Source organism: Fundulus heteroclitus, chromosome 2 (genome assembly GCF_011125445.2).
Source record: "Fundulus heteroclitus isolate FHET01 chromosome 2, MU-UCD_Fhet_4.1, whole genome shotgun sequence".
Classification (NCBI taxonomy): Eukaryota; Metazoa; Chordata; class Actinopteri; order Cyprinodontiformes; family Fundulidae; genus Fundulus; species Fundulus heteroclitus.
In genome coordinates, this window is record NC_046362.1 from 11470951 (window position 1) to 11601348 (window position 130398).

Sequence of the window (130398 nt, forward strand, 5' to 3'; positions counted from 1 at the left end):
ACAGCCATTTCTCAAAGGTCCATTGCTGGTGTGAAACTCTATTAAATAAATTAAAAAAATTTTAATTAACAGAGGAATATAGAGGTATATGACTAATTTTATTTCTGTTCCGCTTCTTTTACTGGCTTCTAAATTTGCAGTTGATGCTCTTTTGCCAAAACAAAACACCAAATGCTGAGCTCTGTATTGGGAATCCTCATGATTGGCTTAGGAACCAGGAAGTAAACACAGGCTACACTGAACCGAAGTAGTAATCCAGACCTTAGCTCTAGGTTTGAAAGGAGGAAAAACTTGACTAAGACATTTTTGATGGAGAGAACTGATTGTTTATAAGGAATGTTGGTTCCATCCCAGGAGAACGATCTTGGTTAATTTTTCAGTAAATTTCTTACTTTTTGCTCCTTTAAACTTCCCAAGAATCTTTGTCAATATGTAACCATAAGTCAATTTTAGTGAGACTTTGGCTCAGATTTCACACGCAGACAAAAAGACATATTTTCAGATAGATTCACTGACCGCACTTCCTATCAGGCTAAAAGCACACAGTCCTGTTGAGCAAATGAAAAGGTTATATACTCAGTTTACTTCCTGAGTAAAAATACTGAGGTAAGTCGAAAATGACCCCGGGCTGTTTCAATCAAAAACTTTGATTTGTCTTGTATAATTTTTTTTTTCCTCCAATTTACAGCTTCCACTCAAAGACATGAAATCATAATAAAAAAAAAATCAATTACCGGTAGATGTTTGTGGTTTGCTAAATAAGTATGAACAATTTCCCTTAAAGCTTCTAGTGATAAACGCATAGTTATTTTTTGTTGATCAACCACTTAGACCAGACGCCTGGACATGGAGAATTATGTAAGGTGTTGATACGTATCAAATCTAAACAGATCCATTTGTACTCTGACCTCTTTGTTCAGAAACCTCTAAATAGAATCCCAGAAAGTTTTAATCTAGTCTCTCCGGCTGCTGCTTAAATAATCGTGGACAAAATTGTTGGCACCCCTGTTTAATCAAAGAAGAACCCACAATGGTCGTCGAAACTGACAAAAGTAAATAATTTGCAGAAAATTGACCAATGAAAAGCAGACATTGCTTTTGAATTGTGGTTCACCACAATCATTAAAAATAGACTAATGAAACAGGCCTGGACAAAAAAACATTGGTACCTGTAACTTAATATTTTATTGTGCAAGCTTCTGAGGCAGTCATTGCAGTCATAAGTTCTCTAAATAAGACCTCTGCACATGTCAGCAGGTATTTTGGCCCACTCCGTGTGAGCAAACTTCTTGTCAGCTCCTATTGATGCTCAATAGGATTTAGATCAGGGCTCATAGGAGCCCTAATCAGAATATCCGTTCTTGGGTGGTTCTAGCTGTGTTTTGGGTCATTAACCTGTTGGAGGACCCATGAACTAAAACTGAGACCATGCGTTCTGACACCAGACAGCAGGTTTCTCTCCAGGACCTCGATAGTCTTGTGATTTCATTGAACCCTGCAGAGATCTGAGACACCCAGTGCCAGATGCAGCAAAGCAGCCCCAGAACACAAGCGAGCCTCCTCCATGTTTCACAGTAGGGACAGAGCTCTTTTCTAGGTCTGCTTTATTTCTGCATCTGTGAACATGGAGCTGATGTGCCTTGCCAAATAGTTCCAGTTTTGTCTCATCTGTCTAAAGAACATTCTCAGAAGCTTTGTGACTTGTCAAGATGCATGCTGGTAAATTCCAGTCTTGTGTTTTTATGATTTGCCTTCAACGGTGGTGTCTCCCATTAAGTCCACTCTGGCTCAAACAGTGACGGTGCGATCTGAGACTAATGCACCTTGATCTTGGAGTTTTCCTTCAATTTATGTAGAGTTTGTTCTGGGCCCTTTGGTTACAAATCGTATGATCTTACTCTGACTCTGTCATCCATTTTCCTCCTGTGGCCATGTCCAGGCAGGTCTCAGTTTAACATGGTCAAATTATTTTCAATCTTCTCTAGGGGTCCCATCATTTTTGTCCAGGCCTGTTTCATTAGTTAACTTCATTTAAAAATGATTCTGTTGAACCACAAGTCAAAAGCAATGTCTGATTTTCATTGGTTAATTTCTCAGTTAATTTTTTTAGGATTTTGTCAGATTCAAGTTAAGCGACCATTGTTTTTTTCTTTAAATAACAGAGGGGTACTAACAATTTTGTCCATGATTGTCTTTATACTCAGTTTGGCATCCTACTTTATCATATTTATTATTAAATATTTGGCTATTTTATTTATATATATATATATATATAGTTAAGCAGTTCAGATTTCTCTATTTTTTTTTTAAACCATTAGATCAGTCTTTGCAGCTGAACTGCTAGACGGGGTCTTGGACTTCCAGCTAATTTCGTGGGATGCAAAGTTCCTCCTTTTAGATTTAAAGAAACGGCGCCAAAACGACTTGTTCTCAGACACACCTCAAACAGGTAAATAGGGGCTACAATAACGAGGAAGTCAGATCAAAGTGTTGCAGTTCTGCTTTATGTCGACCACAACTGATTTTAAATGTGAAAAGAAAGGCATTTAAAACTTTGAGGTTAGTTTTACGAGCTTGGATATAAAACCAGTACGACAAGCTGAGTAAATATCCTAGAGCACTGCTCAGTAGGCAGTGATTCATCTGAAAATGGAGAGCATGGCACACCTCAAAACTTACAAGGTCCTGGGACGAACCAGGCAGGAAGATGTCAACAGGTAACTCTGGAGGAGCTGAAGAGATCCACAGCTTAGACTTAGGGGTGTTAAACTCACTTCTATATTGGGGCCACTTTGGCATCATAACGTCATTAAAAGGGCTTGTTGCACCTGTATAGGTGACAATTTAGAATTTCATAATTTCGTTCCACTTCACATAAACGTGTAAATAAAATTCACACAAACATATTAGCACCCTTATGCCCATTCAAACAGTTTAACTGCAAAAAAGATGATATTGGGGGTAAAGTTAAACTTTAAACTCATCACTCTGCCTCCCTTTTTCTTTTCTTGGGCATTTCTGGGTTGTTTTAATGTGTTGAGGGAAAACTGACATCTAGTGGTAGTACGCTGTTACTACACAGTTAAAAAAAATCAACATTTGCTACCGGAGGCACAGTTCTAGCCCCTTTACACAATGTAAAAGGATACATGCCTCTACTTTATGACACGATATGCCTTATTTGGCTTGAGGGACAGATAAATTGCCTTGATGGGCCGGATTTGGTCCACAGGCCCTGAGTTTGACACATGTGGCTTAGAGGAAACAATCTTTAGACAGGATAATAGTTGTGCATATGGAAGAAGGAATTGCACCCACGGAGGGGACACATAAAGGTGCTCTGGTCCAACGAGGCCAGCATTGAACCTTCTGGTGTAGATGCAAAGCGCTGTGTGACTAAGTGGACTGGCCCCTAGTTTAAAGTTCATACCTGAATCTGTGTGGTGAGACCTAAATTAATGTTCAGACAAGTTCTGTCTGATCCTGAGACATTCAGCGAAGCATTTCGAGTGAGAGGTGCTTCTTCAAAGTACGGGCTCTGTGAAATAATTGTAGGCGTAGCATGGAAAAAGACCTAAAAGTTCACAGGTGTGGATGCATACCTTCGGGCGGCGCTTTAATTACCGGTTGTTTTTCCCCATAAATTATTTGAGATGCAGTCTAGACCGTTTTCTTTCCGCCGTCTTAGTGAGGTTAGCTTTGTGGAAACATTTATTCCTCAACTAAAGAGTTTCATCCTGTTTGTTGTTTCATAAACAACACTCTTCTGATTATTATTCTGTCCAGGTGTTTAATATTGAGCATTGCATTTTAGACTTTGATCCTATCTTTGATAAACATTTCAGCCTTTATTTAGTGTTTGATGAGGTACTCAAGTTGTCTGTAATCCCAAATGAGTGCTTCTAAAAGTTCACGTTCTTTATACTTTTTTTTAAGTTTTCTTAACATTGAGCCAATTATCCAAACCTTTGTAACATTACCTGGCTCTTTCATAAATGAGAAATAACATCCTGTAACTTGATTGCATTCAGACTGAGGTCAAAAGGTTTTCATGCACATTGATCTTCTGGAGATAACATCTACATACCCACAGAGGAAAGAAATGGTATGAAAAGTGGGCTCCAGGTAGAGATGTCCCTAGATTGGGCAACATACCCATATTAGCTGCCAACATGGCTTTGATGCAGGATAATTTTGTCTGCAACACTTACACAATTTTAAACAGATTTTCATAGTGGGCTCTGAATTTATACTACTGAACCCAGGAAGAAGGTACATGCAAATATAACAGGTATAAACATTCGTTCATCTCGCTGTCTCTAGAACTTGTTAATGAGCGCATGCTTTGGGATGAGAAGATTAACAGGGGAAGGGCGAGGACACGTAGGTAGCAACATTCACGGTCTCTAATGATCTACAGCAGCAAACTGGGAGGGCAGTGGTGTTTGAAATTATCCTATTTTAAAAGGTTTATTTGCACTGTTCTTTAATATGATAATTTTAGTCGACCTGAGGTTTATGAACTCTTTTTGCCATTTTATATTTATTTATTTTTACTGAGATTCCTCTTATTAGGGACCGAAGATGTAGTATAATTGAGCTGATCCTTGTGTCCAATGCAAATTTCTCCCAAGGGAAACCAATAAAGATACTTTGACTTTGAGCTTTGGATTTGTGCAGCTCCTCTAAAGTTACCAAGGGCCGGTTGACTTATACACAGGTTTACAATATTTACTAGGGGCTTGTGAGGGTGGTTAGGTAATATATATTTGGAGTACTGGAAGACAGATCTAAAAACAAGTTCTATATTACATTCTTCAGATTTTATTTCTTTAAAAAAGTGAAACATCGTTTTACTTTTAGCTTATAGTTATGCACGTCTCTATGTTGATTTCGTTTCCATTAAATCCCAAACAGATACAATAAAGTTCGGGGTTATAATATCTGAAACTATGGATATTTCTGCAAACCACCGCTTTGGGATTTCTATAGATGGAGAGTATAAGCATTGCTTGTAGATTAGAGAAGGAAAGCGGGATAACTTGTTCTGCGGGGCACAAATAGCGGATGTGGCACGCATCCGAAATTTCAAGGAGCACCTGAACGCACCAACGGACACTTGTCATGGAGGTCGCTTTGAAAATAATAATCTTTTAACAGAGAGAAGAAGAAAAAAAACGACACGGTATAATGTGTAACTCTGTTTTTCCTGTATAACACAACAACAAAAAAAAATATACAAAAAATGGATGGGTGGTGAAACGTGTCCGCGGCGTTCGGCCAATCGGTAGCCGGTGCGCCATCTCCTCCCAGTACGTCCTCCTCCCTCCCGGCAGTATGGCCGCCGTCTTGTAGCCCGCCGGCTCTTGGGAAGCCGCTATCACGCTGTAGGATTAATGCTTTCTCGCCGGAAACATGTCGGCAGTGCTTTTTTTGAAGACGTCTCTGCGCAGACTGCCGCCCAGCGCCGCCAGGCAGCTCTTGGGCCGCTGCTCGTATCACACCGAGAGAGGAGTTTACGGGTACCGACCGAAGCAGCTCGGCGGGGAGCACGACAAGGCGCAGAGGGACCGCGTCGCTGCTCTGAACCAAGGTCGGTGTGGCTTACACTACAGCACGGAGAGGGGGATAATAAATAACCATCATCTGAAGGAAACGTGCTGATGAACATTTGTCTGATTAGTGTAATGCATAAGGTAAACATCTCTCACTGAGGTTGCTCGTCTAGTTGTTTATTTATTATTATTATTTCGTCGTTAATCGCAGTGGCGGCACCAAGGAGGGGGTCCAGGGGGCCGATGAGCATCCCCCACTGGCTGGAATAAGTGTGTTAACTTCAGAAATTCACTTCAAATGTGGAAGTCTTCTAGATTATTTAACACACTCAAGGTGGTATATTCCGGACAGACATTTCTGGAATTGCCTTAAAGCGGATGAAATTTACAAATTCAGTTTATTAAACAAGAGTAGCCTAAAAAAGGCACTTGGTTATATAGAAATGTCAGCCTTCTGTAAAGTACGTCTATGTTCGTACAGGATTTGAGTTCACTACTTAGAGGTTGGATTGCTTCTCACTTATTGTTGCTGCATCAGTGGCATTGAGGCGATCAGCCCGTGGCTTTGCTGATGTGTTTTGTTGCGTTAACTCTTATGCATAGTTGGGTCTGTCTGGTGTCTGTCATGTTCCTCTGGATGATAATTCCTCAGATTCTTTATAGGCAAGGCAGGTTTATTTTTGCAGCAGTTTTCAGGAAGAGGAACATTGAAAATTGTTTGACGCGATGAACGCATCACGTCAAATTAATTAATCATATTAAAAAAGTATCTTAGCTTTAGGCAGCATGTTAGCTAAGGCCAGGTAGCGGCAGTGATGTAGCTCCTGTAGAGCGAGGGAGGAAAGTTGTAATGATCACCGTCATCATGGCTTCTTCAAACCCCACCCAAACTTGTCAATCCGACCAATCATGTCTTACAAAAACTTCTTCCTCCTCATTCGATAACGGCTCCTGTGACGTCATTTCTACACATTTCTACTCATACCCACAAATCTTAATTTGTGTCCACAGCATTGAAGACTTGTAGTCATCGAAATTAAGGACTCGCATCTTACAGATTCATGCTCACATAAAAACCATCCTAACCCACAACATTTTTTTAACTCACATATATGACAGCAGAATTTTATATTTGAATTTTGGACAGTATTTTTACTGATATACAATATGAATGAATGGCTTGTTAAAATCATACACATCTTTTTGACAGCTTCCTTACTCCATAGATTTCCTTTTAATGTATATGTGCTACCTAAAGATGCGGGGTGCCTATCTGGCCACCCCTTTCCAAACCTCTCTGGATGCACCCCTGCTTGACGGCAACGTGTTTGTGTTTGCTCTCTGCTCAGATCACAGTCTGGCCCGGCTGGTGGAGGCATACAGAACACATGGACACAAGGCTGCTAAAATTAACCCCTTACTTCCTCAGCAGCCCGTCTTGGACAGCGTCCCGGAGATAGACATGCTGGCTGGCTCTGTCAGGGGAACACTCAACACCTCAGGTAAGTTTCCTAGAGATCTACAGAAAACCCACACCTTCAGTAGCTTGGGGGCCCTGTCCAAATGTTGTATTTACTCAGTGGAAATAGGTGGATGTTGCAACTTTGTTGGCTAATTAATCTGACATCTGTGGATAGATTTATTACCTCTATTGCCGTTGCACAGTTACGCCTATTATAAAACACAAACCCGCTGCAGTCACCCAACCCGTAACTTAATTAAACACATTTATATGTGATCTAACTGGTTCTGTCTTGTGCTGTAACTGCAGCCCGGTTCAGTATCCTGACAGGCCTGGGGAAGAGCTGGTTCTCAGACTGCTGGTTATACTTTTTATGCCACGATTCCTTTTATAGAGATTCTACAAAGTCTGCAAAACAGCAGAGGAATATGGATTTGATATATTTCTCAACTCTGGATAAGTATGGAAAATAAAATAGTACTGAAGATGGTTTCATGCATGCATTCATCTCACTATAGTCTGTGGGTTATGCAGATTGTGTTTTTCTGTGTGCAAATGTGGTTTATTCTCATAGAAAATGTTTGTGTTAATCCGATTTTAAACCCTGAACTCAGAACCAGCAGCCGGAGCAGCAACTGTGCAGCATGGGGGAAATCTTTAATTATCTTTTTTTAAAGGGCTGGTGGTGTTCTAACACACAGCCAACTCTTCTGTTGGTACTGTGAAAAAGATATTTGTATTTCCAGACTTTATTATTATATGCCGCATGTTTAAAATCTGAAACGCCCAATTACCTCAGGAATATCTCTGATAATATGTGCCTTTGCTCGTACATAGAAGATGTACTGTTACAGCCGTCTGGCTAGCCACTCGTCTGTTTGTCCCCAGTTATGTAAAGGAGAGGAAAGTCCCCAAACAGTCTGTTTTTAAGGAGAGGAGCATGTGGACATTTTGTTTCATGATGTTAACTCTTCACAGCTCACAGATTAAACTGTTAACAAGTACGCATGGACCAGTTACTAGGATCATGGTGTACAGAGGCATGAAACCCTCTTTCAAAACTGCAAAAGCTTTCTGTCGTACTGTTCCTACTGTTTAAATGTTCTTCTGTTAATGAGCTGCTAAAGAAAGTATCATTGAAGGTAGTTTTCCTCAGTAGTATTGAGCCTAGAGAAAGACAAGGCAAGATTATTTGTATAGCACATTTCAGTAACAAGAAAGAACAAAGAAATGAAAACATACAGAGAAAAGTACAATGCAGTGGAATAGTAGCAGCAGGACAAGATAAATTGGATTACAAACTTCATCTAATGATGTTTCAGTTAATGACAACAGTTTAAATTGAACAATAACATTCAAAGGCAACTCTAAACAAATAGGTTTTTAAGTTTGATTTAAAGGAACTCAGGGTTTCAGCACTTTTACAGTTTTCTGGGGGTTTGTTCCAAAAGGTGGAGCATAAAAACTAAATGCTGCTTCTCCGTGTTTGGTTCTGGTTCTAAGTACTCAGAGTAGACTTGAGCCAGAAGCACATAGTGGTCTGGAGGGTTGATACACTGATAACAAGTCTGTGATGTATTTAGGTGCTAAGCCATTCAGGGATTTACAGACAAAAATAAGTATTTTAAAGTCTATTCTCTGAGATACAGGGAGCCAGTGTAAGGACTTTAGCACTGGGGTTATGTGCTCTACTTTCTTAGTCTTAGTGAGGACGCAGGCAGCAGCGTTCTGGATCAGCTGCAGCTGTCTGACCCACTTTTTAGGCAGACCTGTTAAAGCACCGTTGCAGTAATCAATTCTACTAAAACTAAACGCATGGATTAGTTTTTCCAGATCCTGCTGAGACATTAGTCCTTTAATCCTGGAAATGTTCTTCAGGTGATAGAAAGCCGACCTTGTAACTGTCTTTAGATGCTTTTGAAGGTTCAGGTCTGAGTCCATCACTACACCCAGGTTTCGGGCCTGATTAGTGGTTTCTAGCTGAAGCGACTGAAGCTGTGTGCTAAGTTTTGTTCTCTCCTCTATTGGTCCAAATATTATTACTTCTGTTTTGTTTTTATTCAGTTGAAGAAAATGTTGGTACATCCAGGCATTGATTTCTTCTAGGCATTTACTCAGTGCTTGAACTGGTCCATAGTCACCTGGTGACATGGTGATGTAGAGCTGTGTGTCGTCTGCATAGTTATGGTAGCTGATGTTGTTGTTTCTAATGACCTGAGCTAGAGGGAGCATGTAGATATTGAAAAGGAGGGGACCCAGGATGGACCCTTGGGGAAAGGTCCATCCTGGGACCTTTCCCCGTTGTAACCAGCCCTTTAAAAAAGATAATTAAAGATTTCCTCCATGCTGCACAGTTGCTGCTCCGGCTGCTGGTTCTAAGTTCAGGGTTTAAAATTGTATTAACACAAACAGTTTCTATGAAAATAAACAAGGAGAAGCAGCATTTAGTTCCTATGCTCCACTTATCAGGAACAAACTTCCAGAAAACTGTAAAAGTGCTGAAAGCCTGAGTTCCTTTAAATCAAGATTAAAAACACATTTGTTTAAAATTGCCTTTTACTTTTCTAGTTAAACTGTTCTACTGCTTTTAATGTTCTTCTTTGTTTCTACATTCTATCCCTACTTGCTTTTATTCTATTTTCTATCTGCATTTTATTCCTACTTGCTTTTATTTTGCTATATTTTAATCATGTAAAGCACTTTGCATTGTCTTTGTACTGAATTGTGCTATATAAATAAATTTGCCTTGCCTTGCCTAGGCAGCTTTAATATTCCAATAACACTTATCCAGAATCCTTTTAGTTTGAAATCAGTTTTAGTTGGAGACAACTTGATATGGGTGTACAGACTGTTGCTAATCTATAGTATCATGTAGTATCGTGCTGCCCCGGCCCCATATGTTCCTGCACACTGCCAATTATCTGGCAAATTAGGCCATGGAGCTTTTGGCATACTTACAGAAAAGACCAATTGAGCTATTTGGAAACGTTTCTGGCTTTGAGAAACTGCCTGTCAAGATATAGAAACTAAAGGAGCTTCACTCATCACTGTTACTATGGTAATACTGCAATGCTGTTTCAGCTATGCATTTCTAAAAATAAAGAAAAGCACAGAGATACTGTGAGCCTCAGTTAAAACTAACGTAGCCTTTTGGGAAGTAAGAAGCTGGTTGACGAGCTGTATTGAATTGAAGCAGTTTGGTCATGGCATGTTTTTTTTCATTTAAACCTTGTTAATCGTGTTCACATTGTCAAAAAGTGGAATTTTTACTCAAGGTTTCCTGCTGTATCTCATACCGGTGTGTGCCTTTTATGTTTTTATTGTCATTTCATGTATGTCAGCAGTATGAAATCAAACCGTGTTTCTCTGAAGGACATTGATGACGCAGTTTTGTCTTTTAAATGTTGGGTTACTTGTTCAGCTATGTTTTACCTGGCCCGGTTTCAGTCTCTATGGTAACCGACTGCTGTAAATGCCAATGAGCGGAGGTAGTCTCTACCAGGGAAGCACCGTTGTTGTGAAATGTTGTTTTTTTAGTGATACGATGGAATTTCTTAAATGAACAGTGTTCTGGAGTGGCTCTTTACTAGAGTGGTGTTTGGGTTTGTGGGGATCTTAATGTTTACAATGATTTACGTCATAGCCATGCAATCTGTTGCAAGAAGATACGATGAATGTGTGACACAACTTTCAAATACTTTATAAAATCACTTATCACAGTAAATACTGCAAAAATATAGATTTTTTTTTATAAGGCCATATCAATGATCTCTGATCTCTACCACCTCTTACAGCTTTAGATTCAGATCTGACATTCACCACAGCATCAGGATAGACAGCTACAGCTCTTTTGTGTTGACAGCGGGAATGTTGGCTGTCAGAACTTTAAGATTCAAATATGTTGCTGTGGAGACGACCAGAAACAAAACAGCCTCTGACTCATCTATAGCTGTAGGCCAGGGTTAGACAAATTAATCACATTTAATTATACTATGTGGTATACTTGATAGTCAGAGACCAGGATGTTAGTTAGATGGAAGATTTACAAGCAACATTTAAAAGTAAATCTTATTCTAGAAAGTAGAAGTTATAAAAAAAAATTTCCCCATTCTTTAAGTCAGTTTTTCATATGAAATGTACCCATGTCTGGTTTATTTATTTCTTCGTTAGTTTGACTCAATAATATGATCATTGGTTTGAATCAGAAAGCTGGAAATGGCAAAAAAGAAAAAAAGAAAAAGTTTGGGAAATTTGGCCAAATAATAGATGTTTTCACAAACAAATAAACAAGCATCAGTGGAGAGGAAACTCTCAAATAAATTAGGTGTTCCTGAAAGAATAGTTCAGTGGAAAGCACAAAGGTTCCAAGTAAAAAAGAAAAGCCTATGATGTCATCATATTAGTTCCGCTCCCATGATGACATCATGACAGCGTCATAGTCACATTGTGATGTCATCGCTTCTGTGGAACTCCTTCAGAACCCGGAAGTTCTGTTAGTTTTGATCAAGTCCACTTAGCGTGCACATCTCAGCGAATTACTCTGACCGATCGAAACTACTTCCAGCAGCTTTCAGTCTTGAACTTGCAAGTTTAGTAGAACGAATTTTCACTTCTTTCTAAGCACAATGGCGGATTACAACATGAGTACAAAGATAGAGGGAATCACCGTCACTCCACCGACCACCGAGACGGACAAGAGGTTCATCGGCAATTATCTCTTTGTCCACCGTCTCTACAAGACATATCAAGCCGAGAACGTGGAGCTTAAGAAAAACGCAGAAGCAATGAGCCTTCGCCTGGCCGAGCTCCAGGCTGAAGTAGAAAAACTCAACCAGCAGCGGCAGACCCAAAGCAGAGCCAGCGAGGGAAATGTGCGATCCCCATACAATCCCGACGAGGTCCACCGTGATAAAAAGGCTTTTCAGGTGCTGTGCTCGGAGAACAAGTATCTGCGTAGCCATGCGGAAGGTCTGAGAATAAGAGTTACAGAGCTCCTATCAGAGAGGGACAGTCTCATGGAAAAGGCCAAACGTCAGGGGCACGCCGGTTCTGAAGCCGCACAACTGGAGCAGGAAAAGATCGACGCAGAGAAGAAATCTCTGGAGGAGACAAAAAGTAAAATGAGAAAATACTCCCGGAAGCTGAAACAAGAGAAGGCAAATCTGCGAATGGAGGAAGCAGCCTTTGCGGAAAAGAAGGAGGCAGAGAAAGGTAAAATCACACTGATGGATAAGACAGAGTTTCAGGAGGAAAAGAACAGGCTACTCGAGTTTAAAGCACTGAAAGAGGAGAGGCAGAGCTTGGAAGCTCTAAAAGAGGAGATTGAGAAGCAGAAAAAGGAGATTGAGAAGCAGAAAAAGGAGATTGATCAGGCAAAAGAGAAACTAGAGGCAGAAAAACAGGAGCTGCTTACAGAAAAAAGCGAATTGGCGGCAGAGAAACAGCAACTGGAGGCTGCAAAGCAACTTTTCGGACAGGAGACCAGAGACCTGAACGAGGAAAAGATAAAACTGCGCCAAGAGAAAGACGAGATGGAAGAAACTAAAAACAAAGTCAAACAAGCCATCGAAAAGCTGAGAGACGAAAAGAAGAAGCTTAAGAAGGACCGTAAAGAAATGGAGAACAACGAGCAGGAAGTGAAGCGACTGGAAGTGAAGATGAAAGACGTGGAGAGGGAGAAAAGAATGGTAGAATATGCCAAGATAAATGCAGAGCAGGAGGTAATGGACATCAAGAAGGTTCTGGATGAAGAGAGGAAAACCTTTGAGGCAGGAAAGCAAAATTTAGATCGAGAAAAGAAACAGCTGGAGCAAATGAAGGCGAAAGTTGACAAGGAGAGTAAAGATCTGGAGGTGGAAAAGAGAACCCTGGAGGCTCGGGTTGAGCGATTGGAAAAAGAACAGAAAGACCTGGAGGAAGAAAAGGAAAATGCTCCAGACGGAGAAAACTGGTCTTGAAAAAGAAATGGAGAAGTTTGCTAAAGAGCGCGTGAAGATGGACGGCGAGAGGAGAGGGATTATGGAAGAAATATGCAAAGAGAACCAGAGGTTGAATGAAATAAAACAGCAAATTCAAGTCGAAATGAAAAAACCTTCGAAGAAAATTACAGAGAAAAAAAGGAAAGGCTTTTGGAGCTGTTTGTGTTTATAGTTAAACCAAAAAAAAAAGGACTTTTACTTTTTCAATCTACATTATTGAACATATTGTGGAACAAAGGTTCACCCTATCTGTATAATCTGTATAATTTGAATGTCCTTGTATCAAAACACACAAAAAAAATCATTTTATGTTGATTATTAAACTTATTGTGGAACAAAAGCCATAGGGCAGCACAGTGGCGTAGTTGGTAGTCATATTGCCTTTTAAGCAAGAAGGTCCTAGGTTCTAATTCTGGCCTGGGGTCTTTTTGCATGTTCTCCCTGTGCATGCGTGGGTTCTCTCCGGGTACTCCGGCTTCCTCCCACAGTCCACAAAAACACGACTATTAGGTTAATTGGCCTCTCTAAATTGCCCTTTGGTGCATATGTGTCAATATGTATAATTGGCTATAGAAAATTGATTGATGGGTGAACTGTTCCATTAAAAAAAGTAGTAAAAAACAAAAACAAAAGAAACTTCAAAGTTTAAATGTCCTTTTACTAATCCTCTAAAAATATCTATGGAAATGAAATATCTTATTGTGAAACAAAGGTTCTTGTTGCACTGACTGTCTTAACCCTCTGTATAATTTTAACAATCTTTACTCTTTTATTAACAAAAATACATTTCTAAATAGAAGAAAAATAAGCAATTTTAAAACAAATATTTTTTTTAATGAACATGTCAGTGGGACCTTGTTTTCTCTAACGTTCTATGAATGTATGTTTTCTAAATAAATCAGAATTTGCAAAAAAAATCTGCTAAAAATAAATAAACAGGAAAGTAATGCAGCCTCAAAGGGGGCACAGTGTCCTGTGTCCTATTTTGGGCCGGTCCCAAGCCCGGATAAATGCAGAGGGTTGCGTCAGGAAGGGCATCCGCCGTAAAACTTTTACCAGATTTACCCTGCGAGTCAATAATATCATCTCCAAACCAGATTGGTTGTGCCCTGAGTTAACTATGACCGCCACCGGTGCTGGGGACCGACAGGATACCGGTGGAAATTGGGCTACTGTTGCTCAGCAAAGAAGAAGTGGAAGAATCAGAACAAGCTTTACTGCCAAGTTGTATTTCATACATACAAGGAGTTTGCTTTGATAAGGTGCTGCACATAGACAAACATAAAGTTGACTTAAGTAAATGTATGTGAATAATAGAATAAATAAGAACAGATCATAAAAATACGGTGGGTTGACATGAAGGTAGATGATGTGAGAGAGAAGGTAGTGTTAGATGGAGACAGTAGAATGGTTGATGCTGGGGAAAAAAGTAAAGATAAATGTTTAAGAAAATAAAGAGCAAAAAGTTTCTAAATAATTATTCAAGATACAAATAATAATAATGATAATTATTAGTCAAACTGCAAAAATAAAGTATCAAAAATAGCTAGTAAAACAATATGGTCTTAATGCCTAAATTATGCTGCTAAAAATATTGATGTATTCAGGTGATCAGATGATATACTTTAATGAAACATACAGCAGGACTTTGTTTTCGGGGCTGATTTGCACCAATGTACCAAGCCTTCTGGAAGCAGAAAAACTAAAATCAAAAGTTACTATGTGTGTTAATTACTGTATGAATGATTACTGATGTCATTGCACTTTGTTTTCCGAGCAAGTTTAGCTTTTTCTTTAAATCTGGATGCTTTCGTAGGAGAAGTGTCAGCGTAATCTCGGCGCTCGTCTTGAAACGGATGAGCAGGCAAACAGCAAAGATGTAATGTCCCCCCCTCGCCTTAGGAAAGTACTAATCCCTCCAAACCCTCTACAGGAAATACCGGCCCAGACTTGCTTCACTTCTTTTCCAATCCTACTTGTTGACGAGTAGCTAGCAGTTCAGAAGGGTCCAGCAAAGCAATAAGACTTTTGTATTGAGTTAATAAACTCATGAACGTGCCCAGAAGTCTTGAAAATGTAAAATATTCCTTTTTAAATTCTGCAACATGTTCTGCAAGATCTGGGGTCTTCTCTGACATATTTGTTTAATCTTTGCACTAGGGATAAGCCGGCTGTGCTGCCACTTTCTGTTACTCAATACATCCATTAGAGCCGTCTCTGTTTTCCTTCCCTCCCCTCTCTGGGAGACGTTTGTCTGGGCTGGGCGAGGCAGGGAGTTATTGCTGTATATAAGCTGTGAAAATGTTCAACAGAGATATTCCTGACTCCGTTGCAGATGAGATTATATTTATGCTTTAAATTAAAGACTCACAGCCGGAATAACTTCCCACCTTAAACTCGGAGGGACAACATTTTTTATTTCTATTCTTTTATTTCTATTTGATTTAAAGGGAACACATCATGCAAAATCCACTTATTGGCCCTGAAATACATTTTGTTGTGTGCTTGGAGTCTCTAGGAATGAAAAAATTGAATCTAGTCTGTCCATGTGCTGTGTAGATATATTTATGTTCTGTTTGGGTAATATTTTTCAAACCGTTGTTTTCTATTACGTTTTTTTTTTTAAACAATTACACCACAGTGTTTGCTACGGAGCTGCAAAACAAGGTCTTGGACTTCTTTCTTATCAATTTCACCATTTTTATTTTTTTTTTTGCAGCAATTGTGTAGTCGAAGCTTAAAGTATGCTAAAGCTGCAAGTGGATAAATGTCCACTAATGGATAAATCACACTGTCCCCCAGAATACTACAAAAAATGCCCACCGGGGTAGAGTGGAACCAGTACAGTCACATTCATTTGCAAACAGTTAATTGTGGCGCTAACTTTTTATTCATCATTATTATCGTTCACTATTCTTCGTTATGATGTGGTCTTAATATTGTCGGCTCCCATTGCTCAAAAACAGATTCAAAATAGGACTCTACCTTTAACCAGCTTGTCTAGGATCGGAAAACATGCTCCACTGCAATGACGAAACCGATTTTAATCAATGCTTTTCAATTTAAAAATAGTGCACGATAAATATAACTTTATCAATATTGTTGACGTTACAAGATTAAGTAACCCAAAAAGTCTTGATTTATTGCACATTTTACGGACGGACTCGCGTTCTCGTGAATTGAGAAACGGCCACAGATTTATTAAATCTTAACACATTGGGGGTTATTATAATAATTAGTATTATTATAGTCTTAACATTTAAAATTGTAAACTTTTTTTTGGATACAATCTGTTTTAAGTGGGATAAAATAAATGCCGTGGATGTCTTCAATCATCTGCTTAGAAGCTATTGTCAGTTTTTTTAATTTATTTTGCAAGCAATTCAGACTAACTCATTAAAAAAATCTATTGAATGTTGATCTTTTAGGGAAAGAAATTACATTAATATCACAGGCTTCTATGTCTCAAAAAGCCCTACAACATCATATCTCATCTTAAGGCCTTAACAATCTACCCATTCTTGGGTTAAATTGAATTTAGCCTTGTCTTATGGTTAAAAACGTGTTTACCTATTTCTTCTCTCATCAACAGCTGTACTCCAAGTCTTTTTTTTTTGGCAAAAAAAAAAGACTTGTCAGTCAGTTTGAAAGTGTAACCTAATATCTTGTCTGAACTTGTTGTGGAACAAACTGTTACAGAGGATTTACAAAGCTGCTACAGTCTTATTGAACATAGTTACCGCAGATATTTTGCTATACCTGTAACCAAGCAATGTTGTTGTTTTTTTGTATCTTCCTAAAATAAAAAGCCAGCAAAGGAGATGAGGAGTTATTATAATTTGTTCATTTTGGAATTTTGCAAATTGTTTTATTTTGGGAGGTTCGTATTTTGGAAAAATACAACATGCTCAATTTTGGAAACTTTATTACATTTAAAAATAGCTGTTTAATTTACAAAGCTCTGCATGGATTAGCCCCGCCTGCACTTTTTACATACATTAAACTAAGAACTGACATCCAACACAGAGAAACAACCTTTGTACAAACGGTTCTAGCGGTCAGAGGGAGTCATTTTTGGAACCATGTCCAGACTAATATTAGAGAATGTCCTATCTATAGCGCTTTCAAAAAGCGCCTTAAACCATTTCTTAAAGGTTCTCAGTCATGTTTGCTCTTTTACTGATTTTTATTGTTGAAATGTAATTTGTCTGAATGTTTGTTAATGTGATTATTCGCCTGATATTGTATATTGTCCTTATGTCTTGTGTTCTTTAATCTCCCTGATTCGGGACTACAGATGAAAATTAGCAATTATCTTATCTGGCTCATTTACAGTCTGTGCAGAAGTATGTGATTGTTCATTAATATGCGCTGTTCCTAATAAATAAAGTATAAAAAAAAGCTCTTAAGAAGTCTTAAATTTAAGAAATGACATTTTGCGGTCTTAAATAGTGACATATGATCAGATTGTTCGTAAACTTGCCTGCAAGATGAATTCTTACGGTATTTTGTGCGTTCACAAACACACAAGAATCCATCTTGTACCGCTCCAGCTTCGACCGTTTGTGTCGGTTGGATCTGTCGGTTCGGGCCAATCATGTTGCAGGATTGAGGTTTAACGCGGGACATACCATTATGATGAAAGCAAGAGCGGCGGAGCCCTCAGCCAAACCAACACAAACATGGCAGTGCAGGAGGACTCATGCGTAGCTGCTGCTATCACGTCTGTTTTGTAAGAAACTGGCTGGCCAGGTTAGATTGTTCCAGCTGTCTCTTAAATTACATCCAGTTATGTGATAAGAGTTCATATATCAAGGCAGCTATTTCCTGAAAGGAATTGCACTGTTAGGGCCAAAATTATTCATGCCCTTTGCAGATTTCGGTTTAAGGTAATCTTTGAATTTTACTCACATGATTAAGTAATATTAAAGAACTCAAGATTAGGCTGATGGCCAGGAGGGCTTTCAACATCAAATACTTGATTCTTAATCCCCAAAGAAATCATTTAAATGCCCTTAGAAATGTCTAAAAAGCTGCTCAGCAGTTATAAGATGCACTTTATTGCTGTTATGACAATAAAGATTTTTCCATTAATTATTGGGAATGGTAAAACACATTTCTGACATGCTATTTTTTTTTAATAAAAACTGATAACTTCTTTTCTTCCCCAGAACTAATACTTTTTTACATTATTTTACTAACCTTTGAGTTGTGCCTTTCATTTCCTATCGGAAATAAAAGTCTTGCCAAGGTGAAAGTAGATTTAAACGGTTTAGGACAGACCAAACCGTTGTTATTGTTTTTTTTTATTGAATGAAGAAACTGCTTTTCTATTTTCTTTTCCCACCTACCTGGAGTCCCTCAAGGCCCCATTCTTGGCCCCCTCCTCTTCTTTCTTTATCCCCTCCCTTTGGGGTCAGTTCTAAGAAAACAGTTTTGCCTTCCATTTTTATGCAGATGACCGTCCGATTTGTTTTGACAATAAAAAGGGAGAATAGTTACTCTGCAAATAAACGTCTTGAATGCATTGCAGACATTAAGTCATGGATGTAAATACATTTCTCACACTGGAACCATAAAAAGACTGTGGTAGTGTTGTTGGGCCCATTAATCAGTGTTGACCTGGGACCTTTAAGTCAGTATGTGAAACCTACAACTACAGATCTGGGTGTAAGTCTTGAGAGTAACTTTGATGCTCAGTTAAACTCTGTGGACCCGTCCAAACTGAGACAGCTGATCAAAGTAAGACTAATCCTGTCATAGCATCATTTTGAAATTTTAATCTATGTTTTTACTACAATTGTCTCAAATTACTGCACTGCACTTTACTCTGGGCGTAACAAATTTAAGTGGCTCAACTACAGCTGGTTAAAAATGTTGCTGCTCTTTTTTTAAACTGGTACTAGAAAGCGATTTCTCCAGTCTTAACCACAATTCACTTTCAGATTGGTTTTAAAATTTAATTTTTTTAAAGTCTTCATGGCCTGGCACTCCAGTATCTGTCAGACATTCTTCATTTGGACACTTCCTCTTGCTCACTCAGGTTGGCAGATCAGTTTTCATTAGTGATCCCAAAAACAGAGAATGTGCTTTCTCTGTTATTGCACTAAAGCTCTAAAATGAACTACCTTTACGTATTAGGCAGACACACTTTCTGTTTTTAAATGTTCTCTCAAAACACATATTTTTTTGCCTTTTGAGCCAGTTTCAGTTGTTGGTTTTTGAAGTTTTTGTGTATCTGTATTTTATTTTACATTTAAATGTAATTGCTGTCTTTAACTTTTTATTCTGTTTTGAATTACAATTTTTTCTGAGTTGTTTTTTAATAGAAATGAAGTTGAGTTGAGAATATTAGTTATTCATTTTTTAAAAAAAGGGGAAATATGGATGGTTCGCAAGCAGAAGTTCTTCAAAAACAGTTCAACAACATTTTTTAGTGGTGCGCTTTGCACAAGGGATAATTGTAGTGGAAATGTTTATAATTAAAAAGACGGACTGTAAAGTGATCCTTTTAAAGAGGGAAGAGGAGGAATGAGGGGTTTGGGCTGAAGCTCCCAATGTTACAAGACCCTAAAACATACGCATCTAAATTATGTCACTAAATTAAGTATGCACACCTGAATTCAAGTGCAAGGCGTCGCAGCAACCCGTACCGCAGCACCTCTGATTGTATGTCATTTAGATTGAACAAAAAAGCATGAAACACAATTACTAACTATCCTATTGATTTTAATTGGGACATTTTGTGACGGGCGAAAGGACGCTAGTATCTGTCCACGTTTTGAAGGCTGGAAGCTGATGAGAGCCTCGAGCTCCGAGGAGATAGGAGCAAGGCAAGAGCATTAGGCACTGAAACACTGAATGGATAGTTCATAAATAATTTGAATTAAATAAAAAATAAACTTATAAAGAGAATAAGTTATGTTTTAGACTTCATCTTGTTAGCAGATCTATTTTCTGATCAAACGTGCAGCCGTGACTGCTTCTGAATGAGGACTTCATAGCTGGCAGCTGCTCTCCCCTCCTATCGGTACTGCGTAGCTCCTCTCATTTTTTTTCTTACTTAAATGAAAATAATGGCATATTTAAATCTGCCCAGGTGATAAATATTAGTTCAGAAATGACTGCACTTCTAGCTAATTAAAACAATTAAAAATGTTTAACATTAGCTCATAAAGTATGTATTTAATGAGGTTTGGATTGAAAACGACTTCAATAGCTAACCAGAACCCAGAAGGAAGCCATAAAAGTTGGGTAAATTGGGTTCTAAAGCACTTGACCTATTTATTTATTTTTAATCAAAGTAATCATGATCCAAAAAAGGTTTTTGAAAAGTTTTTTTGACTTACTAAACTCAAACCATGTCCTTTTTTCCCTCTGTTTCTACACAAACCTAACCTCCAGCTGTGCTCTGTGTGTTTTCACCCTCTAAGGCCTGCGTCACTTCGGCAAGTCTCAGGCCTCGGTGGAAGAGGTTCAGACCTACCTGGAGCAGGTCTACTGCGGTCACCTGTCGGTGGAGACCGGCCAGCTGAGCAGTCTGGAGGAGAGGGAGTGGTTCGCTGACCGCTTCGAGGAGCTCAAGAGAGACAGCCTGTCTCCCGAGGAGAAGAAGCGTCTGGCTAAGCTCATGCTGGAGTCCCAGGTAGGTCCAAGAGGAGGTGTGGAGGTAACGTCCACATCCAGGGTGGTGGTGGAAAGAGACATGATATTTTTATTCCTCTACGTGTGCAGGAGTTTGATCACTTCCTGGCCACTAAGTTCGCTACTGTGAAGCGCTACGGAGGAGAGGGAGCAGAGAGCATGATGGGATTTTTCCACGAGCTCTTCCGCCGGTCGGCCCACAGCGGCGTCACAGACATCGTCATCGGGATGCCTCACAGAGGCCGACTGAACCTCCTGACGGGCCTGCTGAAGTTCCCACCAGAGGTAAGAGAGATGTGATCAAAGAGAACGTTGTTGTACAGACCGGAGGCTGAACTCACATCGAAGCGCTCTCTTTGTGTTTCTGTCCCCGCGAAGCTTATGTTCCGCAAGATGCGCGGACTCAGCGAGTTCCCCGACACCTCCCCTGCTATCGGCGACGTCCTCTCTCATCTCACCTCCTCGGTGGAGCTGGATTTGGGAGCAGGGCACCCTCTCCACGTCACGATGCTGCCCAACCCGTCTCACCTGGAGGCCATCAACCCCGTGGCCCAGGGCAAAACCAGAGCAAGGCAGCAGCTGAGGAGGGAGGGGGACTATTCCCCCGAGGAGAACGCCTACCCCGGGGACCAGGTCGTCTGCCTCCAGGTACTTACAGCGTGCTGAGCATTTTGAATCGTTTGATCTAAGTAACAAAGTTAAAATCCATAGTTAATCAAATCCTGCATTAAGCCTCTAAGAAGGCAACACTTTGAAGGGGTAACTTATTAAAATTTCACAATTCTTGTTGAGGAAAAGCAAAAGAAAGAAATGAAAATATTGGATAAAATCTCAGTCAGGATAACATAATAAATCTCAAATTAAGGGTGACTTTCAATAGATGAATTGACATTTCAGGCCAATTCAGCTTATTTATCTACAACAAATCTCCATCCAGTAGCCTGTTAAACACCTCTTTGAAGACCTTTTGAGTCAGAAAACCAGTGTTGTTGCACTTGTGGTCCTGTAGAAGAGGGGGGCCAGGTAAAGCCCTCCGTGTCACGTGCTCATAGCGGGTCTGCAATTCACAGAAAGTTTGCACTCGGGTCAAACTTATGATTCCAGCCAAAACGAGACCTGGATCTCAGGGAAGCTGGTAATCATCAACTTTGCGCTCGGATTGTTCAAAGGTCAGAGTTATGGGGCTGACCATGTTAAAAAAAGTGAATGAAAGGATAACAACATAAAGATAGATGAAAACCCTCTTTCCGACTTTTGCTTTTAAAGACGACCTGACTACTTGATTGAAGAAATTATAGCAACAGTAAGTGGGGTATGGTCTGCAGCAGGAAATGAGCTTATAGGATCACATTTCATCAGTATTAAAATAATATTTGGAGGCTAATTTGTATTTAAATTGTTTGGTGAGGTCTCAACATAAGTCATAAGTCTTATTCCAGTCATATTCCAGTCATCTTCCAGTCATAAGTCATATTCCAGTAATATCTGGAATTAACACATTTCATCGGTTCCAAACTTTGAATGACTTGGATGATTACGCAGATGTATGGCTGACTCGCCGCAGGGTGTGCCTGACTCAGATACTTATTCATTCCTGAACGCGGGTCTATGATGACGAAAGCATGTATTGTATGAACCAATAGGAAATTTCAACTGCAATAGCCACTGTTCAACCCTAAGGGGGCGCTAAGACCAGCTCTGCCTTCAGTGGGACACCAATATTGCAGAACTAAAGAAGTTCACATAAAAAAAAAACCTGTTTATAAAGTTTATCTGCAAAAAAAATTATATTTTTGGGTAAACTACGCTACATTACAGCTCTCATCCCTCTGCATCAATTTTTCTCTTCTTGGACATCGCTGGGTTGTTTAGGTGTGTTATGGAAGGACTGACATCTAGTGGCAGGATGCCATTACTACACCGTAAAAAAAATCAACATTCGCTATAGGGGGCACAGTTTAAACCACTCTATGCACTTCAAAATAACATGTGCCTCTACTTTATGACACCATATGCCTTTTTTGTCTCTTGAGGACCGGATAAATTGCCATGACAGGCTTATAGGAGAAGACTTAATGTCGTCCTCTTAGTAAAAGAGATTGTACAAGTACAAGTAGTTTTTTCTTTTTCTAAAGATTTCAATGTGAGAATATGTTCCTGGGATAAAAGATTAGTTTATTTTAAAGCTGTTCGCACATTCTTACTGTGGTGCCATACATCTTGTTGCAGTGTGCTGAAGTGACTTTCTGTTCTCACTGAAGTAAATATCGCCTGAATTAATTAAAACTTACTGTGCCGCCGAACCTCAGTGGGACTTTTTTTTCTAACATGTGCTGTACACACGTTCTTATGTGCAGGTTCACGGTGACGGGTCTTTTACCGGTCAGGGGATCGTTCCAGAAACGTTGACTCTTTCCAACCTACCTCACTACAGAGTGGGTGGCAGCATCCACCTGATCGTGAACAACCAAGTGGGTTACACCACTCCATCAGACAGGGGAAGATCCTCCCTGTACTGCAGCGATGTTGGTGAGTCAATCTCTCCGGCCGCATCTGTAAGCCCTCAGCAGAGGAACAAAACTCTAGATGCTGATGATGTCGTTAACGTGCGCGGTTTTCTTCTCCAAAGGTAAGATGGTGAACTGTGCCGTGATCCACGTCAACGGCGACGACGCGGAGGACGTTCTGCGAGCCGCTCGGCTGGCGGTGGACTACCAGCGGCAGTTCAGGAAAGACATCATCCTGGACCTGATCTGCTACCGTCAGTGGGGCCACAACGAGCTGGACGAGCCTTTCTTCACCAACCCGGCCATGTACAAGATCATCAGGTTGGTCTATTTCGTCTTAACGATCAGCGATCGAGGTAGATTGAGGCTCTCTGAGCCAGTTCGACATCTGTTTGTCTTCTTCTTTCAGGTCCCGTCAGAGCGTCCCCGACTCCTACTCAGACCAGCTCATATCCCAGGGTCTGATGACGGAGGCCGAGCGCGCAGAAATCAAGACTAGCTACTACGGCATGCTCAACGAGAAGCTGTCCGGCATGACCCTGTACAGCCCCCCGCCCACCAACCTGCAGGGCCGCTGGGGGGATCTGGTGGAGCCCCAGGCCAGAGTCACCACCTGGGACACGGGCGTCCCCGCTCAGCTGCTGCAGTTCATCGGGGCGAAGTCCGTGGACATCCCTGAGCAAATCTGCTTGCACAGCCACCTCCTAAAAACCCACGTACAGGTACAGCAGCGGCCTCTGGTGGAGAGTGTTGTCACTGCAGCCTAAATGATGTCTATAGACATAATATAAGAGTAGACGCGTCGTTGGGCGGGTTCTGCCTATGCTGCGATGCGTCAGAGCGTCCGCCATCTTAAATGTGGCAAATCTGCAGTTACTCAGTCACTTAAATAGTATCAGTGGGACTTTAATCTCTCAATATACTTTGTATTAGTAGTATTTTTGTTTTTGTAATATTACAAGTTCATGTTCGTATCCCTTTAGCTTAATTCTCCTGAATTTATTCTCCTAAAGAATAAAAATATTTAAAATAATCTAACCTGGCCCTATTACTCCAGGAGTAAAATAATTCTGCAAACTGTGACTATTCTGGAAATGTTCCCCCTTAATTCTCATAATATGACGTATTCCCATAACATTATCACTTTTGTGTTGTTGTTTTTTTTGTTTTTTAGTTTAGGAATTTTATTTCTCATATTAATAATTTTACCTCTTTAATACTCCCCCAAAAAGTCTGTTCCTAAAGGTTCACATGTGACACGGTTTTATGAAATAATGAAGACCACAATGTTTAGATTTAACTAATTGGTCCTTATATTCATAACACATACACACAATAAATAAATAAATATATATATATAGCCTGTGTTGCCACTCTGCAGCTTTAGTGTGTCCAGTTTTGCAACATGGTGCAGCCTTAGTTTATAGAGGGCAGATAGAAGTAGTGAAATCAGCCAGAATACATTTCCATGCAGCACAGGAAGGAGGCATCTTCTCTGATCCACGTTCACAATAACAGAACTCAACTTTTTTTCTGCCACATACAATATGGCGGCGACGTTGACGTACGAACCTGCGCCCTATGATGCGTCTACGTGTATAATGTCTATGAATGATGTCTTGTTGGTGTTTGTGAACTCAGGCTCGGTTGCAGAAGTTGGAGGAAGGTTCCAAGCTGGACTGGTCGACAGCAGAGGCCCTGGCCTTTGGCTCCTTGCTCTGCCAGGGTGTGTGAGCACTTCCATTGTGTTTATCGGGTTTTGTTGGTGCCTAGAAGCTGATGTGTAAATATTACAGGCTTTAACATTCGAATAAGCGGACAGGACGTCGGCAGAGGCACGTTCAGCCAGCGACACGCCATGGTGGTGTGTCAGGAGACCAACGACACGTACGTCCCCCTGAACCACATCAGCCCCCAGCAGACAGGATTCCTCGAGGTACTACCAAAAGCAGAGACCGCAGTCTGTGGATCAGGACGGGCAGATTGGTGTTGGTCATTTGGAAAACGAGCTTCTGTGTTGGCATTTCAGGTGTGCAACAGCCCGCTGTCCGAGGAGGCGGTGCTCGGGTTCGAGTATGGCATGAGCATCGCTCAGCCCAAGCTGCTGCCCATCTGGGAGGCTCAGTTCGGCGATTTCTTCAACGGAGCTCAGATCATCTTCGATACTTTCATCTCAGGAGGTCAGCTTTTAGTTAAGTTTACGCACGCTGAGAATAAATGTAAACGTGTTTATTCAACGGGGGCGGTGGGGGAACGGTTGCGTTTGCAGGTGAAGCTAAGTGGCTGCTCCAGTGTGGGATGGTGATCCTGCTGCCTCATGGTTACGATGGAGCCGGACCAGAGCACTCGTCCTGCCGTATGGAGCGCTTCCTCCAGGTCTGTGTGGCTGCAGCTCTGCCTTCATGTCATGCTTTTAAATGCGGACCTTTAAACCTTTAGAATATATTTACAAATAACATAATTGTCCATATTTGTGGTTAGTTTTATAAAACTATGCTGCTTTAACTTTACCTTGTTACAATTCAGCTATACTTAGACTTAGAAAACTTTATTTGTCATTGTGTATGCACAGATTGCGTACAGAAAGAAATTTCGTTGCATACAGCTTGTAAATTGCAGTAAAATTAAATTACAGTATAAGGTGCAGAAGTGATTTAAAAGTAAACAATTTAAATGTAGACAATGCAGGAGAAGTCACAGTGTACAGGTGAGGTTTTTTTTTTAAAACCATTTGTATGTGCAGAACTGATTGTGCAAAGGGCATTTGTGCAAGAATACAGCTTGTAAATTACAGTAGATTTAAAATACAGTATAAGATGCAGCAGTGATTTAAAAGTAAAACAATTGAAATGTAAACAATGCATTGTGTAGTTGCATCACACTAGTTTTGCTTTATAACACACTAGTATATGGCTGGACTGCAAATATAGGAGTCAGTTTACAGTAGCGGTAAGAAGTTTACATAAAGGCTAATTAAATTGGTATTTGAGATGCTTTTTTTCTTGAGGCAATGAGGATGAAACACTGATTTTAAATGCAAGCATTTGCTGCATCAGTTTGAGTTGGTGTTATTTTTAAATCCACACAGCCTCAAATAGAAACACATACTTCCACTAATGTTTGGACAAATGTGCCATAGCAAGTTGCAGAGAAACTGTGCCCTTTTTGTCTCTGGTTAAACCAAACTGGATGTTTGACCATTTTTTTTTCTGGCAGAATTAGTTAATGCGATGTTTTCAGATGTCGTTTAATAATAGTCCTTACATTTTCATTAGGTTTATGGTTTTGATGTGTATTTGGAATCAATGTGCTTTTTAAACACCCAATCCAGTCCAAATGTCAGCCTTGTGTCCTAAACTGTCACTCTCAGATGAAAGCAATTATTTTGGGTTATCAGGAACCACCATGTCAATTATAACCTGTCCACCGTGAAGCCTAGTTCATATCACCATGGACTGAGAGGATCTCCAATCACCTCCACCAAATTTGAAGTGTGAGGTTTGACTGTAATTGCCACTGCATACACCCGCGGGTCAAATGCCTTCTGGAAAGAAAGGTTTATAGTAAAATGACGGTTTGAGGTGTTTGGCCTCAACAACAAGAAGGATGGTTGGAGGAAGTGAGTGTTTGAAACCATGGTAACAACTGTCAGGCATGGTGGTGGCAGCATGGTGTCGTGGGGCAGCTGTACTGCTGCATTATTGGCTGCAATAATGATGGATGGCTACCTTTACCTCAGATCAATAAAATTGTTCACATTTGGACACGAGCGGTTCTTCCATCAGAACAAAGATCCCAAACACAGATCGGATGCTTCTTTGGAAAAACAAAAAAATTAAGCTTGAGGTGAAAACCTAACCACTGTCCACACATGGACTCTGCTTCAGTCATACACAGTGCGAAAAACAAGCAGTTTAAGTTTAGTTGAAACTTTCTGCCAGGGAGAGTGAACAAATCTCCATTCAGGTTTAGGTCAGAAAAGTTGTGTGGTTTCTCTGCAACGTGTTGTGGGACATTTATCCAAACATCGTCGGTAGTTTACTTACATATTTGAATATATGCATCTAATTTTTACTCATTTATAGGTTTTAAAATAATCCACTATAAAGATGACCTTTTGCAAAAAATGTTGGTTTTAAAAAATAATGTAAATTGTACATTGTACTATCAATCTACCTTGGAAAAACTGCTTGAATAAATAATTAAGCCTAAATAATTGACAGACATGCCTGTGATGAGTGTATTTAAACTTTAGCATCTTTTGTTCCCATTTATTGAATTGAAATACTTTATTGTCCCCAAGGACCAATTCATTTGCAGTGGAATCTTAAGACCCACTTTTACTCTTTGGCTTTTGACACCGCGTACTTGTGTGGTCCTCTGTGTCTTTTTAGTTTATTTATTTTATTTATTTATTTATTTTATTTTTTGTTATGTACAGCACATTGGAAACTTTTTCTGTTGGTAAATGTGCTATATAAATAAAGTGGATTGGATTGGAATCCACAAACAACAATAAACACTCACAATAACACAAAAAAACAACAAAAAAAACACATTTACAAGATTATATCAAGGTCTCGAGGAAACATTATTCATCTACAAAAATTAAAAACCCAAAAGCTAAGGGAATAACAGACCTCAGGTACCGGTTTGATCTCAATTGAAAGGGTGTCATGCAAGCCACCAGCAAAACCCGCACCCCTACCACATCTTTATAAAAAGGTTTATCAACAATAAAACCATTCAATTGTCTTAAAAGGAACAATATGGTCCTTTAAATAGGACAATATTACCCTAAATTGTGCCCGGATAATACTGACTGATAATCTCTACCACTGGACCATTAATCAGTGTTGGTACAATCGTAGCCTGATTTTCAAAACCAACTTTTTTGGTTTTGAAACATTTAGTTGCAAGTATAAGTTGTTGCACCATTGAATGAATTGTTCTAAATCTGAACCATGCCCTGCAAGAGGCTTACAATTACAGAGTCGTCTGCAACTTTAATGATAGATCCTGAGCTCGATTTGTCTCTGACCCTAGTTGGTGTAGAGCCTAAAAAGTAGATGTTCATATCACACACCCCTCAGGTGAGCCAGTTGAGGACATCAGTGGCTTGGAAAAGGTGCTGTTGATGTGTGTTCACTGTGACTTGTTTGTCAAATAACCCACCAAATGGTGCCAAAGTCAAATACAGAGAGATCAGCCAGCCAGGATGTTTAGCTGCGTATAGTAAAAGGCTGAAAACAAGTCAATAAAACACATCCGTGTGTTTTCCTGCCCTGTAGATGCCCAACAACAAAATTCAACAACGTAGCAATAGCATCCTCAGACCATTTCCCCGCCTGATAAGCAGATTGAAAGGGGTCAGTGTTGCCCTGCATCATCTACAATAGTTCCCTCTTTACTATCAGGGATTTCATCACTAAGGATGTGAGTCTACAGGACGATTATCGTTTGGAGCGTTGGGGGATTTAACCTCGGCTACTGCTATAACAACAGACTCCTTCCTTATTGCGGTGACTTTTTTCAGTGACAGCAAACACTGAAAGATGAATGTAAAGATACCGCGCAAGAAAGAAGCACAGGGCAAAGGAAGCTGGTGCAGCACAGATATTACTTTCTGCAGGGTATTCAGTAGCAATCCAGCACAGATTATGCCTCTAAATGGGCAAAATGGAGCAGAGGAGACGCGATATCAGGTTAAAGCATAATCTTATTTCCTTGTTCCTCAGAACCAAATAGATAATTTTAGATACCAAAAATTTTGTTAAAACTTAAATATAATTTCGTTTCAAATATGGAAGAAAATCAAGTGTAGGTTGTTTGCTTTTGTTTGCCAGATGTGCGACAGTAAAGAAGAGGGTGTGGATGGCGACAACGTCAACATGGCGGTGGTCAACCCCACCACTGCCGGCCAGTACTTCCACCTCCTCAGGCGACAGATGATCCGAAACTTCCGCAAACCTCTCATTGTGGTCGGACCCAAGACGCTGCTCAGGTTTTCTGTAAGAACTGTTGGAAGAAGTGTTCTACCTGTTCATTTGCTTCTTTTTCCTCCGTTTTCATTAAAAGGAATCAAAGATGTATGTTTTTCCCCCCAGGGAGCGGCGTCCAGTCTGAGTGACCTGGCACCAGGAACGTCCTTCAGGCCAGTGTTGGGAGATACTTCTGTCCCTGCAGAAAGGTAGACACCACATAACCTTTAACTGGAAAATTAGAGTATTTTACAGAGATGGGATCCAAATGTTATGGCTAATTTTGGCTCTCTTCTTTTTGGTCTAATCAAGACAGCAAAAAGAAAAAAACACCAACATTTCAATATCAGAATATTGGATTTCAGACTAATGTCAAAAGATCAAAAAGATGACACAGAACAACCTTCTTATTGTTTGCTGAAGTCTTGCTCTCTCTTGCTTTGTCGCAGCCAAAAAGAGAAAAGCATTTTATTAAATAGGTTCTCCGCTTCCTCTGGTTTAATTTTTAAATATTTCAGTAACACTGAAAGCAGCAACCTTTGATTCCCTCTCCCTCTGTAAGAGCTTCCAGATGTGAAGAGTGTTCAAGGTAGCACTTGACGTACGATGGAAAAATATCAGAATTTCCATCGGCACCGATGGAGCTTAAGACTCTGGTCCAAGCCAATATCTTGATGGATCTGTAATATTTGTATATATTGTCCTTGTCCTTATCTTTTTTCCATGAATAATGTATTTTCTGTTAAAGATTGTAGTTGCTGTTCTGCTTCTTCTTGTCTGCCTGTGTTTTTTCTTTTTTACAATGGTAGCGAAGTCAAATTGTTTGTTTTTACCCACAAACTTTGCGAATTCTGATTCTGATTAAAAATGTATGTCTTGAAACTCATGATTCAAACTAAACTAATTAAAAGCACAATTTTTTTCAATAGCAATTACTTTTCTGTGCTCTTCATTCATGTTGCTTCGTTGCTCTGCCCAAAAAAAATCTCACTCCTTCTCATTCCACCCAGCGTCCAGAAGGTGGTGCTGTGCTCCGGGAAGCATTACTACGCTCTGCTGAAACAGAGGGAGACGTCAGCAGCCAACCAGAACACAGCGCTCATCCGTGTGGAGGAGCTGTGTCCGTTTCCTCTTGATGCTCTTCAGCAGGAGCTCAGGAAGTACCCCAATGCCAAAGGTAGAGAGAGCCCACACCCAAACCCACCACTGCACACAGACACACACAGACCTTCACTCCTACCGAGCGCCTTAAAGGTGCAATCAGACCGAAGGGTCACTTTGTCTGTATGTGAGCGCAAATCAAATTGAAAAGCACCATATTTTGGACGTGTTTACTGTGCAACTAAAAGCTCCTGTTTCCAAATATCAACATTTTTTTTTTCAGGTGTGAAAAACATTTATTTATTTATTAGCATTTGTTAGCATTTTATGTTCTTTTCCGGCTAAAGCATTGTGTCAAGCATTAAATGGTACATTATGTAGGTGCAGCTCTGTTTTTTTTTAGCCTTCCATGACTTCTGTTCACGGGTGGATGCTTCAGTGTACCGTTTTATGTTGCCTCTTTTGTGTCCAGGGTTCCTCTTTAAAAACCTGCCAGCCTCGTGTTTTGCATGTGCTATTTGTTGCTTAGCCTTTTTTTTGGAGGAATTTCCCCGTTGCAACAGCAGGAAGTACTGCACCGTTCCACGGCTCAACAGGGAACACAAGCGTCTTTATTTATAGAGCGCTTCATACGGTCGAACAAGATAAATGAAAGTCATTAACATTTCTAATCAAGGTAATAAGAACGAGTTTAATTTTCTGATCTCTGCGGAGCCTTTCCAAAAGAGTAATTTATTTTATTTTATTTTAAATTGAAAGCACAAGTGGAGCTCTACTCTACAAAGGCAAGACTTCCTCTCTGAGAAGGTGACTGTGAGCTTTTTTGGGGAAGTGAATAACAAAAATCAAAATGAGCCAATCCTTTTTTTCTAAATGTCATCAGCGTCTCATTTTGTGGCTAATTTTTGCTTCAGAGCGTGCTGTTGTGACCTACAGCTACATTTTACTAAAAAGTAATTTTTTTTACTGCTTTTTAAACGATGTGCTAACCGGAGCATCACTGTTCTTTTGGGCTTCTGTCAGACACCGACAGCTCTCATCAGCAGCAGCAGCACTTCGCTATAGTTGCTGCTGCTCCGTCCCAACACTGCAAACTCTGTTGCTTTACTTATTCACTGGTTATTTATAAAATGTCTCGCTGTGCCTGATTTAAAGCTTATTAGGTGTGCTATAATGTTCCTGAATCACATTAATATGTTAATTGACTCAGGAGCCTAATTTTGCACTCAGTGGTCCTATCAGAGATATATTTTTACTGCCATTAAAGAGGGAATTTTATGAACTGTCTGGAAAATTTAAAGCATAATTTAAAAAAAATTTTACCTTAGAGGGGACATATCTGCAAAAATCCCATTGTCTATTCCTCAAATACATTCTATTTTGTAGCTGGAGTCTCTAGGAGTCCAGAAAACTTGAATGTAGTCCCTCCAGGTGCTGCATAGATATTTTTTCTGTATTCTGTTAAGTTTTTTGAACAATTATGTCACAGTATTTGCTGCAGAACTGCTAAACAAAGGTCATGGACATCCAGCTAACCAGTCTCGTGAATTTGCCATTTTTATATCTCTGAGCGATTTTGTAGTCCAAGCTGAAAGACGACAAAGCTACAAGTCCCCCAACGTACTACAAAAATGGCCGATCAGGGTGGGGGGGGGGGGGACTCGCAGTGTAAAGTGCCTCCTTTAGATTTAAAGAGACCACACCAAAACAAGTTGCACTCAGAACAGGGCTAAAAAAAAAAAAAGCAGGACGTTAAAGAGGAATTCATACCAAATTATTGCAGTTCCACTTTAGATAAACCACAACTGAATGATTTCAGTTTGTAAAGGAAGAACTGAAAAGCAACATATATTCCATACTTGTCACACAATGTAATTTTTGTTGGTACTTGCAGTACATTATTTAAAGTATCCAAATAATATAAAAATACAACATTTTAATCTTTTTTTTTAACTGAAATATTCTTATTGAAAAATAATCAAATTAGAGTGTGGAAGGGAGGGGTTATAATTCATTGAATGATACCCTGAAAGGCACTAATTCATTTAATGTAAACAAGCTATTTTCCTTCAGTAATAAAAAGCAACTTTATTTAGGTTAGCCAAATCTGGCATTTATTGCATGCCAAGAAAATGTGAAAAAAAGACTAAACAGAAATTAAAGTAAACAAAAGCCTTTATGTATTGATAAAAAATAATGTTTAAAACTCAAAAGCACGACTGATCAGCCTGTTGAGAGGATTTAACTGGAAACAAAAGAAACAGGTCTCATTTTAAAAATCTGTTTCTTTTAAATCTGCTAATAATGTCATAACAAGCACAGTGCATACATATGCATTTGATTTATAAACTCTGTGTATTATTTGGGAGTTTGCATGGTTTAAATGTAGTTGGAGATAAACAGATAAGCTGTTTGATGCAGCTAAAGCAGGCAGGTGCACGTTTAGTTTGGTCGGCTGCATAAACTCTGCACATCAACACATGCAGGCAGAGCGCTGACCCACCCAGCCTGGGTCCACGCTTTGTCTCATCTGTCGTCTCATTAGCAGCATCTGATGCTTCTGCGTCCAAAAAAAAAAGATTTAGGATCCAGCGCAGACGTTTCATCCTCCGTGTATGACTAAAGTTCAGCCCAGAGGAAGCACGGCTGCCTTTGCTCCACACGCAGAGTGGAGGGGAGGGGAAAAAAAGATGGTACTCAAATCAAAGTTATTAAACATTGTTTTGATTGAATACATTTCTTTCTACACCATTAATTATGTCAACTGGTCTGCTGTTTGGTACAATTTCCGCTTTACATTTAAGGACGTTCAAACATTTGTTTCTGGTTGGTGCCAAACTGTTGAGCTGGGAGTATTTCTAGACACTAGAAAAGTATTTTTCTTTTGAGCTGCACGGTTAAATATGGGAGGTTTGTGGAACAGATCAAATTACTGTAGCAGGTGTCTTTTGGAAAAGTATGTCAGGAGAAAAACACGGATCTGTCACTTTGATTCTGAATGACAGAAAGCAAACCATGTCAGGAAGCTGTTTTAAATGCTGAAGGCCTGAGAAATTCACTTTAAATTGTGACAAATCATAAAAACTCTAATTTAAAAGAACTTTGTATAAAAGCAGGATGGGCCCAATTCAACCCCGGATCAGATTTCTCCCTCAAAGACACCATATTTAGTTTAAACTCACTCCAGGTAAAATTCTTCTGCGGTTGTTTTTCCTGTTTAAAGATCTGGTCAAAAATAATAACACACAGTTTTAACATGTCAGTGTGTGTTAGGGTTAAATGAGGCTGTGTTTCTCCAGCTAAATTCATATGCACGTCCAGTGAGAACAACATTTTATGCTCTTACATCAGCAAAAGGAAGCCTTCCTGTTTCCTGTCGCGCTTAAATTCACACCCCTGCTGCTCTGACTCAAGACTGCTGCCAGGTTGGTAGATCTTCTGCTGCATCTTAACCACATCTGTGGCAAGTAAAGCAAAGCTGCAATCTCTTCCTTCCCTCTTTCTCTCTCTGTCTGCTGCCAAGCAGCTGCTTTAATTTGAAGCTCGGCGTTCCTACACAGTCTGGAAAACTATTAAATCTGACTAAAACTTTCCTGGTTCCTTCCCTAACTCCATCATTCCTTCCCTTCTTCCTTCCATCCTTCGGTCCCTCCGTCATTCCTTACTTTTGTTCTTCTGTCAATCCTTCCTTCCATCCTTCATTCCTCCCTTTTGTCATTCCTTACTTCCCTCTGCCCCTCCTTCATTTTTCTTTTCTCTAAAAATTTTCCTTGTGTTCTTTCTTCCCCCTGTCCTATATTCTTTCTTTGCTCCCCTACTCCCAAATCTCTTCTTCTTTCCTTCTTTGTGTTCTTTTCTTGTGGTTTTCCTTCCCTTAATGTCATATCTTTCCTTTGACTTTCTCTCATTCATTGTGTCTCTTTCCTTTGTTGTGCTCTTACTTTCTTTTGCCCTTCCAGTCTCTGGTTTCTTCTGATCCCATATTTAAATGCTGAGCGCTGTAGTTCATGGTGAAGTTTGTGTTTTATACTTTGAAATGGTCAGAAAAGACTGGAAAATCTGGATATTTTACACGGACAATTGTATTACATCCCTTTTTTTTAAGGAAAAGTTGCTGAAATCACCAACAAGATGTTAAATGTGACGACGATTCTCATACAAAAACCGAGAAGAACTGATTAATTTGCCTGCTTAGAGCTTTACAGATAAATAAGACGTTATTGTGATAATGAAAACATAACCCTGCTCAGGTAATGCTGTGATCAGTGACGTGCGGTGAGGTTCATAACTGGTGAGGCACTGACGTCATCAGAATCAGATTTGCAAATAGATGCATAGATTGACAGCAGTTTACAGGTTATGTTTCACTTCTGCATCCTTACACATACAAACTGTAGCTCACAAAACACACATTTCCTTAAAAAACAAAACAAAATAAATGTTATTACTGTCTTACCTTTACTTATAAATGAAGTCCATGCGTCGCTCCTTCTGCACAAAAACATCCGTCACTTTGCGATAGAAGTCCTCCTTATCTTCCTTCAGTTTTAAAAGTCTCTCTGTCTCAATGGAGATCACTGCCAGGGAAGAAAGCCTTCCTTGATCCGTCCTGTTCCTGCTGTATGTTTTCAGTCTCTTCAGGGCTGAGAATGACCGCTCCACTCACGCTGTAGTAGCTGGCACCGTGAGCAACTTTGTCGCCTCAGGAACAGTTACAACAAGAGCCTTCTCGGCCAAAAAGTTGAGAAGCTGTCCAGGAGATTTGCATTCATCCCTCACCGTTTTTGAGGGATGGATGCAAGAGAGGAAAAAAATCACTATCTCTATTATAATCTATCGCTGCACCTGACTTGCTTCCCGAATCGTTTAGCCTAGCTCGCTGTCACTTACTCTGCAGTTGAGGAGTGAACAAGACGAACGTCTGGGATCTTGAGCGCCCCCTGCCATGAGGCAAGAGAACTGCCTGCCTCACCTCGAACCTGTTCTCTGCCGTTTATAATCGCTCATTACACGAAACACGTTACACAAACACAGTTGGTGACAAAAAGCACTGTACATTATATACATAAGCTAAATTATTGGAAATAAGTTCACATATTAAATTTGTTTAAACCATTTTATTGACGCCGTACAGCAACATGCTCTCTCCGCTTAGCAGCCAGCGCAGAGCCAGGGGTTGCGCAATCCAAGGTGAGGCAGAGCTCGCTGCTGCCTCACCGGCATCGCTTCCAAGCATTTGAATGGGAAAATAAGAAAATTCAGCGATTTTGAACAAATAAAAATCTAAATTGGTGAAGCTACATGAAAAATAAATATTTTTTAGTACAAACCACCGGATGAATATAATAATTTAAATTACTTTATGATTATATATTTTCTTTCTTTCCATGATGGCTGGTGAGGCACTGCCTCACCTGCCTCCCCTGACCGCACGTCACTGGCTGTGATAAAAGGCTTTTTGCTTTAAAATAATTGCCAGAACTGTCAACACATTTAGTAATTTGTCGCCTTTGTTTTCGCACCAAAGGGAGATGCTTCATGCTAGTCATGCTTATTACAGAAAACATTAATTTAGGATACAGTGTTAGGGTCGTTTTATAGCCTAGCTCCTTTTTAAGCTGTCGTTTTTGGTTTGGTAACCCGGAGTACCTGGAGAGAAGCCACACATGCGCATGGAGAACATACAAAAGACCCCAGGCCGGGATTCAAACCCAGGACCTTCTTGCTGCTACCAGCTGCACCACTGCTTTTCCTCACTCTTCTGTATTATTTGCCATCATGTCAATCACAGGCCTCAGTCTCAGTCAGGAGGCCTTTTACGGTATTTGTGTAATGCTTGCTGTGGTCAGAACATTCTCTTTCTCTCTCTGAACTGTTGTCGTAAAGAGATGGAAACTCAACACCGATAGTTAAAACCAGAACTCAGACCATCAACAAAATTATATGAGCTGCATATAACCCGGCTTTGCACACTGGGCACACAAAAACGTATAAATATAAGGACTTAGAAATTATTAATTAGAATTGCTGCTGCCACTAACCATGGACAGCAGGCCAACAGCAGGGACCAGGAGTTTAGCTCAGTCAGGTTCTTCAAACTGATGGCATAAAAAGCCTAAATATACCTGGGATCGGATCAGGACCTTCCTACTTATAAGTTTACCAAATGCCATAGAATGATGGTTTATGTTGTCGGGGTAGTTTTGTTCACATAACTGTAAACATAGTTGAGTCCTGCTCATCTGTGTAGAATAAATATAAGTGGTCACTTCAATACAAAGCATTAAAAGGCATGAATAAACTTGTGTTGGAAAGAACATCTCAGTGTGACCTACATCCAATCACTCTGCAAAAACGGAACTAAAAGTGAGTAAAATCATCTTGAAATAAGTGCATTTATCCTTGATTTCAGGAGGTAAATAAGACGATTTACCAATGGAATAAGATTTTTACACTTAAAATAGGAACAACTCATCTTATTTCAAGTGCAGGATACCTAATTCTCTTATTTTAGGGGTCAAAATACTCATTCCATTGGCAGATCTTATTTACCTACTCAAATCAAGGATAAATGCATTAATTTCAAGAAGTTTATTACTTATTTTTAGTTCTGTTTTTGCAGTGCAGAGCTGCCACGATATGAGAGGATCCACAGCTTCTGAACGGTGCTGGCCCGCACAAAAAGGAAAAAATGAATACGTTTTGGATTTGAGAATCAATTTCTGTCAGGCGTAACCTGTCCTGTCCGATGAGACAAACTTATCTGATTGGAGCAAACGCAGTAGCGCCACGCGGAGCATCAACCGAGGCTGTGAAGTGGTCTATCTTCATCAGCGGCGCGCATGTCGGATCGCACGGCAGGCACAAACCGAGGATGGCTTTCATTATTGTTCTCTGACTGTGGCAGAACACCAAGACTGACCCCAACGCATTTTTCCTTCCTCTTGGATTTCTGGTTTTTTTGGGGGGTTTTTGCACCTACAGCAGACTTTGATGCGCTGGAATGGGACATTTTGCTCACCTTATTTATATTTTTATTTATAAGGGACATTTACGTCTGATTCTACTGATTCAGTCAATTACTGGACAATGTTTTAATAACCTTATTTGATTGTGTTTTTGTTCCGGATGGATTTGGGATTGAAGAGCCGAGCACGCGGCCAAGCAGCTGATTTTGTTGGTTCGTATGAAATCTGGCCCGGTGCCGGTAGACGGATGGCGGACACTGATCGAGTTGCTTATTGTCGTACGTCGTTAGCGATTCAGTAGTAAACGGTGATCGTACAACGTGCACACACCACACCTGACGTACCGAGGATTATTAAATCCACGTTGCAGTGTGTCATAAAGCAGTCTTGTGTGTCCCGGGCTTTAGACGGCTTCTGAATTTGGTTTGAGGTTACTAAAGTGTGCTTTCTCTCGTTACGGCAGCATGATGCGAGAAAACCCCTCTGAGATGTTCTTCCCTGTCCCGTGTGAACGGCACACATTCACGGCGGCTCTCTCCTTCACCGTTATGAGTAACATTAAACATGACCGACATCAGAAAGCCTGGACCTGACAGACCCTTTTAAACAAATAATCAGAGCAAACAGCAGAAAACATCGCCCATGTCTCATTCATATGGTTTGCTGAAGGTGAGCCGGGGTTTCAAGGTCCCGCTGTGACTGTTTTCTCATAAAAATTTCAAGGTGGTACTTTACTTTGTGCTTTTTATCTAAGATAAAAGATGTAAGGTTGGGCTCAAAGAAAGCAGTGGCCTTTAACAGTGTGTCATTTTAGTTGTTTTTTTTCTTCCTTCACAAAGAAATTGTGCTATTCAGGTTTGTCATATAAAAGAAGTTTTACGGGTTACAGAAAATTGAACGTCCTTCAGCATGCTGCTGCGTGTTTCTTTTACTAGTTTATCCTGTTCGTTTGTTTTAATCGCCATGTTTCACCCACATCTCATGAAATGTGAAAACTCAGCTCAGATCTGAGGTCCGGTTTCGCTTCCAAACCCTTGGAATAACCTCCAGAACACATGAAATGCCAACGTTACGGGACAAATCCAGGGCAGGATGGGTGGAGAAAGGCTGGAGGCTGCTGGAACCCACTGAGGAGCGTAGTGTGTGGAGGATTAAGAGGGACAAAATTAAAGAAATATGTTATGAAATAAATAAACGTTCCATTTGTTTAATACTCCCTTAAATAATGAAATGTACCACTAAATAACGAAGTATACCTTTTAAATGAGTAAATTAAATTGTCATTTCTAAAAGAAAATTTGAAAATTTTAAATATACATGTAATTTTTTCATTGTATTTATTTATTTCATTGCTTCCATGCAGCAGACTCATCATGAAATGATTTAAACTGTCAAACTTTGCCTATCAAACTTAGTGGGTGGTATTGGGGGGGTCAATATTTTCGCTGAAATTTAACTTACGACATGTTAAATGAATAAATGGTACATTTAATTATGTAATGAAACAATTAATGGCACATTTATTCATTTAATGTTAGATTAAGATATTCTGTGGTACATTCACATTTATATATCTTTTATGAGATATTTAATTGTTTCATACTGCAGAGGAGAGTTTGTGAAAACAACTGAGAGGCTATTAAAAGTGAATATGGGACAGTAGCAACACTCCCACGTCCCATTTAACCTGCTGTATAGATGAAGCATAGACCTGATTTTCCACAATTTAAGCATAAATAATTGTTAGCATCGGCTTTGTTGGCTTCTTGGTGCTGTAATGTCCAAGGTTTGGATTTGGTGACTAAAGTTAAAGAGCATAAGTTCTTTTAGGTTCTTCAAGAAAATGTACTTATTTTTGAATGCAGTAAAATATAAAGCTCCATTATTTCCCAATCAGACCAGGCTCCATGTCAGCACACAGAGAAGGCAGGTTGATGTTGATGATATCAGCCAGGGGGTTAAACCAGGGGTGTCCAAACTGCACCTCTCCACTCATTTTCTGTTGCTCCCAACTACAATTCAAGAATGGTGCATATCTGGCCCGCCAGCCCAGGCCGTGGAGCCTTTTGTTTTACAAAATGGAGCTACATTTTTGTTTCACTGACAGATTGAAGCCTTAAAATGTAAAATATTAGGTACGACGTGTATTTTCTAAAAGCTGTGATCAGACATTTCCATATTCCCTCCAGCACATCACCATAAACATGAGTCAATAAATGTCATCTGTTCAAACAGAAAGAACATAATGCGGCACTCACAGAGCTCCACTTTTTCATTTTCTTTTTTTTTTTTTTTGCCACTGTGATTGTAAGCAAACTTTTTTTTCTCATGAAACGAGCCTTGAAGGTCGTGGTTTCACTTCAGTTTGTGAAGCGTTGCTCCCAGGAAACCCTGGAGTGAAGGCTTGTTTTAAAAGAGGGGCAAAGAAAAGCAAATTGGCGCCAGAAATTCACCTTGAGAACGTCCAATTGTTTTTCTCTTTTCCCCCTCCTAGAGTTTGTTTGGAGTCAGGAGGAACCTCAAAACATGGGTCCCTGGTCCTTTGTTGCCCCCAGGTTTGAAAAGCAGCTGGCCTGCAAGGTAAACCGCTTAAAGTAGCTCCTCTTGTAAAGTCGGGCTGTTTCTGAAATCCGTCGTGCTTGAAATCTTTCACCGTCTCCCTTTTTTCCCCCACATCAGCTCCGGTTAGCGAGTCGCCCGGCGCTTCCCGCCCCTGCTGTCGGCATCGGGACCCTTCATCACCAGCAGCAGGAGGCCATCCTGGAAGCCACGTTCTCCTGAGACCCAGCAGGGCTGTGAACCAAACCGGGCAGAACGCAGGCAGCGGTACTACGCTGTGTTTGGGTCTGCTGCAGGGCAGAGACAGGGAGACATTACTGCCATGTGCTCGCAGTCTACAGGGTCAGAATAAAATCAATGTGTTCAGGAGAATGAGGTTCTTAAATTCACTTGTTCTCGCCTAGTTAAGCATGTTGAGTTTAGAGTTTCTTTTGGGTCTTAAGGTTTTTTTGTTTAATTTTCAGTTGTGCGATACGGCGGTTTTCTGCGGTTAGAAGTTAGAAGCATCTGAATCAAGGCCTTAGATATCACGTTTACATGATGATTGTAGGAACGATGCAGCCGACCCTTCTGGTTTTACTCTAATTGCATTAATGATTCAGTTACCTCTCATGCACAAAGGCTGCACACGTGTTCATTATTGTACTTTGAAAAGCATAAAATACCGGTTTACATTGTTTGGCATACTTAAGCATTAATCTGAAGTGTGGTGTAGCACAGAATCAACATAACTCTGAAAGAGATGAGGCATTTTTCCTGAGTCAATAGAGAAAACTGTCACAGTTGTTAATTCTGTATGTAGAACATTTTACATTTGATCAAGCGATCTATTGCAACGAAGGATCTGAAATTGTTTTATCCTTGTTAAAACTGAGGCTGTAATTTAAGGAAAATACTGACATTATGAACAGCTAATGTAAATACAGCAGAACTGTTTTCGAATAAATCTATTTTCCTGGTTTCTTGTCACGTTTCCTTAAACCTAGCTTCTGAACTTTGACCTTACTTCATTAAAGACCTTGAAAGTCAAAAGAGAAAATCAGAATTCGCTGGTTGTAATCTGCTTTTGCTCCAGACTACAAGGCCTTGTGAATGTATACACACCCCATGAACACACAGATGCACAATGCTGCCACCACCATGCCCTTCATTTGGCCTGGTGTATTTTAAGTCTTCCACCACCTACTGTATGTATAGCGTCTGGCACGAACATTGAAACTATGCTTCTGGTATATTGGCATTTTATTTTATTTACCTGAGAAGTTTGATAGGAAATGAGTTGAGCATTTCTCCAATAATAATAATACAATTATTTAAAATGGCATGTTGAAATGTGTATATAGCCTTTCTCTATCAAACAAACTACAAAACCCATCTTAATTGGCATTACAGCTTCTTATACTTGATGTCATGAAAGGGACTCACTGTAATCAACTGCTAGTGTCACTATATGCTTGTTTAGGAGGGATTGCTGGAAAGCAAGTGAGGTTTCCCTTAGAAGAAAACCTTTCACCAATTTACAGGAGAAACTGAACTTGGCTGCATTATTTTATATGTTTATAACTGTTATAATTGTTAAACATGTTTGGAATTGACTTTTACTCTGTCTCTATTATTGGATCCTATATGTTTCTGTTGTCAAATGCTTCAAGATGACTTGCAGTATGTTGTGAATTGGTTCTATATAAATCAGGAAGCCAGTTGCTTCCACTGGATTTTCATTAACTCTACCCAAGTAAAAGAGGAGGGGGGGGGGGGGGGGGAAAACACAGGCACGGCACATCTTCAAAAGGTTTTAAAGAAATGAAGATCTCATATTTTCTCTACTTTATGGTGCTTTATAACACAGCATCATAATAAAATATAACCTTTTGTGGTTGTAGGGAGAAAAGGTTCCAAGGAGGATTAATGCCCCGTCAAGCCACTGCAGATCTACAAATTATTTATTTTTCCAGAAACAATTCATCACTTCGTGGGAAGAAAGGTTAGCCGACTCCCCTGCTGTTAGATTTCGGTGACATTGTTCGATCCGTGCATAAACTTCTTCCAACTGCTTCTACTTATACAGGATATTCTTAGCGTGGTTTCAGACTTTTAAATTGCAGCCTTGTGCTCTTAGTTTAAATAATTCAGACGGGGCTGGCAGGGTCATAAACGGCTGTTCCCAGTTGGGGGAAATAGCCGAGACAATCAGCACCTTTTGTGGGTTTGAACTGAGTTTTATTACCTAACTGCACCAGATAAGAGGAGGGGGGGAAATGAACATTTAGCCTAATACCAACTCTCGAATCAGAGCAACAATCAGCACTAAAAGTGTTTTTTCAAGAGAGTGCTGATTTTTTTTTTTTTTTAAACGTTTCCTCTGGTACTTGACAGAATGAATCAGGTGGGTTCAGCGCTCGGCTTGCTTTACCTTAATTGTCCAGACTAGTTTCCTTTTTTTCATGCTCATAACAATCTAAGATGTTTGGGGGAACAAGTATGCAAGCGGCAAAGGAGCGAGCAGCAGTCGTAGGAGACGTGTAATACGTGATGTTATAAATCTGCTGGGATCATGATATCTCAAATTCAATGTGCACAGCTCCCTGATGGCCCAGCTTCTCAGGCAAATGAATTAAATATGATGGCAATTTAGCCAAATATCTAGATAATATAAAGAGCATAAATCTATTCCACTTGAAAATATTATAGTCTGCACTTAAATCAACACTAGATTTCCAATAGGCTTTGGATCCTTTTAAAAAAAAAAAGGTTTATTTCATCAACCTAAACAACATTTGGAGACTTATACACACAATGTATTTTTATATAGAGGTTTATTTGCAGATGCTGCAGTTTTTAAGAGTGGGAAAATCTGATCTGTGGTTTCTAGCTGTGGTAACTGAAGCTGTGCGCTAACTTTTGATCGATCCTCATTTGGACCAAAAATTATTACATCAGTTTTGTTATTATTCCACTGTAGAAAAATCTGGCACATCCGTGCAATGATTTGTTCCATGCAGCTGGCCAATGCACTAATAGGTTTATGGTCACCTGGTAACATTGTAATGTATAGCATTGTGTCGTCCGCATAGTTATGGTAACTGATCTTGTTGTTTGTTATACTCTGAGCTAAGGGGAGCATGTGTCTATTGAATAGGAGGGGGGCTAAGTTAGAACCCTGTGGCACCCCACATGTATTTTTGTAGGTTTTGGTTGAAAGTAACCTACTGACACAAAAGTCCCTGTTCTTCAAGTAAGATTTAAACCAGTCAAGTGCTGTGCCAGAAAGACCATTTTTCAGTTGTAAATTATATCTGTAAAGTCTCTCTTTATAGATGTCATATTGAATCTGGAGTCTAGTCTTTCGCCACCGTTATTTGGCTTTTCGGCACGCCCTCTTTTCACTTCTCACTGGTGTCGCATTCCTCCACTGATATTTCTTCTTTCCAGCAACAACTTTCACTTTGATGGGAACAATAGAATCAATTATTTCTGCTACTTTATCATTGAAGTTATTAACCAGCTCATGTACTGAGTCACATGGCAAGGTGGTTGTGGAATGATAAATTTGGTTAAAAGTTTCAGTCGCACTGTCCTTGAAAAGCTGTTTTCTTATAACATCTATTTTACTAATTTAGTGAGTGGGAAAAACACTTTCGAAGATAACAGAAAGGTGGTCAGATAGGGCAACCTCAGTTACAGAGACCTTGGAAATATTTAGATCCGTACTCGTAACCAAGTCCAAAACATGTCCCTGTTTGTGTGTTTTGGTTGTTTAACATGTTGAATCAAACCAAAGTATTTCACTCAGTTATTTTACACCTCTGTCTTCAGGGTTGTCAACAAGAACATTAAAGTCCTCCACAAGAATTAAGCAATCATGATTAATACATATCACAGATAAAAGTTCAATAGATTAATGGAAAATATGGCTTTGGAGTCCTGTGAAAAATGAAGAAACATGGCTCAAACAGGGCCCTTTACTTGGACAGCTAAATATTCAAAAGAGCCAAATCCCCCAAGGAGTAGTTTTTTATTAAACAGAATTATTAAAGAGGGTAGCAACTCTTCCTCCTCTCTTATGCCCTCTATTCTGAAAGAGAAAGTTGTAGTTTGGAGGCGTATTTCATTATTTTCATCTAGCCATGTCTCTGTTAGAAACATAAAATCAAGATTAAGAGTGATGAAGTCATTGATTAAAAATTAAGATTTTATGTTTAGAGAAGCCAGTTTTAATAACTTTGTGGCTGACATTGTCTCTATAGCTAGCTGAGCTTGACATTGTATAGCTTATAAGTTGGATGGTTAACTACTGGTTATCTTTTTAGCTCTGTTCTTTCTGCCACGTAAAAGCACAGAGATTTTTCCAATGTCTTTAGTTTAACTAGTTCTGTTGATCTTTCACTGTGCCAGTTGTACTTCATCGTTCATACGTAACTTTATACTGGAAATAATTCAAAACAGATGATTTACTTTTGAACTTTTAAAATTCTAATACTGCATGTAGTCTATTGTGTTACAACGAATCAATGGAAAACATGCAGTGCAAAAGCCTATTAAAAAAAAAGGTCAGGTCAGATTTCCAGCTGCAGTCAGAACAGAAGAATCAACTGGAACGGCATCCTAAAGTCGAACTAATTTCTTTAAGGCTGATTTTCGGTTCCAACGTGGCATCAACAGCAACAAGCTGTGATGAAAGCATGTTTATTTTGGAAGACAGTGGTGAGAACGCGTCTAAAACCAGTGTTAAATGTAGTGGCTGCAACAAATTAAAAGTTGTTTGCATGTGGAAGGTACAGCTGTAAACGACATTCGAAAGAGGTTCCACAACAGCTTTCCTGCCCATCGCCACATTGGAGTCCTGACTTTGTAAACTAGAGCGCCGTTAACTTGAGTGTGACGTGATTCACAGCCAGTCCCGACTTCTGAGGACGAATGAAACACGACAATATTCCAAGAATTTGTTCAGCAGGGCTGACAAAAAACATCAAACCCAAAGTTATCAACGGATTGGTCAGCACAACACACAAAAACTTTATCAATGGAAAACTAAACCAATCTATTATGTCAATGAGATGCAGTGAGACAATATGGAAAGTACACCTGGTTCATCTGTTTGTTTGTATATCCTTTCCTGCCCACATGACCCTATTATGTGGAGGCAGATGGCTTCTCACACTGGTTCTGTGGGAGGCTTTATTCCATTAAAAGGGAGTGGTGCTCACGGTGCACAGTTTCATTCATCAGAAAATACAGTACGCCTCTTTATTCTGATGCACCGGATGCATTGAAGATGTCCTCAGCAAAATGACTGGCATATTGTGATGCAGAGAATCTGACGGTGCTGTATTTGCATTGGGTGGAGTATTGGACCTGTTTGCCTCCCGTCTGTTTGTGCACGGATGCCGTAAACCTTAAAGTTCTGCGAGGTGACCCAAAAAGCGGTATTAGAAAACGATACTGGCAGTGCGGAGGTTTCTACCAATACAGGCACCGTACCTTTCTGCCAACAACCGCTCAGAGCAGGAAGAACATCCTGCGCCCAATATGCAAACTGAAAACTGTTCTCCCATAAAGTAATCCCACATTGACAGTGACACACACTGTACACTGCAAGAGTGTTTTTTTTTTTTTTTTTTTAGTTTTAGGGATATGAACATGATTTTATGTGATGGGATCAACACAAAAACAGGACATAATGTGCAGTGGGAGGAAAATGAAAGCAACTAGTTTCCCAGAATCAGTAAACAGAGTCTGCCTGTGTGTAATTTAATCTCAGTACAAATCAAGCTGTTCTGCGAAGGCCTCAGAGGTTTGCTGGAGAACATTAGTGAACTATGGAGACCCTAAGAACAGGTGGGGCCGTGGAGATGTTTGAAGCGGGGTTAGGTTATAGAACAACAAGCTCAGCTTTAAGCATCTCGCAGAGTTCTGTTCAAGCCATCATCCAACAGACAGGGCCATCCACTTCCACATAAGACCGGGGGAGGGGAGGGTTAATCGGTGAAGCAGCCAGTCGGTGCTCGCTGTCTCTGGAGGAGCTGCAGAGGTCCACAGCTCAGGTGGGACAATCTGTCAGCAGGACAACTATTAACCAATCACTCCTCCTTGTGCAATGTGAGCTGATAATAAATGGCGTGCGTCAAATACGCCGACACTATGTGCTGTGATCCGTGTATCAGTTAGCCGCAGAGACCTCCGGTAGGTGCTACATCCAGGGGCGCCACCATGTCCTGGCCACCCCACTCGCCAGTGTAAATTGTAGTACCATCAGTTTAGCATTTCATCCCATTATGCACAGCCAGCAAGGCAGCCGCTCTTCCTGAGCTTCTATTGATTTTTTAGTTGTATCTGCCAGTATCTACTTTCCTCTAGTAACTGTTTTGTTTTCCAAAAAATAATAATAAATGTACATCTTATTCTAAATATAATCACAGAATAAAGAGGAATGGTTGTTCAACTCAAAATGTTAACTGTACTGTTATTGGTCAATGCACATTAGATCATTGGGAACATAAAAAATTCAGAAAACCATTAAAAAATTTAGTAGGCGTTTACTTAAGTCTTTCTGATAGTTTTGTACATGCAGCTTTACTACGACAGTAGGATAAAATCCTGAAATTACAGCTTTTAGTTTCAGTGCCACCCCAAGAGTTTAAGTGGCTCCATCTGCCCCCCCTCCCCCCCGAAACATCTCTAGCAGTGGCGGCTGCCCATAGGGGGCGCTCAGGCGTTGCCCTTCCTATACGTGGAGGGGAAAAGTCAAAATATATATAGATTTTAAAAGTATTATTGTAAGTTTTTACTTAATAGTATGTGGCTACATGTAATATGAATTATTAAAACAATTCTACTACTTGACTCTACCAATTGACTCTCATTTATCAGTGCATTTCCACCGACAGAACGTATCATTTCTCTTGTGGGGCTATCACTCAAAGCGCCCCACAAGTGTAGCGAAATAACCAATCGTGTAATGTTGCTAGGGAAAATGTATAAATATTTGGCCAATCAGCATCGCCAAAATGAATGGCTTTGGGGCTACTGGAATCTTTGCCCCTGCTACACAGTGATAGGGGTATGGCAAGCCGGTTTAACATAAAGTAATGTAGCTAGCAGTCAGTCAGGCAGTGACGTAGAGATTACGGCGACGACAGAGAGAGAGACACACATTTTGTCATGTGGTGAGTGAGTTTGAATGTTGGGCTATTTGTTTTGAAGAGAGTGAAAGGATTTTGGAAGGTGCTGTGAACATTGTATCATGTACATAATTTTGTCAGTTGATGATTTTTTTTTCATATTTTGAAATTCTGTTCTGTTGTGAAACCCATTGTGTCATTTTGAAACTGTTTGGCTGAAGATTATAGCAGTACAGTATGGTGTATGCCTACTTTGGTGACAAATAGTGAATTTGAGTGTTGTATTTAACACTGTTCCTTTCCAAAATAATACCTAAAATAGCTGTGAATGGTTGAATATATCTGTAAGCTGCTGATTTTGAAAAGGGAATTAAATTCTTATTGTGGAATCGTAGCAATTTTCCGACTTAATTTGAATACATGTACTGGGTTAGGCAGGGAAATCTATTGGTCAGCCCCACCAAGAGTTTTTTCCACCAGCCGCCACTGGCTACATCAACACCCTCCATCCGCAAAGCAGCTGCGGATGGAGTCGGCCGATAGGAGGCTGTGAATGTGAGACATAATTAAAGCAGTAACGTGGAAGAAACCCAAAAAAGGGGGGTCACGGGGGGTAATCTCCTGCCCCCGGACCTCATGTCTCCTGGTTACGCACCTGCGCATTGGATCTGAACAGCCCAGACTCAAACAAAAGCGTTTATTGCTCAACGCCAAAGGCTAAAAGACAGACATGGGGAGACACATCGCGACTCTAGCGTGGACTTCCCACCCTGCTCTGCGCCTCCCACTCCTCCTATTGCTATAACAACCACTGGCAGGGTGGCGCAGCGGCTCCTGCGCCGGCCGCCATCCTCCTCCGACCTTCCAGCTCTCAGCATCGCCGCTCCGCACTGACTGGTCCCCGCCCCGGCAGCAGCAGGAAGAGGCGGAGGAGGAGGAGGAGGAGGAGGAGGAGGGGAAGAGCCTGCATGTGTTTCCCCGTTCGGTGATGCGATCAGCGGGGAGGCTGTGGCTCAGGATCCGCTACGTCAGACAGATTAGTCTAATAACCTCTTGGGGTAGGAGGACATACCTCCCCACCACCTCCTCCTCCTCCTCCTCCTCCTCCACCCCTCGGGCTTGCATGGGTGAGACAGACAGCGCTGACAGGTAGCCAGAAAGCCTGGAGACAACCAAAAAAAAAAAAAAGTGCAGCACTTTTTTTTTCTTCTTTTTTTTTCTTCCTTCCTCTGCTTGGCTGGGGTGAGACTGAGCGCGGTGATCCTCCAGCGGCGTCTCCTTCATCTCCTCCTCCGCCGCCGTCCCTCCTTTTTTTTTTTTTTTTCTTTCTCCTCCTTTCCCCACCAGCCCCGGTGCGACATGGCGAAAGAAAACGGCGAGTCCAGCGACGGCTCGTGGAAAAAGCACGTCGAGGACATCAAGAACATCTTCGACTTCAAGGAAGTCCTCGGAACGTGAGTAGCCGGGAGGCTGCAGCCGCGGCAGGCGGCGAGCACAAAGTTTGCGGGCAGGAAATAATAATAAAAAAAAAAAAACCCAAACAAACACAAATTAAAAAAAAAGCCTGTTTTTTTTTTGCGCGGAAGTCGCTGCTCCGCCTGACAGACAGCTGTTGAATATGGCTAAACTTCTGCTGCGTTTTAAAGGCAGCCAGCTGCTCGTTTCTCATTCAGGAGACCTGACCGTGAAGGCGTCATCGCCTCCCCGTCGTGCCTCTCTGTGTGTGTTTTTTCTTTCATCCAGGAAACACACACAAAAAAAAAAATCAAACAAAACTGCAGCAGCTTGTTGTTGCGGCTCAACTCAAGCCCGAATGAGTCTTTTGGAGCTGGCAGCCATTTACTTAACTGTGCTCAGCTTTTGCAGAGCGGCGCCGATTTGCATACACAAAGTAGCGAATTGGAAAGCCAGATGCATGCAGCATCTGCAGCTCCTTCGGTGCCCTGCCTCTCCTCTCCAGGGAGACAGGGCTGTCCTCCTCCATGGGCTCCTCGTCCTCCTCACTGACTCGTTTTAGCCACATTCCAACCACAGATTTCAATAGTTTTTTTTTTTTTTTAATTGGGGAAAAATACATGCAATATGTCTGTTTTCAGCCCCTTCACTCCGATACCCGTGAATAAAACCCAGGATCTTCGAAAGTCTCTGTGAGGGGCCCCCAGAGGTTTGTTAGAGCAGGGGTCTCGAGATGATTTGATGCTGATGTGCTAAAAAGATTTAGTATTTCCTGCACTTTTTTAAAATAAATATATGCCTTTATTCTTGTGATTTTTGCTACTTTATTCTCGTAATATTGTGACTTTTCTCTCACAATTTCCAAAAGAAAAAGGAACCCTTACCCCCTCCCCTCAGGAAAGGGGGGGTCACCAGTTTCTGGCGCTGCTATTTTGCGGGTTGCAGGTTGAAAAATTGCAAAGCCTCTGTGTTAGAGAGCATTAGTGGACAGACAGCATCACAAAGACCAAGGGAAAAACACACCAGACACGTCGGGGGGAAAAGTTTCAGAAAAGCTTAATGGACATCTCTCTCTCTCTCAGTCTAGTATCTGAAAAACAAAAAGCGTATCGCCCAGAGTAAGTAAGCCAAGACAGAGTAGGCCGTGTTAGGATGTGAAGGCGAGGGCATTGGTGGTGGAAGCAGACAAGAGGCCCGTGGTGAGCTGTGGAGGAGCTGCAGCGATCCGCAGCTCAGGTTGGAAAGTTGGCGTTAGTCGTGGGAAGACGAAAGGCCGTGTTGTGTTAGCAAGTCAGAGGAGAAGTGATGTCTGCAGTTGGAAGGGACACAACAGACACGTGGAAGAAGGTACAGATCAGAGTAACGAGTAACCCCCCCTCACCCCCCCCCACAAAGCGTGAGCGTCGCCTCAACCGCCTCCTCCCCCATGGCGAAGCACGGAGGCGGCAGCGTCATCCTGCGGGGATGCTGCGCAGAAACGTGGAAGTACTTCAGAGCCGATGGGCGAATAGATGGAGCCGCAGCATTTGTGTATTAGGATGCTTCTTAACACATCTTAGTTTTTCTTACTCTGTCCAATAAAATCTGCCAAAGTTTGTGGTTGTTGGCGCGACCAGATGTGAGTAGTTTTCTGAGGAAGGCGCAGTTAAACAGTTCTGGGAACCGAGGCCCCCTTAAGATCGTTTTTTTTTTTAGTCTCTCTAAGCGCAGAGCAGTCAAATTCCAGAGTTTATTTTTGTCTGCAGTGAACGCAGTCTGTTTTTTATCCTTTTTTTTTTTAAATTGGTACTGTAACAGAGAGCCTTTGAGAGCCCCTCTGTAAGCAGGAAACATGACAGACGCCTAACCCACTCGGTCCGGTGATGCTTTTAGGGGCTAACAGACATTTTATGCTGTATTCCCTTATTTCTGTGACCCATTTCGTCCCTTAAGACGCGTCCGTCCGGCCTTGGCCGAGAAGGATATCTCATGTTTGGGACTTGGCGCTGAGGAAGAGGGCTCCCTGAGGGAATTGGCCTGTTCCCTTTCATTTTCTTGGCACTAAAACTGGTGTAAACAAAGAAAAAGAAAAAAAAAAGGCCCTCTGTCCGTACGGCTGGGTTTGCTTCAACAAATGAGAAAACATATTTCTCATTTGTGTTCTTAGACACGCAGGGTTTTTCTGTCCTCCTCTGGCCTGTTCTAAGCGACGTCGCTGACGCTTGCGCGCTGCGGCTCCGTTTCACAGGGAGCAGCAGCAGCAGCAGCCGCATCACACGGCCGCCATCCAGGCGGCTGATTCACCAGGCAGACTCGGCGCTCCAGCTGTGTAGTGCTGTGCACTAGAGCGGCCAGGTTGAAAGAAAACGCCCACAGACACCAGGGTCACATCTTTGCGTCTGGCTCCAGCGCAGGGCCCGGTTCTTAATCAGAGGGAGGCTTGTCGCCTCACGGCGGGGGGTTCGCAGCAGGACCCCTGGGCCAGAAAAGCCCAGCAGGTCTGCAGCTTTGCCTGAGGATTAAAAATGGAGGAGGAAGGACTGCTGGTCAAAGGTGGGGACAGATTATCCTCCTCTTCCTCCTCCTCCTCCTCCTCGCCTTGCTCCACCTGTCAGCTTAGGTTGTGGTAAATTTGTGGGGCAAAGCAGGGTCGGCATTATGTTACTGCCGCGATCTTTGTCAACGTGGAACACTGGAAGAGGAGTCCGATCCTGATCAGCAGCAGCCGTGAAGCCAGGGCACTGATCTAGATATCGACGGCCGTTTGAACAGGAAGCCGGCGGCTCCTCTTCTCTCCCGCGCGCGTGCCCTGGTGCTGTAGAGCTAATGAGATCTCCGCCACTGAGTCTCGGCGCCCTGTCTTTCCTCGGGGCTAATTCCAGCCTCTTAAGCCGCTGATGCTCTGAGGAAACGAGTTAAGCAAACCGACTGCGAGCACGTTCAGAGATCCCAGCGGGCAAAGTGTGTTGTTGAGGGCGAAGCTCCAGGCGCGGTCGCCTCTCTCACGCTTTGGAGCCTTTTTGGAGATCGTTGCTCGAGGTATCGATTGGAACCTGGAGGTTTTGTCTTTCGCGATCGGCTCCTCTGAGTCAGAAAATGCAAGCCAACAGAGATATGATGTGGAGAAAAAGAATTGATTTAAAAGAAAGAAACACTGTAGTTGTTCAGCAGTTCAGCAGTTTAACAGTAGATTGAGTAAAAATATAAAAAAAAATTACTTTAAATCCTCAATTTTCAAAGCATGGCATATGAAACATCCCTGTGGAGGGTGTGAATGGACGCATGGTCAGTGCGACGCCTCTCATGGCAGACGGCTCTGTTTCATCTGTAAAATGAGGGAAAGCTGACCGAATGACGAGGCTGCAGCAGAACCAGCGCTCCAGAGTTTCTGTCGCTGTGAACTGAGAGGGAAGCCTTGTTTATGCAAACCGAGACGACTCTGTCCTCCAAGGTGAAAAGGTCCCCGTGTTGGCTGTATTTCCAGCCCGCGCCATGCTTCACCCACCACCGTGCTTCACTGTGTGGAGGGGAAAAGGCAATCTGTCACCAACATCTACACGTTATTTTCCTTCAACCTTGGAGGACATGCCAGTACCTGGAGAAATAGACAAAACAAAAAGGGAAAAAAAACAGGACACTATGTCGGCTGGTTTCTGGTCAGCTGATGCAGCATTGCATTAGTTATTTCTGCTCAGCGCTCCGCTCCTTTGTTCGCCGAGGTGTTTTCTGTATTACAGAGAAGTGAAGACTTTGCTTAGTCAGGGCAGTGGGTCCTGCAGACCCCTGCTTCAGACTACTGCCACAGCTGCTGAAGTCTAGAGTCGGGTGTGATCAGCCGTTCCCATCGGGGAATAAATGACCCCAATGCTTACTGTTTAAGCATCGGGATTTAACTTCATGTAATATATAGAGTTAGTGTTTTTAAATCAATGTAAATACAAGTGTGATTTAAAAAGAAGGAGCAATTGAATAAATGCAGCTCATTGGAGGGTTGTGCTATTTTTTTTTTAAAAGGCTTGAGGGCCCCATGTTGGTGACCCCTGATCTAGACATTTATTCTATTACACAGAGCTAATCTTTCAGGGTGCATTATGTTGCTGTACTTCAGAAACAGAAATGTCCCCAGAGCCTGGCACCCTCCCCTGAATTAAACTATTCGATTCCTTAATGACAAAACATGCCGATGCTATAATTGGTAAAGGGAGCATTCAGTACGCTCAGCCACAGTAAAAAAAAAAAAAGTTCCCTTTATTAACATCATGATGGTTTGAAAATCTCTTTTCTTTCCCATGAAACTCCTCGCCACATTCTTCGCTAACCCAACTGGACATTGGGGCGTTTAACGCGGTGAATCCTGACAACAGGAAGTATTCACCGGTCTGTTGTGATCTCAGCAGCCGAACGCCTGATCCAATGAGAAGTTCCCTCTTTAAGGCTTGATTTGCTCTTCCGCAAACAGAAATCTGCCCTCTTCCCTCTCGGCTGCCGTTTCCTGATGAAATGAGGAACTGGGAAAAATGCGTGTGAGAAAACACGATTCGCGGTCTTCCTCTAACCTGCTCTTGCTTTCGTGGGCCACCGGTTGTTCAGATTTCCATATCGCTTGGCAACTGCTTACTGCAGCTTAGGATTTCTGGTTGATTGGCCAAGGTTGTACACACCCGAGCTTTGAAATCGAGGTTCGCTGGAGGCCGATAGAAGAAGGGGGAGCAAACGTGTCGCTGAATCGGCTACGTCTCTTGCTCTCCTGAAACCTTGACCTGTGACGCACAAAGTTTTGCATGTGACTGATTTCAGTTCAGGAGCTCCATTCATTTCCATGCAGTGAACTCAGCATTTAGACTCGTTGCTATCCAATGCCCCTTATTGAATGTGAATTTAGTCATTTTTTAGTCATTCTTGGCTCCAACAAGTGTTTTTTTTTAATGAAGGAATACTTTTACATTTTAGTAGTTAGATACTGCTGTTGTGACCAACTAACGATTGAACTAAAACAGAAAGGGTTCTTGTTTTTCTCATAGCTATCCAATAGGATAAAGATGGAGAGGGAAGGGGAGGAGCTGAGATAATCCGTCAGTGATCCTTTTGCAGAACTGCTATTAGCAGGTAATTCAAGCTAGAAAACTGTTGGTTACCTGAATAAAGTATTATAGCTCATATTAAAGGTCAGCATCTGTCTCCAAAGTTCAAGTCCAGTTCATCCTCTGCTAAAGATCTGGAAAACATAAAAATAACTAAATAAATTCATCCTTTATTGCAGTTGCATAATCCTACATTAAGATAAAAAATTAAAACAGCGGTGTTGCATTAGGTAATCATTTCCAATAACCTAAATTTGAAGCATTTTTCAACATATATTCCTTTTTTAAGTTGATCTGACTGTCTTTGGAACGTTTCTTTTGGTAATTTATAACTTCTTGTTCTCTGGCGACAGCAACTCTTTAAAATGGGAAAGATGAGAGTACGGCGACCGATCAGTCAAGTACAAAAAAAAAATCATAATTGTGTTCATTAAACACACCAAAACTCGGGCTCACTCCGTTTTCGGTTCATAAACACAACAACCAACGGTGTGCAGTTCGACGCTCATGTTTGAGTTCAGTAAAAATCCGATAAATGAGTGGAGATACTCTTGGAATGACTGAATTTTATGTCTTATTCAAAACTGTTGCCTCCATCAAAGGACAGATCTCTCTTTTTTTTTTGTTTTATGCTTAATAAACCTGGAAAAAATATCTCAATTGATCAAAACTGGAATCAGTAGATTAGATCGCACAGAAATCTGGAAGTATTGGTCGGAAAAAGGTCTGACTGCATCCACAGGCAGATAAACTATGAAATGTTTTAAACAAATGAAATGGGGTTCGATAGGACGGGACAAAAAAAGTAAATTTTCTTGCCACCAGATATAGGGAGGAAGATGGAAATAGAAAATCTTCAAATAAAACGTGAAAGCATCTTTTGGATGTTCTTCTACATTTTTACTACGAGTACCAATAATAGTGATATAGATTCACAGAAGAAATGGAGGCTTCTGGTGTTTCATACGCGAGGCTGAAGTTCTCCAGCCGCTGAGCTGTATGCGGTGTGTCTGACAGGAAAGCTGTTTTCCGCCAGCTCCCGGCTGAACATGCCATAAACGTAGTCAAATCAGCGACGATCCCCTCCGGCAACTCATCAGACAAGGAAAAAAAAAAAAAGAAAGCCGGTGAGTCTGTCACGTCGGAGCAGTCAGTCGTTATTCCTCCACGACAAAGCCGTCCACGTGTGACGAGGCCTTGAACGCGGTGAATGCAGCAGCTAGGCAACAAAGATGTACCGAGTCTTTTGAAGACCAAGCACCGCCGCCATTGTCCTCCAGCTGCACCGGCTGCAGAAAAGACACGGAGCGTTTTGATTTTCTGGAGCTTCTGCTGATCCTCTGGCCACAGCGGAGGTCAGGCTCACGCCGCTGCGCCATACCGCGGCGCCATACCGCGGCGCAGGAGGCGGCTAACATTTTCACTAAAATAATTCACCTTCTGCCTAATGAGCCGTTCTGAGGCCTCAGAAGGGGATTATCTGATCTCCGAGGGAACGTTTGTCAGATCTTTTTGTTCTTCTTTAAAGGTTTGCGTGCAGCGTTGGCTCTCATCAACCTTGTTCTCTGTGTGCGTGAATAACGGCTGGCCTGCTGAGACCGATTCCAGCCGGTTCTGTGGTTTTAGTCCAACAGGAAGAAATGTACACTGTGCACCCACATTATTGTTGCTTTTACTGGAACGTCACCATTGCACCATTCAACACCCTTATGGCATAAAACCCACCGTAAGGCCCTTTGTATTAGGGGTGGGCGATAAATCGATTTAATCGATTAATTCGAATTTACAATTCATTAAGATTTCATTTTTGGAAAATCTGGATTTTATTTTGCCAATACACTCATTGGGTTTCCATGAAGATAACAGCATATGATGCTGAATATATGTTTAGGCAAAATTATTGTCAAAATATTGTTAAGCAGAAACTTTTTTTTACCATAATACGAGGTACTTTATTTACTTATTTACTTTTTTTTTAACTTAGTTTGATGTTCACAAGTGCAGTGAAGCCTGTTCTTAGCTCAATGTGTAATACCACTAGCAGCAAATGTTTTGTTATATTTTCATTGTTTATAATGGCACGGCTGCCATCTTGTTTTACAACCCTGTTTTACAGCTTGTTTTTAATTGCACTTTGAATTCAGGTCAACTCCCTGACAAAATGCTTGACATTAAAAGCAAGGTTTTAAAATAATTTATTTAGTTTCTTTTTATGAAACAAAAAGGAGGAAAAAAATCGATTAATCGGATTTGGTATGATAAAATCTGAGATTTATTTTTTAATCCATATCGCCCAGCCCTACTTTGTATAACCTCTGATTTTGTTACTGAGCCTCAAAACGATGCTGGCCAAAAACAGCTGTTTGTTGATGCATTTACAGAGCAAGATGAAAGCGGTAGTTGCTAGTTCAGTTGGACACATCAAACAAAAACGTCAGGTTTTCCAGTATTTGTTTTCCTGTTAATCACATTTAGAGCTGATTAAGGGACAACTGGCAATCAAGTGAGATTGGTGAAAATCTAGCCTCAGGTCCTGCTTGCATAACGGTAATGGCGTTCAAATGCATGTTATTGTTGTATCAGTTGTGTTGATTGAACTTAGTTGTTGCTGTTCGTGGTCAGTCTGTGGTACCAGGCAGGGATCGTGGTTTAGTGAGGTTACTTCAGGTTTAACCGTGGCTTTTCAGGGTTGAAGTCCACTTCTCAGAAAGCTGCACCAGGAGGGTGAATTATGCTGGAAAAACAAATTTGTTGTAACTGATTATATTTGGCGTAAGAAGAAATACCACCTACTGGTCCGTTTTCTTGGAAAATGAGTAACATCATTTTTGCTGCAAAAGCCCGTTGATGCCTTCCCTCTCCTATATGAAACATCATGTTCCTTATTTAAGAAGAAATAGAATAGAAATATTATTTGTTTGGCTTAAAAAAAAAAAAAAAGTTATGGCGTCTTCACCAAATATCATTTGTGGATATCTTATAAAATCCATTTTCCAAGACATTTGGACTCTAGCGTGCTTTAAAGCTCTCTAAGGAACCCGAAAACGTAAAAGCTTGTTTTTGGTCTTTAATGTTTACATTTCATGAGAAAAAAAGAGCTTTACTTAAAGGAGCAACAGGTGAAATTTCATTATTTTAGAGAGAAAGAACTAAAAAATTGTTTTGTGCAGAGCTAAAGGTATCTTTTTAGATGGACTATTGTGTTGTTCTCCAATCTCTTGTTTACATAGCCAGTCCGGCCAAGCGTGCACGTATGTGTACGTGAACCACTGCCTCTCAGGGCTTAGCCCCTCCCTGCCTATAAAATACTATCGCCAGGCACACAATGGTGGAGAGCATGCCCATCGGATCAAAACCTTCTCTTGCTAACAGCATTATAAAGTTATGAGAGGCGTGGCTTGATACACGTCTTGTTTTGGTCTACAGACAGTGCTCAACCTCCACCTTTTTGCTCCTTTAAATATAAAACCAATGTAAAACACGATCACTTGTTATTTAATTTAAAAAGTGGCCATTATTCCCGTTGCTGCTAAAATACCCATTGATTATTATATTAAAAAAAAAAAAAATCTAATTTATTTATTTATTTTGATTGAGATGCAGAAGTAAGCTGAAATTTAGATGAACACCTGCAACTTGTAGTAGCAGTATTCAAATCCCTTAATGTGTAACTCACACACAAATCAACCTTTTTTTTATTTTTGCACATAAACCTTATAAACTGGGCCTAAGGGAGCTTCTTAAATGTTAATGTTAAGCCCTCTTGGGGTTGAACGATGGCTATTGCAGTTGAATTTTCCTAATTTTTTCAAACAGAACCAAAAACATCTCAGTCAGACACGCCCCCATCCAGCAGCGTTGCCAAGTCTGTTTGTTATAAGCGGCCTTGGGCTTGTTCTTCTCTAAAGTCACTTGCAAATGTTGTGAGTTGCGGGTTGTGTTTCATGTTCTTGTTTTCGAACATAAAGTTGCTTAACTGGGCTTGGCTTTTCTTCCAGTAGAGAAACTTCCTGTCCTGGTATATGCTGCCTGCCCAATAAGAGCTATTAGGTGACCTGATTGTGCTTCTGCAGCGATATACTGCAAAAACGGAACCAAAAATAAGTACAATTTTCTTAAAATGAGTGTACCTGTCCTTGATTTGAGCAGGTAAATAAGATGATCTGCCAATAGAATAAGATTTTTGCACTTAAAATTGGAACAACTCAACTCCATCGTCTCATTTTAAGTGCAGGATTTCTAATTATCTTATTTTAGGGGTCAAAATACTCGTTCCATTGGCAGATAATATAATTTACCTGCTCAAATGAAGGACAAAAACACACATTTTAAGAACATTTTACTTATTTTTAGGTCAGTTTTTGCAGTGTATACAGATAGTGTCAGCTTTTCGAGTCCACACCCCCCTCCCCACACACACACTTTGCTCCGCCCCTCAGGGGCTCTTGCCATCGCCCATTTTGGTGACCCTTTTTCAAAATTTGTCTGCCGGCGGGGCTACGCTTCTACATCGGGGTGAGTTACACATAAACATTAACCAGTAGAAGAGAGATGGTTGACTGGATTTTAGCCTTCAGAAAACGATCAAATAGCTGAATTTTATTTAATTTTTATTGTCTGGCCATCTGACTGGCAGTGCACAGCAACAGGTAGGGGAGGGGATATGAAGTAACAGTCTGATGATACCAGCACTTTTTATTGCTTACCTTTAAAACCGTAACTCGTAACGGTGTTGGAGGTAAGCCACAAATGATCCGTTTTTAATCTGATGTCTTAAGATCCTCCTGACTTGACCTGCTGTAACTTTTGCCTTTTTGCTTGTAAATGTTGACATTCTTTAGATCGTACCTTCACTCCTGACAAACGTTTGGTAACCGGTCATCTGGTGGCAGCATCGCCCTCATTTCCATTCACTTCCTTATAGCTGAAGAGGGAAAACGTGGATTAAGTCACCGCCGCTCACACTTTACTGTTGCCGAGCATTCTGGGTCACCCAGAATTGGATCAGTACAGAAAGGCGAAAGGAAGGACATGAGCAGCGCTCCCTGTGTAGCTGTCTGTTGTGGGAGCCTTATAAATTTTTTTTTTTTTTTTTACCACTTTTGTGCTTCCTCCCATGTTGTGTCTCCATCTCACAGTGAAAACTTCCACAGCAAAGAGCGACGTGGTCAGCGCCCCTCTGAGCGTTTAGGGAAGGTGCTTTTACTAACGAGAGACTAATTGGACATCACACCTTCTTACTGTCTGCTTGCAAGTTTAGGCTGCATAGGATAAAATGAACGACTCTGGTCACCTGCGTTTTTGTTTCTGGCACATTTCTACTTCATTACGTGAATCAGGTTCTGATGAATAACGCTGTTCTTATAGCAGACAGACGCTTCAGGGTCATGGAAGCCGTGTATAGTTTGCAACCACAGATTTGTGGCTGTTGTGATTCTGCTACCATTTTGGCTTTGACACTTTAGCAGCTTTTTTTTTCTCCACAGACATAAAGAACAATATAGCTTGAGGACTGAAGGAAAGATCATAAAGGAGCTAGAGACTGTTTGGGCCTCTCTGGTCTACCTGTAGCTTTAAGACACAGCTTTGTGGTCAAACTGTAGAACTTGGGCAACTTGAGCTATATTCAAGTCAAAATTAAAGGCTAAATTCACTATAGTTGGACCCAAATGTCATACTTGTTGCCATACCAAACATCTTACTATTGTCGTTTAAAAATATTACTGAGAGTTTATGAGGTGGCAGTATAAGTCATAAATGCTCATAAAGGTGACACCACTAAGGTGTGGTGACAGCATCTAACCCACATCCTCCCTGCTAGGTGTGGTCACTGGTATTTTGTTTATTTCAGGGCTTACAAAGCGTTGTTTTACTTTCTTTAAATAGAGAGTTTCACGACTACACGGTCAACGTTTATCTGGTAAAGTATTTTTAAACCCGAGATGATGAAGAGGGTCAAAATGAGGTTCGGAATGGTGCTCCTCGCAAAAGTATCCATACCCCATGTGGTGTTGTTTTGTTAGGGGCACAGGATGTGAACAAAGGGGCTCTGGTCTGATGAGAGCAAAGTTGAACTTTACACAAAAAAAACAGAATGTGTAAATGTCAGATTTAACACACGGGCTCGACGGTGGTGGTGTCATGCTGTGCGACGCTTTGGTTCAGAGGCTGCAAGCGACTGCAGACTGATCGGGAGGTTCACCTTCCAGCAGGACAGCATCACAGTGCAGCCAGAGCTGCAATGAAAGGTGTCAGAACGTCCTAGTCAAAGCCCAGACCTAGAGCCGACTGAGAGTCTGCGGCTCGCCGTCAGACTCGACTGACGCTGTGCTGCTTTGCAAAGCCGAGTGGCCATAACCTCAGTGTCTAGATGGGCAAAGCTGATAGAGACGCACCAAAATGACTTGCAGCTTAAGTTACAGGGAAAGGTGGTTTTGCAAAGAGCTGCCTGCGCGGGCGGGGTGGGCGCGTTGTTGTTGTGAGCAGGCAAAACGTAAAAATGGAAAGAGACGAAGCGGTGTACATACTTTTGCGCGGTATGTATGAAAAAAAAATCAGGCCTGTTAAAAGGTTCTGTGTAGGGTATTGATGCAATATCAGGCAACTTGCTGCAAAAAGTGCTTCATCATTAAATAAAATCTGTGATGAGACTGAAGAACTGCGCTTCTGACTGCTGTGGATCGTTCGGGTTTGGGTCACACTGATGGTGTTGTTGCAAGGTGACTCTGACCAGGCCCCCACCCCCCCCCTCCCCGGCCGGTAGCTTCACCTTCATTACCGACTCTCGACTTTTCCATCATGTTGCATAACCGGCGGCCGTGATGCATCTTACACAAGATGATTCAGTGTGATTACTCAGCAGCAACATAATACCCTCACCGGCTTTGAGCATCCAGGAGCCGGCCTCCGTTATTCAACCCCGAGCTCCTGCGCCGTTGGCTCCACCCTGTGTCTCTCCGCGTTTTGCAGTCGTAGGCAGGTGGGGCGGTGAAAAGTTTTCTAGGCTGTAGGCTCGCTCTGCATCTGCAGCAACAGCCGCCGGTTTCGCACAGCAGAGAGAGAGAGAGAGCAGCCCACTTTCGCATTAGTCAGCCGGTTTTTGGCCCGGCTGCCTGCACATTGTGTGACTGCAGACTGTCACACTCTGCTCATGGGGACAACCAGAGCTGTGAGCGCAGAGCACCGCAAGGAAGTCTGAATTCATTTGTAATGCAAAACGGGTTGAGATAAGATTTAAATCGGAGATCTCTCAGATGTCCGGCCCTGAGCTCCTTGATATGCACCGCCAACGGTTAGTGTCAGCTGAATGAATAATTGCCTTGTAGTGATTATTGATGCAAATTGACTTAATCACCAGCAACCCAAACGCGGTTCAGGCTGTTTAACCGGATACATCACCAAAAAAGCAGCTGGTTGGATGATGTACCTGAAAACTGGTGACTGGGGTGGATGCTTGCACTGCAAAAATGGATCTAAAAACAAGTAAAATGTTCTTAAAGTTAGTCTATTTGTCCTCGATTTGAGCCAGTAAATAAGACTATTTGCCAATGGAATGAGTATTTGTACCCCTAAAATAAGATAATTAGACATCCTGCACTAGAAATAAGATGATGGAGATGAATTGTTCCTATTTTAAGTGGAAAAATTTTATTCCATTGGCAAATAGTCTTATTTACCTGCTCAAGTCAAGGACAAATAAAGTAATTTCAAGAAAATTTTACTTATTTTTAGATCTGTTTTTGCAGTGTGTGCAGACTCAAGAGAATTGCCACATGCATGTGTCTGGCACACACGGGAGAAGCTCTTTTCTGTGAATTACGGCTTCATAGATTGCATGCGTTCGGAGCTTGCAGCCTAGTTTGTCGGGGCTCTGACGAACGGAGGGAGGTAGCGGCCTTGTGTCAAGCTGTCGTTCACAGGAAGTGATGTATTTGCCTGTCAGTGCGGTGAACTGGCTGGGGGTACACAATGTAGCTCACAGCACACTTTCTCGTTGAGATCACAGGTTTCCTGTGGTTTTCATCAGCGCGTCTCTCCTCCTGCAGAGACGGCTCTGAAGAGAAAAAGGCGCGCACCCTCCGGAGCGCATGACGCCGGAGGAGGAGGAGGTGGAGGTGGTGCTTCCCCCCCAACGTCCACGCCAGCTGTGGAGATCCGTGGCGTGCGTTAGGGAACGGCGGCCATTGTCCCCCCACGGCCACAGCTGCAGTGGGAAGATAGCGCTCTGACAGGCCGACGAGCAGCGCGCCGACTCGCTCCCCTTTTCTCCCACGTCATGTGTCAGAATGAGGTCACGCTCCCAGCTCCGCCCGTTTTGTTTGCGGTGATCGTGTTCCGCCTCATCACACCTGAAGCCACCTGAAGCCGTGTTTATGCGCGGCTTGTTTGTGCGCCGCGGCTCAGACCGACCCCCCCCCCCCTCCCCCCCTTTGTTTGATGGAGGATTGAGGGATTAGTGTCGCTGTGGAGCGACTGACTGTGGCGCTGAGTTCAGATCCTGTTGGGAGGAAACGATTACACTCCCAGCACATAATCGATGCGCTAAAGAAAATAGTTTCCTAAGTGTTTTTTTTTTTTTTACTTTTATACGAAAAAATCTGAAACGTTTGACATGCATTTGTGTTAAACCTCCTCCATTACTCTGTTAGAGCTCAGTAAAGTAAGCGACAGTCTTCAGCGCTCACCTGATTGGCGGAGTGTGTAATTTAACCTCGGTATAAATACCTGGAGCATAATGTTCCCACAGTGAAACATGGAGATGGCAGCGTCATCCTGTGGGATGTTTTAATTAAATACTCTGAGGTTTGTTAGAGAATATTAGCAGACAAACAGCATCACCTAGACCAGGGGTTCCCAAAGCGGGGGGTCAGGACCCCCGCGGGATCGTGAGATGTCATGACATCTCTGAAAACGTTTTGCACTTTTGCAATTAAGCAATTATCTTGATAAACTCAGTAGATATTTCAGGTTAACACAGGTGCATTCTTGCCTGTTATTGATCATAATAGTGTTACAGGAAGTGTGTATCAAACTTTAATCACATGGTTAAGACATTTCTGAGCCTCTATTCTTGAAGATTGCTGACTTTGCAGACTATCAGAGAATGCCAGATAATACCATGCTTTTAATATAGCAAAACTATTCATGGAAAATCATCTTTTCTTGAATATTTACAACTTTTCAACATCAGCAGACATCCAAGTCTTTTCTTGCAAATATGTGAAATTAATCCCAATGTTTCTAAGTCTCTCAAAGGAAGTGTACGGCTCCGTGGCCAACGCATTTTTCTTTCCGTACTCTACAATGGCCCCTGCCTGATACTTTTCTTTTTTTTAATCCATATGTGAATATAGTCCAACACAAACACACATACACAAAAGGTTTTTAGGGATTGCAGGCTATAAAGGTTGGCAACCCCTGACGTAGACCAAGGAAAAGAGAGGACGGGTCGTGTATAGAGTTATAGGAGGGTTTGGTGTTAAACAGCATCTCACCTCATAAAGCACTCCATCATCTGAAATACCTGAACACAAGTGCAAACGTACCAAGACACGGCCGTCCACCTAAACTGGCAGGTCAGACAAGGAGGGCGTCATGTGGGGAAGCAGCCAAGAGGCAACTCTGGAGGAGCTGCAAAGATCCCCAGCTCAGGTGGGAGAGTCTGTTGACTGGTCAGCTCCTCTTAGGCATTCACTGTACAAATCTGGCCTTTCTAAAAGAGCCATTGTTGGAAAAACGACTCTTAAGTTTGCAACGAGCCATATAGGCGGCACAGAAAACATGTGAAAGAAGTTGTTGCAGTCAGATGGGACAAAAATAGAACCTTATGATATTAAAAAGCTGGGCGTGTGGGGAAAAAAACCTAACACATGGTTTGGTTGGTGGTAGCATCTTGCTTTGAGCGGTATTTTCTTCAACAGAGAGAGGGAAAAATGTAAATCTCTGGAGGTCCAAAGCTAGTAGACACATACTTTAAAAGAGTTGCATTGTTTTCGTTCTACTTTACAATTGCATTATGCTCCACTTGGTGTTGCTCATCTTAAATACCTCAAAAATACACTGCAGTTTGTGGTTATGATGTAACCTAATGTGGGGAAACCCAAGCAGATTTAGGGCAAATGCAGATTAAAAAAACTGAACTTCTAAACAGGAAGGAAGTCTTGACAATGTGTTTTATTAGTAGCGTTTTGTGTATTGTTGCCAAGCTAAAGGAGTGTTAAAGCCCATAAGGGCTAACAATGATGGGGAATGGCTTTTACCTCAGATCTGAGGAAAGATGGCATCAATGTTTTGGGTAAACAGTGGAATGCTCTTTTCTTTCTCTGGGCAGTAAAAAGCTGAGTCTTCTCCAGTTTTACCGTACAGATTATCAAACATCACGGCCAACACCTTCTCACAATGCTGCCGTTTCTCCTCAGGTGAAAGCAGACATGATGTTAAAGAAAAAGCATGAGTCATCGCATCAGGTCAGCTTCTGTTGCTCAGATGTCCTGCTGTGAGGCTCACTTCCCCCCGGAGTTGCTTTTAGCGGTGAACGGGGGTTGGTGGGTTCAGTTTCATGGCTGCTGGAATATGGAAAATGATCCTAATCACAGTTACCTTTGCCAGTACTGCAACAGTGATTATTTAGCACAGGCAATCCTTAATTCTGTGCAGTTATAGCACCCGAAGAACCAAATAGGGATATACTTGCAAAGTGGAATGTTGCTATATAGTTTTTCTGTTGCAGTCCATATAATTTTTAAATTCATTATTTTTTTTCTGCATGAGTATTGTAATCTAAGTTAGATTAAATGTGCAGGTCCTTAACAAAGAATAGCCAAAGCAAAAGTCAGCTGTCAGTGGGGTGAATGCTATGGCCGATTAAACTATATTTGCTTTGCTGATTAATTAGTGTTTAAATCAACTGTTTGGGATTGAAGTTGCTGTTTTAGTAGACTTTAGTTAGACTTTGTTGTCTGTTGAATGACCTTGATCAGTATTTTAGTATGAAAGCTGAGAACTGCGGTCCCCGTGATAAACAGGCTTCCTGTGGTTTTGTGGAAATACCAAGAAAAGTATCAGGACAAAAACAAAAGTTATGTCATATTAATATAAGCGTCTTCTCTCTATAGGGTGGTCACTAGCCCTTCATTCAGTTTAATCGTTCATTATTGACATATTTTAGAGTAGTTCACCTGGATTGTGCCTCTAAAGAGCTGCAGATCTAGATGGACTCTGGTGTTGCATATAAATGTCTTACATAAACAACACAATCGATACTAAACTGGTTGCGCAAGTTTTGTCCCTCATTCTGAAAAATGGACTAAGGCAACCTCTATTTTTTTGTTTTTGTTTTTTTTTTTGCAGCATAATCACTTTGTGAGTTTAAAATCTAGGCATTTATTATCTAGAGATTCATCGCCGTGAGTCAGCCAGAGATCAGAGCTCACCAGGCTTTTTCCCATGGTGAGCTCTGATTGGTGAGCGCAAGGTCACATGCTGAAAAACCTCCTACCGTTTTTCAACCAAGAGCGTTAGCCATCGTTGGTGTATTACCTTAGAGAGCTTTCACTGTGCAAGACACGACAGGCCTCCCACTGCACACTGTGTGGACGTGTGGATAAGGGACAGACGGCACGTTCGGGGCGCAACAGATGACATTTTTGGTGTTCTGTGTTGTCCAGGACATCATTGATGTCAAGAACCCAAGTGGTTAGGTGGGAGAACTGGACAGAAATGAATGAAAGAGCCAAAAAAAACTCAAAACACTGTCCACAGTGTTGTTGCTCATCAAACAAAGATGCAGTAAAAAGCTGAGTCTTCTCCAGTTTTGCCCAGAAAAGTCTAACTTGCGTCAAACTAACAGGAGCCAAAGTATATGAACATTAGATTGGGTTTAAAAACATTTTTACATTGAAACATTTCCGATATTTTCTTGTAAAAAAAACCCCAGAAAAACAAACAAAACCAAAATAAGCTAGAGTTAATTGAAGATAAGTGCGGCGCTTTAGGTCGTTTCAGCTTTAGTCCCGGTGATCGTTACCCAAAGACTTGCAGCTTTTCAGCTCTTTTCAGGATGCTGACACGAAGCCAATCTCAACATACGCAGAGGAGGGAAAAAAAAAAAAAAAAAAAAAGCGTGTGCCACGAGGAGAAGAAAGTAACCACTGTGTCTGCTTTGCAAGACTTATTATCTCTGTGGTATCATAGCAACAGATAGATTGCTTGAGCAAATATTCCCTTAATTCTGTATTTGCTTTGTTTTTAAACACGCCCGTGCGCGTGGAGGCAGATGGCAGGAGAAGACGAGCTATCTGCCCTGCTAAATGGCTGTTTTTTAGGGGGTTTAAAAGTGTTTGCTGTGCGTTTTTGGCCGCGCCGTGGGCGTTTGACCACAGTCATGGACTTTCCCGGGTCTCAGTAAATATCCCCAATATGCTGTTTGTGTACTCTAGCCCGTCTGCCTCTGAGTGCCCTCTCTCTGCTCACTGACGATGTGTCAATATTGTCTGAGCTCGTGTGGCAGGACTGACGCGCCTCTCTCTCTCTCTCTCTCTCTCTCTCTCCCTCTCTGTCTCCTGCAGCGGTGCGTTTTCTGAGGTGGTGATGGCTCGGGAGAAGGCCACCGGAAAGATGGTGGCGATCAAGTGCATCCCCAAGAAGGCGCTCAAGGGGAAGGAGACGAGCATCGAGAACGAGATCGCCGTGCTCAGAAAGTATGCACCGACTGAGACGTTGAGGGAAGGGGACTTTAGAAAAGGGTCGCCCACTTAGCTTTATGCTCAGGGGAAGCTGTTGCTCTCTCTCTCTCTCTCTCTCTCTCTCTCTCTCTCTCTGTCTCTCTCTCTGCCAGTTTATTTAGTCTCACTTTATTTAGAGGTCATTGACCGGCTTAAGTGTCTGGCCTGTCGAGTCCCGGCTATCGACTGTTTTTGGGGGATTTCAGAGTGTAAGCACATGCACACCTGCAGAGGGGGCTTTGATAAGGCTGCGCTGACATCAGGTGACACATCCTCCTCCAGGGCCTGATGTATGAATACTCAGAGAAGCTCAGCTATCAGTCATTTTAAAAGTGAGCATTGCAGTGCTTGGCTGTAGTTGCTTGGTTACAGTCTCTCTCTCTTTCTCTCCCTCACAGTCCTCAAACTGCAACCTCGTTTTCAGTCCCAACTTGGAAATGAGCAAAGTTGTGAAGGTTGTTTGGTCCTCTGAGGCTCTTACCTCCTCCTCCTTCTCTACTTACACTTTTTTAAACATTCACCCTTTTCAAGACCCTTTGTCAACTTTATTCTACACTGCCTGTGCTTTGTACTTCTCTGCCTGGGCACATGCTCTCAGGGCCTTGATTTTTCACATGCTCAGAGTTTTGCTGCTTGACATGTGCATTTTTTATTAACCCTCTGGAAGGTTTGGACAAACGTCCAGTGATTTCACGTTGTAGACCAATATAAAGTAGTGCATAGCTGTGAAGTGGAAGGAAATTATAAATTGCCTATAAAAGTTCTAAATGTTGTCCTGCGCGTTTTTTTAAATTTAGCACTGTTTAGCTCACTGCAGGCCCAACATCTGTAGCAAATATCCCTGTTGCTCACGTTGAATGTTGTTCAAGTTGTCGGTATAAAGTAACACTTTTCACATTTTGTAACTTTTTTAACAAATGATACACTTACATGTAAAGCATATTTTGGTGGCTGAATGCTTAAAGGGGGGGGGGGGGGGGAATCAGCTTATGTTTCTAAAAATAGTTTGCACCATAAAACATGGCTAGTGCCCCTGTTTCTTGCCTTCAGGCAAAAAGCTGTCAGTACTTGATCGTTTTAGTACGTAACATAAAAGTATATGACATTTGACATTTTAAAAGTCTTAAGCCCCCCCTGAACATGAGAAAACCATCGTTGTTCGATGCTGTAGCCCACGTATTCCCTAGTTACTGGGGGAAAATAGGGAGTACCAATGTGGCGGCTGGTGGCTTCACAGCGACTTGTACTACCGACGGCCAATCAGCAATCCACTGAATAAATAGAGATCAGTGGTGTGACGTCATTCCTGGGCTCAGAGCTCAAATTTCCAGGACAAATCAAATGCAGCGTTTATCGCACTCCACAAATCTTTGTGGACGAGTGGAAAGAAGAAGGTCAGGAAACCCCCTCATTGCAGTTTGCCACAGTCCATATAGAGAACAGAGCAAATCTGAAAGACAATGCTCTGGTCAAATCGGAGCAAATTTTAACCCTTTAACCTACATGCAGAAGGCTTTGAGTGGTCCTGAACCTACCATCCTCTCAGTGTAACATGTTGGTGGCAGCATCATGCCGTGTGAGTTTAAATCTAGGAAGAAAAGCTGTGTGACACGTGAGATTTGAGCAGAAGTTCACCTTCTAGCAGAACGTGCACCCAGAACCGCAACAGAATGGTTTAAATGGAGGCGCGCGTGTGTTAGAATGGTCCAGTCAAAGTCCTGGCCTAAATTTAACTGAGAATCTGTCACAAGTCTTGAGAGTTGTTTTCCATAGACGTCTCTATTCACTCTGACTGAACTATCTTTTGCTTATTTCCATGGGGACGTGCGTTAAGTATAAACAAATACTGAACACTGTAACATTGAAAGCCTTCGCTAATTTGCAATGCACAGCCCCCACATAGACGTGTAACAACATTTTGAGGCATTTTGCAAATAAGACTGCACAATTTCAGCCTCTAGATCTGCAAAGCGGGAATAGATGTACTGTGCTACCGAAGGCTTTGAAGTTTATTTGCAGCAGAAGTGGTTTAAAAGGTCTCACTCAGGCAGGATGGATAAAAACTTTCTCAGTTTTTATTTGTGTAAACAAGTAAAAGAAAAATGTGTAATTTTCCTTCCGCTTCACAGTCATGCACCTCTATGTATTGGTATATCCCATAAGATCTGTACGATAAAATACATGAGAGTTTGTGTCTGTAGTGTGACGAAATGCAAATAAGTTCAATGCCCTTGCAGAGCGCTGTATTTGACAGGCACCGATGCGCAGCCTTATCCTAACAAAGAAGTGTAAAAGAAACAAAAGACAGACGTGCTTCCAGTCGGCAGGGTGTCGTTTCAACTGAAGGCTTGATGGAGGCTGCTGCTGCTGCTGCTGCTGCAAAGTGAATTTTCTCTTCTCTCCCTCCAGGATAAAACATGAGAATATTGTGGCTCTGGAGGACATCTACGAGAGCTCGAATCACCTGTACCTCATAATGCAGCTGTAAGTACATCAGCCCACCATGCTGTTAGTTTGGGTCAGCGCTCGGCCTCCCATTTGGCCCCTCGTTTCGATAATGTGTTGTGTGCCGTGCCCGAGTGAGCGTCTGTAATGCCCTTGAGGCATCTTTACTCAATCAAAGGCATGTATGTGCCTTCGATTAAAAAAAAAGTATTTATTATAACTGCAGCATCTGCAGTATAGTTGTTGTTGTTTTTTTTACATTTATTGGGAAATTTTAAGTGGACCTGTTTTAGTTGACTTTAACTAAAAGCATATCGCCAGCCTGTCTCACACTCCAAACCAGCGCCCTACTAATTGAACCATCCAGATACATTTCTGTGTGTAGATAATGTATAACTGCAGGACAATCCATGTGTATTTTTCATGCTACAAAAAAAAAAATCTATATTTTGAGTACGACTTAAACCCCTTTCCTCGTCTGCCTCTGCAACATTCAACGAGCGCTGCATGTTCTCTGGGTTACAAACTCAGAGCCAGACACGCTCTGTGGAGTTCTGATTATAAATTGCAATTCTTGCCACACAGCTGACATTTTCCTTCTGGCAACAAACTGAATTTTGTCTCTGATATCAAAGAAGTACCTGGCTGTCAGAGCACATCCTGTACAACTTAATTTAGATCAGAATGCCCGCTTCCGTCCTTGAGTAAAAGTGTCATCGCATCATATTTACCATTATTGTTTCACGCTATCACTCACAAATAAAAAAAAAATAGAGTATTGTTCACACATTGATTTATTATTTTCTTAATTCAGGCTGTATCCCAGGTCCAGCTGCCTTTAAACATCCTGTGGTGCAGCCGCTTATCAAGAAGAAATATTTAGAGCCTTTGTGTCCTGTTGAACTACAGACCTATTTCCAAGCTGCCTTTTCCAAGGTTTTCCAAGGTTTTCAGAAGACAACTGTGTTTATTAAAAGAGTCAGTCTGGTTTTAAAAAGTATCACAGTACTGAAATTAATCTCTTAAGGCTTTTTAATCCCCTTATTATAGCTGTTGATTTAGGAACGCCTTGCTTTCCCGATGATTTTAGATCTGAGTGCAGCTTTCAACACTGCTTATCCTAGTATCCTTTTATCAAAGTTTGAGAATTGTCTGGACTTTAAATGAACTGATCTACAATGGTTTAAGCTTTACTTAACAAATAGGAGCTTCTTAGTCCAGATAGATGCTCATTCCTCAGCTGCAGCACCTCTTATTTGTGGAGCTCCTCAGGGATCCATCCAAGGCCAGTTTTACTTTCCTTAATTATGTTGCCACTTGGCTCTGCTTTCAGGAAATATATACATTTTCACTCCTTTGTTGATGATATAAATTTGCTTTAAATTTACAAATGAGTTCACCTCTACTACCTCGCTTTTGAATTAAACAGAGCTTGATATTGTCATTATTACTATTTCAGCATAATTCTTTTCAACTAATACATTATTTTTATTTTCATTTATTTAAATCCATTAGTTTTCTTTATGTTTTCCGTGTGTTTTTCTATTTTGTTTTTATCTATCTATTATTCTGTTGTGCAGCACTTTGGAGCTGCCAGTTTGTTGTAAAGTGCTACACAAATAAAGTTGACATTATCGCAGTTTCACAACGGGAAGAAGTAGAAATTGGTTTATAGCAATAAGTGTAATGAAACTGTCCTTCAGTTTATGCTTTTTGGCATTTTTGCATTGTTTACAAATTTCCTTTTGGAACTTTGTTTTATATTTTAAATCTAAGCTTAGACCAATTTAGACCAGGTAATTTGGGCTAAACCTATACAAGAAAAATGTAAGTCTAAATCACAGCTATGAATATTCACATCATTGAGTCTTAATTAGATCTATGTATAGCTTTGTTGAAAGCGGGTCTATTGCTCACTGGAGTCTTTTGTATTGAGAGTTTTTTCCTTTATTTTACAATGCTTTTTGTTTCATTAAAAGATAACATCGACCATAATGCCCTTTGGCCTGTGCTAATCAACTAATGCTAATGCTACCATGCTAATACTACCAATATCATCTAATGATTGTGCTTTTCAAACTGAATGAAAAGGCCAAGGTGCTGCAATTTTAGACATCTCTGATTTTAATTTCTGAGCAGGAGTATTTGGAGGGGCAAATGGGTCGTTAAATCGTTAAATCTTAGTAGAAAAACTTCAAAGATACCTTGGAATAAATCACAACTTGAATAGCATTGCATTTCAGAGTGCTTGCTTTTGTGCATTTTGCACTCCTCTAAAACTTATCTAAAAACTTCAAAACTTTGAAGTGAGTTGTTTAAAAAGATGTTCTTATGCTTTTCGTATCCAATTTTCAGATTTTCAGTTTACTTAAGATTGTGTTTTCAAACTGCTGTCTGTGGTTCTGTAACTGCACATAATCGTGTGAACAAAAAGTTTGATCAAATCAGGGATAAAATCTGATTCATAAATTGTGATTCATAAATTGTGTTTATATACACATATACACAATTTATGAATCACAATTTATGAATCAGATTATATCCCTGATTTGATATATATATATATATATATATATATATATATATATATATATATATATATATATATATATATATATATATTGTGCGTCCCACTTTGACTTTTCTTTTACATTAATTTCTGACTTTGGTCGAGACGTTAAATCAGCTTTGCTAAGAATACCAACCAAGCTAAGTCCTTTCTCTAACTTGATGTGCTAACGTACAGATCAGAGATTCACATATCAAATCACAATCAAAATAACAGGTTTAGCATTTTCAATATTGCCATCTCAGAGGACTGTTTGGATGTAATATTTGGTAGGATTTAAGATTTCATGTGTGATGCGTGCAGACTCTGCATATCTATGACATATTTGGCCAGTTGAATTAACTTGTGCTCCCCTTAATGCCCACTCCAGGTGTATTTCCTTAGTGGCTGAGATTTTACGGATCAGAGAGGGTGAAAGGGATATAGTGTTATGGTAAAGATAGAAAAGTCTCCTTAAAATTAGGGGCAATTATAATTGATTTCATAATCATAGTTTTCAGCAGTATTATTGCAATTCAATATTTACCTAAACTTTTGCAGCTCTAGTAAGAATATGAAAGCTATATTTATCCTTTTTTTCTTTGAGATAGTAAAGAATCAGGTTTTATTTTAGTGTTATGTTTTAAGCAGCAGCAGATGGTTTTGTACCAATTACAGTAAAAAAAAAAATTATTGTACATGTTTTACCAAATATATTATTCACCTGCTAGAAAATTTAACTTTTCCTTTTTTTCTGTGTAAACTGTAGGTCTTCATGATTTTAGAGCCCTTTTCTCTTCCCTGCATTATTTCACAGCGTTTGTGACTAATGCATCTGTAGTTCAGCCACTGACCACCTGCCCTCTCTTTATCTCTAAAAGCTGCTTGATGTTACCTTCCACCCATTCTTAAATAAACTCTGATTGCCAGTCATCTGTGAAAGCAGAGACGTACTCGCGCTTGGTGCTAAACTTAATGAGTCACTTGTTATGCCTTATCTAATTGCAGACTGCAGGGGTTCAGAACGGCTGCCTCGTCAGAGGCAAATGCTGCAGAGCGGCATAATGTCATTTTATCTTCTAATGTCAGCCTATCAATGCTGCTGGAAATGTTTATATTCCTAACAGAGCACTTCGCTCTCAGACTGCAGGTCTGCTGGTGGTTCCTAGAGTCTCTAAAAGTAGAATGGGAGGCAGATCCTTTAGCTATCAGGCTTTTCTCCTGTGGAACCAACTCCCAGTTTTGGTCAGTGAGGCAGACACCCTGTCTACTTTTAAGACTAATCTTAAAACTTTCCTTTTTGACTAAGCTTATAGTTAGTGTACATTAGGTTCCTCTGAGCTATCTCTATAGTTATGTTGCTATAGGCTTAGGCTACTGGAGGACATCAGAGTCTATTTTTCTCATTCTGCTGATTTCTCCTGCTGTTTTCTAATTTGCATCGCTTGTTGTTATTTAAACTTTTAACCTGACACCATCCAGGAGAGGAAAATCATCTACCATCATCTGTTTGCTTCTGTTCTTGTTGTGTCTCTGCTCTGTCTTCTCTAACCTCAGTCGGTTGAGGCAGATGACCGTTTACACCGAGCCTGGTTCTCCTGGAGGGTTTCCTCCCCTGTTAAAGGGGAGTTTTCCTCTCCACTGTCACTTCATGCATGCTCAGTATGAGGGATTGCTGCAAAGCCATCAAAAATACAGACAGCTGTCAACTGTGGCTCTACGCTCTTTCAGGAGGAGTGAATTCTTCTTGTCTTTACTTGATGCAATCTGCTGGGTTTCCTTAGAGAGGAAACTTTTACCAATCTGTATGATTTGATTGAATTTGATTTTGTAAAGTGCTTTTGTAAAGGGATTTTGTAAATTTTGTAAAGAGATTACATGTGTTGTGAATTGGAGCTATATAAATAAAATGTAATTGAATTTATATGAATAATATAATAGTTAAATCATAATAATAATAAATAAATAAACAATATTTACTCCCACTGAATAAAAAGTCACTATTTCTTATTTGTACTGGTGTGTCATTAAATCATGGATCACAACAGTTTACTTGAGTTTCGGCCAATTTCCACCTGACAGAGCTAGTATAACTCAGTCAGATTTTAGGTCCGCTTTAGTCATAAACACCTTTTCAGTTCTGGACTGGTAACACAATTTCTATGAGACTGAGAAGTTCTTGTGCAAACGTTTTCCTTTCTGGCCAATGGCTTGAGATGTTGCTTCAGTGTGTCTATATAAGATTATTTCTTCATGATTCTTTCTGTTTTGTAAAGTACACCAGACCCTCCTGCAGCAAAATACTCCCGTGGGATGCTGTCAACCCCATACTTTATTTACATTTAGGATGGTTTTCTGAGGCTTTGCCCTACTTATTCTAAATATAACAATGGTCATCGTTGCCAAACCCAATAGTTTCTGTTCCACCAAACCACAGGAGAAGCTCTCCAAGATTATGGTCCATCACCCCCAGTTTAATAGAGACCTGTAAACTGGCTTTTTGCATTGCTTTCAGAGTAAAGCTTCTTAATCTCTCAGTGGCCTTTCACCCCATGGTTCTACCAGAATCTTTCATTGATACTCTTTAATAGCCTCAATCAGTCTCTTTATAAGGTCTTTTGCTTTTGTTCTGGGGTCAATTGAATGGTGTGTGTTGGCTAGACATTCCTGTGCTCTTTATACCTGCATATAATTTGTTGAAGAGATGAACGTGGCACCTTCAGCCATCTAAAAATTGTAACTATAGATGAACCAGAGTTGTGTAGGTCAACAGTTTCACTCCTGATGTTTTCCCTCGTGTGTTTTGATTTTTCCATGATGTCAAAGATGGAAGTGTGTTTGAGGCGTTGCCTTGAACATCATTCACAGCTGAGCCTTGGGAAAGCCAATTCATTAATTTGGCATTTCCAAATCGTTCAGAGGTGTAGTAATCATGGTGTTTCTTCTGACTTTGAAAAAAGTGATCAAAAGATCTTTAAAAAATATATATTTTCTCATTATTCTGATATTTAGCAAGTATAAATAATATTGGTAATGAAAACAGATCTAAAATTTGGTCTGATTTAATATCAGACAGTGAGGGGAGAGGTCTGGTGTTAATTATGTAGGTTAATATTACAGTCATTACATCCTCCTAACCAATCACAAACACAGACCCAGGAACGCTCAGTCACTATGCTCAGGTGATGTGGTCCATAATGACCTTATGGAAATGAGCGATAAACAAATGAGGGAAAACACGAGAACCATCATGCAAAGCATTGCTGCTATGATTTTACCTGAATGCTGCTCAATGACTCATTACAAATTTCTTCTGGAGAATTTCCTCTTTATTTTGTTGCTTTTTAATTATTCTTAAAGTGCATGCAAAACCCAAGAAAGAGGCTTTTAAAGGCTCATTTGAGCTCCTGTTTCTTTTTTTCAGGGTGGAAAAATTCTACAAATTTCAAATCTTTTAAAAGCAACAAATGGATCCTCCTGTGTGCATTTATAGTCTATTTTACCAAATGTCATTGCAGAAATGTTAGAGATAATTTAAATTAGTAGTCCTCCTGGCACATATTTGGCTTTTCTCAGCCGTGCTGAAGCCAGGGCCATTTAAGAAGCTTAATGTTAGCCTGCTTTACCGATTACAAAACCAGCTTTGCTGTTTGTTTGAGATTATTGTCTATTGGACCTGTCTCAGGGTTCCACTCAGCTGAACCGAGCTGTCTGTCTCAGGGGAAAGAACATTGTTTATAATACTGGACAATAACCAAGAACTCCTCGGGCCTATAAGGAGCTAGAAGATGCTGGAGGACTATTGTGTGTTGTGATGTTTTATGTCGCCGTGCACTGAAGCACGTAGACAAGCCAAAAGCCTTCTGCAGAAAAGCTTTGTGGACAGAGGAGGACAAAGCTATGATAACATAAGATGTTCTGCTCTATAAACACTGTACCAACGGTGAAGCATGGTGGCGGTAGCATCATGCTAAGAGTCTAGTTTTCTGCCAGTGGTACTGATATTTTCCCTAAAGTCGATATGATATTGAAGGAGATGGGCGGTCCCCTTCATTCTTCGGTTTCACAACAAACCAACAGCTGATGGTTAAAACATGGACACAACTAGGCCGGTCCTAAACAAACACCAAAACTGGCTTTGTAATGGATAAATCAGACCAACAGCCTCTTAAATGGTCCCAGCCTCCACACTGTTGAGCATTTGTTGGCAGTGTTTAAAAGCAGAGTTCAGGCAGAAAATCAGTTTATCAGACATTAAATGCTGTGGTTTAATATCTGAGCAGAATTAAGACAGGACCTTGTTGATGGCGGCAGCAGGAAAGCAACTTTACCTCTTCTCGTTTCTGCTATCCATCGTTCTGGCCTGGCAGAAGAATGTGTTAAATCCTGCCAATCCTTCACAGCACTGCATCTTTTTCACGTTTTTTTATTTTTTTTTCTGTTCTGCTGTGTAAATTCCTCCCTGAAGGTGCTGAGTCAATAGACACGTATTTGAACGATGTGAGACGGGCTGCTTTTTGTGCCGACAGGGTGTCTGGCGGCGAGCTGTTTGACCGGATCGTAGAAAAGGGCTTCTACACGGAGATGGATGCCAGTCGGCTGATTCGGCAGGTTCTGGACGCCGTCAACTATCTCCACTCCATGGGCATAGTTCACAGGGACCTGAAGGTACAGCAGTTGTTGTTTTTCTTTTTCGGTTTTGAGGCGTGTTTCTCTACTCGAGAGGGGGAATCCCTGGCATTTAAATCTACGTGGGTTCTGTCACGTGTTGCGGTGATCACCCGTCGAGGTGAAATGTCAGGGGATTTTTTTTTTTTTTCACAGCAAACTGAGGGAGGGTCTTGACTGAGCTGTGAAAGCTCTTTTAAAAGTTCAATGAGTTCTTAGCCTGGATGATTCAGGATGAGGAAAGACAACATGCTGCTCCACTGTCTGCTTCCTGTTTGTATTTTCAGCCTGAGAACCTGCTCTACTTTAGTCCTCATGATGATTCAAAGATCATGATCAGCGACTTTGGCTTGTCCAAGATGGAGGGCACAGGTGGCGTCATGGCCACAGCCTGCGGGACCCCAGGATACGTCGGTAAGGTTCCCCTCCCAGCTCTGGCTTTAGTGAAAATCGCAGGTTATGGCCTGGAAAGTTGTCACACCCTTATAGCTGTTTCATGTTTATTAGGCTACGGCTGCAAAGCTCGGTTGGTGTTTCTGTGACATGCCTACAGAGTGGCACATACACGACCAGTCTAAAGTGTGAACACACCTTCTCATTTAATGGCATGCCTTTTATTTTTTATTACTTCCTCTGGGAACTCCTTCAAGTCGGGTGGAAAACCATTACAGGTCATGAAACCCATCGAGGAAAATGCCAAGAGTGTGAAAAGTAGTAATCGCAACAAAAGCGAGCTATTTCTGAATTATCTAAAATACAAAAGATGTTTTGAGTTATTTCACAATGTGTTGCTTGCTACTTAACTCTATATGCTTTTGCTTCATAGTTTTACTCCTTCAATGGGCATCTACAGTGTAGAAGGTAATAATAATAAAAAAAACACCATTGAATGACAGAAGGTGTGTAGAAACTTTGACTGGTAGTGTCATTAAGAAGTGGAAGATAATTATATGTGTATAGAAATGAGAAACTGAAACGTCTGGCATGCAGCTGTAGTCAGACCCGTTTTCTCTGACACCCTTAAATAAAAATCCAGATTAACTATTTTCACGTGTGTAATTTAATCTCTTTACACATCTGTTCTGTGAAAGTCTCACGGGTTTATTGGAGAACTTTAGTCAACAAATGGCATCATGCAGACTGTTAAATAATCGCCCTGTTTGCCGTCGCCCCAGGATCTTATATCTGATAATGTGGTGTTCCGTTATAGACTTATTTAGTAATAAAAAGACCCTTGAAACCGTAACTATATTTTACCATATTTAATCTAAAAGGCAGAGGGATGTTTACAGTCTGTTTATCTGTAATATCCTTGGCAACCAACTTTGCGGTCCGGTCTCTATGATTTCATAATCTCTAACAAGACCAAGGAGCAGAGCAGAATAAAGCTGTGGAAGAGTTTAAAGCAGGTTTACATCATAAAACCCGAGCTTTCAACAGATCGCAGAGCCATCTTCTACCTATTGTCTTGCAATGGAAAGAGTAGCACCACTGCAAACCCACCTTGACTTGGCTGTCCATCTAAAATCATCAAATCAGGCAAGGACACCATTAATGGAAGAAGCAGCTATTATTTTTGTACTCCACAAATCTGGTCTTAATGGAAGAGGCACCAGAAGAAAGCAAGAAGCCATAGGGGACACGGGGATTACATTGAAGATGCGTCTCTGATCAAGATGAGGCCAAAGCTGAACGATTTGACTCGCAACCCACTCACGACCCAGCATCTGCTGTGGGGATGCAGGCGCTGGAAAGATGGATGGGGCTAAATACAACCTTTAAAATAATTTAGGCTGGGATGGAGGTTTACATTCCAGCAGGAAAAATGATTTTAAACATGCACCCAGAACCGCGCCAGAATGCTTTATATCAAAGCGTGTCCATGCGTAAGAATGGTCCTGTCAAAAGTCCAGACCTAAATCCAACTGAGAATCTGTGGTATGACTTGAAATTGATGTTCCCGGGTGTTCTTCTTCTAACCTGACAGATCTTGAGCTGAGCAAACATTTTAGTCTCCAGTTAGGCAAAGCAGGTGGAATCATACCCCCCAATGAAACCTGCAGCTATAATTGCAACAAAAGAAGGTTCTACTAAGTATAGCTCTGGGGAGCTAAATGTACTGAATGCACTTTTCAGTTTCTCCTTCTGCTTCACAATTATGCTCTACTTTGTGTTGGTCTATCGGATAAAATGCCAACAAATTACATTGAAGTCGGTGTTGCGGTTCACAAGATGTTCCCTACAATGTTCCTAGAGAGAGGGACAGTCGGTACAACACATGAATATGCGGATTGTGTCCACTCAACGTCAGGTTGGTAAGGATGCAGTGTGCATAATCATGTGTTGCATCAGCGGAAAAGGATAATTCTCTAACATGATTGGGCGCTAAAGTTAACCTAGTTTAATCCTCTGAGGGTGGCCAAAGGGGAACCCCCCCACCAGACACTCACATTCTTCTCCAGCCTCCATTTTCTATAAAAGCTTCCTCTTCGTAGATATTATTTCTGATCAACGAAACGTTTGGTTGTTCCAGCTCCTGAGGTCCTGGCGCAGAAGCCCTACAGTAAAGCAGTGGACTGCTGGTCCATTGGGGTGATTGCTTATATCCTGTGAGTACTCCTGATTAATGAACTTTTACTTTCCGTGTATGACAGGTCTGCCTGCTGAATCAATGTGGTTTGTTTGCTCAGATCAGAAACCGAAAGGCAGATAAAATCGTTTTGTCTGCGAAAGTTACAACGTGTGACGGCAACTTTATAAAATGAGATTACACTTCAAGTATCAGAGAGACTCTTAACCCTGATCACAGCTCAAAGATGACAAAGTTCAGCCAGGATTTTCAACTAAAACGGGCTTTTGGGATATGCTTAAAGGGGACATGTCATGCAAAATCCACGTTTTTAGCCCCTTAATAAATGTTGTGTACTTGGAGTCTCTAGTAGTGCTGAAATGTTGAGTGAAGTCTGTCGAGGGGGTGCATAGACATCTTTATATTGTTTTTGGTTCATATTTTTTAAGCCTTTCAGTTTTTTTACATTTTTGAATCACCGTATTTTATTTAATTACTAAAATACATCCCATTTATTAGTAACTCCAAGCAGCGGGCAGCCCGAGGGATCCCTACAGCTGGGGGAGAGTTCAACCTAATTAAGCAAAAGGGTTTCACTGATTTCACTTGTTAGCAAAAAGAAATTAAAAAAAAATCCCCGATCCTCTAATCCATTCATTAAATGTTGGGAGTTTTTTTTATTCTTTCCCCACATCTGTTTGTAGAAAAGGTGCTGTTTTTATTCTCAGATGAAAAGCCTAAATGCACTGCATGCATTAAGCTGCAGCTGGAATGCCTATTTTGCCCAGCTCATCCCTATTGTCCTGTTTTCTCAATGTTCTCTCCGAGCCATCTTCTGTTGCATTGTGTAGAGATAGAAAAAAAAAAATCCAACTCCCGGTAAATGAGATTAGGTCACAGAAAATCCTTTTAGATTCGGGTTAAAGATTCTAACGTCGGCAGGATAATAACATTCATGCCCACCGTTGTGTAATCCTCCAAACTTGATCCTCCCCAGGCTCTGTGGCTACCCTCCGTTCTACGACGAGAATGACTCGAAGCTCTTCGAGCAGATTCTCAAGGCCGACTACGAGTTTGACGCGCCGTATTGGGACGACATCTCAGACTCGGGTACGCTGAGTTTGTGTGTTTGTGTGTGTGTGTCTGTTACAACACTGTGTTTGAAATGAAGGATAAATCAAGGCCTCCCGGGATTCTGTGGTTGCATAACTCCACTGAAGCTAACAACCTTGTGTTTAACGGCGTATAACAAGGCAGAAAGTAAAGTAATGAGGGGACACAGTTCAGCAGCTGCCATGGCAACTTGATCCTGCAATACGTCTGTATCCCACGGTCGGTGTCAAAACATAACAAGCGAGATATTTTAAAGTGGACATGAATCAGTAACAGCATTTAGCAAAATTTAGTATCGAGGCACCCCATCCCACCACAACAGTTTGTCTGGTTTAAACTCTCTCGGTGAAACTGCATTTAGATAACGGAAACCGTCTGTGGACATGTTTACCGCCATCTTCTGGAACACTGATGCCGATATTTTACAGAAACCAACCTGGGACTCCTGGTTTACTTGAAACAGTATCATCTTCTTCTTTGGAAGATGATACTTGGTTCTTGTTTTCTCAATAGAAAACAAGAACCGGTTCCAAAAAAAAAAACGTGACAGAAGGATATCTTCTGAGTGGAGTCAGGAAGGGTGGAAGTCGTTGACTTTCACGGCCTTCCTTTAGAGAGAAAAGCGTCTCGTTGAGCAGCTCGCCTACATAATAAGAAAGAAGGCGATGGAAGCTTCTGTGGCACCCTTCACACACGAGGCAAATCAAAGTGAAAATAAAAATAACAACTGGAAATGCATTAGGGAATAAAATATTTAAGTAGCACATAAAAAGAATGAGAAATCAAAATGCAACGTTAATACAAATAAAAACCAAAGACCAGATTTAAATGAAATAAATAATTCCACATTAAACTCTTATAATAGTATAATATTTTTTATGATTTAAAGGACTCAGCATTATCTGCACATTTCTGGTTTTTAGGGAGTGGGCTTCAGACGGCTCCATGCTGCCTCTCCTGGTTTAGTCCTCATTGTCGTAATACTGAGAGAGCAGGTCCCTCATGAATTGATTCCTTGTCGGTACAAAACGTCATAAGAGTCAGCTTAAAAAAAAACAACCAAAATTGCAAAAGTACAAAAGGGCAAAGGGACAAAGCAAAAAGAGCACCGTAATTCTGGAATAATTATTTAGACAGAGCACGGCCTACTTCATTGTAGCCCTCTTTTGTCTTCAAATGACACAAAATCTTATCTTTTTGGAAAAGTTAAACGTTTGTCTTCATGTTCTAAATGCGGATTTGCTAAAGATGCTTCCTGTTTGCCAGATTCAACCCCTGACACTTATTTTTGTAAAACGTGGCCTGCAGCATTTGGTCGTCATTTTAGACGTCAATTGTAAAAATCTGTAAAGAGTTTTTTTCAGTGATTTGATTCAAAAACTGAAATTAAGATAATTTATAAATATTTTTACCTTTAAAGTCCCACAGATGGAAAGTTTATCTCTGCATGTAACCATCTCTCAGGGAGCGGTGTGCTACCAACACTGAATTGCACACAGGGAACAATCTGCGGTCAAGAATCTTGCTCGGGGACCCAGAGTTTCGAACCGCCAACCTTTAGGGCCTTTCCAAGAGGCAAACACCCGGCCACCACTCCCAATAGATGTATTATACACAGAGTAATATATTTCAAGCCTTTATTTCTGTGAGCATTGATGGTTAAATCTTTTACTTAATGAAACCCAAAAAAATCAGTTTCTCAGAAAATTAAAAAAGAAAATGTAAATAGTTTTAATAGTATAGAGGTTCACTCACCTCCTCATGCTCAGTGCTTGAAGCGGCTCCAACTGCGGGGCCGTCTGACCTATTTTCTGGTTAATTCAGCTGATATTTACCTGACTAACTGGAGGACACTCATAGGCGATATATAGGACATAGGACTGTTGTGCCAGTTCAGACGTGACAGAAAGCGGTAACGGACTACGTTACCCATGATGCAATGTGGTCAAAATGGCCACCAACTCATGTGGTCAAAATGGCCACCAACTCCCATCACGCAACACGGCAAAATGGCCGCCGATCAAGGAAACAGCATCAATTCGGGACGTAACGGACTGCGTTACCCATGATGCAATGTGGTCAAAATGGCCACCAACTCCCATCACGCAACACGGCAAAATGGCCGCCGATCAAGATAAAGTTGCTATGGTGATGGCTATAAAAGCCGATCACACACGATGAGCTTCCTTCTTCCCTGGCTTTTAGCCAACCCGAGAAGACACGCACAGCTGATTCCCACGCCACGTGTTCGATTGCTCGCTGGACCGAGATTTTTCGACGCAACGGTTATTCCCTGCTTTATAACAGGAGGTCGACTTAAATAAGTACTTTTAAATTCCCTCTGATCAAAAGACTGAGAGACGCCGCATCTCCCACTGATCGAAGAGGACCCCGCTTTTGTCTGGCCAACAAAGCGACTGTTGAACCCGGAGGAAGAAACGAAGCAGCTTCTTCCCCGTCCCGCTGCAGCCTGTGGACAACTGCGCTCGTCGAAGCGCGTCCAGAAAGCCGCATTTCTCGGAGCTTTCCGGACCAGCCCCGAGGCAACTCAAAGTAACGGGGTTTTCCCCCTTTCATTTCTGTCTCACCAACAGGGTGTTTAGAAGTGCCTGGGCAGGCGGTAGAACTTTGTAGGTGTTGGTTAATGCTTTTATTCCACGACGAAGTTGGAATTACTTTGCTGAACATTTTCTTTGTATGTGCATGCATTGTACATTTGATTTGCTGTGTTGATTTGTGATCCATCAATAACCCCGCCGTGGGTTACCGCCTTATTTCTTTTAATCTTTTTCCCTGCTTCCCCCCTCTCTCTTTTCGCTCTTCTTATCGATTTAATCTTTTGTCCGAGCAAGTCGCGGGCTTCGCTTTAAACTCCCAGTTAGCTGCGCCCCTCGAAGCGAGGCATTATCCTATCAGCGTAAGCGTGGTTACGTCATTAGGACCTCCCCTCATACGTCATCGTAGCAGCCATCTTGGGAGGGTCACGGTATCTGGACTGTAGGTAGCTTAGCTGAACTAGCTTTGTGTAAGACATCAAAGCGTCCAGTGAGATTCCCGAAGCTGTTCTGTCTATCAATGCTGATACGTGAAATGCCGGTGTTTCGAGGGCGGTGTTAAACAACTTTGAGTTAAGTTAAGATCTGCTAACCGCTCATTTTAATCCATTGTTTATTTTGTTTTGTTCTTTATTTCCACATATATATTTTGCATGTTTTAGTTTAGTAATGAGTAAGAATTCCAAAGTTGTTTGAATCAGAGAATTACTGTAACAGGGAATTGCTTTTGGTTCAATAAAACCAACCACTGCGGAATAGACATTGTTTTGTGTTCAGTCCAATTCACAGTTACATGGTTATTCAGAAATCAGAGCTAACCTCCTTTGGAGTTAACATCTGACATTAATACAGAGACAATATCATTGGATGGTGATAAGGAATAAGGATTTAAACTCTAATTGCAGTTACATTGGGGTTCTCACAGCCTGCTGGATAAACCTGGTCGGTTAACAGTCCGACCTGATCATTTATTCCAGCATAAATGAGTTCATAACAGAAAGTTAACTAATGCATTAGTGGTATAAATACTTATAAGCTTATAGCTAACATCACCACCATTTGAACTATATTTGTTATAGCGAAATTTTGAGTTGAATGATTTATTATTTAAATTATAATACCAAATTATAATTAATAATAATAATAATAAGCATATTCAACCAGCTTATGGCATAGCATAAATTGGCTTTTCCCGGTGTGGGCTAGAGTCTACTTATTGGCGTTCCTTTAGACTAAATCGAATAACCAGCAACTTATGAATTGAATGAACACAATCCATATTCCAGCATTTTGACTGCTCGCCTTGCCAAAAGGGCTATTCAGTCATAATTGATTAAGGAGGTATCATTACTAAATATATACATGTTTGTGGTGGTTTGAGGTTGTTAACCTGAGGTTTGAATATTGATTTCTGGACTGGAAGTCAGCTAGATTGAAATACACAGCAGCCAGCGTCTGCTACTTGTCAATCAGAGTCTGTGTCGTGTTCTGCTTTGAAAAGAGAGACCTTGCCTCCATCTGGTGGCCAGGATAGGTAGTTGCAGTCACGGTTTTAAAGACAGCTTAGATCGCTCAGTGTCCCGGAGGGACAGTTTTGAAAGTCAGTTTCTTTAAACTTACCTTACGGTTACGCCCTTTTGTCTTTCTTTCAATTTTATTTTATTCATTTTTTTTCCCTCCTTTATCCCCTTCTGCTCATCATAAGTGGTCAAAATTGAGCTGTGATTTTGAAACTAAGGTTGCAATTTAGCGGTTTTCAACTGTCATTCTTTGCCACCTCTGAGGCTCCAAAACACTTTGCTATTTTCCACACATGTGTAGAGCACCTGTTCTGAAATAACTTACATCACAAACAAAGCCACAGCTTTATCACTTAATTACTGGCCGAAAGGTTAGTGGTCCATGTCACTCAAAGTTAATATTCTCAAAGTTAAACAAGCATATTAACCGTTCCTAAAACTAAGGAGTTGTAAGTCGCAGGGTTGATTTTCCCCTGCGCAGCCTAATTAAACGCACGTAATCGAACCCACTTCCTGCAGTAGTGTGAGTCATAGTGCGTGTTTGCTGTTAACAGTTAAAGTGAAGCCACTTAACAGTTGTTGTTAGCAGTTGTTGTTTAGCGCTGAGCTAAACTAAAGTGTATGCGTTGTTGCTTAGTGCTAAGCTAGAATACAGCGTTGTTATTTGTTGTCTGTCATTTAGCGCTCTGCTAAACTACAGTGTTACTTGTTGTGTTGTTATCCATAGCTGACAAAGAATGGATAGTAGCGGTTCTTCAGTCAAAGGAGCTGAAGGTCCAAACCATTCCATTGGAATGGAGGCCCAGGATGTCATTAGCTCACTGCTTAAAATGACACCGGACGAACAAACCCGTCTGAATCAGTTTAACATAGGAGACTGTGAGAGGAGAATTCAGGAATTGGTGGAGGAGGTCCAGAGCAAACCTAAACATAGATTGGTAGCAGATGTTTTGGGTGAATTAACTGCGTTATACCACCGAAGGTTAACGCTAGAGACCAATCTGCGTAACAGAGAGGTTGAGAGGCGTGCTTTAGCTGAGGAAAGAATCAGGGAGCTAGAACAGAGAAGTGTTCAGGGCAGCTGTCATCCCACAGAGGAGCGAGAGGAGGATCGCATTAGCTTGCAGACAGAAGGATCTGAGTGTGAGAACTCCAAAGGAAAACATGGAGATCACACCTGGAGGACATTGGATGAACTGGGCCCTCAGACACCTTCTGAGCGAAGGGTAAGCGAAGGTCAGGACAGATATAGCAGTGTGATACGGAAAGAAATGCCTAAACAACTTACGGTGGCAATCAGGACTGATCCACATGATGTAAATCATGGGAAAACACCTGCTTCCCACCTGACCCCTGACACGGCCCGCTATGATCTTTTCCCCCCACCAGGGCGACGAGAGCACCGTTCCTGGGACACAGGGGAACCCCACTCCTCTGAACTGCGTCCACAGACAAGAGTTCATGACAGGGAGGGTCCCCCGGCATCCCACGAACGGCCGCCGATGCCAGGTAGGTGGTCAGAACTGGAGCCTCCCTCCTATCGTGGTTACCGCAGACAGGAGTCGTCAGGAGAGGACTCAGATGGACCAGCTCCGATCCCTGAACAGGGACTGCGGATGCGTCAACTTGAGTCCCTGGCCCGAGACATAGAGCGTTTTGATCCTAGCAATACAGAATCCACCATTGATGACTATCTTAGAGAGGTAGAGCGCTGTCTGCTAGACTTATATAGCCCCTCAGCTCGAGAAAAGTTGAAGCTTATCTGGAAAACCACGTCCAGAAGTGTCCATGTTTTCATAGAAAGCCTCCCTCCAGCTACACGTGACCGTTATTCAGCTCTTTGTCAGGCTTTAAGAGAAGAATATTCGGCGTTTACAGACCCAGCTTCGGCCACTCTTGGAGCTTTTGCAATTCAGCAAAAGAGAACTGAAGCACCAAAAGAGTACTACCGTCGCTTGCGGGCTGCTTACTTTCAGGGACGAAATGCTCCCGGCTTGGAGGAAGACCACACTTTCAAATCTTTGTTCCTCCATAATCTTCATGAAAGCGTGCGTTATGAGGTTACCATGCATTGTAGAACCAAGAAACTTACGATGCAGGAAATCAGGAAATTCGCGCAGGTGGCATGGGAAACACGTGTCCGGCCCAACAAAGGAGCCGATAGTGATAAAAAGGTTCTGCAGATTCAAGCCGAACCAGAAAAGAGTTTAGGTCTGGAGGGACATGAGATGCCTCCCTTCAAACCTAAAACTAGATTTGGTCCTAAGAAGCAACATGGTTTTGAGCCGCAGCAGAAGAAAGCTTCCCAGGATAGGAGAGGTCAGCATGGCAGCATGGAAGGTGAGAGGTTTCAAAAATGGCACAGGCCGGATCCAGCTCAATACGGTAAGCAAACTGACAGGCCAGGAAAGCCGAAAAGCACACATGACAACAAAGGCTGGAACCTGCGCATGGAGGAGTCAATGAGAAAGGAGATAGAGGAGACTTTTCGCAGGTTGCTAGCCGAAACAGTGCATCAGATCGCGCCGCAGCCGTCCCAGCCATCACCCAATCCTGCCGACCCTCCAGGTAAGCCAGGCCCAAAACCCCAGCCAGCATGACTAGGCGTGGAGCAGGCTTCCCCTTCTAACAGAGTTTATCTGATTAAGGGGGGGGACCAACCGAAAATTCACCAACAACCTTCTAAGATCCCATCAACAGGTGATCAGAAAGCCCCTTTTCTAAGGTTTTTAGGTGAGCTAAACCATCATGAAAATGCGCATCGCTTATACTGCTCAACAGTTATCGGAGGATGTGTAACTGCAAATGCTCTTTTAGACACGGGTTCCGAGATCAGTCTAATGTCCTCAGATTTGTTTGATGAGGTGACCAGAGCTATGGTGTCTCTTGGGAAACCGTTCCAGGTGGAGACCTGTACCGTGGGCATCACTAGCTACACTCAGGATCAGTCATGCATCACCAAACGGGCGTGGTTAGACATCACTTTCCGTGACATGACCCTGGTGCACCCCATCTACATATGTACTTTGGACACAGAACCTTTTCTTGTGGGTCAGGACCTGTTGAACAGGTTAGCCCCACTCATTGACTGCTATCATGGTCATCTTTGGGCCCAAGTGGGGACTCCCAAGCCCCTCACTTCTGGAAGTGGACTGTCCGTCCCTATCCACCAGGTGACCTGCTCAGAAGAGCCCAAAGAACTCTTGGTACCAATTCTGCCTTCAACAGAGCCGATTTCCAAATCCTCTGACACACCCCTGCTTGAGCTGAACAACCGCTCAGTTTACCTGTTAGTGGAGAATCCAACCCACATGCCGATCCAAGTGGTGGCGAAGAAACCTCTTGGGGTGCTCATCGAAAGCTCTTTCCACGACTTTGAGTTGAGCATTCCCGTCATCGGAGACCTGCCCTTATTCTTGACTGGCAGACAGGACTCTCCAGACACCGTGTTTACTTTTCATTCCAACATGATCCAAATCAGGCGACATGAAGCTCTGCCTGCTGGATCCATTTGTGGTGCTACGCTTGAAGCTGAAGGAAACCTGTTGGTGTATGCGACAGCAACCGACCCAACAGAACCAGCACCAAATCAACCAGGAGACCGGGACTCAACCACTGAGCCCTGCCCTGGTTTCGAAACAGAAATTATGCAACAGCTGGGAAAAGCTGATGCACTGACCACTGAAACAGAGGAAACGGCACTTAAGGAGCTGTTTTATGAGTTTCAGCCCATTCAGCCCAAAGATTCAAACGAACTTGGGATCACACTGACACACGTCCATGACTCACCAGTAGGAGAACACAGAAGCTGCAAAGCTAATCTGACAACTCTCCCACAGGTGACGTCCTGGCCTTCAACGGCCCAGGACACCCAGGAGTATGTACAAGGCTGCTTAACCTGCAGCCAGTTACAACCCACACGACCACTAGACCAAGCCCTGCTTCAGCGAAGGGGGGTTATATTTCCGTGGTCACATTTGCAGACTGACTGGATCGGTCCAGTCCCCGAATCGTCAAGAAATAACAAATATCTTTTGACAATAACAGGCAGTTTCACAGAATGGGTCGAATGTCTGCCGGCACCGAATGACACCGCTGTCACCACTGCAGTCCTGCTGCTAAATCACGTTTTCAGCCGGTGGGGCCTTCCCCTGTCCATAGACTCGGACAGAGGAACGTCAAACATTCTGACCGTGCTTTTCAACATGTTGGGCGTGGAAGTTAAATTCCACATCACCTACCGCCCACAGTCATCCGGACAGGTGGAGCGAATGAGCTGCACCGTGGCCAGCATGTCAAAGGAACATGCCAGTAGCCATGACGGGGACCGGGATGCAAAGCTTCCCCTGGTCCTAATGCTAGTCCGCTCTACCTCACCATGCTCCACAGGGGTGACACTTTTCCAGATGATGACAGGAAGGCAAAGGACACTTCCCCTGAATCTCATCTACCAGCCCGAAGACGTCAGTATGACAACCGTCTACACTGCCCACCAGTGCGTCACTGACTTAAAAGACCGTCCCCGAACGACTTTCGCGTGGCCTCGAAAGAACCTAGAAGCCAGCGTGCAAAGTCCAGAGTACACATGGGTTCAAGCGAACCAAACTAAACCGTCCACCAAACTCTCCTCGCAGGGAAGGGAGCCTAACTCCGCCCCCGCCGAAGAGAACAATGCATAGCATTAAATAGGACAAGTGCATGTTTAATTAGGACATTTTAAACATGCACTAATAAAGCAAATGTCCATACATAACTTCACGTCCATAATTTCACACTCAGCCATAACACCATGCATTGCTTTGGAAACGCTCACAGAAGTGGTAAAGAATGACATGATGTATACTCAGGTTGTTAGAGATTTAATGCAGGACCTCACTCGAGAGGTTAGCTCATCCATAAATAGCCTTGCTGAAGGACGGATTCCTCCGTACCTGGTACCAATAGATTTGGTCGAAAAGGTTCTCAAATCTGCCTCTAGTGAAACACTGCAACCACCACAAATACACCTTGCGTACAGCCTAGGTAGTGCAATTCCAATATTTGTAAATCCTGACAACTTGGAGATAGGATTTATGCTAAACCTTCCCATCATTGAAAGAGCTAATGTGTATAGGCTTAAATCAGTATTGAATGTCGGTTTTTGGCAAGGTGAGACCCACGTACACCTACAAACTCCCTCAATATTGGCCTATCATGATGCTGATCCCAAGCTTTATTTAGTCCCTAATTTGGATTTGTGTACCAAAACCAAAGACATCCACTGGGTATGCCCAAGCAACCCATTTATCAGAGACGTTACCAATTACCTGTGTGGTCTAATGAATCTCCTGAACAAAACTGTCAGGCTAGAATGACCCTTAAAGATGCAGGTGTGGAAACCAAAATTGAGCGGGCAGGTAACCGCTGGCTCGTTAGCAACCCAGAGGCAGAAGCCCTGTTATCCTACGAGCAGCATGACACAGTTACTAGACTAAAACTGCCCAACCAAACCATTTTCTGTTCCCCACCTCAAGGTGCTCCAGTCCACATTGGAAACATGGTTCTGCATCACCTTGACGTTGATAAATATGACTCAGAGATTGAAATAATAGATGTCTTTAAGGGATACAATTTCAGCATTGATGTCGGCATTGAAAGACAGCTTTTACTTGCAGGCACCCAGCTGATTAAATTCAGTCTCACTCCATCAGAGTTGAGCTCGGTCCCTCTGCTTCGCTTCCCCAGAGCTACAGAGTCGACCGACACTCACATTATGACCATTATTGTGGTTCTCCTTGTATTTGGATGGGCCATCACTACTGCGATGGTGTATGCAGCATACAAGCAGATCAAACAGGTGCAAACCAGGATTGACGCCCTCACCTTTGTCGCTCCCAGGTTCGTAACCTCAGCTCCTCAAAGGCCACAAGCTGATTAGACTACGAACCGCTGTCTCTTTCCTTTCCCTTTTTCCCTCTCTCCTTTCTTTGGTTCAAAGTTCAAACCTGATGACCAATGAATGTATTGACAATGGTGATTGTGAAGTTTGCATTTCTTTTTTTTTTATTACTTTATTGTTGCCTTATTAGCCAATAGAAATGACTAGCTATAGCTTAGTCCTGCCCAGGCTAGGTCACTGACCCAGGCACAATGAATGCTTCGTTTTTCCTCCTCTTGGATGATGAACTGAACTGCATGAATCCCAATGGACTACTAGAAAGACTATTAGGTTGTTCCACTCATGCACAACGGATTTTCGTCACGCCAGAATGGACTTGGTTGTAGCTTTAAAGACTGTGACCAGCATCCCACTCTTCAAAGCTAAAGGGGGTATGTTGTGCCAGTTCAGACGTGACAGAAAGCGGTAACGGACTACGTTACCCATGATGCAATGTGGTCAAAATGGCCACCAACTCATGTGGTCAAAATGGCCACCAACTCCCATCACGCAACACGGCAAAATGGCCGCCGATCAAGGAAACAGCATCAATTCGGGACGTAACGGACTGCGTTACCCATGATGCAATGTGGTCAAAATGGCCACCAACTCCCATCACGCAACACGGCAAAATGGCCGCCGATCAAGATAAAGTTGCTATGGTGATGGCTATAAAAGCCGATCACACACGATGAGCTTCCTTCTTCCCTGGCTTTTAGCCAACCCGAGAAGACACGCACAGCTGATTCCCACGCCACGTGTTCGATTGCTCGCTGGACCGAGATTTTTCGACGCAACGGTTATTCCCTGCTTTATAACAGGAGGTCGACTTAAATAAGTACTTTTAAATTCCCTCTGATCAAAAGACTGAGAGACGCCGCATCTCCCACTGATCGAAGAGGACCCCGCTTTTGTCTGGCCAACAAAGCGACTGTTGAACCCGGAGGAAGAAACGAAGCAGCTTCTTCCCCGTCCCGCTGCAGCCTGTGGACAACTGCGCTCGTCGAAGCGCGTCCAGAAAGCCGCATTTCTCGGAGCTTTCCGGACCAGCCCCGAGGCAACTCAAAGTAACGGGGTTTTCCCCCTTTCATTTCTGTCTCACCAACAGGGTGTTTAGAAGTGCCTGGGCAGGCGGTAGAACTTTGTAGGTGTTGGTTAATGCTTTTATTCCACGACGAAGTTGGAATTACTTTGCTGAACATTTTCTTTGTATGTGCATGCATTGTACATTTGATTTGCTGTGTTGATTTGTGATCCATCAATAACCCCGCCGTGGGTTACCGCCTTATTTCTTTTAATCTTTTTCCCTGCTTCCCCCCTCTCTCTTTTCGCTCTTCTTATCGATTTAATCTTTTGTCCGAGCAAGTCGCGGGCTTCGCTTTAAACTCCCAGTTAGCTGCGCCCCTCGAAGCGAGGCATTATCCTATCAGCGTAAGCGTGGTTACGTCATTAGGACCTCCCCTTATACGTCATCGTAGCAGCCATCTTGGGAGGGTCACGGTATCTGGACTGTAGGTAGCTTAGCTGAACTAGCTTTGTGTAAGACATCAAAGCGTCCAGTGAGATTCCCGAAGCTGTTCTGTCTATCAATGCTGATACGTGAAATGCCGGTGTTTCGAGGGCGGTGTTAAACAACTTTGAGTTAAGTTAAGATCTGCTAACCGCTCATTTTAATCCATTGTTTATTTTGTTTTGTTCTTTATTTCCACATATATATTTTGCATGTTTTAGTTTAGTAATGAGTAAGAATTCCAAAGTTGTTTGAATCAGAGAATTACTGTAACAGGGAATTGCTTTTGGTTCAATAAAACCAACCACTGCGGAATAGACATTGTTTTGTGTTCAGTCCAATTCACAGTTACATGGTTATTCAGAAATCAGAGCTAACCTCCTTTGGAGTTAACATCTGACATTAATACAGAGACAATATCATTGGATGGTGATAAGGAATAAGGATTTAAACTCTAATTGCAGTTACATTGGGGTTCTCACAGCCTGCTGGATAAACCTGGTCGGTTAACAGTCCGACCTGATCATTTATTCCAGCATAAATGAGTTCATAACAGAAAGTTAACTAATGCATTAGTGGTATAAATACTTATAAGCTTATAGCTAACATCACCACCATTTGAACTATATTTGTTATAGCGAAATTTTGAGTTGAATGATTTATTATTTAAATTATAATACCAAATTATAATTAATAATAATAATAATAAGCATATTCAACCAGCTTATGGCATAGCAGGACCTTTGGCCCAATATGGTCAGTAACGGGCAAAATAAAAACTGTGGAACGCTTTACATTTTATGGGCTTCCTAATACACATGCATTGTATTATATTACGGCTGCATAAGCAACACACATAATTCATAGATGTTACCAGAAATGATGTTCAACAAAGCGGGCTTAATTTTTTTTTTGTTTAAAATCTGTTTTTTGATTAGTACATGGTAAAATAAAAAAGGAAGGATTAGAGCACATAGAACTAATCAGTGCAAAGCTTAACCGTAGAAAAGGTGCCCTGCAGGTTCCTTGATTTAGGCGTAGTAGATTTAAGAGGAATGTTAAGGACGCACGCATCAGTGCGTGTGTCCTTAAAATTCCTTTTCCTTTTTACTAAACCCCAGAACAAAGAGTGTCAAAGAATATGTTATGTGTTGATGCATATACTGACCAAAAAAAGTGGGAGTTTTCGGTTTTAAGGCATTTAATGAACAGGAAAAAAAAAAAAACATTTCCTAGTCAGAACTATTTAGTGAAAACTGACATTTTGATCAGTGCATCATCCTAAACGTATAAAAGTTTCGCCTAAAAACCTGATTGGTGTACCAAACTCAATTGTTCTCTTGGATACACTCAGTCCTGTGACGCCGTTTGGTGCTTAAGGTAAAACTTCAGATGGGAACGTAAACCCTTGTGTCCTGGAAAGCGAGGAACGTGTCCTCAGCTGGATATGCTCTTGACCTTTTTTCTTCTCCTCTCAACAGCCAAAGACTTCATCAGCTGCTTAATGGAGAAGGACCCTGAGAAGAGATTTACATGCGACCAGGCTCTTGAGCACCCCTGGTGAGGAACTCAACCGCCACGCGGTGCCACAGCAATACAATCACTGGGAACCAAACACACAAACACACACACACACACTGCGATTTCACAGCGTTGTGACGCAGATTGCCAGCTTACGCATGTGTCATGGAGAGCTCGTCCTCCCACAGTCATCTGTCAGCGTGGCTCCGAGCAGCGAGCCCACCTCTGCCGGCCGCCGCCAGCTCTCGGGGAGAGATCTTCTGAATAAAGGCCCGCCAATTAGTGGCTCATCTCCTCAAGGATCCTCGAAGAATCTCGATGTCTTAATGAACAACCGGGATGTCTTCCCAGGTCTGCGTCAGTCCTAATGAGGCCGAGGCAGTGTGGGCTGACGTGTCCCTCTGAGGGGGGTGGGGGGGCAGGAAATGTGTTAGGAAGTAACGGGCATTTTGGGTCGTGGGCAGGTGGTCCATCTGATGTGGATGTGTGCCACGTGTCGGCGGGAACAGATGCCATAATGGAGAGAAATGGTTTTCATTGACGGGGGTTTCATAAGGAGATATGATGATGAATGAGAGGGACCCCGTGCGGGAAAACAGCGGCCCATCACTCAAAAGTGCTGCAGCTGAATGAAAATAAATGCAGGGAAGTGAATGTGAAAGCGGCATGGGGATTGTTCTGCAGGCAGGATGAATCCAGATATATAAATCATCTGTGGATGCAGTTATGCTGCGTGTGGACGGATGCTCTGACTGCTTTTTTTTTTTTTCTTTTCTCCTCAGGATTGCCGGAGACACTGCTCTCCGCAAGAACATACACGAATCTGTCAGTCGGCAGATGCGCAAAAACTTTGCCAAAAGCAAATGGAGGGTATGTGAAACTTAATATGTTGTTTATCAGAGCATGAACAAAAAAAAAAAAAAAATCACTTAACATTCTCCTTTCCTCTTGCTGGAAACAAAACAAAAAAAAGTGTAGCAAGTTGTGTTTTGCGCCCCCTGTGTATAGCAAGCGTTCAATGCGACGGCCGTGATCCGCCACATGAGGCGCCTGCAGCTCGGCACCAGCTTCGGCAGCAGCATCCAGAGCGCCAACTCTGCGCCGAGCCCTCAGAGCCGAGCTCCGGCCAAGAGCCAGTCCGTGGACTGCGCCCCGCTCTCCCTGAACGACTGTAAGTGACTCTGCGGACGCCAGCTGGGATCAAAAGTGACGCGTTTGACTTTCAGCCCCGAGCTTAGCCCAGTCTTTATCCTGCTGCCCGGTCCATTAGACCACCAGCGCTTCTGCTGCTCTTGGGTTTAACGTCATTTATTTTATCTACAAAGCTCTGTAGCAACTTATCCAATACCAGGCATAAACAGTCTTTCAAAAGCATTCACACCCCTTGAACCTTTTTCACCACAAACCTAAAAGTACAGTTTAATAATATTTTGCTTGTTCTAAGGGGATAAAAAGTGGCACTTACAGTAATTGGGAAATTGGAAAAGCATGGCGCGCTTACTTTACTATGATACCCTTAAATAAAATCCAGTCAGACCAATTGCCCTGAAAAATAAACTACTGGTAAAATATCACATTGCTAGCTTCAGTGTAAATAACAGCTGTTCTGTGAAGGCCTCGTGCATTTGTTAAAAGGGAAGAAACAACTTTACAAAGATTTTTAATTAAATAACATTCAGGCTATTTTAGGATATTGAAGGTTTCACACATCATTGAACAAAACAATGTTGTAATTTGCTGACTTATGTTCAAAGTGTGATCTTTTTGGCCATCTGGACGGAAACAAGTTAGTTTTTTTTCCTCTCCAAAATCTAAGGCTCTCAGACCCTGATGGGCTGTGAACAGGGACTGGGGGGGGTGCTGCGCTACATGCTGCTTCTTAAAAACAACGTCTGTGAACATTGGTACCTTTATTCTGCTAATTAAAACCATCCCAAACAATATTCGTTTTGACCCTGTGTTGTGGACTACATCAAGATGTCTGGAGTCACGAAAAGAAGAGAAATAAGCCATGCTTTGATTTTAGGAACAAGTGCAGATTCAGACAGTCGGCGAACAACACGGCGCAATTCTGATGGACCAAGTGTTAAAATCCAGTTGTGATGTCAAAGATGAAAATTGTTAATCCACGTTGTTCTACTTCTTTTCGTAAATCCAAAGAAATCAAATCCTAAGCAAATAGGTCAATGTTCATGCTTGTAATGTGAGAAAAGGGAATGAACTTCCAGGGGTAATAATGGCAAGGCTGTGAAAAAAAAAAATTTTTGCTCAGTTATGGACATGTACACTAGTTATTGTACATGCAGATCTGCATTTAGATACTGCCACCCTAAAAAAAAAAAAGATACCTTCCAGCGTTCCTGGTCTCATCTGTGCAATAATAGACTTTGAGTTAGACAAACTTTATTGTCATTTTGTATGCACAGAGTGCGTACAGAACGAAATTTCGTTTGCATTCAGCTTAAGAATTTCAGTGAATTGCAGTGGATTTCAGAATAAAGTAACTTTGCAGGATAATAAAATAACTTTACAGGATAAATGAAGTAACTTTGCAGGATAAATAAAGTAACTTTGCAGGACAGTTCCAGGATAAAGTGCACAGTGATTTCACAGTACAGCAACTGAGATGTAAACAATGCAGGACTCATGTGGTACAGAGTCCAGTTATAGCTTCAGCAGTTCAACAGTCTGATGGCAGCAGGGAAAAAGCTTTTACAGAGCCTGGAGGACCTGCAGCGGAACCTCTTCCCAGATGGTAGCAGGGAGAACAGTTTATGGTGTGGGTGTGAGGGGTCTCTGATGATGTTACGGACTCGGGACACATAATAACAATCCTCTGCTTGGTTATGTTGGTTATTAAAAGGCTCTGGTCTCAGTTTTAACTGCTGCACATCCTATAACTAACCAGCAATTATTTAAAGTATTTATCAGAATAAGCACACCTAACTCATGCAATCTCTCTCCAGGTCCTCCTATAGCTCCTCTTCCGTCTGTCGTTAAAGCACACATCCAGGACTCGGAGGCCCCCGCGCCCCTAGAGGAGCCCCCGGTGGTGGTGGCCGAACCGGCCCGGCCGCGCCCCTCCACCGTCACGGTCATCCACACTGGGACTAAATGACGCCAGGTTCCGCGGGAGGTGAGCTGGGAGACCACCGAGCTTTGAGGCCGCCGTCGGGGGCCGAGAGGGGAAGGGGTCTCATGATGCGACGTGGTTGCCCAGTTTTGCCCATCCCGCCGCCTCCCATCTGTTAACGCCGAACCCGGGAGGAGGAATTTGAGGAGCGCTGCCTCGGCCTCGTTTAGCAGGGCTCAGCGCGACACCCACCTCTTCCCCTTCACATCGTCACGCAGACCTGGAAGCTCAGAGAGGTGGGGGGGGGGGGGGGGGGAGCGGAGACTCACCTGAAGCTGCTGTCGTGTTGGAGACCACAGGTTTGCCCGGCAGGCGAACGGGCGGCTGCTGTGGGAGGACCAGGACTGATTGGATCTCTCTCTAGGAGCGGCCGCCTGTCTCGATCGTGAAAGGCCGCTCCGCTGTATGCCTTGTGTAAATATCCCGCCTGCGACCGTCCTGTAGAGTCATGTCATTCAGGTGAAACGTGCGCTTCAAGCCGTGGTGAATACTCGTGCCATCATCTGCACTTTGAACTTCCTGTTATGCGGGCGGCTCCCGTCCTTTCCGCTGTGGTGTTTGCTGTGACGGCTCACGGCATCATAACTTCCAACAGTATGGCTGTCAGTGTTGTGTCTTTGCTTTTTTTGTTTTTTTGTTTGTTTTTTTGGCACGGTAACAATCAGAGCAGGACGATGTGCAACGGTCATGGCTGTGATCCGAGAGAGAGAGAGAGATAGAGAGAGCACAAATTACCGATTTATCTTTTTGGAATATTTATTTTCTTATAATATATGACTTTTTTTGTAAGAATATAATTTGCTGAGATGTGTAAATGTTTATTAAAACTGGACTTGAAGTCGTTTGCCACGTGAGTACAGTACCCGATAGATGTGACGATTTGCAATCTGCCGTTTTTATTAGGCGCGTTTCGATGTGACCGTAGAGTCCTCCTTTATCCACAGGAGGGCGCTTTGTGAGTTCTCAGGGATCTGCAGGGATGTGTGCTTGAATCTAACCAAACGCCTCTGTGTGATCATTCACAACTGACTCATCCGACATATTCAGAAAGATTGTGGAAAAAAAACAAAAAAAACAACATCAACGACATCCGAATCCTGCTATTTATCCCCGTGTGCCACAGGGATAGATGTTTACTTCCTGACACTATGTTTCTTCTCGGTAAGCCTCGAATGGGCCGGGATGTGGAGAACAACCGGTCGTGTGTCCATTCCTGACCGCAGTGGCATACGGGCGCGAAGGTATTCTGGTAGGTTTTGCTCCCATTGCAGAGTCGGATGAGTGTACAGTGGTGCAGTTGAAGTGTCGTGCTCTGCTTCCGCTCCTGAAGTGGCTGCTCTGAGACCAGCCCAGCCTCTCCGTGTTTAATCACTGTGCTTTCATACCAGCCTGTTGAATTTAGCAGAAAGACTCTTTGTCCTCCCCCCCCCCCCCCCCCACTCCTGCTCTGTCGCTCTCTAAAGACTGCCTCTCACAGAGAAGGGAATGGGTCCGTCTTTGTATTTTCTCTGTGCTTTCTCTACTTAACTTTAATCACTCAACATGAATGTGGGATTTAAAAAAAAAAAAAGAAAGAAAGAAGAAACGAAACAAGTGCATGGCCAGTATCTAAGGTTTTGCCACCTTTTAATCAGAAAATGTGGTGAATTTCAAAGATTTTGGAAGTCTACTTACTGTAAATACAAAAACTCTACAACATTCGCCAGTGTTATGTGTTTATTTTTTATGTCAAACATGAAGCACAAAAAGATTTTCAAAGCAGAATATTGCAGAAACATGTTGCATAGTTGATTCAAAAAAAGGGGGGAGGGGGGTTATTGCATGATATAATTTTATGCTAAGTAATTTCAGAAGATTTTCCACCTTTAATATGAAATATGACCGTTTCAACCCAACTGAGAGCTAAGCAAACTAAAGAACCCCATGTCCACGCTAAAGCAGGGTGGTGGCTGTGTCACACTTTGGGGCAGTTTCTCCTCCGCTGCAGTTAAGTCCAGAGAATTTTAAACTCTTTTATTTGAACGATTTTAGCTTCTTGTTTTTCTCTTTTTTGCCTCTAACTGATTTTCGTTGCTTTTTCAAGTGAGTTGTACAGAATATGTCGCATTGAAGGTAGAAAAAGTGGTGGTGCAGGAGCAGAAAAACCATTTGGTGTCTGGTAAACGTCAAATTAAGGCCTATAGAGACACAAATATGACCAAGAAAAGTTTATGAACTGATTTATTAACAAATTTTTTGTTTACATAGAAAATTCTTGACATTTTAACAGGGATATTTTTTTTTGTCCATTATATGATTTTTTTTTTTTACCTTGAAGTAACATAAACAAGCTTCAATTTGGACAGCATTACACAGTCGTTACATGTGAGCTTTTTCCACATAGACCCTGTTACACACACACTACAGTAATAGGTTGTAAGTCCTGTTAAACACCAGGTATAGAAGCATAAAATATTGGCATGCTTTGGTACATTAAAATAAATGTCAGGTTTTATTTACCATCATTTCTAAGCTCAAACGTCTACAGAATACTGCATGTTAAACCTGCCATTAACTTAGAAGAAAAGATTATCGTCCTGCTTGCAATATTTATTATACAAAGCATAGGTGTAAAACCACATGTCTTCCCATTCATCTTTACTCAGATTAAATGTTCAGTTTTGAGGACACCTAAAAGTTTTTGTGACATGAAGATGGTTTAGCCTGCATCAAGTCTATGACTGGAAATCACTAAATCTGGCCTGTTTAGACAAATTAACAGAAATTACCCAGAGTTTATATAATTGGATGAGTAAAACGGGCATATTTTTCATTCATAAGTGACTAAATACTTCTGTATGGGTTTGTTTTTGTTCTCTTTAGCTATTTGACTGTAATTTGTGAAAATATTTGTCATTTTAAAAATTTAACATGTCTGAAATGACTTCTGTGAGTGAAATTTTCTTCGGCATTTGTTCGGGCATTAATTGGCTACCCGATTAATCATACATCAAACATCTGACTAAGATGTAACAAGTACCATCTGGATCACTGTAGTTCCAAAATACGAACCAAACTGATCATTCTTTAGCTACATGACCAGATTCAAACAATAAAATTATAGTTGCAATAATTGGACGACATTTTTGATGCATCTCTACCGTTATCCCCAAAATACTGAAATGCATGTTCTCAAAAAAGCGAAGCATATTTATTGGGACTTTATTTCCCAAAGTCGTAGGCCTCCTGCGCGGGTCTCAGGCGGTGTGGCGGTTGTACTCGTGGGGAGGATCCATCCCATCGTAGTGGAACTCCCTCCACTGCTCAGTGCTCTCTCTGGTCCTCTCATTTTGCTCTAAAGAGAACAGGAGGAGGAAGATGAGCGTGTACATTTTTTAAACTCCCCCCCACACACACAAACACTTCAGCTGCAGCTGTTCTACGTGCATCCCATACCGTCATGGTCCTCCTCAGCGTAGTTCTCAAACTTATTCCTCTTCTCCTCGTGAAACTCCCTCCTTCGCTCGTCTGCAGCCAGAACTTGACTCTGTTCCGCTGGAAACACAGCAGATAAGAAATTAGCCAAATATGCATGCATCTATCTATCCATCCATCCATCCATCCATCCATCCATCCATCCATCCATCCATCCATCCATCCATCCATCGTCTATATCCACAGGTGGGGTACACCCTGGACAGGTTGCTGATTTAGTTTTTTTTATTGAAATACTTCTGTTTGCTTGATGCAAGTCAAAGGGACCAGTTAAAGCCAGGATTGTGACTGTCCTCATAAATGTGAACTGCTGTGTTTGGCTTCTCTATATATTCTTTTTTTTTTTTTTTTTTTGGGGGGGGGGGGGGGTCATGTAAACAGCACAACAGGGATAAAGTGAAAGGAAGTGTATGGCACAACTTTAAATCTACCATAGGGTTTTCCACCTAAACTTACTATTTCCCATCATTTCAGTTTATGTACAAATGGCCAATTCAGAGTGCATGAGGTCTCACAACACTACAGAAACAAAGTCAATTTAGTCTAATCATGCGGACAGACTCCAAGTCAAGTGGATACATTCCCACTGATCCTAGTAATCAAACAATGCTTTTAAGTTCAGTTTATTATTCAGATGGGTTAAAAAGCTTTTTGTCTTAGGAGAACATGCAGGTCGCATAGAGCTTCATCCCAATTTGCTTCCTGGATGAGCATTGAGCCTCGGTGGATGTTCGTCTGCATTGTCATTGACTTTGAGGCAATCCCTCATACAGAGCATGCCTGAAGTGACAGTGGAGAGGAAAAATCCCCGTAACAGAAGAAACCTCCAGGAGAACCAGAACCAGGCTCAATGTAACAGACTATTGTAGCTAATATCACAGCTAACGAGAACGCCAGGCTAGCTACTGTGAAGAGAAAAACTGGAGACAGCATAAAATTAAAATGTGAAATAATAGCAAATAATGCAAAATTGGAGAGTAGTTGTAAAACGTAGCAGAGTGAGGGAAGTGGCCACTATGTCCTCCAGTAGCCTAAGCCTATAGCAGCATAAATGCAGAGGTAGCTCAGGGTAACCTAAGCCACTCTGAGCTTTGTGAAAAAGGACAGTTTTAAGATTAGTCTTAAAAGTAGACGGGGTGTCTGCCTCACGGACCAAAATTGGGATTTGGTTCCACAGGAGAGGAGCCTGATAACTAAAGGATCTGCCTCCCATTCTACTTTTAGAAACAGGCTAGGCACAGGAGCGCACTAAAAAATAAACAGCAGATACTTACAGATTATGCTCACTGCAAACCCAGCTTTTATAGAAGAGTGGCACAAAAAAAATCCAATATTGAGAAAACCTAAAAAAAAAAGTCCCATCTGCACAACCCATGATGGAAACACAGCAAATGTGGAAGAAGGTGCTCTGGTCAGATCAGACAAAATTTGGTCTTTTTGGTCTGTATGAAAAAGCCATCAGTAACCATCTGACCAAGGTTACTTCACAGCATCTCAATCACATTTAAATCCAGACTTTAACTAGGCCACTCCAAACCTTCATTCCGATGTCTTTTGCTCTTTTTTTGGTGTTGTTGTTTCCCTACAGAGGTGAACTTGCTGGTTTACCTTCTGATAATTGTCCTGCTCCATAACTCGAGTGTATGGCTGAACTCAAGGCTATGAACCATTGGGCTAATCTCCTCCAGCATTTTATTCTATGGAGCAGAATTTCATTGTTCCATCTGTGACGGCAAATCGTCCAGTTCCTGAGGCAGAAAAGCCTGCCTCCCTGTTTAAAGGTTGGTGCAACGTCCAGTTTCTGAAATACTGTGTTAGTTGAACGGCAGACATGGTGGGACAAACGCCTTCAATAAAGTTCTACGTTTGTCTCACCAGCCCTCATGATATTTTCCCAAACTTTTTCTTTGTGATCATCAAGATTTGACAAATGCAAGATGGACCTTCCTGGATTTATTTTGGGTTTGACTGGGTCTTGTTTCACTAGACCTTTCCTATAGATAAACACTGTAGCTCAGTCTCTTTCTCGTTGTGGCATAATGAACTGAGTTCACTGAGGCCTGCTGTGCTCCAGGTGTTCTTTGTTCCTTTGCCACATCTTGTACGGGTTCAGGATGTGCTCCAGGTAGGAAGACCACATGGAAAAAAAAACCTTTGGATCATTTGAGTCTCAAAGTCTTAGAAATAGGTGTGCAGCTTCCAAACTGATACAAGTCAATACATTTGTTTCTCGTCTGTTTCTTTAGATCAGAGAATGTTGTGTTGTTCGGTGGACTTTAGCCTTCTTCACGTTTTCAGGTTCTGTTAAAGTTATCTCTTGATTTTACAGATCTGTCAGCAAACGAGGCTGGAAAAATGTTAGCAATTACAAATAATGACAAAATAGGAAAAAATATAATTTAAATATGTTGTGTGTTCACTCATGTGTCTCGTATTGAATATCTGATACAAAATGTTTAAATGGCAAAAAGCAAAACAGAGGAAACCCGACGCGGGTCAAATACTTGTTTATGGCAGACAGACTGAACAAGATTTACAGACTGAGGGTATTGGTGTTATTATTATTATTATTATCATTAATATTATTACTTTAGATGCTTTTTAGGGACGTGGAATGCAGGCGAGACCATTCAAAGTGTGCAGCCTGTTCATCCTGCAGGCCTGTATGATTCCCCCCCCCCCCCCCCACCCCTGTCTGGTACCACGGTTGCACATTCCTCATTCGACGCCCAGCCGCTCTCCCACCTACCCGCTCATCCCTCTCTGTTGCCAGCTTTGATTTCTTGCTCTTTTACCTACAGAGACTGTCACCTTGTTGGCAGACGCGCAGTGTGTTACACAACATGACCCCCAAACGCTCTTGAGACTGTTAATCATGCAGCAAGTGATTGCTTGTGAAGGGGAGGTGGGGGCGGCGCGTAGCGTAGAGACACACGTACTGCTGTGGGAGCTCCATGCTGCCCTGTGACTCCTGCTGCAGCAGACGGACAGGTCTGCGGTTGTCTGCGGCTGGTCCGAGCCCAGAAAAAACGGTGGACCCAAAAAGGCAGACCGATGCGAAAATCAAAGCAGCTTGTTGTTTGTTATATGTCTAAAGATGGAGATCAATTCAATTCAGCAAGGATAAACATTTATAGCGCAACACCACCTTGTCTAAAAGCTGAATGGGTACAAAAAATGTGGGGAAGATGATATTATCTGTTGTCTTAGAAAGAAAACACTGTGACAGACTTAACCTCAAATTGATGTTTGGTGCTTTGACCAGGATCTCTTTCCATAACTCTGATGTTTCCAGTTCACCAGAAAATGTGCTGAAATTCTACTTTTCAGGTTGGACACATATCGTTAAGACAATGCAGCTTTTTATTAAATATGTCCATCAAGTATGAATTCATGGTGCCAAACATTCCAATGTGTTGGCTCTGAAATCGACCACTAGTCTTTATTCTGTCGGTAGGTTTTAGGGTTGAGAAATTGTAAATAATTAGTGTACAGAGTTTGTGGCAGAGCCTTTTTTGTTTGTTCTTTATTGCATCTGATTTAAAACAAATCAAACCAGATACCAGATAAGGTTCCTCTCCTGTCAAACTCTCCTCTGCTTAATGATGACTCACAGATTGTCAGAGAATCCACATCGACTTACCGACATGCAGTAATGCCCGCAGCCTTTCTGATCAAACCACAGCTCACGCTCCCACAAACTCACCGTTGAGCTCGTCCTGAGATTTCACCGCCCGTCTGCTGCGCCTCCTGAAGAAGTTGGAGGCATCGGCTTCTTTAATGAAGATCCTCCTCAGCGGGAGACCTGCAGGCGGGAGGGGGACAGGTTGTGGTTTTTTCAGCACTGAAGGGAATAAACAATAGGATGCACAGGAGAGAAGTGCAGCTCCGCACCTGCTGGACCTTTTGCCTTCCCTGTGCTGCGAGCCACAGCTGCAGATTCAGCCCCGGGAGACCCTGTGTTTGGAGGTAAAATGAGACAAATCTTACTAAAAATAACAAGCACATCTCAGTAAAACACAGACAAAAGTCCTTGCATAAGAACCTGCACCTTTCACATGCAAATGTTAAAGCATTTGACTCACAGTTCAGTGCAAGCAGCACCGCAAGAAGAGCAAGGAGGGTTGCATGCGTCCAGGACATTTTTAACTCTCTCTGAGGCGTTCAGAGAAACCAGCCGGGGAAGGAAAAGCAGGAGGGACCAAGACGAGGGAGACTTGGACCAGAGGTGGGCTGGAGAGCCTTGAGCAGCCCCGACTACTTGTCAGGGGAGGGAGAGAGGCTCCCTGCAGATCTGATGATTAGAACAGCAGAGAAAGTGACAGGAAAGTGCTTGAAGGTTTTTCATTTAATCATGAAACAATTTATTGTCTGATTTTTTTTTTTTATGAATACAACATAAAAAAATGCATAGAGTTAGATGCATACGTCCTGCATCTAACTCTATCACCCTTCCTCTCCTCAATGAAAGGAGACTTCCTTCACATAGTGCAACTAAGGTTAATTTAAGTGGGCCTTTAGTCAGAGAAGGGGACAAACCCAGCTATACAAACTGAGCATGAGGTATTAGTCTGAGAAATTCTGGCAGTGGGGGAAAAAAAAATGGACAGGGCACAAGAAAAATATTGAATTTTCAGGATGAAGAGTGACAGAAAACAGCTGTGCTTGCAGAACTTATGCACAGATTTCCAGTCAAACATCTCCTATCCACACGAAGCAGATACGGGCCCCTACAGACTTCACCCCCCCCCCCCCCACTCCCTCCGCTCTGCATAAATTGGGCCCGGCATGGACCAGCCCCGTGTTTGTTTGACGATTTTCCAACCTGGATCCTGGCTACTCCCCAGAAAACAGTGAATGTCCCAATGTTTTGTGAGAAATTTGAAGGTGGCGGTATTTTGGCTCCTGGGCAAGTGAGAGGAAATCGCCCGCAGGGTTTGAGAAGCGAAGACAGCAGCGGGAATGTTCTGCTCGGCTCGGTGTGGAAGCAGAAGTATGACTCCGATTTGCACAAATGGAACATCACTTTTCAGTCAAATCGGGACGTAAAATTGTCCTGAAGTATAAAAAAAAAAAAATCAAAAGATCTATCCGTCCTTTTTCCATTCTTTCCTAAGTCTTCCGAGGTTGCCCTGCCTTGTTCCGGTCTCCGGTGGTTAATTAAAGTCACCCTAGATAAGTCACAGGGCAACGCAGGGACACACAGGAGAAGGGAAAGCAATCATGCATGCATATACTCACACCTTAGGGCAATTTAAAGTGGCTGAATAAATTAACATCCATGTTTCTGAACTCCATGAGGAAACTGGAGTACCAGTGGGAACCCACACAAGCGTGAGGAATATGCAACTCCTCACAGAAATTAATTCCTGCTGCAAGGGAACAGCGCAAAAAAAAACAACTGCTTTTCCAAAACTCCTCTTTGTGTGCTCAGTTTGAAGCTGGAGAACGCAGTGGAGTCTAACTTGGTCGCCGTGGTTATGCACAGACACACTTCCTGTTTACTCCAGTCAGGCCCGAGCAGCAACGCTACAAGCAGAACCACATCCACGCCAGAGGGCTGGTAGAGCGCATGTTTTGGTACGTGGAAGAGTCGTTTCTCAGGAATACGTCACATTTGGAACCGAGAAGATGATATATTGTTATTTGTGGCAACTGCAGCGCTTCATAATTAACTCAGACCAACTGAATATTACAATCTGAGGTGCGTAGTAACTAGTTACATTTACTCGAGTAACTTTTTGAACAAAATGTACTTTTAGGAGTAGTTTTACTGCACTGAGTCAGATTATTACTCAAGTATCGCTACTCTTACTTGAGTAAAATATCTGGCGACTCCACCTACTGCCAACAACTTAATTTAATAAAGAACTGGCTTGTTTTAACCAAAAATACACCAGAGAGGCAAAAACATAGAGTTTATGTTAAAGTGATGCTTCTTTTTTGTACATAAGCTTTGTTATTTTAATGTTATTTTCTATCTGCTGAGCTCACTGAGGTCAAATAAACGTACTGTAAACATTAGATATTGTCATTGGAAGTACTTTGCACTGTTCTAACATACAATATATACATCAACAGCTGTAAGTATGGGTTTCAAGTTTAATGTTGAAAAAAAAAGGTTTAGAAAAGGTTCTTCTGCCTGAATTTGTTGTTTTGCAATTATATTATTCTTTGTATATCTTTTCATTTTTTTTTACTTTAAAATGCCAGAATTTGCACGTAACGTCATGCTTTTGTCTGTCCGATTACATAGTTTTTAAATAATAAATCATCCGCTATAATGATGAGTTACTCAGTACTTGAGTAGCCTTCATACTGAATACTTTTTTACTCTAATTTGGTAATTTCATCCCGGTCAACAAATCTCCCAGGTCATCGTTCTGTGGTCTAACTGGGGGTCCCCCACCTGTCTTGAAACGCTCCCTACGAATAACGGCTGTTGTTTTCTTTTTCTTTATTTTAATGGGACCTTTACAAGGCAATATATGGCCTCATATGAGCAAACCTACATTTCATTGTGAGTGATTAGAACAATGAAGATATTATAAATAGTATAAATAAATCTCACCTGAATCTGCTGGAGGGTTCTGTTGGTAAATTTTTCATTTGAGTTGTACTCATCTACAATTACAGTCCATGCATTTAATTTTTTTAATTTCTGTGGTTGAATCATGATGTTTGTCCTCAATTATGGGATATCTTGAAATTATTTCCTTCAAAAGCCTCTTCCCACTTTCACTCAAGTTTTTTTTAACGCTTTCTTTTTCTCTTGTCCATGCTGGGTCAGAAGCCAGACTCCTGTTCCACACATTGGCTGCTAACATTTCTTATAGGAAAACCCCACCCTTGCCCCATGTGCACGATCTGATTCGGTTTCCAACACATGATGTGACTGGTCCTTGATTACCTTAGTGAGAGACTAAATCTGGAACGACTTAATCTGAATTTAAACGTCTCAGACATCAAGTGGATTAGTGTGGATTAAGTTAAACCAGATTAGTTTAGTCCTGGTTTTATTTAAGCCCTGACTGCTAAACTGGCCCTGTATGTTTAAACTTGAGTAGATTTGGCACTCAAGACTAATGATTTCCTTTGCTTATCCATTCAAAACTGCAAAATGTGAATATTTTTGTACTGATTATTAGTCCCGTGTGAATATTTACTCGGTTTATGTCTTTGTTAGATTAAACTGAAAAGAAGTTCCCTATTCCTGCTAAGGAGGGGCATCCCCACAGCATAATCACTCCATCACCATGCTTCACTGGAGGGAGGGCTCGTTCAGGGTGATGTGTGGTGCTGCTAGCTTTCTGCTATCCTTTTGTTTTGCTTGTCAGCTAGAAAGTTAACCTTTGGCGTCATCAGATCAGAGCACCTCGTTTCACTCGGTTTGTGTCCTATGGCAAATAATTGTTACGGTACCTTTGTTGCCAATATAGCATTAAGTGTGCTTGACAAACGCTGCTTGTCACGACTCGATGCAGTCTGCTGGGTTTCCTTACATAGGGAAACTTTTTGACCAATCTGCCTGCAGGACTTGATTGAATTTGTAAAGTGCCTTCGAAGACGTGTGTTGGGAAATTGCCGCTATATAAATAAAGTTGAATTGTTCTGGTGTATACTAGAAACAGCATTTTTTATTTATTTATTTTTTACAGATGTGTATTATGTGTTTTGTTTTTTTGTTCTTCAGGGGTATTCCAGGGATGCGTTTCCATGGCACATTTTTTTCAGAGCTTTATTTGCAAGTCGTTTTGAAAATCGCATAGGCTTTTCTTTCGCCTTCCCACCTGCGTGCTGCTCTGTGCTGTTCTACTGTGCCGTTATATTTGAAAATGTGTGGTTGTAACCACTGAGCTATATTATACACTGGAGTGTTGATTTTGCCGAAAAACTGAAGTCACTGGCCGCCATCTTGCTACTCCCTACTCGCACAGAATTTGGTTGCAACAACAAACAGTTTTCTGGCTGTGTGAAAACGTTTCACAGGTAATTATACAGTCAGTGGATGTACTAACACTATCAACTACTAGGAAATTATGTGCTGAAATATTTTACATGTTATTCATATTAAATATATATATATATGTCTATATAAGTATGTGTATATGTATATGTATGTGTATATGTATGTATGTATGTGTATATGTATGTATACATATATGTAAATATGTTTTTGTATATTGTTATTTATATATTTATTAATGTTATATATATATATATATATATATATATATATATATATATATATATATATATATATATATATATATATGTTTAAATGAATAAAATGCTAAATATTTCAGCACGTGACTTTCTCAGTACTTGATAGTTTTAGAACATAACATAAAGGTATAAGGCATTTGACATTTTAAAAGTTTTAAGCCCCCCTTGAACATGAGAAAATCCTCGTTATTCGATGCTGTAGCGCACATATTCCCTAGTTACTGGGGGGAAATAGGGAGTACCAATATGGCGGCTGGTGGCTTCAAAGCGACTCGTTCCAGCACTCCAGTGTATATTATACTGTAGCTCAATGGTTGTAACTAAAGTCCCTTAAATTAAATTTAAAGGACTTTAGTTGTAACCTGATACGCAGGGTGTACAAACTTTTCCCGGCGATTTTCACAAACATTCCCCTATTGTCCACCAGATGTCGCCGTCGAGTCGCGGTCGACGCCGTGTAGTTTCCCGCAGCCACCGGTAGGCGGCGCTGTTGTCGCCGTGGCGACTCGACGGCTCCGCAGCGGCCGACCGACCGTCTGGTGGCAGAAGGCAGCGTCAGCTGGCGTGGAGAGAGGGACCGACGCGGTAATCGCTCGCTGCCATGGTCTGCTCGACGGTAAACCTCTCGACGGAGCTCGCTTACCCGCTACGGGAAGAGAAACTTTGAGGTGTAAAGCCACAAATCATGGCGCTGGACGCTTGGAGCCCGCTGGTTTAAAGCGACACCGCGGAGGAGAAAGTATCGACCTCACAGAGAAGCCACAGAGCAGAAGCGATCTCTTTTTTTTTTCCCTCCTCCTTTTTCTTCTTCTTCGGGGGGAACGACGGCATCCGGCCTGAGAAGAAGCAGCTCCGAGGTCGGGGACTCCGGTCGGAGACGCCTCCATCGCTTCTGGTGAGACTCGTTCATTAATTTGGTGAATTTCGGCTAAAATGCGCTCAGCTCCCGCGGAGGCTGGAACGCTGCGTGAACGCAGACGAGCGTAAAAATGTGAACTTTTACACGCTGGGTTGTTGTTTTTGTTGTTTATTTATTTAAAAGTCCGCAGTTTACTGAGCAACAAACCGGGGTGGCTACATGCGGCTGAACTAGAGTCCGCAGAAGGGGGCCGGTAGTTTGGGATCCGTGCCCCGGCGGGTTCACGGTGAGACATCCGTGTCAGCTGTGTTGTTTCACGCCGCCCGGAGCTCCACCAACAACAGGCTGCGGGGAAGCTGTCAGTGAAGCGCTGTGGGTGTGGGGGTGTGGGGGGGTTCCTCTTGCAGAGCTGCCACCAAAGCATCCAGTGACCCACGTTTCAGGAGCCGTGGCGCCCGTCCTCTGCTCCCACAGCCCGGCCTCGGGGCTCACGCGCAGCCCGGAAGAGCGGCTGCATGAATAAGGCCCGGACTGGAGCCCTGCAGTCTGCTGCTGATGCAGGGATGAAACCTGAACAATATTCTCCAGCTCGGCCGTCTTTTTAGAAGTGCAGCACATTTACTTCTATTTAATGTCGCAGCTTAAGGAAGTTAGTTGCATGCTGGGTGTTTTAGTTGAGGTTATCAGCTCCAACCTTACAACCTTTGACAGGGACAGCCAGCAAAGCTCCACGTTTGATCACTGGATCTTGATATCTGCATTGATTTAGCTTTATTTGCCACCCAGGCACTCTTTGCAAACCAGTGTCGACTGTTCTCTCCTAGCAGTACGGCCAGAAAAATCACCCCAAAAGCTCATATATTGATATAAATTTTAAAAATCTTTTGGGGTCCCTTGGAATTGTCCTAACGTGTCCCCACCTATACAGCAGTACAGTTGTTGACGTTCCCTTAAAAGACTCCTGGTTTGGCCCTTATATCAGACCCAAAACGCTCCCCTCCCTAAAGGGATGGGTTGAATGCAGAGGACGCGTTCCACTGGAATACATGTTCACAATGACAAATGTATAGATGATTGGCATTAATTTAAGGAGAGCTCAAAAACATCTGAAATCCAGAAGTGTGCCTATAGTTGTCAAAGTAATGAAAGGTTCCCCTTGACAGGCACAAGTTGAGGCATAACATACAAACCCTCCATTGGGCCAGAAAAAGAGAAGATGGAAGCTACAAAAGCACAAAATGACCTGCACCTGCTAACGATACTTAGATCAGTGGAGTTAGGAACCCACCAAGCGATTGGGTCATTTTGCCTTATGCTTAGGGCTGAACAATTAATCGCATTTTCAATATAATCGTGATTTTAAAATAACGCAATTTCCAAATTTTTGGCTATGTAACAATTAGGGAATTAGACACTTTCATTAGGTGTCAGTAAAATGTTTGAAGTGGGTTTGCCTCCACATGGAAGGGAAGACAGTTGCAGCAGTGAGATAATCTAATTTTATTACCGTACTTGTATTAGAGTTTATATAATCATACAAAGCATTAAGTACAGGTCAATCAGTTTAATACATAGACTTGCTTGTTGGTTGGACTTTGCACTTTATCTTCAACAAGGATTGATGTCTAATTAAATTAAAAGCTGTTCTCTTGAATAATATTCTGATCAATAGAAACATTAAAAGTTCATATTTAAAATAGTCATTGTTTACAAACATCTTTATTTAGAGGCCATTTTTATTGCAATTGTGATTGAAATATATTGTAGGCAGAACGCAATCATTACTGCTCCGAGTTTAGATGCTGTGGGTCTTTTAGCAACTAATCCACACGGCGAGGAAACAAATTGAGTTGTTGTTTGTATATATTTTGAAACACATGATAAATTAAACTGGGGGGAAAAAAATCGCATTAAATCACAATATTAAGAAAAAAAATCGCAATTAGATTATTTTACAAAATCGTTCAGCCCTACTTACACTGACTGATGATTGGCAGGTAAATACTAATCCGTGTTTTTTTAGTTTTTCACTAAAGTCTTCAGAGAAGATGCCTCCTAGTTTTTGTTTGTCTGTAAACGCATCACCTGGCAAGATGTTTGATGCCCTTAGATTTATTATGATGCATTAACGAGGATAATCATGTCACTTAGTGAATGACTTAAACCACTGCGTCTACAGAGGAGCCTGTTCAAGGGTTGTTTTAGTTCAATTAAAGCAAATGTTGTGCAATTTATGGTATGAGCCACAAGCCGGTGTGCGATTGTATAAAAAAAACCTGAGTAACAAACACCTGCTGACACCTTTGCTGTCATGGTATTAACGTGAAAAAAAGTGTTTAAAAACAGAAAACTCCTCGTACTAACGAATCTAACGTGCAGATTGTTACAGTTAACGAATCTCTAACAGCATACCGAAGGAGGTAGGTTAGCGTCTCGTCAAGATATTCACACTGGATGCGTAATACACGTTGCGTTAAGGCCGAGACGCACCGAACCGTCCGATCCGATGGACGGATCCGTCCAGAATAGTTTTTCCTGACCCACTGGCTGTAAATTCCTTTAAAAAGCGACCTGCGCTTTTCAGCACCATGTGCAGCGTGTCCTCAGCAAACCTGATGAAATAGGCTAGTGGCCGACAGAGGAAGTTTTGAAAGTTTGCTGCTTATTGAAATGTTTTATTATTTATTGAGCTGCGTGTTTCCAGATGTGTGCGTTTATTGCCTTTAGCAAAGTTAAGATTTGATTCAAATTCAACAGACAATAAAATGCATGTTTAGACTTTCACAGTTAGAACTTCGGCACCGGGACTCTAATAAGATATTTATTGCAAATACTTAAAAAAACAAACAACAAAAAAAAACAGTGTCTTTTAGGGCTGAACAATTAATCGCATTTTCAATATAATCGCGATTTAAAAAAACGCAATTTCCAAATCGCAGAGGTCTGCAATTTTTGGCTATGTAACAATCAGGGAATTAGACACGTCCATTAGGTGTTGGTAAAATGTTTAAAGTGGGTTTGCCTCCACATGGATGTGAAGACAGTTGCAGCAGTGAGATAATTTAATTGTATTACTTGTTTTAGAGTTTATATAATCATACATAGCATTAAGTACAGGTCAATCAGTTTAATACATAGACTTGCTTGTTGGTTGGACTTTATGTTCAACAAGGATTAAAAGTTCTTGTTTTGAATAGTCCTTGTTTACAAATGTCTTTATTTAGATGCCATTTTGTTGCTTGTGGTTAACGCAGAGAAAAGTCAAAATTGCAATTTTGGTTGAAATATATTGTAGGCAGAACGCAATCATTTCTGCTCTCAGTTTAGATGCTGTGCGGGTCTTTTAGCGACTTATCTGCACAGCGTGGAAACAAAATGATTTGTTGTTTGTATATGTTTAAAAAGACATGATAAATTAAACTGGAAAAAGAAAATCGCATTAAATTGCAATATTAAGAAAAAAAATCGCAATTACATTATTTTCCAAAATCGTTCACCCCTAGTGTCTTTCAAAAAAATTTGTCCAAAAATCAGTCAAATCAGTCTAAATCCTTATTTAAGCAAAATATCTCTTGCAGCTTTTCAGTGGGGAAGGTAGGTGATACAAGGCAACAAACAGTGCGTCAGCTGCTTGTTGGTTTATAAAGTACGACCACGTCTACCTGCTGCGTCGTCTTTCATGGTTTGTTGACGAGTGAAGGAAGGAAGGAGCGGTTCAAGCTTTAGCTCACTTCCTGTGCACAGGTTTCAATCCGACAACCGCAGGCTGCCTGGCCTCCTTGTTCAGTGTTTGCAACCGAGGGCCGGTTACAGTTGAAAATACGATTAAATACCATTATTGTGTGCAGTTTGGTAAAAATCCCACTTCTTCTTGTGACTTGTCTTGAAGGAGCCTATTTCAAAGTGGAATAGGCTCCTATTCCACTTTGGGGGGGTTAAGAGCCGTATTTGTGCCTAAAGACGTCAACAAAGAAGATGTTTTTTAAAATCATTTTCACAATAAATACCACAAAATAGCGTGACGACCACTGAGCTATATTATACACTGGAGTGCTAATCACCGTCTGTTTGAACGAGTGACTTTGAAGCCACCAGCCGCCATATTGGTACTCCCTATTTCCCCCCAGTAACTAAGGAATATGTGCGCTACAGCATCGAATAATGAGGATTTTCTCATGTTCAGGGGGGGCTTAAGACTTTTAAAATGTCAAATGCCATATAGTTTTATGTTATGTTCTAAAAATATCAAGTACTGAGAAAGTCATGTACTGAAATATTTTGCATTTTATTCATTTAAATATATATATATATAACATTTATAAATATATAAATAACAATATACAAAAACATATATTTACATATGTGTATACATATAGACATACTGTATATACATATACACATACTTATATATACATATATAAATATTTAATATGAATAACATGTAAAATATTTCAGCACCTAATTTCCTAGTAGTTGATAGTGTTAGTACATCCACTGACTGTAGAATTACCTGTGAAACGTTTTCACACAGCCAGAAAACTGCTTGTTGTTGCAACCAAATCCTATGGGATTCTGTGAGAGTAGGGAGGAGCAAGATGGCGGCCAGTGACTTCAGTTTTTCGGCAAAATCAGCACTCCAGTGTATTCTATAGCTCAGTGGTGACGACAGGTACGGCGAGTGTCGGCCTCCCCTGAGCAGACGGCGGGGGGCAGGGGGGTCGTTGGAGCGAGGAGGCGGCACCCGTGTGTGTGTTGTGTTGGACACAGGGCCGTTCCCTTGGTGAGGGCCTTGGGGATGGACGGCGGTGGCAGGGTAACCCGAGCCGCTGTGCAGGCAGCTGTAGCCCCCCCCCCCCCCCCCCCCCCCCCCCCCTACAGCCGAGCCCCGGTGCGGATCAGATGATGGTCCAGTATAGGAATGGGTGTGTGAGAATGTACACGGGGGGCATTTCATTGAAATACTTTCTCCGTCCTTCCAGTTGGGAATTCCTTTCCCTTTCGTTCATCTTTTACAGATGCCAGGTATGAAAATGTACTTTGAAGACGTTTCGTAAAAGTCCCAAAAAAATAAATAAAACATGCACATATGTGACGGTAAGCTCCCCTGAAACGTGAGGAACTTTGACCGCTAGCGAGGTGAAGCTGCAGCCCGAGACAGCTGGCTGAAGGTTAATGTGTCACTGCTCTCTGGGAGACCGGGGGGGTGGGGGGGGGGGGCAGCCTCCAGCCTCCACTCCCTGTCTATAGATAGCTGTGAATACTAACTCTTCCTCATTTTCTCAGCCGTATTAACTCCGGCATGTGGTCGCCTCTGCCGGCCCGTCAACTCCCCCGTCAGTAACTTACTCTGCAGCTCCGTCTTCATCCGTTGCGTTATTAGTTACAGGCAGAGCGTTTAACGAGCGTCGCCCTTGGCAGGTTTAGCGAGAGTTGTCTGAACACTTGTCTGGTCTGTTATTTTGGAGACAGAGACGCAGGTTCATTTGAGCCCAGGGTTATTAGAGCCAGCAAAGCTGTGCATATTCCACATGCCCAGAGTCATCTGCTCATAATTGGCTTCTCTTTGGTTTATTAAAAATCCAACTAGGATTTCAGTGTGTTTATTTTTATTTTTTTTTAAATCTAAATGTGGACTCTCGGCCGTCAGATATTTGGCCTCAGCTCAAAGGTTTTTCTAACGAGAGGCGCTGAAAGTAGATCACGGTTCAGCAGTTCACGACTAACATTGGTCTCCTCACAATATGGCAACACCTCCAGGTTCATACGCAGTTCGGAGGACCGATAGGGTCCTGTTGTAAAGCTTTGACCTGCCGACAGTAGCTACATAAAAATAATAAGATATAATCACGGCATAAACGTATTTAGTGTTTATTCACTGTTTTTACTGGAAGCAGATTTAACGTAATGGCGCAGTGTGAGAGAAGTTGCTTTAAAACCGGGTTTTACTTTCTTCTTTTTCCCAAACAGACGAAATGATGACGGACTTGTCTTTCTTTAGCATTTCTTTAGGAATACAGCCTGCAGTAAGTAGACAGCAGTCTCGCTCTGTGTGTGTTTGTATGCAAGCTAAAAATCCTGCATGTTTCACAACAGACACAGGTTGAAGCTCCAAAGGAGGGACCAGGGCAGCTTCGTCCACGTCTCGCTCTCTGTCTCTGTCTCTCACTCTGGGACCTGGAGCCGATCAGGGCAGATGAAGAGGAAAATTGTCCAAATCAATACGTTCGTCAGTCGCTCCAGGAAGTTGCGATCGTAACTGTTAACGCAAATTCCCTCGCCAGCTTTTTCTCTGGTGACAACACTGTGTGTTCCTAATCATTTGCATTATTTGCGCGGACATGAAATTTTTACCGGCCTTCACAACTTTTTTTTCTCGCAAATCTTACCAACATCCTCTTTCATTTCCACTTTTAACGTGTTTTCCGGGGCGATTTCATTAATTAAAAAGTTCGGGTTTTAAATTGACCGGCACGATGTATGAAAAAAAGACAGCTTTACTTTTATTTTGACGTCCAAATTAGAGATCAGAATCAGAATCAAGTTTAATCGCCAAGTAGGTTTGCACATACAAGGAATTTGACTTGGTGTTGATGGTGCAGACAAAATAGGAATACAATAAAATGAAATTGAATAAAATGTATATATATATACAGAAGCTTGTAGACCTGAACGCGGGAGAGAGACAGTGTCCAGTGTCACAGGCGGCTCTTGGCCTTGTTCATAAGGCTGGTAGTGGATATATCCACGATATATCGGCGTTAACATCGGTATCGTCCAATGTTAGTCATTTTTTAACATATCGGTTTCGGTCCGATAAGTAAATCTGGGCCGATATTAACAACCGATGTTTGCTCCCATCTAGTTGCCCTTTGCGTCTGCGTTTCAAGAGGAGGAGGGGGTTGGTCGTTTAGTTTTAGTTTAGTTGACAGTGAGGCGTCGCAGCCAGGATTTTTAAATTAAACAGAGATGCAATGTCAGCAGTGTGGTCGTTTTTTCGCGTTGTCGGAAGAAGACATGCGAAAAGCAGCGCGTAAGTCTAGACTACAACTCAAATTAAAAAAATTGTGCTAGCATAGTTTTCAGTCGGTACAAAGCTGTACAAAACATGACCATCATAGAAACCAAAATGTGCGCACACACATCCATCGGTAAATATTGGTCATCGGACATAACAGCAATATTAATATCAGGCCAAATTTGTCATATCGGTGCATCCCTAGTCCAATTGGGTGGTGGGGGACGCTCCCATACTATCCCCCCCCCCCCCCAACTCATCTTCTCCTCTCCTGAATAAAAGCAACTTTTTTTATACAATTCATTAGGCACAATGACTTTTTTATGCCGCTATTTCAAGAAGGTACAGCAATTTCAACTTTCTCGTAAGGGCGTGTTATGGTAAAAATAAAGCTTAAAAAAAAAAGAGCAACTTTTGAAACCTTTTGAAAAAGGCGCCGCAAAATCAGGCCGCAACAACCCCCAGAAAACATCCCAGGGGGACTGATTCATAGTTTATAGTGGAGCCAATTGGACGATTCATTATTTCGTTTGTTTTCTCCAACCCACGAGGATTAACTCTCCCCGGCTGACTCGTCCCGCGTGGCAAGTCACTCCTTGTCCTGTTGTTTCCCGACGGCTTTCTGTTTCCTGCAATTACATAAGTGGTTTAAACTTCTTTTTATTTTTGTTTTTCCTCTGACTCACGTACCCGATCAGGTTTTTATCGTTTGCATGTTAAGGAACCAGTGCGACCGCTCGGCTTGGTGATTTCGTAAGCCTCGGGTCGGCTGCCAAGAGCACGATAACAATCAGTGTGCTCGACAAACGGAGGCAGCCGCCTGCACCTGAGAAGTTCCCTATTGAACAGCCACAAAGCAGGCCTCTGCTGCTGCGGGGTGGGGGGCTCATTGCCTCGCTCTCTCTGATGCTAATGTCTCCGCTCTCACACTGGAGGACCGGCGGCTCCAGTCAAAGCTCACATCAGCTGAGTCCGATTATCTCCGTAATGAGCCAAACGGGCTGCAGCAACAATACCTTGAATCAGCCGTGTTGACCCTCCTGGTTGTAACGATAAATAGGAAGAATACATAAAAACAAAGGGAACCCTTTTTAAAAATACTTTTTTTTTTTTTAGTGAGCGGTCTGTCTGGATCTCTGAAGCCTGCAGGACCGGCAGAGTTTGTGTCGCACCTGACTCTTTGTCTCGTTAGGATCTTATTGTGCATGAGCTGTTGCATTTTCCCATTCGGGTTTTCACGAGTCTTAATGCGATCTTTGGCTAATCGTGTTCCAATACTCTGGCCTTTTTGGGGTCACGTTTGTTCCGGATGCTCGTGTGCCTCTCAGAAATACTTCATTGTTTTTGCTTCGAGCTCACAGAAGATTGCGAACGGATTAAAGTGTCAGTCATTCCTATGACAAATCACGTCCAGTGGTTCACGTACAAAGCCGCGTTACGCAACTACGCATATTTTTAGAACCGGTAAGGCCAAAATGTGACTAATCCTCTTGTTGCGCTTTTTAAAATCTGAAAGTCGCCCGTCTCTTCCGTCGGTCCGTAAATGATGACCTGAGTTTCGAGGCTGCACTCACAAATGCTCACACCTCTGTACACCAGATGCTGGTAGGCTATGTGGGAATAAAGGGCAGCTACAGGTGGCCGCTTCACACAGAGATATGCGGCAGCAGGGCAGACTTTCAGATCCAAAGACCTACGAGTCTTGCTGCTGAGTCACTGCCACCCCATTACAACACCGTGTTCCCGCCTAAAAGTCGAGACGGTTTTCGCCCTGTGCTGTGGTGTTCGCAGCCTTTGCTTGTCTGCCTGTGTAATGCGACCCGCTCTGCGTCCAGACGGCTTCTGTGGCAGAGGGCGGCCGAAACTCTACCCATTCAGAGGTTTAGTATTTACAGCGCGGCACTAACTGGATGAAGCAGGGCGAGTCCCGTCTGCACACGGGTCACTGGACTACGGCTGGGCCAAATGGACCAACAATAATATCTCTATTTTTAGGCTGAATGCCGATATACGATATTTATCGTCATGTGTTTTTCTTTTTTATAAAGTAATTACAAAAAGGTATCTCTGAATCAAAGGTTAATCCCAAATGTCTCATGGCACATTTTTTGTTTAACAAACAGCTGTAGATAAACATGAGAAACGGCCGAAAAATAATCTACTGGAATACGTAAAAGTATAATTCTAACATAACATTGGCTATCTCGATATAAATGATATATAGCCTCATCTTATATCTCTTTTTAAAAAATCTCTAGATATTTTTAAAATCTCGATTATATTGCCGAGCCCCACACTGGACCTCCACTGAAATGTGTCGTGGGGCAAATGTTCAACAGCTTATATCAAAACGGAGAGTAAACAAGCTAATGTTAGCCTAGACTGCTTTGCATTAACGCCCAAAAGGACAGGAGCAAAGAGGTAAGTTAATTAAAGACAGTGTGCCGCCCTGGGATAAAATATCTGTCAAGATCAGGACTTTCCTAATAAAATTGGCCAAATATAGCGATAACATAAATTGTCAATTAAGTATTATATTTCCACGCGTGATTTATTCGGGCATTCAGATCCCGGCAGCCAGTCGAAATGTGAAATGGACAGAGAGCGCTTTGGGAACAAAAGTGAAATAAAGTTGTTGTTTTTTTTTGTTAATTGCAAGTCTATCGTTACCATTCCTCAAAATCGTCACACATTTAAAAGATCCACTAACGTTGTGCAGCCCTGGTTGGGTGGCTGCTACGACCAGCAAGTTGTATTTCTGCACAGATACTGTAGTTGTCATGTAGAATATAGCACACATGTACTGGATGTGCTTTATGCAACTGTGCCCCCTGTTTCCCCCTAGATTAGCAGAGATTATATTTGTTTCAGCCCGGCCCTGAACACCAAACAGCACGACAGAGTCTGGACTGTTGACCAGGTATCATGAACGCAATCAAAGGAGTTTAAGCTGGCAGCAGAAGCAGCAAGCGCCGCGTTAGACCGCGCTGCTACCTGCTACTGTTTTAGTCGTAAAATCTATTAATTGGCCATCCTTTTGAAAACAGAGTTACTCACCACAATTTCTAGAAACACAAAGGTTTTTTTGTTTTTGGCTAATTGATCGATCTTATCTGCTAACTAGATGACAGAGCAGAGACTTCTATGGTTGTTAGCTATTCTATGATTTTGTGTGGCTGTTTTAAGAATAAAACGTTTATGGGAAAATAAAATAAAGCAATATTTGTTCTCTCAAGAGCAGCTCAAAGCGCTGGATATCCATAATTCCAGTGAAATCCTCCGGGCTTTAGGACAAACGTATCTATAAAGCAAGCTAAACATTATGTTTATATTACGTTAAAATATATAATTTTTTTTAACTCAAAATCTGTTATAACTCCCTAACGTTTATTTGCACTTCTATAATATTGCAGGATTTTCTGATTTAGGCCTCAGTATAGATGTATCCATTCAGGCTCCCTGTAAAAGTGAAATATTTGGTGATGCTTTTGTTTAATGCGGCAGGCAATGCTTTAGGAGGACTTTAAAGACTCAGAAGCCAATGAGAAACCACAGTCGAGTCGTTTTCTTTGGTACCAATTTTGGTAGGAAGAGTTGTCCCAATTAGCCATAATTGTGCCAGGAACTGCTACAGGTGTCTGAGACTTGCCACGGGACATTTATCTACTCCTGAGTGGAGGGTTAATAACTATATTTGAATAGACTCAGTGATGATTGGAGAGACTCCACAATAAAGTCAACTTGGTGTTATTCATCATTAAAGCGTACCATAGACATTGCTGGATGTCATAAAGCTGTGTGCGTCACTACTGAGCACAGTGCAGTGATCGTTAGGGCCGTCCATACAAAGATTAATATTGATGTTTTTAAAAACGATTTAATATTAATTTTCTGGCTTTTAAAATCGATATACCTCCCAACCCCTAGGGGGCGATATTACAGCGCGCCATCACTGTTGACAGCGAGGAAGTGCAAGTGAGACGAATTTATGGAACGGCTGTCCGGCTTTAGGATTTTAAAATCAGACGTTTGGCCACATTTTTGGTTTCTGTGATACTATAAATGAACATAAATATAGTATTTGGCTGGATTTGTTGATTAAATGACTTTGAGCATTAAATTGAAAGTAATAAATATCGATATTGGAGTCAAATCAAGCTGATCTATATGGAGAATCAATGATCAAACCCAGCCCTAGTGATCATCAGTATGTTGTTCTCATATGATGGGTCTGCACAGAGAGGAGCTGACCCGTCACTCAGGCTGCTGTAACTATAGTAGCTTGAGTGGTAAATCAGCTGCTTTGTGGTAACTGCACTCACCTCAAACCACCTCAACCTGAAGCTGAGGTGGCTGCCCCCCCCCCAACACACACACTTTTCCACTCCCTGTTTCCCATCAGACATCAGCTCCGGCCCGTCTGTCAGCCCCAGTCAAACCTTTTGAACACTGGGGACGCGTGTGACGGGCGTGATAGCGCTGTGAGTGGAGAAAATATGTCAATGAGAGTTGAAAAGAGCCAAGATAAGGAACAAATGACACATAATTGCGTCAGTGAGTGACGGGTGCGTGCTCGTTTGTTCAGCGCCGCTTAGTTCTGCACCACGCAGCGCTGCTCTTCATATCTACCAAGGAGCCCACTTTTCTCTCTCTCTTTTTTTTTAACTCGGCACAGTGTCGCCTTTATGTAAGACCCCCGTAGCGGACCCAGCGCTCTCGGTCGTGTCCTCGTTGTCCCGGTCAGGTTGGAGAAAAGGCAGCTATTCAGAAACCCGGGGCTGAGCTCAGCCATGAATCATGCCAACTGTCATGCTTGTTCCCCGTTTCTGTCTCCTGGGTGCGAGCGCAGCAGACGTGGGTGTTTTCTGGGGCCCCCGTTGTCCTTTCAGGCAGGAACGTTGGGAGTTTCGCGCGGCCCCCGGGGGTGGGGGGGTGCTGCTGCTGCACCCATCACGTCCCAGGCAGCCCGAGCGGTGAACGCGGCTCTTCTTGTCACAGGCAGAGTCCCTGCAGAGCATATGGGTCTTGTCTCATCGGTGCAGCATCTGCAGCGATCGCCTCCTCCGTTCTTTTTGTCTCCCTGCATCAGCCTCGCCACCTCCTGCTGCCGGGTAAAGTGGAGCTGAAAGAGGTGGCATCTTAGGCCGAGGCGATGAAACGAAAGAACCAGACGTGGGGGGGGACCTCGGCGTTCGATTCAAGACGACAAGGAATCGGAAAATCAGCAGCAAGTGCGACTCCCCTGCGGTGCTTTGCAGTTTCAGCATGGAAAGTACAGTGGGGGGTTGCCGTGGCAACAAATGATCCTGAAACGGCACAGTGTTCAGGACCCCCCCTCTCCCAAAGCAAAGCTGGAGCTCAGAGCTGGGACCAGTCTACTTATGGGAGCAGGGATAAAGCTCAGAACAGGGATCGAGTCCAAAGCGCCGCTCTCACTCCCAAATTATAACCCATAAACTTTGCACAACATTCGCATATTTGCACATTTTGCATCATTGCATCTCCACCTAGCATTACAAATGCTGCCGAACTCTCTGTTTTTAAATGCATTCTTGCACAAATGCCCTTTGCACAATCAATTCTGCACATACAAATGTTCTTTAAAAAAAATACTCACCTGTACACTGTGACTTTTCCTGCATTGTCTACATTTAAATTGTTTTCTTTTAAATCACTGCGGCACATTATACTGTAATTTGATTTTACTGCAATTTACAAGCTGTATGCAACGAAATTTCGTTCTGTATGCACTCTGTGCATATCACAATGACAAAAATAAAGTTGTCTAAGTTGTCTAAGGAATGAGGGCCAGTGGAGGCGAGTGCTGAGGAGTGGCTCCTCTTCCACCGTTACTCCCATCAGGTTTTCTCTCTGGCTTGTTTACTGGATTCTAGGAACTGTCCCAGTTACTTATCAGTTCCTCCATAGTTTGGTGTTGAACTGCAATTGCGAGTTTTTCTTTCCGATTCTAAAAATAAGTTTAAGAAAAGAAGACGTTGAGTATGGAACAATACTCTGTCCATCGTTATGTAACTATTGAATTTGGAAGAGGGATTCTGTATAACATGCTGGAAAACGGCAGATGTTCTCATTTAGCGCCACATAATCCTGACTTTAACTCACTGGTTGTGAACGCAAAAGATTTTTGCTTTCCAGATTAATTACAGCAAGGCGTTTGACCTGCAGCTATCAGCAATGATTGGTTCATTTATCAGTGTTATCAGTGTAGCCTAAAGAAATAAGACACCGCCCTATAAATTGTGGTCATTATGACATAATTATTGGAGTAATAGTTCAATTGATGAATGCATTATTGAGGAAGTTGCATCTCTGCGTCATATTAGATTAAAGTTGCGAGCGCGCTGCCCACATGTTGCCGGCTGCGTGAGCGACAGGAGCAGGAGCGGCAGGCGAGGCGCCGAGCGGTGCAGGAGATGACGGTCCGCTCGGCCACGCTGCCACCGACGCGCCGCCAGGCGGAACTGACAGATCTGATGTTGTGACAGGCGGCCGACGTCCTCTTCGCTCGTCTCGGCTTGCAGGAAAATCAGATTGATTGGGGTTTTTGACTAAGAATAACTTGGTGAATAAGTGGCTGGGAATAAATTTACGGGGGAAGTTGCAGAGAGAAGATCATTTTGTGAACCTTAACACGATGAAAGGACCGCAGCACAGATATTCAGCGTCCCTGTTGTCTGACTTCTTCATTAATGAATGAAATATTACAGATGGGCATCGCAGACTTACAATTTGATCAGAACATTTTGTGTTATTAGTAATTAATACTGATTATATAAATATGATTCTTTTTCACTAATTAACTTTTTTTTTGATAATCATGCTTCAAGATCTAAACAATTGCTGCTTTTCTGGTAACTGTGCGTAATATTATCATTAGTGATAGTGGTTCCTAATTGTCGGCTTCACCGGGTTCTTTGAGAGAGGTGGTTGGTTCAAATCCTTCAGGGAATGATGGAATTACAAGATTATCCCCATTTGTGCGTCTGGTTTTAATTAGACTGTGAACTGATTTTAAATTTAAAGGGACCTTGTCACACATTTTGACCATTAAAAGAAAACACTAAAGTCTTCACGTTAAACAACGTAAGTCCTGCAGCGCCTCTCAGTAAAGTGACATCTCGGCTGGTTGGAGACCAGCTCCATTTACAGGGTTAGGGTTACTGCACCTCTTTCTATTCGCTCCTCTCCATTGGTTCTTCTGGTCACATGGTCTTGTTATGGTAAATATACACAAAAACACTCACTTTGCTAACACATAGAGCAAAAACAAAGTGTAAAACACCGAAATAAAATATATTAAGCCAACAGTCTGCGATAATTTAATCGGATTACTTTTGTATGCAACCAGAGTGAACTACTGACGTATAAATTTGTAAAGTCATAGCACGTCACTAGGCTCCTTTAAGAAATGTCAAAGCAGCTGCACCTTTTTCATGATAAATGTGGGGGAAAAGGCTAATTTTTCACCATTTAATCCACCAATCTGAGCAAATCAAGAGAGAATTTGCTGATTCAGACCTCTGACTGTCTTCAAGTGTTCAACAACGAGAGAGGCAGAAAGTCTCGGCCGTACTTCCGCTTTTTGGAGGTGGCAAACATCAGTTTCACTATCGCGGGGTGACTGGATGTCGGCACCGTAATTATTTCCCACGGTATTCGGTAAACGGCACGCTGCCCCATCCGTGCGTCTGACTCAAAGTGGGAGCGAAGGTCTTTGTCACGCCTCTGAATGCAGAAAGTTAATGTCGTGTCGCTCAGTTTCTGAAAGGTTGAACGGCTTATTTTGCCGTCCTTTTAAACCTAAAAGTGAATGTGTTCAGTTTTATGTGGAGCAAGATGTAGTGACGCACGATGCACAGATTAGTACTTTGCTCTACGCTGTCCCCATTTGCTTTGGCCCGGATCCTAGGTCAGTCTGCTGCTGGGTGTCTGTGCGTGTGGAGGGAATAAGGACGTCCTCGCTGCCTCTCCATTCAGACTTTTGCCCACTTTAATACCTGCTTTAAACCTAATTAGATTAATCTTGTTGACTGTAGAAGACTGTAAATCTTCTAAAGTCTGACCTTTTTTGTCTTAGTATTTTGAGAACCACACACACACACGCACGGCAAAGCGATTTGAAATTGTTGAACTGCCAAAAATATTCACAGCTCTTTAGTTTAATTTGGCCGTTGCTTGCACAACACAAGCGATTTGGCTCCCGCAGCGCGAAAATAGACCCCGGTTCACGGTCTCTGTTCAAAGCGAAAGGAAGTGTCGGTGGAAAAAAAAAAAAAAAAGGTTTCAATTTCAGCTCCATTTTGAAACTGTTGTTAAAAATAAAGCTGTTCTGTCATGCTGCGATTTTTAGATTGTCAAACGCGGCGATGACACAAGTGGAAAGAACGAGTCTGAAGGCGAACAGCGAAACTTAGGGGCTCAGCTGATCCATTAGACAGAGCCATGTATCGTGTGGGTCCATTTGAACGGCTACGGCTTGCAACCCAAAGTTCAATTTCTCTGAAATTTGAAATCTAAAATTGGACTAGAATGCTCTTTAACACAGATGTGTGACATTATGGGGACGTTGAAGCTGGGGATAACGACTTGTTGTCCGGCAGCTGTAACCGCAGCCTCGAGAAGCGAAACCCTCTAAAAATCTGGGGTTTGATTTCCAGGGTACAGACCGCAGGGTTACCTGGGTTAAAGTGTTAAAGGGCTGGACTACTGCTCAGTGGTCCAGAGTCAACTCAAGCTGTCTGCTTCTGTGTACCGTCTCAGGACCAGTGTGTTTTATCAAGTCCTCTGGGAGGGCAGCCGGACACCAGGATGTTTTAGAGGGCTTCATGATGGCTTCTGCTGACACGCTTTATGAAGATGCTTATTCTTTTATTTTATTTTTCTAAGCCGGACCTAAAACCCCACAGAGATGAGACGAGCTACAGCAGGCAGATAAATCTGGATCTTGTCTGACCATTTCTTAGGCGAAAACAGATTTTACCGTTTTCAAGTCAAGAAAAAGTCCTGCGCGAACAGAGCGGCAGCAAATGCGTCTCCTTATATTTCTAAAAAAAACACCTGTTAGTCAGCTGGATATGTGCCCAGGCTTCAGTTCATCAGGGATTCCTGGATCCCCCCGGGGCGGCCGGTTGCCTGACGTGAACCCTGAGGGAGATTTGCTGCTCCTGTGTTTTCATGCCTGGCCTTACTCATCATCAGCATCACAGACGCACTCATGTCCCGATCTGCTGAAGAAGTCTGGATCTCTATGAGATCACAGGGAGAGGCTGCTTGTTTAATCCTCAAATATCACCGGCCCTGATTTTTAAAGCCTTTTTCCCCTCTCTCTCTCTCACACACACACACACACACACACACGTCTGACTGGATTCTCCACACGCTCTGGTGCCGTCCCTGAACTCGCCCAGCCAGCCGCTCTCAGCCGGCCCGTAAACCAGGCAGGAATGTGCGATGTGGACTCAGCACGGCCCGGGCTCGTCCTGCACCATTCACCAGCTAATCCCCGCTGGTTTCTGCCATTTGCCTTTACAGCTCACTGTGCCGGGGACCGTGGCGTTAAAAAAAAAAAAAAAGTTGCGTGTAGGAATTAATCCCTCATCATGCTAACCCCGAGGGAGGAATGCATGACAGGAGCTGAGTCACGGTGGCGTTCTCTGTGCTCTAACTTCTTCTTTGTGAAACACGGCTGCAGGTGGACTCGTTCACCTGCAGCAGGTTTTACGGCGCGTCGGGAAGACGGCCTACAAGCTGCCTTGTGTTGTCGCTGCCTTGTGTTAAGGGGTAACCGTGTGTTTTCGTTTGCCGTCCCAAGGCCGCCCCTTCCCGAGAGCTCCATGGAGAAGATGAAGCGCTTCAAGCGACGTCTGACGCAGACGCTGCGAGGCAGCCACACCATCGACGAGTCTCTGTCCGAGCTGGCCGAGCAGATCACCATAGAGGAGAACGGACTGAAGGACAGCGGTAAGGTGCAGTCGTTGTTTTTGAAATGGGTTGTGACGTGCAAAGCGGGAGCGCAACGCCTCTACACTCCTATCCCAAATCCTTGCTAATTACACTCCTGGGTTTTAGAAACATCAGATTTCATCAGGCCATGATTTCATCAGTCATTCACTTAGCTGTATTTCATGAAGCGTCTTCCAAAATAGCGTTTGGCGGAGAAAAAATATGCACTAAAACAAGCGCAGGTTGGAGTTTCAGGTGATGTGAAACAATCTGCAAACCGCGACTCCATATAACTGGCCAGGGACAGAACATCTATTCAGATTTTCTCATCCCAACGTTGGGATTTCATGTGATAGGCTAACACACGCAAAAATGCACTATTATATACCTTTATTTCCAATTTTTAAATGACCTGAAGACATCCCCATGGTGCACAAGGTGGTGGCACCATCATGCTATGGGCCTGCTTTTATTCACATCGGTGAACAATCAGTGATAATAGTAACGCTACCTATACCTGTGGACGCAGGCTGTTGAGACAGGCTGCTGATAGGACAGCTATTAGTCATGCTGTGCACACATCTGATGAGTTTTTCATTTTCTCAGGCAAGAAAAGGATAAATAGGCGTAAGTTCCTGGGTTCGAATCCCACTGACTTCCACTCTTAGCCCCTTAGCCTTATAATGCTGAATGTGGATGCTCAAAACACCTTACGGCACATTTTTTTTGTACAAAATGTTAACTATCTATGCTTTTTCTTGCATTTATAATTATACATTCATTTTTGGTTTGGTCTGTTAAGCACATTTCCAATAAAGTACATTTTGTGTTTGCAATGTGAACAAAATGTAGAACTGTTTAAGGAGGGTAGAGTCAGAATAGCCTTTGCTGCAGCCCTGCTGAGAAAGCCTGGCCTTTCTTGCTGTTTTTGTTTTTTAAATTAAAAATTTCACATCCTGTCTCAAGGGCGACTATTTAAATTATTTTCTAAACTTCATGCGTCCGACGGGTGAGAGACGTTTTCTGACCTTTTCGACCTTGATAAAGTTGCGATATCTACTATGAGCAAGATGCAGAAGTGTTCTGTAACATTTGCTGCTTAGGAGGGTTTGAAGGAACTGAGGCTCCAGACCAGTGTTATAACACTGTCATTAAAAGACAGGAAGGTCTATTTTCCTGTTGCTTCTCTGAGAAACTGTAAGCTTTGAAAGCTGTTTTTTCCTCTTATCTCAGAGACTCGTTTCAGAGAAGGTAAGGCAGCATAGGTTTCCCACAGCGAGGTGTCCTGGCAAGAACCGAATCCCTTGGTGATTTCAACAACACAGAGTTAAATCTGACTTTATCTCGTTCAATCCCTGACCCGCGCTTCATAGCTCAGGTCATCTGTAATATTTATAATGGCAGAGCTGTTTGAGAACCCTTAATTACATTCCTGTCGTTTAAACAAAGGAAAGAAAAATAAGCTGAAAGTGTAAATCATCATTAAAAACCAATAGCATTTAAGGTAATGTGAGGGTTTTATAAGGATATGTCTGAAATTAGTGTGTAGTTATGAATAATAATTTTATTATGAGTATTTTTTAACGTAAAACTGTAGTTAACAACGTGAACTCAGTGAACATCAGCTGAGATTCACCATCCAGAAAGTAGAGTTTGCCCCTTTACCTTTGTTGACAGGCTAAATGCTGAGAAATCTGACTTTTTCCTATTCATTAAATGCATCACAACTAAGATCTCCCCGCATTCTCAGTCTCTAAACATCCCTCAGATTTAGACATTTCTTTTTATGGTTTAATAAAAACTAATATGGTTCAGGAACATTTTTTTTTAATATAGACTGCAAAAAGGGAACTAAAAGTAAGTAAAAGTTCTTAAAATTTGTATATTTTTCCTTGATTTCAGCAGCTAAATAAGATTATTTGCCAATGGAATGAGAATTTCTACCCCTAAAATAAAAGTAATTAGAATCCTGCACTTGGAATAAGGTGATGGAGATGTATTGTTCTTATTTTAAGTGCAAAAATCTTATTCCATTGGCAAATAATCTGATTTACCAGCTCAAATCAATGAAAAATATGGCTAATTTCAAGAGATTTTACCTACTTTGGAGTTCCCTTTTTGCAGTGTATAAGGTCGGATAATCTTGCAATTGTTCATTCAATCATAACAACATCTATAGCAGATTTTGTTGTATTTTTATCCTTTAAAAAAGGAAATTGATAGATCCGACGTCACATAAAAGCAGAAACTGGTGTTGGCCTTTCAAAGCCTGAGCTGAGGTTGTGCTTCAGACACGGTTTTCAACAAAGCAGACACATTTTGTGACTGAGTTGATCCACGTTTGCTTTGAGTCAACGGTTCAAAGCCAGGCAATCCTTACACCGTTCTCCGTTTAACGTCATCTGCCTATAGAGAGAGGGACTGTAGAGAAACCTCGTTTCGCTGCGCTGCTGCACACTGACTGCAGCCACTTTTCACTGTTTTAAAGTCAGAGCAGGAACATTTTGTACTTGTCCAGCGAAGACCGCCGTCGCTTATTGTTCTCCTGGATCCTGTTGAAGGTCGCGGCCTCCGAGGCGTCGGGTAAAAGCAGAGTGGCACGGTGCCCCGCCGCTCTGGTGATGTTTTCTTTTTTTGTGCAAAAATCCACTGGGAAGAAGAAGGGGGGGGGGGGGGGGGGGGCGCATGCCTCGGTATGCTATCATGTCGTTGCTATGGCTCTCAAGGTCTGGAAACAGTCTTGAATTTCCACACCATTGCCACGGCCTACTCGGCCGACTCGGTGAAGATCATCCAGGCATCTTTATTCATGGCCTCCCTCCTTTTTAATCCCTGTAACTCTTTACTCTTCGTTCTTTTGAGTTTGGACTGCAGAGACTGACCCGCTGCCCCCCCCCCCCCCACCTTTTCCTCCCCTCCACCTCTCTTCTGAGAACCAGCCGGGTCTTTGCAAAGAGCTTTTTGTGCTGTGATTAACACCAAGCTTGGAGCGGTCTGTGCTTGTTTAATGGGGATGCAGAATCCCTGCGCCTCTGTGGTGGTGGTGTGGGGGGGGGGGGAAAAGGTCGTTATGGAGGGACTTAGCCGCCTGTTTAACAGTAAGCAGGATAGGGACGAGACATAATGGAGTAGCCAGATGAGATTTGATCTGAACTGTGTGATTGGTTCTGGTGCTGATCTGCTTATGCAACAGTCACAAATCAGGCCAACAGCGCCAGCCAGCTGCCCAGAGATAAAGGAGAAGTGGCATGAGGACTTGGAAATTACATGGCTGTATGTATACAGTTTTCATCTGAGCTCTAGGAAGTTTTATTTTTTATTTTATTTTTAACATCCGGTTATGAAAGATAAGTCTGTGTCGAGAGAAAGGTACAGCTGGGTGGGGGCGGGAATAACCAAGAAAAGCTCTGACAGAATAATGATCTTAAGTCAAAGTTTCAGTAGTTACACCAACATTTAAAATGTGGAACAGGACAGCAAGCAACTATTTATGCGGCTGCCCAATAATCTGTTTACATTATTATGCCTAACCTTTATTTTCCTTTCGCTAAATATACTTGGTTAGGATTAAAGATTTAACACCGGGTAAATGCCAACACAGACAGCAACAAGGGCGGACTTTCGGAGTCGCGGTTGTGTTTCAGACACTTTTCAATTTATTGTGTTTTTGTTTTTGTTTTTTTTTACGCCAACAAATTTTGCTCCTCTGCTGCGTTTATGTGGAGCGACGCCAAGGCGGTCCACATATACGCCTGTTTTTCTCCCCTGTGTCCGTCGCTTTCACCCTACTCTTCTTTATTTCTTGCTGTAGCAGCGGTGTTGTGCCACTCACTGGCCTGGCATTAGGTATTACAACGCCTGTCAAAGGAACATAGCCAACTTTTTTGACTTTTTTATTTATTCATACGTCAGTAACTCACTTGCATACAAAGTTTTTCTGAAAGATTATCACGTCCTGTTGGCGTTTTAGTTGTTATATTGGGTCTTTGGCTCAGTTTGTTGGTAAATAAAGCCCTACGTGTATATTTAAAATAACAACGGCCGTACGACACTGCACATGTGCGCGGGGGAATAAACCAGGAAGAAGCTAATGGTTATTAGCATCTACTTGATTAAACATCCTTATTAATACTGTGATGATAATAATAATAATAATAATAATAATAATAATAATAATAGCAATAATCTTCTTAGCCTCTACAGTCTTAAGTGCAAACAACATTGTAAATAGGTCCATTGATCGATTGGTTCTTATCTTGATGCTTAGTCCCTGTTTCCGTTTATGAACAGGGAATTAATTTCTGTGATGTTCTGATGTGAGGCTCTTAGTTGCTGGATTGGTTTATTTAATTAATAAGGGTTGGTCTTCCATCATGGCGAGCTGCCGCTTTACCGCGAGACATTGCAGAAGGTCAGGCTCGGTCCAGCGTTATTTAGTAGTCACCATCTGGCTCTCTGATAGTTCTGCATTACTGCCTGTTAGATGGCGCCACGTCTGTTTATATCTGCTCATCGCGCCCGGTGCTGAGGTTCTATTTAGCCTCAAAAAGAACCATTAAAACACTATCAGGATGGACGCTTGGTGTATATTACCTTATTTTATAATGATCTAACGGTTCATTTCTCTCATAAATCATCAGCTGCTGCTGCTGTTTGTTTTTTCTTGTACATTTAAACATGATTTACATTTCTCTCATGTTTATAGGCCCGTACTAAGCACAGTTCAGGCCGCGTTGTCAAAAATGACCTCTCTGAACTTTATGCGCGTCGTTTGTTTCTGAATTTCTTCCGTGAAAATCAGCTTTCGGGGCTGGAAAAAGACCAGAACATCCATTGGCGTGTGAATCAGTGCCTCCTGGAGCTAAGCTTCGGCGTTTGGAGTTATGTCCGATCAGATGCTGATGCTGGGATCTGGAAGCCGGTCAAATCCTTAATCATAACACATAAAAACATGTTTCCCCCGTGACCCTGAATGGACAGACACTAATCTGTGTAATTCATCACGCTGATGGAGCGATCCTCCTCAGAGACGCAGCCTTCTGCTGTGTCGCTATCATCTCCGTCCAAGTCCCACAACGTCTCTCTGAGGTCTCGCTGAACATCCAGAGCCTCCTCAGGGAGACGGTCGCGTCTCGCTGGACTCCCCCAAAACTCTTTAACCTCTGTCTGGTCATTTCTAACAGATGACTCTGTTTCACAGCGATGTTTCAATGTGGGTATATTGTGGGTAATATTTGGAAACGGGTTCC

General features: G+C 42.1%; 4 protein-coding genes across 4 annotated transcripts; 3 read left to right on the top strand and 1 right to left on the bottom strand.

The window, feature by feature from the left end:
• Positions 1 to 5296: 5296 nt before the first annotated feature.
• dhtkd1 (dehydrogenase E1 and transketolase domain containing 1) lies at positions 5297 to 40716 on the top strand. Its single transcript, XM_012880363.3, has 17 exons — positions 5297 to 5593; positions 6905 to 7057; positions 20429 to 20640; positions 20730 to 20924; positions 21018 to 21287; positions 22997 to 23168; positions 23269 to 23467; positions 23556 to 23868; positions 24788 to 24872; positions 24943 to 25082; positions 25176 to 25326; positions 25416 to 25522; positions 28993 to 29157; positions 29254 to 29336; positions 30138 to 30304; positions 39691 to 39776; positions 39876 to 40716. The coding sequence occupies exons 1-17, from the start codon at positions 5416 to 5418 to the stop codon at positions 39975 to 39977; spliced, it is 2778 nt and encodes a 925-aa protein (XP_012735817.2). The 5' UTR covers positions 5297 to 5415; the 3' UTR covers positions 39978 to 40716.
• On the top strand, positions 9713 to 13912 carry LOC110366456 (golgin subfamily A member 6-like protein 22). The gene has a single exon (XM_021307400.2). The coding sequence runs from the start codon at positions 11643 to 11645 to the stop codon at positions 12972 to 12974; it is 1332 nt and encodes a 443-aa protein (XP_021163075.2). The 5' UTR covers positions 9713 to 11642; the 3' UTR covers positions 12975 to 13912.
• A 6965-nt stretch (positions 40717 to 47681) lies between the features above and the next one.
• Positions 47682 to 97313, top strand: camk1db (calcium/calmodulin-dependent protein kinase 1Db). The gene is made up of 11 exons (XM_012880413.3): positions 47682 to 48330; positions 65958 to 66089; positions 68523 to 68597; positions 75636 to 75774; positions 76062 to 76188; positions 78308 to 78383; positions 79341 to 79453; positions 92440 to 92518; positions 93262 to 93349; positions 93488 to 93650; positions 95446 to 97313. Exons 1-11 carry the CDS (start codon positions 48236 to 48238, stop codon positions 95595 to 95597), a joined length of 1239 nt encoding a protein of 412 aa, XP_012735867.1. The 5' UTR covers positions 47682 to 48235; the 3' UTR covers positions 95598 to 97313.
• A 586-nt stretch (positions 97314 to 97899) lies between these two features.
• On the bottom strand, positions 97900 to 103378 carry ucmab (upper zone of growth plate and cartilage matrix associated b). Its single transcript, XM_036147710.1, has 5 exons — positions 103172 to 103378; positions 102981 to 103043; positions 102793 to 102891; positions 99048 to 99146; positions 97900 to 98946 (listed from the first exon to the last, which is right to left on the bottom strand). The coding sequence occupies exons 1-5, from the start codon at positions 103227 to 103229 to the stop codon at positions 98849 to 98851; spliced, it is 417 nt and encodes a 138-aa protein (XP_036003603.1). The 5' UTR covers positions 103230 to 103378; the 3' UTR covers positions 97900 to 98848.
• Positions 103379 to 130398: the final 27020 nt, after the last annotated feature.

Excerpts from the sequence above, each read along its gene's own strand:
- dhtkd1 (XM_012880363.3), top strand. The coding sequence starts at position 5,416 with ATGTCGGCAGTGCTTTTTTTGAAGACGTCTCTGCGCAGACTGCCGCCC. Across the intron at positions 7,058-20,428 it reads GGGAACACTCAACACCTCAG|GCCTGCGTCACTTCGGCAAG; the intron begins GTAAGTTTCCTA and ends TCACCCTCTAAG. Across the intron at positions 21,288-22,996 it reads ACCAGGTCGTCTGCCTCCAG|GTTCACGGTGACGGGTCTTT; the intron begins GTACTTACAGCG and ends TCTTATGTGCAG.
- LOC110366456 (XM_021307400.2), top strand. The coding sequence starts at position 11,643 with ATGGCGGATTACAACATGAGTACAAAGATAGAGGGAATCACCGTCACT.
- camk1db (XM_012880413.3), top strand. The coding sequence starts at position 48,236 with ATGGCGAAAGAAAACGGCGAGTCCAGCGACGGCTCGTGGAAAAAGCAC. Across the intron at positions 92,519-93,261 it reads CAGGCTCTTGAGCACCCCTG|GATTGCCGGAGACACTGCTC; the intron begins GTGAGGAACTCA and ends TTTTCTCCTCAG. Across the intron at positions 93,350-93,487 it reads TTGCCAAAAGCAAATGGAGG|CAAGCGTTCAATGCGACGGC; the intron begins GTATGTGAAACT and ends CCCTGTGTATAG.
- ucmab (XM_036147710.1), bottom strand. The coding sequence starts at position 103,229 with ATGTCCTGGACGCATGCAACCCTCCTTGCTCTTCTTGCGGTGCTGCTT. Across the intron at positions 102,892-102,980 it reads GAAGGCAAAAGGTCCAGCAG|GTCTCCCGCTGAGGAGGATC; the intron begins GTGCGGAGCTGC and ends TCCCGCCTGCAG. Across the intron at positions 98,947-99,047 it reads CGCTGAGGAGGACCATGACG|AGCAAAATGAGAGGACCAGA; the intron begins GTATGGGATGCA and ends TGTTCTCTTTAG.